Source organism: Natator depressus, chromosome 8 (genome assembly GCF_965152275.1).
Source record: "Natator depressus isolate rNatDep1 chromosome 8, rNatDep2.hap1, whole genome shotgun sequence".
In the NCBI taxonomy this organism is placed as follows: Eukaryota; Metazoa; Chordata; order Testudines; family Cheloniidae; genus Natator; species Natator depressus.
This window is the reverse complement of record NC_134241.1, coordinates 36,741,846-36,882,234: the sequence shown is the minus strand read 5'-3', so window position 1 is coordinate 36,882,234 and position 140,389 is coordinate 36,741,846. Positions and strand designations below refer to the sequence as shown.

The window sequence follows — 140,389 nt, the reverse complement described above, 5'->3', positions numbered from 1 at the left end:
AAACACAAGTTATTTGTCTCAATACAGGAGTAACAGTGTAATTCAATAATACAGGAGGTCAGACAAGATGATCTAAGGTCCCTTCTGGCCTTAAACTTTATGAATCTATGATGTTTCCCCATTTGTACTCTGGGAGAGGTGATCCTAACAGTTCTTGATAACTGAACTTCCCCATGGAAACCCAGCCAGCTCCCTTCTGTGTATGGAAGGCTGGGAGCAGAAGAAAGCCCCTTGTCACCTTCCAAGGGCAGAAGAATGGACTGCAAAGAAAATGAGTTCAGGAGAGGGACTGGGAAGACAGGAGAAGGAGATAAAGAGAGGATGAAAATAAGGAGGGGAAGAGAGAGAGAATGAGTCAAGATATCAAGTGATAAAAGATATGGAAAGGGGAAGGTATCATAGCCCTGCCTGCCCCCTTGTGGGCAGTTGCCAGACTGTTATAACCAGACCCTGCCTTTAGACCCACATGCTTTCAAGCTCCCTGGCCTGGTGAGGGACTGGTCATTGCTCCAAGCTCTGGATCACTCAGGTGTGCTCCTCAGGTGCAGATACTAGATCTGACATCTCTCTTGGCAATGGGACCCCGCACTCCAGCTGTCTCTGGAACCAGTGCTTCAGCCCTCCTGAGCCCCACCAGTAGTTTATGCACACTCTTCCCCAGATCTCTTCCCTTGTAGGCATGCTGGTGTATAGCTTAACTCTTTGGGGACCATGTGACAGTTAAAGAAAGTAATGCACAAACTTTACAAAGGAATTTCTTAAACACACACACACTTTACTCTTAGAAGGCATAGGAGAGGTACAGATTATGGAAATGCAACAAACACCTGATCCAAACCCCTCCTTCCAGTGCCCTCACTACTCTTGAGAGTCTTTTGGATTTTGGTCAGTGTCCGTTGGGGGGGCAGGTCCCTCCTTCCCCCATGTATGCTGCTGTATCTTTTGCTGGTGGTGGTGGAATGGCCCTATCGATCAGAAGTCACGTCTTTTTAGTACAAAACAGTCTGCAAGGCCATGTCATGTGATCAGAAGGAGAAAAATGGCAGCTCTTCCAACCACATGCTCAGGCTGGGGCGGGAGGAGTGGGGTGAGGGGATTACCGCACATGCACGCATACTCCCTCCCAGCAGGTTTCTGACACCTTTTCATCCTTTCTTCTTGAGGATTTTTCCATTCTCCAGCCCGTGGGTAGGAGTGCTGGCAGAGAGTTCTAGCAATCCCCATTGTCCCACCAGGGTAGAGTTGTACCGTTGCTGGGGGTGTTTGCTGGCCTTGTTTCTGATTCACTGATACAGTCTGCCACGAAATGGAAGTTTTAATCCACACTAAAGATTATACTCACTAGAGGGTCGCAAACTCTGTTTCTCTAGGCCAAGTTCATTGCATACACCAGGGGCTCCTTGTATTCCTTCATCTGGCCTACAACCACCCTGTGTACTATCCTCCCAGCCCTCCCTCATGTCAGGGGCTCTGTGTGTCCCCCATTCCTGATCCCCCACCTCCAGGGTTAACCATTCTCCCCCCATGTCAGCAGCCCTGTGCCATCCCATTCCCTCCTCTGCCACATGCCAGGGGCTCTTGTGTCCCCCAATTCTCCTCTCACCCAATAACAGGGTCTTCCATTCTCCCTCACACTGACCCTACTCTGTGTTCTCCCATTTCCCCCTCTCTTCATACCAAGGTCCCCCATTTCCCCCGCAATGCCAGGGGCTCTCTGCCCCTCTACACCCTATGATGCAGCAGAACAGGTGCCAGCTCATGCCAAGATCCCCGTGCCTCAAATACATGGCTAAAATCCATCTGGCTCACCTGGGTGTTAGAATTATAAGAATGTATTTACTATTTAGACTTTATTGAATGCATCTGAGTTGCTGCATGCATTAATCTCATTTATAACATCTGTATCCCATACTGTAAAGTAATATTTGAGCAGTTGTATTGTAAGCCTCTGTGACTGTGTAAATCACCAGACAGGAGAGGCACATTAACTAGTGTGAAGTGCTGATCTCCAACAAAAGGTGATATGTCTTGCCCAACAGGAAAGGTCCATCGACACCAGATGGACTATTGTGAGACGATAAGGAGAACAAAAGACATTTGTTGTTTTGCCAGCTCCCCTTGCCTCATAGAGATGAGTCAAGCAAGTGGATTCCTCCCATCAGCTGAGTTTGCAGCTCAGAGCACATGGGAGGAGGGGGATAAAAACCTCTAACAAGAAGGAACTGTATCTCTATGCTGCTTGGACTCTGGAGTGCCAGGTTTATCACGCATAAGCAAGCGATCCCTAGTGCTGAGCCTGGGTTAGCCCTAAAGGATCTACAGAGCTTGCTCATTATAGACGCTTCTATTGCCTTTTGAAATTTAAGATTGGAACACATTTGTGTGTAGATATGTTTACCTGCTTTAGCCTTGTAAAAACTCTCGTTTCCTTTTAGTAATTAATACATTTGTATATAGTTTTATTATAGAATTAGCTACAAGCATTGTCTTTGGTGTGAGCTCTTAGAAGCAATTGACCTGGGGTAAGTGCACGGTCCTTTGTGTAACCTGCATATTGCTGGGATGCTAGGTGTAAGAGACCATCTGTCACAAATGTATGCTCCTCTGGGTTTGCTAACTAGATTAGAGTACCCAAGGAGACTGTCTGTGACTTCATGGTAAGGCTGTTACAGTGCCTGAGGAGTTTCCACTTGATAATTGGTTGGTGAAATCTAAGTATAGAATTCACAACCAATTTGGGGGTTGTGCCCTGGTTCTTAACAGTCTGCCCTGAGGTTGGTACTCATGCTCTTGAGTCACTGCAAGCAACTTGACACCACCTCTCCCTATACCATAGAATCATAGAATATCAAGGTTGGAAGGGACCTTAGGAGGTCATCTAGTCCAACCCCCTGCTCAAAGCAGGACCAATCCCCAATTTTTACCCCAGATCCCTAAATGGCCCCCTCAAGGATTGAACTTACAACCCTGGGTTTAGCAGGCCAATGCTCAAACCACTGAGCTATCCCTATGTGGGGGGTATAATGTTAAGGACAGGCTGGTTCTATGGAGTGATCTGGGTAGCTTAATGAGCTGTGCTCACTTGAACAACACAAGATTTAGTACAGCTAAAGACAAGGTCATACAGTTAGGAACAAAGACTGTAGGTCATAGAATATCAGGGTTGGAAGGGACCTCAGGAGGTCATCTAGTCCAACCCCCTGCTCAAAGCAGGACCAGTCCCCAATTTTTGCCCCAGATCCCCCATTCTCCCCATCCCATCATGCCAGGGGGTTTGTGTCCCCTCTCTTATCCCCCATTCCTGCTTTCTCCCCCATCATAATTTCTCTACTTTCTGTCTGGGAAATAAATCATTCAGGCTGTCAACCTTTTAAATTCCATTGGGTGGATGAGTAGAGCTGGGATAGGGTGGTGTTATGCTGGAAGGTGTTAATGGCTGCCATCTCCCGGCTCTTTGATCTACAGACCATTACAAATGAGTGTAAGATCTCACTTCACTCAGCCAATAAATAAAATGGAATTCATAAGTTTACACAGACAGATCCCCAAACTGTCACAGAAGGGGCAAGAGAGACAAAGTGAGAGAATGAAATGGGAGAAAATGAGGGGATGGTGAAAGCGAGGGGGGAGGGGAGGAAAGTGATGGGAAAGTCAACAGCAAAATGAAACAAGAATGTGTTTGGAAAAAGAGTGAGAGAAGGGAAGAAGCTGAAGGGATGCAGCATTTGAAGAAGGGATGGAAGAGGGATGAAGCTGGGCGAGGGGAAACTGATTTTTTTAGATATGCAATTTAGGCACGTAGATTGAGGCAAAGAGTACCAAGAAAGAGAGAGAGGGATAAAGTGATGGACAAAGAGCAGGAAAGAAAGAGTGAGAGAAGTGAAGACAGAAAAAAAGAAAGACCAAAGATCCTCCCCACACCCCAGTGTCCTGTCTAGTTTGCTATATTCCCTCATGTTGTCTCTTATCTTACAGTTAGATTGTAAGACCTTTGTAGCAGGGACCATGTTTGTAATGTGTGTACAGCACCTAGCACAATGGAACCCAGATCCTTGACACAGGCCTCTAGGTACAATTTTAATAATAAATAAACAAACACATTGGGAACATACACACTATGTGTTAAAAAATTATTTTAGTGTACATCTGGCAGCAAAAAACTAGTTAAAGCAACAAATCAGTTCTCTTGAACCCCCCCCCCCCCCCATTTTCAGATGCTCAAAACTTTTAGAAACCACCTTTCAGACTGAAAGTGTTCACGCTTGGCCTGTGAATTAAAAGTGTGAAATAAAGATGATTTTTAGTTGACTTTGAGCAATGAATATTGATTCCATTTTACCATGTGCCCCAGCACATGCCCAGTAGAAAAGTCCATTCTACTTTGAGTCAGTGTTAAACACTGGTGTGCTGAGTATGAGTGAAAAAAGGCCTAATATACTGGCCTGCTCTGAACCTGCCAGCACTTCCAATACCAGGAGCTCATCTCTAGTATATATATCCTTCTCCTTCAGCCTCCCAACTGGCCCCTGACCCTGGGTGAGCAAGTTTAAGACTGGGAGTCAGAAGCAACTGATATTTATTCCCACTTCTACCAGTGACAGGCATTATAATATTTCCCACTTTACAAACCTGTCTATAAACATTCACAGGCCTCACACCATCTCTATGAGGTAGGAAAATATAATTATCCCTCTTTAAAGATAGAGGCCCAGATCCACAAAAGGATTAGGAGCCCAAAGCCAAGATTTTGGCAGCATTGTGATCCACAAAGCCCCTGCTCAGCTGCCACCTAACCCTATAGGCACTTAAGTTTTTGTTGCAGAAAGTCCCCTGTGACAGTAAATTTCTGCCTCTGGGCATGCAAACTGCTGCCTCAGATAGGCGCCTGGATGCCTACCTCGCACTTAAGCCCCAGTGAGATCCTCAATCCAGGTGAAGGGAGGCATTGCCCTGCCTATCTCTCCTGGGTGGCCTGATCAGAGCATGCCTAACTCCATATCAAACGGCCAGGGAGGGCAAGCAAAGGAGGCCCTCCCTTTAGCTGAGTGCTTAGGGAACTCATGCAGGATGTAGCAGGCCCTGGTTCAATTTTCCCCCTCTGCCAGATGAGGACAAGGGTTTCCCACCTCTCAGCTGAGTGCCCTAACCACAGGACTATGCGATATTCTGATATGGGGCTTTCTCAATCTCTCCTCTTGAAGCCATTCCACTTTGTGTAAATAATTAAATATGCACTGGGCCAGAAAGAGTGAGAGAGTGATTCCATGGCCCAGTGGTTAGGGCCCTCACTTGAGAATGGGGAGACCCATGTCCAACTCCCTTCTCCTCATCAGACAAGGGGGGGATGTCTCCCACATCCTGGGTAAGTTCCATAACCATAAGGAAGTTGTTACCCTTCCCCCAGGCCATTTTGTAAGAACCTGAGCACGTATCACTGTTGTTCTTACCAAAAAACTTCAGCACTTGACTCCCGGAGGGGATTCCTTCTCGCTGTTGATCGCAAGCAGATATAAGTGCCTCCCTTAGCCTGGACTTAGGCGCCTAACTCCCTGAGAGGAGCGCTGCTTAGAGGACACTCCTCTCTTCAGCATCTGCTATTGGCTAGTTTAGGCAGCTCCCCACCTAGTGTACAGGTTTCAGAGGGGTTTTGTGGATCCTATTCTCAGGTGCTTATCTCTCCCTATGCATGGTGTAGGAAGCCTACGCAACGGACCCAGGGTTTGTGGATTCCACCTGGTGGCTAGGCACCTAAAAGTTAGGCATTGCAACACCTAAGTGTCTTTGAAGAACTGGGCCAGGGTTATGGAGTCTTATAGACTATCAGGGTTGGAAGGGAACCTCAGGAGATCACCTAGTCCAACCCCCTGCTCAAAGCAGGACCAATCTCCAATTTTTGCCCCAGATCCCTAAATGCCACCCTCAAGGATTGAACTCACAACCCTGGGTTTAGCAGGCCAATGCTCAAACCACTGAGCTATCCCTCCCCCCTTAAAGATTAAGATAACAGAGAGAAGCAGGGCTGGTCTTGGAACCCAGGTTTCCTTTCAGTTAGACACACATCTTAGCTACTTGTGATAAGCTCCAAATACATTGTTAAATTAAGTGCCTTCGTTTCCCTAGCTGTGAAATTGGGCTAATGGTTAAGGCACTTTGAGAGTGCAAGGTGACAACATACTACATAAGGGCAACCAGTGTCTCCCACTACAGTCATCCTTTACAGAGTCAGGGTCTAATTCACCAGAGTGTTACTCCAGCTGTACACTGGCTTAGCTGCACTGAAATCAGTGGAATAACACTGATGTTAAATTTCAGAGTAACAGCCGTGTTAGTCTGTATTTGCAAAAAGAAAAGGAGTACTTGTAGCACCTTAGAGACTAACCAATTTATTTGAGCATAAGCTTTCGTGAGCCACAGCTCACTTCATCGGATGCATACTGTGGAAAGCATAGAAGATCTTTTTATACACACAAAGCATGAAAAAATACCTCCCCCCACCCCACTCTCCTGCTGGTAATAGCTTATCTAAAGTGATCACTCTCCTTACAATGTGTATGATAATCAAGGTGGGCCATTTCCAGCACAAATCCAGGGTTTAACAAGAATGTCTGGGGGGGGGGGGGGTAGGAAAAAACAAGAGGAAATAGGTTACCTTGCATAATGACTTAGCCACTCCCAGTCTCTATTCAAGCCTAAGTTAATTGTATCCAATTTGCAAATGAATTCTAATTCAGCAGTCTCTCGCTGGAGTCTGGATTTGAAGTTTTTTTGTTGTAATATCGCAACTTTCATGTCTGTAATCGCATGACCAGAGAGATTACCGGAAACCTACTGACCGCTATTCCTACCTACATGCCTCCAGCTTTCACCCTGACCACACCACACGATCCATTGTCTACAGCCAAGCTCTGCGATACAACCGCATTTGCTCCAACCCCTCAGACAGAGACAAACACCTACAAGATCTCTATCAAGCATTCTTACAACTACAATACCCACCTGTGGAAGTGAAGAAACAGATTGATAGAGCCAGAAGAGTTCCCAGAAGTCACCTACTACAGAACAGGCCCAACAAAGAAAATAACAGAACGCCACTAGCCGTCACCTTCAGCCCCCAACTGAAACCCCTCCAACGCATTATTAAGGATCTACAACCTATCCTGAAGGATGACCCAAAACTCTCACAAATCTTGGGAGACAGGCCAGTCCTTGCCTACAGACAGCCCCCCAACCTGAAGCAAATACTCACCAGCAACCACATACCACACAACAGAACCACTAACCCAGGAACCTATCCTTGCAACAAAGCCCGTTGCCAACTGTGCCCACATATCTATTCAGGGGACACATCACAGGGCCTAATCACATCAGCCACACTATCAGAGGCTCGTTCACCTGCACATCCACCAATGTGATATATGCCATCATGTGCCAGCAATGCCCTTCTGCCATGTACATTGGTCAAACTGGACAGTCTCTACGTAAAATAATAAATGGACACAAATCAGATGTCAAGAATTATAACATTCATAAACCAGTCGGAGAACACTTCAATCTCTCTGGTCACGTGATTACAGACATGAAAGTTGTGATATTACAACAAAAAAACTTCAAATCCAGACTCCAGCGAGAGACTGCTGAATTGGAATTCATTTGCAAATTGGATACAATTAACTTAGGCTTGAATAGAGACTGGGAGTGGCTTAGTCATTATGCAAGGTAACCTATTTCCCCTTGTTTTTTCCTACCCCCCCACCCCCCAGACAGTCTTGTTAAACCCTGGATTTGTGCTGGAAATGGCCCACCTATTATTTGTATTATTATCATACACATTGTAAGGAGAGTGATCACTTTAGATAAGCTATTACCAGCAGGAGAGTGGGGTGGGGGGAGGTATTTTTTCATGCTTTGTGTGTATAAAAAGATCTTCTACGCTTTCCACAGTATGCATCCGATGAAGTGAGCTGTGGCTCACGAAAGCTCATGCTCAAATAAATTGGTTAGTCTCTAAGGTGCCACAAGTCCTCCTTTTCTTTTTACTGATGTTAAACTAGTGATACACTGGTGAATCAGGCCCACAGGGCTGAAGTACTCTGCCCAGGAGGCTATGGAGCCTAGAGCAGTAGGCAGCAATTACAATGTCTGCAAAGCCAATTTACCAACCGCACAGGGGGACTGTGAGGATTAATTAGTTAATATTTGTACAGCACTCTAGTACAGAGCATTGTATGACTATGGTGATTAGAGCCCCCCTGCAGCTGGGAGCAGCAGAAAGCAGCACCACATAAGGAGAACAGGTTTCATAGCAGCAGCCGTGTTAGTCTGTATTCACAAAAAGAAAAGGAGGACTTGTGGCACCTTAGAGACTAACCAATTTATTTGGGCATAAGCTTTCGTGAGCTACAGCTCACTTCATCGGATGCATTCAGTGGAAAATACAGTGGGGAGATTTATATACATAGAGAACATGAAACAATGGGTGTTACCATCCACACTGTAACAAGAGAGTGATCACTTAAGGTGAGCTATTACCAGCTTTCCCCCCGCCCCTCCCCAGCTCTCCTGCTGGTAATAGCTCACCTTAAGTGATCACGCTGTCACAGTGGCTAGGTGCTGGTCAGAAAATGGGGCCAGCCGAATGCTGGAGGAGTGGGCTCGTGAGAGATGGAAGCGTGATAGATAAATTTGGTCCAACCGGGAGTGGCTCGACCGGTGGGCTTCCACCCGGACAAAGGTGAACGTGGAAGTGTCATCCGGGTGGTGGTCGCGCCAGATGTCCACTAGGGAGTGATGTTCAACTAGCTCCCGGAGGGTGTCTGTGGCGGCCAGGCACTGCTCAGTCCCCGAGCGGTCTCGCTCCTCGAGGGTGGTATTAAAATTCCCTCCCAGGACCAGGCACTCGTGAGAATCTAAGGTGCCAAGGAAGGCGGACGCCTGCTGATAGAATTGCAGCCGCTCCGGGCCCGATGTTGGGGCATAGACGTTAACGAGGTTAACCACGAGCCCCTCTATATGGGCCCGGAGATGCAGCAGGCGACCCTGCACGGCCTTGGCGACCCCTAGCACCTCGGGCCATAGGTCGGGGGAGAACAGGGTCGCCACTCCAGCCTGCCGAATTGTGGAATGGCTAAAGTAGACTCTGTCCACCCACTCCAGCCGCCAACTATCTTCGGCGGTCGGATCTGTATGGGTCTCCTGCAGGAAAATCACAGAGTACCCTCCCTCCCCAAGGAAGGAGAGCACCTGGGACCTGCGGAGAGCCATCCTACAACCCTGGGTGTTCAACGTTGCGATGGTGAGAGGTGTCATGGGGAGGGCTGGGGGGGGGTCCTCACTGGCAGGGACGCTCGCATCCCCCAGCGGGCCACGCAACAGTCCTTGACCCATCCTGTAGGTGAGTAATTGGTCACGGAAGACGCAGACCCGCCAGTAGGCCACGGCATCCTGCTTCCCCGTCCCTTTACCTTCCCCCATGAGGGCTCTTGTGGCCCGGAGGATTTGAAAAAAATCCCCCCATCGCTGGAGAGCAAGCTGTACCTTGTTGCGGGAGCCACGGACATCCTCTAAAAACTTCCGCAGCTCTCCTCGCAGCTCATGAGGGGGTGGGGTTACGGTTTCCCAGTTGTTCCCCAGCGGGGCCCTTGATGCAGCCCCGTGATCCACTAAAACGGACAAGCAGGGTGTGGACCCCCGACGGGGTGCCTGATGGGCTGGAGCTTCTAGGCTTGCCTCAAGCTCTGGGGCGATAGGGGGCAGTGGAGGGAAAATAGCAGCCCCTAATGGGTCGGGGCAGGAGAACGCAAAGGCCGCTCCCTGGGGGTCATCAGTTGGAAAAGGGAAGGAGACAGCCCCGGGGGCGGCGATAACATCGCAGGGGGTAGACTGGATAGGGGTAGGGGCAGGGGCAGGGGCAGAGGCGAGGTTCTGGGTTTTAGGAGGCAAGCAGCTGGATGGTGGCACCTCCCGATCAGGCTTAAGGGTTAAGGGGCTGGGGAGGGAGCTCTCTGTGACACTGGGCACGCACTCTGTGGTGGATTTAGCGGCCACAGCATTAGGAGGTGGATTATCTTCTGTTGGGCCCCCGCCTGGGAAGGAAATCAATTGCTCCGCACCATCGGGGGGTGCCCCTCACGGCTCGGGCCCTGGCCGTGTGGCACCGGCTGTCACCTGAGCAGGCTCGGTGGTCGTCAGCGGGGTGCCATCAACGGCCAGGTCGATGGAGGAGTCCAGGGGCTCCTCGGAGGTGGGATCAGAAACAGCAGTTAGGGGGAGGGAGCATGGGGAAAAGAGGGGTGGAGTGAGGTCGCCCAAATCGAGGTTTGCTGGCAAAAGGTCGTCCTCCCCCTGGGTGACCGGGGTCAGATCTAGGGCCTCGATCTCTTCGAACATGGAGGAGAGGACACTTTCTGTCACCCCGGGGTTCTCCCCACTGGCACCCGCCACGACGGTTGCCTTGGGGTTCACAGGGGCTTCGGGTAGTGTCAGGACAGAAGGGGCTTCCTTGAGGGTCTCGGAGGGGAGGGTCTCCCGTGGAGGAGAGACACTACCTTCCGGTGCTACCACATCTTTCCCAGCTGACACTGGTGGATGGGACACACTCATGGGCAAAGCAGAAGGTTCAGCATTGGTGCGCCCCTTCCTGATCTTCCAGGGGGCCTCCGCCTTGGGTAGATGAGGCGGAGCTCGAGCCTTCCGCTTGCCTCGCTTCCCCTGGACTAGGGCCCAGCCCTCCATGGCATCATCTGGGGGCTGGTTAGCAGGGGTCGTATCAGGGGGTAAAGGCGATGGCTCAGGGGCTTGGGTGGGGGACGGTGGGGCGGCATAAGGGAGGGAGGATTCTCACTGGGGCAGGCTCTCTCCCATGCCTGGTGGTATCTCTGCCACACCCTCCTCCATAGGCCCTGCCAGATTGTCAGCAGCGAGGGCGGGGCTCTCCCTCTCGTCTGGGCATTGTAGGGGAGATGCCCCTTGGGCCTGAGTGAGAGAAGTGGTGGTCCGAAGAGGGGGGGGGGCGGGTTCGGGTATTGGGCAGCCAGGGGCATCAGCAATGATGGGGCTGATGTCCTGCCGGGTCTCGGGGATCCCAGGTGCCCCTCCTTGCCGGGCTAAGGGGCAGTCCCTCCGGACATGACCTGACGCCCGGCAGAGGTAGCACTGGGCTTCCCCTTGGAGAAATACACCCGGTAACGGGCCCCCTGGTGGGGGACTAGGAAGGACCCTTCGAGCGCCTCTCCGTCACGCGCCGCCGATGGCAGTAGAAGCTGCACTTGCCGGCGGAAGGAAAAGATGTGATGGAGGTTGGGGTCCTTGCAGCCCAGCGGGAGAGGGCTGATGACAGAAACAGGTTTCCCCAGGGTGGAAAGGGCGGGTAACAGGGCAGCATTGGGGAGAAAAGGAGGGACAGAGGTCAGGACCAGGCGGACGCCCAGGTCCTCCAGCGGCTCTAGGGGGACAAACACCCCCCCCACCGCCAGGCCCCTCTCCACCGCCTCCTGGGTGGCAGCCTCCAATGTTAAGAAGAAGACGACCTTCCCATACATTTTGGAGGCCGCCACAATGGCCGAGGGCCCCACCACCCTCGCCAATGCCCGCACGTAGGTCTCCACGTGGGGCGAGGTGGGCACCAGGAGGCATCGGATACCATGCTTCCTTGTCATGGTGGGGAAGGGGCCCCAGCCGCTGTTGATGGTGGCGGAGGCGGTGGGCGGGAGAGATGACGAGGCGGCAGGCGGGGGAGCTACCGCCGCCCAGGGGTACGTCCTGGGGGGTGAGGGAGGGACACTCGCAGAGCCAGTGGAGGGGGCAGCGGGGAGGGACGCCGTGGTCGGTGGCGGGGCCGCAGCAGTGGGGGTGGCCCCTGCTACGGAGGGCCTGGTGGTTTTAGCGGGGCCCTTCCCCTTCTTCTTGCCCTGGCCTTTCCCGCCGGCTGGGGGGGCTCCCCTAGAGTCTGGGGAAGCGGTGGGCATAGCAGCGGCAGAGGTCACCCCGGTGCCCTCCATTGCCAATGCCCCAGCGGGGGCGGTGGCAGGTGGTTAACTGGAGTTGGGGTCAGGTCAAAAGGGACAGACTGTGGGATGGGCAGTTTGGGGGGGGGGGCACATGAACCACTGTACGCTTGTCCAGAGAGTCCTGTTTGGTTGGCTGGTGCTTCTGGCCCACACGGTGGAATCAGGGCGAGCAGCTAAGTCCAGAGGCAGATGTTAAACGGCCAGCAATGACAATGGAGGGAGCAGTGATGAGGATAGTAGTGTGTGTGGGGGGGACACAGATGGATTGGGGGGCAGCTCCGTGCCACACCCCCTGTGTCCCTACAAACACAGTCACAACACAGTCAAGGCTCCCCCCACAAGAGAGCACAGTTTGAAAGTTACTCAGTCTTGGGCCTCCTCCACGGCGATTTGTAGACTCCCCGGGAGGTGTTCCTCCGGTGGACGGCTGTTTCCCTTCCTTCTCCGGGCTTTCTTTTTCTCAGCTCCAACATTCCAGGGATGCCAGAGCAGGTGATAAGAAATTCTCTCAGCCGGAGACGGGTCCACAAACAAACACCAAGCTGCTGGGTCTGGGGGCTGGGTCCTTCCACTCTCCCTCTCCGGAAGCGGGTCAGCAGGCCCCCCCTCTCTTGGGGAGGGGGTTTCAGCTGGAGGAGCAGCAGCGTCCGAGGGCGGGTGGGGGGGGGCCTAACAGCCAGCCGGCCAGCACTCTAGCAACAGCAGAGAAAGAAAAAAAAAAACAACAAAAGAAAAGAAAGGGGGAGAGCGTCTGGCTCGGTCGGGGGGGGGGGGAAGCCGAAGCAGGGGCAAAAAGCAAGAAAAGCCCAGACCACAGGGCAGCAGTAGGCGAGCAGGCTAAGTAGGTCCCTTTTCCCTGGGTAAGGTAACAGGGAAGGTTTTTGTTTGTTTGTTTGTTTGTTTTTTGAAACAGAAAAGAATTTTATTGTGTAACACTTGCAAAGAGTTACCAAAGAAAACAAAACAAATTATGCAACAAAACAACGCAAACAGAAGGTATAACACAGCAGCTTTCAGGAGGGAGACGTTTCAGGCTAGCCTGGGCCCAGAGCGGGGGGGCTTCCTCGACACTCGTGGTCTTCCACCCCCTCGAGTTACCTAGTGCCGCGCCCAGTGTCACCGATTATCCCTCTCCTGAGAGTGCCCGGCAAGATGGGCAGGGCTGCGGGGTGGGCGGTTTGTATGTATCTAAACATACACCCATGTATTATAGGACCCCAGGGGCGGCAATAGCATTGCAGGAGGGGGTAAACTGGGTGGGGGCAGGGGAGGGGGCAGGGGCAGAGGTAAGGCTCTGGGATTCAGGAGGCAAGCAACTAAGGGAAGGTTCCTCCTGAGCAGAGTCAAAGGTTAAGGGGTAAGGGAGGGGGCTCCCAGTAATGCTAGGCGCTGCCTCCATGGTGGTCTTGGCGGCCATGGCATCAGGTGGTGGACCACCTTCTGCAGGGTGCTCGCCCGGGAAGGCAATCAGGGGGAGGGAGCATGGGGAAAGGGGGGCTGCGGTGAGGTTGCCCAGCTCGAGGCCAGCCGGGAGTAGATCATCCTCTCCCTGGGTGATCGGGGTCAAATCTAGGGCCTCAATCTCCGCGTACACGGAGGAGAGGCCAACACCTGCTACCCCAGGGACCTCTCCTCTAGGGCCCGCCTCAGCAGTCGCCTCGGGGTTCGCGGGGAGTTCGGATGGTATCCAGGCAGAAGGGGCGTCCTCAGGGGTCTCGGAGGGGAGGGTCTCCCGTGGAGGGGGGGTTCTGCCCTCCAAAGCCAGTCTGTCTTCCCCTCCTGACACCAGCGGATGGATCTCACTCGTGGTCGTAGCGGAGGGCTCGATATCGGTGCCTCCCTTCCTGGTCTTCCGGGGGGCTTCCGCGTCGGATGAATGCAGTGGAGCTCGAGCCTTCCGCTTGCCTCGCTTCCCCTGGACTAGGGTCCAGCCCTCCATAGCATCGTCTGGGGGCTGGTTAGCAGGGGTCGTGTCGGGGGGCGGAGGCGATGGTTCCAGGGTTCGGGGGGGTAGCGGTGAGGCAGCATGAGGAGGGGGGGGTTCTCCTTGGGGCGGGCCCTCTCCTATGCCCGATAATATCTTTGTCGCACCTTCCTCCATAGGCTCTACCGAAGTGGAAATAGCAAGGGTGGGACTCCCTTGCTCGCCCGGGCGTTGTAGGGAAGAAGTCTCCTGGGCCCGGATGGGAGCAGCGATGGATTGAGTAGGAGGAGGGTTGGTTTCAGGTGCCGGGCAGCCAGGGGTGTCGGCAACGACGGGGCCGATATCCTGCCGGGTCTCGGGTGCCCCTCCCCCCCGGGCCAAAGGGCAGTCTCTGCGGACATGCCCGGCTGAGCAGCAGAGGTAGCACCGGGCCTCTCCGATGGAGTAAAAGACCCGATAGCGGGCTCCCTGGTAGGGGACTAGGAAGGACCCCTCGAGCACCTCCCCGTCACGCACCCCCGCCGGCGGTAGAAGCTGCACTTGCCGGCGGAACGAAAGGACGTGACGGAGGGTGGGGTCCTTGCAGCCCAACGGGAGAGGGCTGATGACAGAGGTAAGTTTCCCCAGGGCGGAGAGAGCGGGTAACAGGGCAGCATTGGGTAAAAAGGGAGGAACGGAGGTGAGGACGAGGCGAACGCCCAGGTCTTCTAGCGGCTCTAGGGGGACGAACACCCCCCCTACCGCCAGGCCCCTTTCCACCGCCTCCTGGGCGGCAGCCTCCGTAGCTAAGAAAAAAACGACCTTCCCATACATCTTGGAGGCCGCCACAATACCCGTGGGTCCTACCACCTTCGCCAACGCCTGCACGTATGTCTCCATGAGGGGGCGAGGCGGGCACCAGGAGGCAACGGACACCGTGCTTCCTGGTCAAGGTGGGGAAAGGGCCCCGGCTGCTGGTGATGGTAGCAGAGACAGTGGGTGGGCGAGATGACGAGCCGGCAGGCAGGGGGGAGCCTGCCACCACCCGGGCATACGTCCTGGGGGCTGGGGGGGGGACATATGCAGAGCTGGTGGAGGGAACTGCGGGGAGGGGCGCCGCGGTCGATGACGAGGCCACGGCTGTGGGGGCGGCCCCTGCCATGGAGAGCCCAGATGTTTTAGCGGGGCCCTTTCCTTTCGTCCCGCCCTGGCCTTTGCGGCCAGATGGCAGGGGGTTCCTAGAACCTGGGCGGGCGGTGGGCACAGCAGAGGCAGTAATCACTCCGGTGCCTCTCGCTGCCGGTGCCCCAGCGGGGGCGGTGGCAAGTATTTTAACAATCGTGGGGGGGGGGGGCGAGGTTGGGGGTTGGGCGGGGGAGGAACAGCTAAATTCGTTAAAGGGGCCTCGCCCCTCTCATTCCCCGCCATTGTGAGCAGGGAGAGACGGGGAGATACCGGAAGGAGGAGGGGGGAGGGGGAAGCAAATTAACCACTCCTCCCTGCTAGGTTGCAGGCGGGGGGAGGGGGGGGGAAATGCCAAATGGGTTGGACAGGGAGGGGGGGAAAAAAAGAAATCCAATAATAGGGGCAGGCTGTAAAATAAGCAGTCCGGGGGGGGGGGGGGATGTAGACCCACGCACGTTTGTCCAAAGAGTCTCGTTTGGTCGGCTGTTATGTCCGGTCCGAAAGGCAAAGTTCAAAGCAAACAGCTGGATCCGAAGGCAGATGGCAGGTTGCCAGCAGGGACGAATGGCGGGGGGCTGTGACAGTTGTAGTAATGGTGGGGGGGGGGCACCGATGGATCAGGGGGCAGCTTATTGCCACACCCCCTGTGCCGCCACTAATGCAATTAAAACACAGTCAAACTCCCCCCACAAGAGTATAATTCGAAAAGTTACTCAGTCTTACGGCCCCCTCCACGATGATTTGTATCTTCCCGGGGTGATGTCTCTGAAAATCTTCTTCTCCAACTGTGTTGGCTGCGTTCCAAGGCTTCCGGCAGCCGAGAATGTTGTAAAGATAAAGCTGAAATGTCCAAACAAAACAGCGAAACGGCTGGGTCTGGGGGCTTCCACTCCCCCCTCCGGACAGCAAAGTCGGCAATCTTCCCCCCCCCCTCCGGGGGTTTCAGCTGAGACAAATAGCTGAGCCCAAAAGCAAGCGAGGGCGGGGGGCGGGTGCTGGCTGCAAGCTGAAGGCCGACCAGCACATAAGCGGCAAGAAAAAAACAACAAAAAATCAAACCAAAACAAAAAAAAGCGTCTGGCCCGTTCGGGGGCGGAACTATGCAAGGTCCAAAAGTAAGACAAATCCAGGCCAGGGGGCTTTAGGAAAGAAAAGAAAGTAGATAGCTGAGGAGCAAGCTAGGGACGGTCCCGTTTCCCAACAGGGGAGGTTCCAGAACAATCAGGAACCTTCTGGAGACAATTAAGACAGACAGGCTGATTAGAACACCTGCAGCCAATCAAGAAGCTGCTAGAATCAATTAAGGCAGGCTAATCAGGGCACCTGGGTTTAAAAAGGAGCTCACTTCAGTTTGTGGTGCGTTTGTAAGGAGCTGGGAGCACGAGGCAATAGGAGCTGAGAGTGAGAATGCGGACTGTTGGAGGACTGAGGTGTACAAGCATTATCAGACACTAGGAGGAAGGTCCTGTGGTGAGGATAAAGAAGGTGTTGGGAGGAGGCCATGGGGAAGTAGCCCAGGGAGTTGTAGCTGTCGCACAGCTGTTCCAGGAGGCACTCTAGACAGCTGCATTCCACAGGGCCCTGGGCTGGAATCTGGAGTAGAGGGCGGGCCCGGGTTCTCCCCAAACCTCCCAACTCCTGGTCAGACACAGGAGGAGTTGACCTGGACTGTGGGTTCACGAAAATGGCCAAACCGAGGGCTGCCGTGAAGCTCAAAGGCGAGCAAATCTGCCAATAAGCGCGAGACCCAATAAGATAGAGGAGGAACTTTGTCACAATACCACTTACTGGTTTCTATCACGTTTACCTTTACTATTTGCAATACACATTGTATGATGTGAGGCAGTGATGGCTTTTATTTTACTAAGAAATTTTATTACCTTTATTTTTGAACATGAATTAGAAAAAAAAAATTAAACCATTGCCAGGCAGGCCAGCTGCCATTAGCAAACTAAACCACCAGTAATAAACCAACAGCAAACCCGGAATAAAACAAAGTGCATAAATCAAACGATGAACAGTGAAACCAGTGCCAACAACTAAACCCCCTACTGCTGTGTGTCCCCTGGTACCCCATTATCCTTTCCCTTCCTTCCTTCCATGTTTAGCACTCACTTGGCACCTCTGTAGTTGGGTGGAGGTATTCACAGAAATGAAAGTTTGCATTAGAGTGGAAAACTGCAGGGAAAAGGGGGTCAACATGGGGATGGACAAATGCAAGGAGGAAGGGGCCTGCATTGGGGGAGCACTGCATGGGGTAGATTTGCCCTGTCCCACTGCTGTTAAATCCCAGTTGTATAGGCCCGACCATGGAATTGTCTCAAGTGTTTCCGGTCTGCAGCACATGGTACTGTGCAGTGAACTCTGGCTGTGGCACAGGTACAGCAGGAGTCTGTACTCTGGCAGCCATAAGTATAAGCAGCTCTCAAACAGGTCTCTCTGCTTGAGTCTATATTACTCCCTCAGCCGACGTTCCTGCTCCAGAAACTGAGCTAGAAACCTCTCCTTGCACGCTGAAATTCTCTCCTTTCACTCTGCAGCCTGGCTGTGCCTTTCCACTAGCTGTGAATCCTTCTCCCTCTGGAACTGCACCTGCTGAGCGGCCCATGCCAGAATGTTCACCATAAGTTCACCACAGAAACACTTCCGCTTGGAGTGGTCTCTGACAGTTCTGCATCGCCAGGACCTGCTGGAGTGGGCCCATGCAGCCGAGGTGGAAGGATCAGCAGAGGATTGAAGGGCCTAAAAGCAGACATCAAACAGTGTATTATTGTATTAGTGCTTCTGTGATGCTGGCAGACCAGATACTAGCTCATGCTAAGGCCCCTAGGTCCCAACTGAACCCTGACATACATAGCTGGAACCACTCACACTCACCTGCATGTTAGTATTATTAAAATAGGTATTAGTTCTAAAAATGTGTTTAGACTTTATGGAACACTTGTGAGTTGCTGCATGCATTAATCTCACTTAACATCTGTATCCCATCTTTCAGATAATATTTACGAGTTTGCAGCTGTAAATTGTCAGATAGGAGAGAAGCATTAACAACTGTAAAATACTAGTTTGCCCCAAGAGGTGTATAGCAGAGTGTTTGGAGGGCCAGGCGTCCTAGTGGTTGGAGCACCCAACCTCAGGCCCTGCATTTTCCTGGTCAAGGTGCCTCAGCCTTTCAGTCAGTGGGTAGGGTGACCTGGGCCCTCTCTCTCCACTGGATCCCAGCCCAGGGCCCTGTGTGAGTCAATCCCTGAACAGGGGGCCCTCCGCAGAGCATCCCCTCGTGGATCTTGGGCGACACCCTGCCCTAGTCCCAGGCTCCTATGGGTGGAGCAGCTGTATGTTTGGTGAGGCCAAACCTGCAATGTCTCTGTGCTTCAGTCATGCAGTTACCTCAGTTGCCAAAGGCTCTAGATCTCCTCCACAGTCTCCCTTGGCTGGGGAGAAGGTACTTACTCCCTGGTGACTGCCTTGGCTGGCAGGCTAGTGACCCTTCCCCTCCGGCAGGGAGGCAGCTAGCTCCTGCCTCTTTGCCAGTAAGCCCCAAACTGAGCTGGACTGTCTCCTTTTCTCCCCTCTCCAAGCCTGGCATTGAAAGCAGGCATAACAGAGTGGGGCTAGCTGGGCCCCAAGGCTCTCCTTACCCCTGGCATGCTTATGGGCAGTTTCTCTGCCTCATCACACATCCCCCCATTTTGAGTTTGACTCCTCAGCCCCCCCATCTGCTCTCCTCCATCTTGTGAAAGGAAGTCAGCATTCATGTGGGTTCTTCCTGCCCGGTGTTGGATGCAGAAAGAGAAGGGCTGGAGGGAGAGGTACCACCTCAGAATTCAGGGATTAGTATCCTTCATGGCACATGTCCATGCACCTCCGTAGGATGGCTTGTGACTAGAAGGTGGTAGCGGAGGGAGTCCATAGCCCCTTGCACTGCCAACGCCTTTTTCTCAATCAGAGAGTGGGTTCTCTCCCTAGGGAACAAGCCTTGGTCCACTGGATCCTCTGATAGACTTTTGAGAAGATTGGTAAGAGGGGCCGAAATGGTTGAGAACCCCAGAATAAATCGATGGCAGTACCCAGCTAGTCCTAAAAACCGGTGTACTTGTTTCTTCGAGGAAGGTGTGGGGTATGTCTGGAGGGCCTGGACCTTACTGATCAAGGGTCGCACTGTGCCTTTTCCCAAAGTGTACCTGAGATAGGTGGTCTCATCTTTGCCAAAGTTAAAGTTATTAGGGTTCGCTGTCAGGCCCGATTCCTTGAGGGACTCTAATATGGCTGTCACATGTTCTAGGTGGTCTTGCCAGTTTCAACTATAGATTATAACATCATCTAGGTATGTGGTGGCATAATGGCTATGCGGTTGGAGGACCCGGTCCGTTAGTTGTTGGAACATGGCTGGTGCCCCATGTAGTCTAAAGGGCATTGTTCAGAACTGGAAGAGCACGAAGGGGGTGGAAAAAGCTGTTTTTTCCTGGGATTCTGGTGTGAGCTGGATCTGCCAACACCCTTTTGTCTGTTGAACCATTCCACCAAGTTGTCTATTTGGGGATGGTGGACAGACATTCTGAGGACCTTGGTTTTCAGTAATTAGGAAAGTTGCTGTATCATCTCAGACAGTAAGTTTTTTCCCTGATCCATTAAGATTTCCCGCAGCACCCCAACCCAAATGAAGATTTTTTTTTTTAAGTTCAGCAGCAACCACTTTGGCATTCATAGAGTGTAATGGTACATCTTCAGAATACCTGGTTGCATACTCCACTATAACTAAAAAGAACCTATGTAGCCTATGGTGCTCTTCTCCAGTGGGCCAACTATGTCCATTCCAATCTGCTCAAAGGGTGTGCCTACTAGCAGGAGGGGAATCAAGGGAGCTTTCTCTGTTGGCTATGGGGCTGTGAGCTGTCACTCTGGGCATGAGGCACAAAAATACAGAACATCTTTGTAGAGTCTGGGCCAAAAAAAACTAGGTTAGAATTTGGACTAACATCTTCTCCCTCCTGAGGTGTCCCAAAAAGGGTATGGCATAAGCCACCCACATAACCTCCCTCTGACAGGGTCAGGGCACCAGAATCTGACTCCGAACTTCTTCGGTTTGCTGGTCCTTCTCAATGTGATATAGGCAGTCACCCTGAATTTCTAAGTGTGGGGACAGTGTCTCTTAATGGAGTTTGATGGTTTCCCCATTTACTGCTGCCACATGGGTGCATGCTTGGCTCAGAGTGTCGTCTGCCTGTTGTTCTTTTTCGAAGTTGGACAACTGGGTCAGAATCTCAGACTCAAGTAATGGAATAGCCTTCCCGTAAGGTTGGGATGGGGCCTTGTCTTGCAGGGTCACTTTGATTAGCTGAATGTTCCCTCCCCAGGATCAGCAATCTCCCCAACCCCTGCAAGTTCACTGGCTCAGGCAGGCTTGTGGGTGGAGGCTAGGGGGCCTGATCTCTGGAGAGGGTTAAACAACTCCCCAAAATAGTTCTAGTCTAGGTTGATAATAATGTGACAGGTGAACGGTGAGGCTAGGCCAACCATCAGGGGGTTTGTATGCTCCACCACTATTAAAATCACTTAAATGCGGGGATACAACTTAATGTCTCCATGCACATGCTGTAACAAGATGCTGCCCCCGGTTGAGAATCACAGAGCTCCACCTGAGGGTCTGGGCATACCCTGAGTCCATGAGCCCCAGCACTTCTATCCCATTCACCTTTACTGGCATGGTCCACTTTGCTAGGTTTCCTTGTTAAGCTCGTGCTCCGGGGGCCCAGATGCACTTCATAGAGGGGAAGGGGAGTGACACCAAAGCACTGATGTGTGATCTGCCACTAGCAGATACCTGTTGCTGCCCACAGCTTGTTATACATTTTGCATTGAGTCATAAACCAGAAATCCTCTCATCCCTACATCAGTAACAACAAACATGGAGCCAGAAACTTACCAGGCTGAAGGGCTATTTCTGCCTTTTCAGTTTCTGCTGCCAGTTCTGTGGCAGGCTGTTACTCCAGGGGGGTTCAAAAAGCTCCTCTGAGTAGGGACCCAGAATGTGTTCCAGAGGCAAAGCCTCCTTGGGCATAGGTGCCAACTCCATGGGTGCTCTGGGCCTGGCGCACCCACAAGGAAAAAATAGTGGGTGCTCAGCACCCACCAGCAGCCCCACTGATCAGCTCCTCCCCCTCCCACGAGTGCCTCCTGCCTGCTGGCAGGCCCCACCGATCAGTGGCTCCCCCTCCCTCCCAGCACTTCCCATCTGCCACAATCAGCTGTTCAGCAGTGTGCAGGAGACGCTGGGGGGTAGAGGGAGGAGTGAGAGTGGGGTGCACTAGAGGGAGGGGGAGGAGTGGGGAGAGGCAGGGCGGGGTGGGGCCTTGGGGGAAGGGGTGAAATGGGGGCAGGGTCTGAGGAGGAGCAGGAGTCGAGCACCCCTAGGGAAAGTGGAAAGTCAGTGCCTCTGTCCTTGGGGATGGGTTTGAGCACAAGAATCACTCTGGCAACCTCATGTGGCATTTGCTGGCTTTCCTACACTGTATTCAGGGCTGTGAAGGTTGCCATCCTGGCTGACCAGGCTACCGTGAACTGCTAGTGGCTCGGTGCAGTACCCAGCACCTGGTCAAATGCCTCGTAAAAGGGGTAGGATGATGGCAACTTCCCAGAGGTGCAGTTCTCATGCCTGGCTTTCCAGCAGTCATTCCAGAGCTGATTAAAGTGCTCCCCGTACTGGTCACTGCTCCAATGAATCCCCAACCCTTCCAGCTTCCTGGCTATTTCATTCCTGGAACTCTCACTAAAATTCATGGGCAGCACATGCACCCCCATTCAAGGAGGCTAGCCCCCCTGCCCTGCCTCTTCTGCCCAAGGCATCCCCCTCCCTGATCTTGCTGGCCGGCCCACTGATGCAGCCTGGAAACATGGTTGGTGCCCGGAGCATCCCTGAACCCTGGCTGGCCCACCAGTGCCCAGAGCAGCCCCACGCCTGGGCCAGCCTCCAGAGCAGTCCAAAGGAGCCCCAAGCCCCTGCCAGGGATGAGCCCTGAGCCTGGGCCACCCAGAGGAGCTCGGAGTCCTTCCACGGCCTGGCCCTGGGGCTGCAGCGGGGAGTATTAGCTGAGATTTGGGGAGGCTTACCCACGCCCAGCCTCCATTACCTGCTGCCCAGGCTAAAATTGAACTGTTTGCTCACCTCACACTGGAGATTAACCAAAATCTGACTGCTCCTGTAACTGTGCCTCAGTGGGTCACAACTGAGAATACCAAATTCAGGACAAACTGCTGAGAAATAGGGCAGATAACCACCAGTTTTGGGGTATATTCCCCCATAAGATATACCAAACCAGCAACAAAAGTAAAGTTCTGTCTCACCCCACTGGCTAACAAGAAGTCAGAAAAGCAGTTTCCTCAGGTAGTCCAGTCCTTGTATCACCACCAAAACACTAGACTTACAGATGAGTGGTTCTTTAAAACTAGTCTTATCAAACAAAAGGTACTTTTGATCCCAAAAAACCAGCCACTTACCCAGGTCAATATGTAACTCAGATCTTACCCAATAATCACATGGTTGCCAATCCTTTAGTTTCCAAAATCTAAAGGTGTATTGAAAGGAAGGAAGGAAGGAAGGTGAGAGTTAAAGTTGGTTAAAGGAATCAAATGCATACAGTAACCACAAAGTTCTTGATTCAGGATTGTAGCAGGGATGGAATAAACTGCTGGCTTAAGTCAAGTCTCTGGTTGCTTCCAAATCATTGGAAGGTCCTCAGTCCATTGGTTAGAATGCTCCCATTAGTATAAATCCATAGTCCAGAGGTTTGAGCTGGAAAAAGGCTGGAGTAGGAAAGAGGCAAAATGGAGGTGTTTCCAGGGCCTTTTATAGCTTTTGCTATGTGGAGGGGAAACCATTGTTTCAAACAAAGCCCTCAGCCCAGCTAGTGGAAAATCACAGGTGACAAGATGGTGTTTGGAATCACATGGGCAAGTCACATGCCCATGCATGATTACGCTTAGGGCATGGCTACACTTGAGAGTTAGAGCACATTAAAGCAGCCGCGGATGCCCTAACTCACAACCTGTCCACACTGGCAAGGCACTTAGAGCGCCTGGACTCTGCAGCTGAAGCGCTCCTGGTAATCCACCTCCACGAGAAGCATAACGCTTGGTGCACCTCGGCTGAAACGCCCCAGCATCAGTGTGAACGAGGTGTTACATTACTGCGCTGTGATCGGCCTCTGTGATTGGTCCCATAATCCCCTGAAGTCAAGTGGCCACTCTTATCATTTGGAATCGGCTGCAGGAATGTGGATATGCCCTTTCAAAGCTCCATTTCTGAAAGCCAACGTGCTTATCTGCTCCGGGACAAAGCAACCATTAGTGTGAAATGTTGCTCAAGAGGCGGGGGGAGAGGGGTGTGTTGCTGTCTGAACTTACAACACAGCATGCTGACATGCTCTCTCCCCCCCCCATACACACAACACACTTCCTGTCACACTCCACCCCTCCCCCCATTTGAAAAGCACGGTGCAGCCACTTGCATGCTGGGATAGCTATCACAATGCACTGCTCTCTGTGGCCATTGCAAGAGCTGCTAATGTGGCCACGCCAGTGCACTTGAATCTGACAGTGTGGACACACTGCAGCGCTTTCCCTACTGCGCTCGCCGAGGGCTGGTTTAAACTCACAGTGCTCTACATCTGCATCTTGCCCTTAGTCATAGTAGAAGTCATTACCTATACCTCAAACAGCACGTTCACAGGAAAGTCCATTCAGGGTAGATGGGAATCTTCCATTGTGAGTTAAATGTTCTTTTGATGGGCCACTCAATTTGAATAGTCCCTCCAAGATGAGCTGGCTAACTACCTTGTGGGTGCTACCCAGGAGCAAACATTTTGAATACAGGTATAGAGCCAACAGTCATAACTTCAAATACAAAAATGATACATGCATACAAATAGCATAATCATATTCAGCAAGTCATACCCTTTCCAGGGACATCTTACCTGACAACCTTTGTACAAGATTTGTTGCAATTATAGAACAGTGCTAGCAACAATGATCTACATGGTCATATTTTAATCAGATAACATCACAGCTCCTTTGACCAGCTAGCAGCATACTTGGCAAAGGACTTCTTAGCGTCAGTGATCATAGCTAAAGTTCACTCTCCTTGCTGCTCAGCAGCCAGATAAAATGGAAGGATTAAACACTGAGCAGCTCTATGTGAACCAGGGCTGAGGCTTCCATTTCCTGAGAGTCAACTGGCCAGTCTTGGGTTAGAAAGAACTAAAGACACTGTCCCATGGGATTATGGTATAGCTTTAGTGGAGTCTCACAACCCAAGTCTGGGGGTGCCCAGGCTCGAGCTGTGTTCACACCGCAAAACAATGGAGTTTGGACCTGAGTACCTGGGCTCAAACCCTCCATTCCTGCTCGCTCCAGGGGGCTAGGCTCAAGTCAGATAGAATTGTGTGTAGACAGAAGGGGAGGTTGGGCTCAAGCCTGAGTCTGAGTCCTGGATAGAGACATACCCCTTGTGTGCTGTGTGTAGACATTAAAGAGTCTATGATGTATTTAGTAAGCGTAAGAATCTGCCCACTGGTCCCTGCCCTACTGTTGTGCAGTGTCTTACCAGATAGTTATCTGCTACCCTTTCCATCCCTCACCCCCAGACACTGCTGCAATTCCATATTGCTGAATATATGTAACTTCCAAAGTGCTTTAGTATGGCAGGTAGACTCTATATGCGACATTACTGGGACAAAGTAAATCAGGATGGCTGTTTTACCAGGATGTCTCCCATGAAAGCTGATAGTGAATAGCTGTTACTTAATTGGGACAGGATTAGCATATGTTCTGTCTAATTGGGAAGGAATGTAGCTAATACCAAGTAGTTAAACACTGAGGCAGTAGGTGTTAAAACGGGTGTGAAATACTAAAGTCTTGTCTTTTAATACCAAAATTGCCAAGTAAAGCTTGAGGTGTATTCGTCTGGGTATTCTGCAGGCTCATGCCAAGGGCAATGGGGTTTTAGTGACTTTGATCAAAGGCAAGAGAGGTTAGAAGCCATCGAGCAACATGGGCCCAGATCCACAAAGGGATTTAGGCACCTAACTCCCATGGAAGCTAGGTGTCTAACCAAGCCAGCACTAGGTATAAGCAGACTAAGTATATGTTTAGGGCCCTGAGCAGCTCAAGAGGACCCCCTATTCTCTTTTTTAATTTGTGTAGAGGGGACCAAAAATATTCCTGCTTAGGACCCCAATGGGCTAGCACCACCTCTGGCACCTAAATACCTTTGCAAAGCTGGGTCACGGTTCCAGCTTATGGAATTCCCTTGCCCAAGAAGTCACAATGACCACAACTCGCACCTCCTGCAGGGCAAAACACATACATTATTATTATTATTTGTATTGTAGCAGCACCCATGGGCTCTAATCAGGGCCCTATATGTACTAGGTGCTGTGCACACATAGAAGACAAAGAAAGTCGCTGCCCCAAAGAGATTACAGTCTGCCTGTAAAACATTAGACACACAAGATGGTTACAACAAACAGATGTGGAAGCACAAGGTAACAGCGAGGCCGTTTCGATTAGTGTAATAAGCAGCCAGTGCAGCACAGCAGCTCTCTCACCCTTGTCAAGTGTTTTGTAGGGCTTCTCATCGCCTGAGCTTTCTCACAGCAGCAATATTAAAAATGATATCCACTCTGCCCTCTCGTGGGGAGGAGAGTGTGGAGAACATCAGCAGTGATAAGGCCACAGGGTAGATCTATGTAATTCTGTAAGGCACTCAGCTATCATGGTTATGAGGCCAGAATAAGTGCTGGGATAGATGGCTGAGATGAACTGGAGAGATAGTGAAAGCTGAGTTTTTTTTCATAGGCTGACATAAAAGCCTATGCTTTTTTCCAAGTGCTCCTATAAATATTTCATTGCATTAAGCAGTACAAGAATCCCCTACAGCTGGTCACATCCTGAAGCCCTGAGTCCTTTCTCAGGCAAAGCTAGAGACAGCTCTACCTGAGCAAGGGCTACAGGACTGGGGCTGGCACAAATCACAATAGATTGAGGGGGTATTTGAAAGGGGGGTAATTGGTCATTGCCCCTGCCTAACACAGCACACCTCCCTTCAGTGCAGTTCCGCTTTGCCCAGGGCTCCAGCCGCACCCATTGCATATTTTACTATAGAGCTGAGACAAGGTGGGTGAGGGAATATCCTTTATTGGCCCAAATTCTGTTGGTGAGACAAGCTTTTGGAGTTTATGCAGAGCTCTTCAGGTCTGGCTCACCTGCCCACCTTGTCTCTCTAATATCTTGGAACTAACCCAGCTACAGTGTTACTCTACAGATGCAAATTCCACTCTCTCTCATGCTCCCAGGGTCAATCCCTGGCCCTGACCAGCTCCTCTGAGGTGGCTACTCTGACTCCGGGCTCCCAATGGTCTCCTGGGAGGTGAAAGCCAGGGCAGCCCCCACAGGACTTGAAATCCAAGCAGAGTTTGCTCAGCCAGAGCATTTACAAAGTAATAGCTGAACTAGAGCCAGCCGGGAAGCAAGAAGTGCCTGGGGAAGCTATAGCAGCTGGTGAAGAGAAGCACCCAGCCTGCTCCAGGTAAAATACATGCAAATATGGGGTGGGGTGCAGTGAAGAGGGCAGGAGATGCGGCTGTGAACCCCATCCCCACCCATGTCCAAGTCCAAGCTAGTGTGAGAGTTCCATGAAAAGGCGCCCCAAGCTCTGGGAGTAGGGTGGGCAGTGATGGCAGGGGGCCTCCCCCCCCCCAGCTCCATACCTTCCAGCTTCATTGGGGTGACTGGTGTGGCATAAAGGCTTGGGGAAGAGTGAGGAGCAGCCACCGCCCCCGGCATTGCAAGAGGCAAGCAGGCATTGTGCATGGCTATGTGGGGAGGGAGCATGTCCAGTCCTGTGTTAGATCTAAACCCTGGAGAAAGCATTTCCTGCCTTGTAGGAAGGCTGTGCCTCTCCCTCCCCCCACCCCAAGAATATCACCCCAACAGGGACATGGTTTAATACTCATCGGAAGGGTGGGGGGGTGGAGAGAGAGGAGCTTAATGCTCTGTGCTGGGGGATTGGAGGGAGGGAAATGAAGGGTTAATGCTCAGTGCCAGGCAGGCAGGGGAGCAGAGGGTTAATGCTCAGTGCAGGGGATTATCTTTTTTTTTTGCTAAATATTATTTCCTCCCATGAAACTGGCTTTTCATCCTTGGCTGGAGGCAGCTCCTGCTGCTGGGAATCCAGCACGAGCCTGTATCTCTGCCACTGCACACTCCACTGCTCCCAGCAAGTAACCAAGACAAAGAGCCTTCCCCCTGAGAGCATAGCCCCAGTGCTGGGACTGAGGAAGCAGGCAGAGATACTGGCATGTGTAGGCGGAAGCTTAGGCCCAGCAAAGGGAGATGGCCTCAGGCTTGGGTTTAGGTAAAAGGCTTTTAATGCAGAAGGGGGAAGAAATCATGCAAATGAAAAACAGCTCCCCTCCCCCCCACTATTCTGCCAAGGGATTCCCCCCTTCTCCAGGGCAGCTGGGAGACAGAGCTGTATCCATCCCTGCTAGTGAAATACGATGCACACACCCAAAGATAGCCAGGTACAGTGACACTGGGGGTCAGCTCTCCCACTAAAGTAACATCCCTGGCCTGGTAATCCTTTACTGGCCACATCTGCAAGTGCTATCAAACTGAGTCAAGAACTCACCTAGACCTCAGTTGTCTTGTGCTAACCTGAGACAAGCTGGGTGACGTAATGTCTTTAATTGGACTAACCGGAGAATGGCCACAACCCTGCCCTATTGCACTGCCAACTATTCCTACAGAGATTACGCCACAGTCTTTGCCTGCTCCAAGGAGCGAGGGCTGTGTGTCTTGGGGGCAGGGAATCTACAACATAATCACTATGCAGACATTAATTAGTTAATCCCCATAGCAGCATGTGCTCATTTTACATAAAGGGAAATGGAGGCACCTACCTGTGAAGTTACTTTTCTCAAGGTCATGCAGCAAATCAAGAACAGAGCCAGCACCAGGGACACAGGAGGTCTGCCCTGGTGCCCACTTCTATCCATGGTCCACTGGACCATGCTGCTTTTCATCAGCACAAACCAAACTTAATTAGTTCAGTCTGCAGTCATGAGCGGTTTGCAAATGTGTCTGAGCAAAAGATTGAAAGGCCTTAGCCTGCTGCAAAGCCATTACCCAGGGTAAAATGGCTGATGTAAAAAATCTCATCTAAAACATCCTAAACTTTTAATGTGCATGAAACAGCTACATGGCAGTGTAATCCCTTCTCCCCCACCCAATACGCACTGTGGGTACAATCACAAGCTTCCTTTCTCTTGCTCATTTAAATGTAGTTTGAGGCTTTGGTTTGAACAGGGACAGGTACGTGGCTGGAATGAAATACATTTTTCCACTTTGTGCACTGAGGACATTCCTGAGCCACAGTAAAAGGATTTTTGGGTTTCAAGGGTCAAATCACCAAGGACAGTTGTATCTCAGCTGGCAATGCTACTGGCTGTATATCATTTCAATAGCATCTTCAATGGGGATTATAATCTGAATTGAAGTGGAAATATCTGAGGCAATGAAGCTGTCAGCAGTCTAAAATTAAGGAATTAAAAACAGCAGAAAAACATTACAGGATTTATTGTGTGTGTATTAGAAAGAGAAAGCTAAATACACTGCAGCCCTTCCTTGAGTCTGAGATTTCACAAAGGTCCAGAGAGCGAAAAGAACAATGATCCCATCAATATAAAAAGGATGGCACTATGAAAATCAGTGACACAAGATGTAAATCCTCCTAACCCAAAAAAGCAGCTGAGTCACAGAGGGTTGGACTGAAGTAAATAAAAGGAGCAATGAAAAGGATTTGGGGAATAGGAGATCGGAAGTTGCTCAGAAAGCAGGTCCCCAACCAGATGCAAGATGGGAAAGAAAAAGCTCCAAATAAGATCAGAAATATTTAGGGACATACTACAACGGCCAATACTAAAGTCCATTAATTATAGCCGAGGCAAGAAACTCCAATCTGGGATTTCCTACCAACATGCATAGGAGACCCAAAGATTCCACCCCCGCCAACCCCCCCTTGCCCCCCCCCACACGCACAAAAGAAAACCCACATATCAAACACACACACACACACACACACACACACACTTTGAAAGCCATTACCTGTTCTGTTCTCAAGTCCTTACTTAAAAAGAATAAAAACAAGATTCCCTACAAAACAATCTGATAGTTTCCAACAACAAAAAAAAATTATTTATTTTAGGCAAATTCCACATATTTCTCTGCTGTTTTCCCTTTAGCTCTATCCTAGGTAAGTCCCAGAAAGGTATTCCTTACCTAAGCTAAAGAAATTCTGATTACACCACTGAACACAAGGAAAACAGTGAAAATAAAAATAGAGCCCATTGCAGGTAAAATACAAAAAGAAGTTTCAGCAAACCCAGTGTCCAAAAAGCCTCAAGCTCTTCTCAACAAAAGAAATAAAAATTCAACCTATACAATCCATATTTAAACACTCATTACAGTGTAATTCCTTTAGTTACACATTCTAAAAAAAAAATTAAAGAATTATCTGTATTTTAAGCAAACAAAAAGTATACCCATTTCTCAGATGGACGAGCAATTCCTGAACCATACCATCTGTACAGAATTTTATTAGTTTAACACTAAAAGGTACCCAACAGAATGTTTCCCGGCACACACACACAAGGCCACAGAACACAAAGTGACAAGCAGCCAGGACTAGTACAAAGAATGAGGTGGCTAAAGGCCAATGGGGTTTCCAAAAGAAACATTCAGCTTGCAGACTCCTCACAAAAGATGAAAAGAATCAAAGACAGAAACCAGGAGAACTCCACAGAATTTACTGCAGGATGGGACAGGGGGAGTTTGTGGAGAAGACGCTAACTGAAAGGTCTGTATTTGGAATTTAGAGCTAGGCTAAAGGTTATGGTATCTCTGCAGGCAGTGGGGCACTAATGACTGGGGACAGAGCTTGTTCTGCAGCACAAGTTGAAGATGAAATTGCTTCCCAACTCCTCCAGCCAACGTCTAGTGGGAGAATTACATACAAATTCTCCGTCAAGTCTTTGAAGAGTTTTCCAGAGTCCTGGGGGGTATAAACAATCTTTATAAAGAAAGGGGAAAGTCCAGAGCTGATCAGTGAGTCTTCTTGGTAGAGCCAAAGCCAGAGAAACCCATCACAGCTGCCATTTCATCATCCTCTTCAAATGTCAAGTCTTCCTCTGCCCTCCTCTTCTTCTCTCTCTGTTTTTCCTTCTTATAGGCTTTGGCCTTTTCCTCCTGCAATACAAGGAAAGAAATGTAGTGTGATTCTAACTTTCTTATACCACAAACCCTTTAAGATAGAAGGTCTGGACACTCAACAGTCAGTCTAATTTCTATCACCAACATAGGGAGACAGGATTCTTTTCGGTCTGAAGGACAGACAATGGATGGAAGGAAAATGGTGGACTTGGAGGAGAGTGGTTTCCCACAGGGAAAGGCCATGGTCCGGTGATCCTAACAGGTAAATTACACCTAAGAGGATTATACTGCAATAGTTTTGTGAGATTCTCAGCTTCCCCTGTTAAACAAATGCCAAAGACTTAATCGGAAATTCAACAAGGCAAAAGGGGAGTTGTTTTTAAAACAGGAGACATTTATCTTGTACTGATGCCCTGTTCCAACAACTGTGGTGCCGAATGACAGCTACAGACAATGTCACTGTCTGATGGCTTTTGATGCAGCAGAGTGAGAGCTGCTCAGTGGAACATAAGCTGAGTTCTGAGTGGCTCGGGGGAAGAAAGGGGGGCTTAAAAGGGTTTTTCATTGAAACATTCTAATTAGAGCATTCTACAAAGATCGCAGGCCCTGGAACGGCGCCAGACTTGTGCCGGGGGTATGCAGAAGTGTGACTTCAGCCCCCAACTCAGCAGCAGTTCCTGTTGGTGCTGGAGCTCAAGGTCTCTCAGTGTTTCCATCACCACCTGCATGTCTATCGCTTTGTAATTCCAACACAGGGGATTTAGTCTAAAACAGCCATACTCAGTAGTATGTGACAGCAATAAGCTGCTTATTTTTTAGAATATGTAGACTTCCATCAGTTTTTCATCCTAAGGAGTTTCCTGCACCCCTAATATGTCTCTGCATTTGTATTTCCCTAAATAGATTAATAAAAATTCCTTGGGTTAATCAGCAACGAAACCTGCAGTTGACCAGCTTTGTCCCAACCAAGCCAATACAGTTGGAGGCCATGTTTTAGGATTCCATTGGTGGCCCTGTGGATAACCCCTGCTGTAGAATAAAGCTCAGAGAATCTGGAAACCAAGGTGGCAGGGGAGCCTTATGTACCAGGAGCTTTTTTTTGTAATGACCATTCATAGGAAATAAAAGCATCAAAGAGCTCAGGCACGTACAAGATGCTTTTCAACTCCCAGAAGAGCTTTCCTGGTTATTTTGAAATGAAATCTGAGGCAAATCTTCATTATAGGGCTTTGCTTTTGCCATTTAAAAACATGTTCAAGAGGGAAGGAAGTAACATGGGGCATTTGATTTTAACAGAGTTCCTGTGTGCACATTTCAAGCTTCTTAAAGCTCTGGCACCCATGGGGGTGGCACAGATGCAGTAAACATAGGAGAAGTTCCTCTCCTTCCTCAGCACCAGAAGCCATGGCAGTATGGAAATATACAAGGAAATATATGAAAAGTCAGCTTTAATTACCAGTTTCTGAGCCCTGGGACCACATGCAGGTTATGGGAGTTATATATTGAATGTTATATATTCTGATCAGTGTCACTATGGTTGAGAACATGAAGATGACAGTTTTGTATGAAAACAACTACTCTGACAATTTTTTGGGGGAGAGAGAAGAAGAGAAGACCTTCTTTTAACCCCGCAGAGATCCTGGTGTCCTGGGAGCACCTGCTGCCAACATTCTTTGCACATTTTTGTTTGATAGTTAGACACATGGTGGCTTCCTTCAATGAAGATGTCACTTCTTTCAGGTCATGCTAAATTGTTGAAATGCTGCCATTGCCTCACCTCTTCTCTGAGCTCCTTCATCCTCTCCTCAAAGTCATAGTCCTTTTGCTTCTCCTCCATTTTCTTCTTGTTCACTTCAAAGCGTTTTTTCACTTGATCTAGTGTGGAGCGCTCCACCCTCATGGACATGCCCAGATTCCTTTGATCTGGAGGGGACGGGAATGGACAGAGCTATTACAGAGCAGCCATGTTACTTCTACTTCAGTGCCCATTAAATATCTGCAGACAGCCTATTCCAGGACCCAAAATTAGAAGTTTCAACACACAGTGTCATTTTAACCTCCTCCAATTCCCATTCCACCCCCATACATCCCCTTGCACCAGTGTTCCCCAACCCATTTCGAGTGCCACCGTAGAGCCCAATTAACTGTTGCCCTGTACTTTGTGTAGTCATTTACTCAAGTGCAAAGCAGATGTAAAATGCTGCCATTCTGATTAGTAGCACTTTATACCCACTTCGCACTAACAGGGCAACAGTAAATCCAGCCCACAATGTGCTCACTGCCAATGCTTCACAAGTGCAACCTCTGAAAGATCAATTAGGGAAAAATGCCCCAGAAGTGATTTGCTGGTAGAGCTCTGTGCTACTAGACAGCAAATTAGAGCTCTGGTCTCCATTTTAGCCCCTGGTTTCCACATTCTGTGCAGTTTGCAGTGTCTGACAGGTGATGAGTTTTAAAGGGATATTTCCACAATCTAAAACAGTGGTTCCCCACATTTTTTTGTCCAAGTCCTGCCCCCTGCACCTGGAGCTACAGTTGGGAACCAGGGCCAGGGGCTGCAGTCAGGAACAGGGCTGGTGCTGCAGCTAGACCTCAGCTGGGAGTGGGGCTGGGTGGCACTTCCTTCCCAACCCCGGGGGGGAGGGAAGAGGGGGGGGGGGCTGACCCAGGCTCCGCTGCACCCTGAATGCTTCTCCACATCCCCCTACGGGGGGCGCGCCCCACAGTTTGCGGACCGCTGATCTAAAACCTAGTCAAAATTAAAATGTATATTTAAGATCCACACCTGCGCCTGAGCCCCCAAACCAATGTGTGTGGATTTACAATCACCTGTATCTATTTTTTATTGTTTCTCTCTCTTCCATGTCTGTGTGAAAGAGCCACACAAACAGGAAGAACACCACACCATCATTGATAAAGTTTGCAGATGACACAAAAACTGGGGGAGTAGTAAATAAATGAAAAGGACAGGTCACTGACTCAGAGCAATTGGGATTGCATGGTAAACTGGGCGCAAGCAAACGATATGCATTTTAATACAGCTAAATTTAAATTGTATACAGCGAGGAACAGAGGCCATACTTACAGGACGGAGGACTTTATGCTGGGAAGCAATGAGTGAAAGATTTGGGGGTAACAGTGGATAATCAGCTGAACATGAGCTCCCAATGACACCATGGCCGAAAGAGCTAATGTGATCCTGGGATGCATAAAAAGGGAATTCTCAAGTGGGAGTAGAGGTTATTTTAGCTCTAAAAACAACGAGGAGTCCTTATGGCACCTTAGAGACTAAAATTTAATTGGGCATAAAGCTTTTGTGGGCTATAACCCACTTCATCAGATGCATGGAGTGAAAAATACAGTAAGCAGGTATAAATATATAGCACATGAAAAGATGGGAGTTGCCTTACCAAGTTTTATTTCTGTATCTGACACTGGTGTGACCGCTGCCGGAATATTGTGTGCAGTTCTGGTGCCCACAATTCAAGAAGGATGTTGATAAATTGGACAGGGTTCAGAGAAGAGTCATGATAAAGGATTAAAAACCTGCTCTATAGTGATAATCAAAGAGCTCAATCTATTTAGCTTAACAAAGAGAAAGTTAACGGGTGATTTGATTACAGTCTATAAGTAACTACAAGGGGAACAAATATTTACTAATGGACGCTTCAGTATAAGCAGAGAAAGATATAGCACAATCCAATGGTTGGAAGTTGAAGCTAGACAAATTCAGTCTGGAAATAAAGTGTAATTTTTTGACAGCGATGGTAATTAACCATTGAAACAATTTACCAAGGGTTGTGGCAGATTCTCCATCACCATTTTAAAATCAAGACTGGATGTTTTTTCCTAAAAGCTTTGCTCTAGGAATTATTTTGGGGAAGTTCTCTGGCCTGTGTTATACAGGTGGTCAGACATAATGATCACAATGGTCCCTTCCAGCCTTGGAATCTATGAATGAAACAGGGGAAACTGCATGACTATACAAGGGAAACTGTGCTTTTGACAGCACTTGGTAAAGAAGCAGTTTCACATGTAAACTAAAAAAGGAGGGTTGGGAGAGAAAGGCACATGTCTCATTTTTTCAGTGACAATAATCTTAGTCAGTACTCATAATAATAGGAAACAAAATATTGTCACACAAAAGTGTGACAAGTTGACTTGTTCCTTTAAAGGTGCCACGATGGTAGCCCCTATCCCATCCCAGATATTTTGAAATGTCGGGAATTGAGAATGGAAATCCAACTCTGTCCTGTCCACAAAAGGTGCAAGTGACTGGAGAGATGTAGAGTGCTGATGTGGGAGACACTACTTATCAGAATCAAGTTCTGCCATGCAGCAGACCTCTTCAGTGATGACAGAGCAAAAAGAAAAAAAAAAATCAGTGGCATTTTATAGAAGCTCAGTGTTAAGCAGGGAATTTCTAGTCATTGGTAAAATGCAGGCAGCGAGATTAAAGAGCTGCCCATCCTCCAATGAAACACCAAGATAAATAATTATAAATAATGAATTCATAGAAACTGAATAGGGTAGATTCAACGCTCTCTATAACAAGTGGAGTTGATTATGAACAAGTTTCCATGTGGCAGTGTTTCCAAAGCACTTATGCCTGGCCAATTCACCATGCATTCTTGGCTTCCTGCCACCACACTGCCAGATAGTCTGCTGCCTGTCTGGGACATGCCTTAGGGCAGCAGATTGCTTTGGAACCACCAATGCCATCAGCAGTTAAGGAGCAGTACAAAGCTCAGGCACAAGATTGCTACATGTCTGAAACCAGCTTCAGAGTGGTCCAGAGATACTAGGCAGTTTCACTTTGCATCCAGCATTCTCAAATTTCATTCTGTGAATGAGTTTATATAAAAAGAGAGATACCCTTGCACACCACCTCCCTTCCCAATCAGCAACTCCCCCAGGATCTTACAAAAAGGATAGAGATTAATAATAAGTGAAGATCATGCAGTGAGGAAATAAATGTGTCCCAGGATTTCTACTTCCAAATTCTATTGAAATGTAGATTCATCTCTCACCACCTGACACGCAATGTGTGTCAAATATAGGCCTGTTCTAACAGAGCCATATTTAAATACATTTCAACAAACTACAGTGGTTTACCCTCAACACTCTTAAAAATCCCTTTTTTTCCCCCTGATTTTTCTTGCTTTTCACTTCAATAGGTTTATTTTGAAATTTTTTTGCATTCTGTTCATTTTTCCATACTCAAACTTCCAACATTCTCTCTTCCCTCTGATTTCCTATGTTCGTCTCTTCCCACTGTATTCTCCTATGATTTTCTCCCATGCCCCTGTAGCTCCCCAGAATTGGGCAACTGGTCCAAAGATTATCCCAGACTACAGTCCCATTCCATTAGTTTACCTTTTGTGTACAACAGAAAAAGAATCACAAAACTCAGATTTGTTATTATGCAATACAGCGAAGAGTCTTAACTATATATAGTTGCTATCATAAACTCATGGGGTGAAAATGTTCACAACTGATGCATGCACAATTTAAACTTTCTAGAAGAGTGGGATTGCCCCATTTCAATTCACATCCTTCACCAATAGTAAGGAAGCAGATCCATAGACAATTCAAATACTTTGATGACCCCACAGTGGTTCATGAATTCAGAGGTTCTCAAGCTGTGATTCATCCAGGATGCCTGTGCCTATCTAGGACAAAAAGGTTCCAGAACCCAACTGTATACAAGGACTGCACCCAGAATCTGTACTCTGCTCCTCTTTGACTTAGAACATCCCAAAAGGAATGTCTCTGAGGAAGAGAGGAGGAGGCAAGGTTAGCGAGGATCTGCTGAGGTAACACATTCTATTAATATAAGTTAGTGCGTGAATAATGTCAATTTTTCCTTCAAAGACTGTCTTTGAAACCACTCATTGCAGAAGATTAGAAAGTAACATCAGAGCAAAAGAGCGGTGTTGAACAAGCCCCTAATTAAACAGAGAATCCCGTTCAAACTGTATAAGTTTGGACTGTGTCCAGAATGTAACCCGTTTTGGAGAGGTGTCATTCATAATCTTGCTCAGGGAGTTAAGAGTATTCATGGCACCATGACACTCAGCACCATGAGGTAAAATCTTGCTGGTGCACTAGTTGCTCTGTGACTAGCTGCACTGTCTCTAATTCTTCAAATGTATCAAGCAGCAGCAATGCCAGTCCCTTTGAGAAATCCAGAGTTGCTTTGTGGAAGTCAGACTCCAAGGCTCCAACAGCACTTTCTCTGCATTTGATCAGCCTCTGAAACAGGCAGATTGCAAGAGATCTTGAGCCACTCTGCCAATTGGCCAGCTAAGCCAAAATTATCCTAAGAGCAGACACACTTGAAAACTTTGTCTTCTTAAGTGAGGAGCCACCACAGATAAATACCCTGGGGCTCTGGAAAATGCAAAATGCCAATACCTTGTATTGGAAATGCTTGTTGCTGAACTGGAACTTTGGAAGTTTCCTGGGTCTTTCTCTTATAGAAGTACAAAAATAAACGTCTGAGCACATTAAACCTGTGCTGTGAAATAATGGAAGGAATATTTGACAGAGAAACTATGTAAGACTTAATTCTTAATGTATTTGTTTAGCTTTTTAGAATAGAGATAAGACAAAGGCACTTTTTTTTTTTTTTTTAAGGACTTAAGAAAAATACTAGTACAGGGAATAGAAGCCTTTGCCTTTGAACTCAACAGACACTGTTCCCATAGTACCAATCTTTAAAAGGGAAGTAATTTTTCCCCACAGCACCTTCTTGTGAGAAAGACCCCTAAAAAGAGATAGAAAATACAAAACAACTGCCATTTCCCATCATTTCTAGCACCCATTTGTCTGACTGAAATGGAAAAGGAAACATGAAGCAGTCTATCCCCAAAAAAGAATTGTAAGGGGGAACAGATGAGGAAAGAAACTATTTGGGGCTTTTATAGATGCCATGAAACCTGCTCTTTGATAGAGGAACAATGGCTTTGAGGAAGAAAGTGGTCTCTATGAAAGTGGGACATAACGGACTTACACTGCCACTATCTTCCTTTTCAAATGCATGAGAGATCCACAATGAAAAAAAAGAGATAATTGATATTTGGGTCTTTAGAACAGGAAGACTGAAGATCTATCTACATTTTTATATGGCCCCCACCACTGTATCATTGAAGTACTCCACAAATATCATTGAATTTGACCAATTCATTTCCTTTACTATTGCTGGTACTGTGGCCAGATGAGCCCAAAACTTCCTAGCCATATCCAAAAGACCTTTAATATTGGGTCAGAAACCTTTTTTGCTCTGTGCACACCCAAGAATGTATCAAAAATTCAGAGACTTTTCATTTTGGGCTACAGAGAGGGGAAGGTCCAGAGCCCTGGGCATCTAGATTATGATCTCTAGAAAGGCCTTGGAATCTTCGGGTGGTGACACAGAAGAAAGGACCATAGCTTCCACAGACAGTGAAGACAACAATCCTCTATTTCCGCCTCTTATTCCTCCTTCCCCAGTTTTTAACCAATTCCTTCTTTCTAGCAGATGGGGATATGAAAGTAATATGGGAATTAGAAACAGAAACTCTCTCTAAGGACCTTCTCTCGAATACTCAGAGGATGCTGAAGCCAGTTACAGCACAGACCATATTTATGATGAATGCAACAGTGGCTGCCTCCAACTGCCACAGCATCCTAAAATGGCGGTTTGTGTCACTCTTGTATGACACTGCACCAGACATAAAAGCAGCATATAGGGTAGGGACCTACTAGTGAAAGTGGCACTGTTTATAGTCAGTTCCTGGAACAATACCAAAGTACGTTTCTGTTAACTTGGACTGATCAGATCTTTCTGTGTGCCTATGCTCCATAGCAGAGTCAAATTATACTAATCCCTTATGAGCTATAGATCCACATTCCAGCTGCAAAGTCAGATGAACAGATCCTCCACTGAGAGGACAGTAAGGGTTCTCATCCATGTCCTCTAAAATTTCTGCCTTTAGGTGGTGTAAAGACTTGACTAGTGTAGACTGGGAAACTAAATCCCAGTGGTCACCCCCCACAGAAGAACGAGTTGTCAAAACCTTTAAGAACTGATGAAATCACCCCTGGTAACTTCCTCAGAACAGATGGGTTCTCAGTGTTGTTAGATGTTCGGCTGCGTGTGTGTGTTCTCCCTGTGCTGCCCCAGCTCTGCACAGACAGCTGGCACAGCAGACCTCGAGTGAACCATCCAATGTCCATGAGATCCATTAAGGTACAAAAGCACCAGGCCAGGTTTATTGTCGACAAAACACGGTAACAGCACCTGGCAGACTCTACGAGGATACTAAGACATGTATGCCCGTGACAACGGACGGAGCTCAGTGAATGGAGGGACTTTTCCATTCCCCCCTCAGCTGGACCAAGACACTCGCTTTATATCCTGATACAAACAAGTTATGTACTGCCCCTCTGACATAGTTAGTTATTGCCTCCTGACGTGCTAGTTATCACCCATCCCCTTGTACATGGTGGTTCGATCAAAACATCTCAATTCATCACACTGTCATCCTGACCTTATCTTTCAGGAGGGGACACTGTTTCTGTTATCCACGGGCAATGTTTTTACACCATCCTTAATATCGGGATATTCTGGTACCATTCTTCCGGGAAGTGTTTGCGGGAGTGCTCTGTGCCTAGCAGTGCTTAGGAATGTGTGTTTCTGCAATACCCGCCCCGTTATTGCCGGGCTCTGTGAACCTGCAAGCAGGCAGAGCCTGGTGTTTTCTCACAGCCCGACTTTTGCTACCTTTGCTTTATATCAGCAAAGCCTGCCCACTGCTTTAGCTCAGGCTTCATACCCGGCCTCTGATACAAGGGCTTATATCTCAGGCTCTCTTCCTACTACACTCAGGACTGAGGACTACTTAGATTGAGAACTCTTTGACTGATCACTTTGGACTAGGATGTTGAGATCGCCTTTTCCACCACTTTTTTTCCCATAGCAACAAATGGAGAAATCTGTCTTGCCTTCCTTCTTCACTTCTGATGGAGTGATGGATCCCAACTCTGTCGGATCCCAACTCTGTCCCCTGCTTCCTTGAATAAAACGATATCTGTGCCTGCCTTGATGATGGCCTCTGATTAACGTCTGGACAATGCTGACCTCAAAGGCAGAGAACACAGGCTCCCACCTGAGGACTTAGACACTGACAAATTAATCAGCTTTGAAGAGTAGGGGCATGGAATCATATCCTCCTCCATCAGGAAGACCTCCTTCTCCACTCCCATCATGCTTTACGGGGGACAAAGCCACACAGGATGAACACCTGCTGGGACAGTACTTCTCTCCTAAGCACTCTACTCACTAATAGGTTGATCTACAGCAGATATTTTACTCAGCAAGAAACATACTTTGTGAATCCAGCCTCTCATTCTAGGTCAGCTGCAATTCCAACAGAGTCAAGACAATGTAGTGCCAATCTTTAAAAAAGGGAAGAAGGAGGATCCTGGGAACTACAGGCCAGTCAGCCTCACCTCATTCCCCGGAAAAATCATGGAGCAGGTCCTCAAGGAATCAATCCTGAAGCACTTACACGAGAGGAAAGTGATCAGGAACAGTCAGCATGGATTCACCAAGGGTAGGTCATGCCTGACTAATCTAATAGCCTTCTATGATGAGATTACTGATTCTGTGGATGAAGGGAAAGCAGTGGATGTATTGTTTCTTGACTTTAGCAAAGCTTTTGACACGGTCTCCCACAGTATTCTTGTCAGCAAGTTAAAGAAGTATGGGCTGGATGAATGCACTATAAGGTGGGTAGAAAGTTGGCTAGATTGTCGGGCTCAACGGGTAGTGATCAATGGCTCCATGTCTAGTTGGCAGCCGGTGTCAAGTGGAGTGCCCCAGGGGTCGGTCCTGGGGCCGGTTTTGTTCAATATCTTCATAAATGATCTGGAGGATGGTGTGGATTGCACCCTCAGCAAATTTGCGGATGATACTAAACTGGGAGGAGTGGTAGATACGCTGGAGGGCAGGGATAGGATACAGAGGGACCTAGACAAATTGGAGGATTGGGCCAAAAGAAACCTGATGCGGTTCAATAAGGATAAGTGCAGGGTCCTGCACTTAGGACGGAAGAACCCAATGCACAGCTACAGACTAGGGACCGAATGGCTAGGCAGCAGTTCTGCGGAAAAGGACCTAGGGGTTACAGTGGACGAGAAGCTGGATATGAGTCAGCAGTGTGCCCTTGTTGCCAAGAAGGCCAATGGCATTTTGGGATGTATAAGTAGGGGCATAGCGAGCAGATCGAGGGATGTGATCGTTCCCCTCTATTCGACATTGGTGAGGCCTCATCTGGAGTACTGTGTCCAGTTTTGGGCCCCACACTACAAGAAGGATGTGGATAAATTGGAGAGAGTCCAGCGAAGGGCAACAAAAATGATTAGGGGTCTGGAACACATGACTTATGAGGAGAGGCTGAGGGAACTGGGATTGTTTAGTCTGCAGAAGAGAAGAATGAGGGGGGATTTGATAGCTGCTTTCAACTACCTGAGAGGTGGTTCCAGAGAGGATGGTTCTAGACTATTCTCAGTGGTAGAAGAGGACAGGACAAGGAGTAATGGTCTCAAGTTGCAGTGGGGGAGGTTTAGGTTGGATATTAGGAAAAACTTTTTCACTAGGAGGGTGGTGAAACACTGGAATGCGTTACCTAGGGAGGTGGTAGAATCTCCTTCCTTGGAAGTTTTTAAGGTCAGGCTTGACAAAGCCTTGGCTGGGATGATTTGATTGGGGATTGGTCCTGCTTTGAGCAGGGGGTTGGACTAGATGACCTCCTGAGGTCCCTTCCAACCCTGATATTCTATGACCAACAGAATTGCTCAGTCACTACAAATTTATTTTAAAAATTCAACACTACAGCTATACCTAATTATAAAATAGGAAAGCTAAGCCAATGTGAAATTTAAACTAACCAGAAGATAAAGTTGAGAGAATAGGAGTTCCTACTTCCATGAATGATCACACAAATAGAAAAAGGAAATGAGAGTTGGACCAGAGGATGCGGGGTAGCTTTTTATACTTCATGTCATGGAACCTTTTGATCCCATCTAGGCACAAGCATCTCCTGAATGGTTGTGTTGCTATCAACAGGAGCCTGGTACATGGCTTGCACAGTATAGCTCTACAAGGAAATTCAATAATTCTTTATAAACAAAGTAGTTAATCCCCACAACACCCCTGTGTATTTGATCCACGTTTTAGAGATGAGGAAACAGACACAGAGGTTGTTCAGAGCCAAGGAGGGAGACCGGGTCAGAGTTGGTATCAGAGCTCAGGAATTCATTATGCTCACACCACTTCCGTCTAAGAGAGGGATCTAGACATGAGGGGACATATCCCTATTCCTTCCTTAGGAATCTCCTTCCAACATTGACACTCCAATGGTATTTATCATCCACTTTTAAAGTTCCCTGAGGAACTGCACAGCTTGCTGACAATGGGGTTCTCGGACAAGAGAAATTCTGAAGCATTTTCTCACTCCCAATCCAATGAAGGACATAACTCTTGCAATTTCTCCTGAGCTCATTTCACACCAGTGGCTCCAGCACCATGGAGAAGTTGTTAGGAGATAACGAGTCAGCATTTCCATGGCCCTCACCAGCAAATGTTGAGTAAATCCTAATATCAAAAGCATTTATTTCCACATGTGCCAACACTTGACACTGTAGGCCCTGGCCACACAGAATGAAGTAAATTTGGTAGGGGAAAGGCTTGTAACAATATTTTAGTGATCACGCAACATGGCATAGAGAAAATACATTATCCTTACGCTTTTTGCCATTGATATGATCCAAGAAGTTGATGGAGTCTTTCACCACACAGTCACATACATTACAGTAATATCTGGGGAGAAAGAGAGAAGGGATCAGCTCCAAAGCATAAAACAAAATTCATCCTGCAAGAATTTTCCTTTCACGCCAATTAAAGAGAGAAGTTCACCTGGACCTGGTTCAATTCCAGAAAGGAGCCCTAGATTCAAAATACTGCACCGAAAGAAATCTAGAATGCTAGATAGTATGCTAAGCATTCAGAAATATGGTAAGTAGGAGTCCAGCATTACACAGGAGCATTGAACTGTATTGTCTGGACTCTGATAAGCCTGACTCTGGGATAGTAGCTCCTCCCCCAGGTGAAAGGGAAGTTATCTACATCATAGAGAGTCCAAGAAACAATGTGAGCTAGTAGAATCACCACCCTATAAAGTCTGAAGGGATTGCTCCCAAGTCTTACTTCCCACATTTGGTGAGGTGGGGTGAGAGAAGAGCTGGAAGAGAAACTGACCCATCTTTGCAGTTGTATGATGGCTTATTTTTGCTTTCAGTCAGCCCCTTTCTAACAGGAAACCCCTTCTCTCCCATCCATACATTTCTCTTGGTACCTTTTGCTACCTTCCTCTGACAACAGGCTACTGAAATGCTTATTACTACTCTGGGCGATCTTTAAAGCTCCTTGTTCCAGAGACTTGATGGCTCAGAATACTGGGGATGGGTTAAGGAGACTTTCACTAGCTTAAATGTAACGCCTGTCAATAGTAACCAAGAGTCCTGACTACAGCAGAGACCTTTGGGGATTTCTGTAACGCAAACTGGTCTCAGCCCCATTTCTAGTGGAGAAGTATCTAGATCACAAAGCATCTCAACATGCAACTTGCTTCTTATTGCCAGTCTTAGCCAAGAACTGACCAGGCTATAGATTGCCTAGAGGTTGTTCCCAGAGTGTGGCTGAGAAACACTGATGTGGGGTGGTAAGGGAGGAAGAAGCTTGCACTGCTGCACTTCTGGCCATAATTCCAGAAAGTTAATTTCCAGATTTAACACAATATAGACGCTGGTGGAAGTTGCTGTAACTAAAAAGTCTTCCTTCTGTGCTGCTGAGAAGGTACAAAAACTGGCACTCTATAAGGGTTCCTTGCTTTGCCATGACCCTAGTTGCACGTAAGACTATCCTGAGACTTTTTCTTTGTTAACATCTGAACGCATGAGCGCCTGGAAAAAAAATAAAGGTGCTTTACCCTCCCATCTCTGACTGAGGGGTAGTTTTGGTGATGACAATGGTTTTCCCCAGCTTGGATTCCAGATCCACTTTATAGTCTCGGTGCCGCAGAAGTTCCCTCTTGACAGGCTGAACTGGTTTGCCTAAAAACACACACACAACAGAACTTCTTCAGAAAGGTTTGGGAACCTAAAACAATGGATCACAAGTTGCTCACAGTGGAGAAGGCCATAGAGAACCATTGGGCTATCTGGTTCATGCTGGGATTCCATTTTTAAAAGAGTAATTCTTCCCTGCATTGTAGGGAACATTAGAGTAAGTGATACTTTATAATTAATAAGATTGCTAAAGAATCCCCAATCAACCAGCTGGGCCACAATCTGAGCTCTTCCCATTTCCAGATGTTGATCATTCCTCCATCTCTATATGGAATAGAACAGGAAAGGAATAAGGTTCCTGGCCTTTTTTTTTTTTCCTTCCCTTCAAAAACATATTCTATGACAAACAAAGGAAAAGGAATAGAGGACAAACTGGCCCTGAAATCCTGTTATTTGCTTCCAGCTGATTTCTCTCTCACACTCAAAGGGGCTGGATGAGTCACTGTAAGACACAGGTGGGCACACTGCAGCCCTTCAGACATTTTAATCTGGCCCTTGAGTACCTGCCAGGGAGTAGGGTCCAGGACTTGCCCCGCTCTGGGTCTCCAGTCAGGGAGAGGGGTCTTGCCCTGCTCCATGCGTACCGTGGCTCCACAGAGCTCCTGGAAGCAGCAGCATGTCCCCCCCTCCAGCTCTAACACGTAGGGGCAGCCACGGGGCTCCGCACACTGCCCCTCCCCCCCAGCGCCACCCCCGCAGTTCCCATTGGCCAGGAACCACGGCAATGGGAGCTGCCAGGGCAGTGCCTGCGGATGGAGCAGCATGCAGAACTGCCTGGCCACGCCTCTGTGTAGGAGCCGGAGAGGGGACATGCTGCTGCTTCTGGGAGCTGCTTGAGATAAGCGCCACCCAGAGCCTGCATGCCGACCCCCTCCCGCGCCCCAACCCCCTGCCCCAGGCCTGATCCCCCTCCTGCCCTTTGAACCCCTTGGTCCCACCCTCCTGTACCCCCTCACTCCTTCATCCCCAGAGCCCGCACCCCAGCCCGGAGCCCCTTCCCACACACTGAAGTCATTTCTGGACCCACCACAGAGCCCGCACCCCCAGCCGGAGCCTTCACTCCACCTGCACCCCAACCCCCAAGTTTGTGAGCATTCATGGCCAGCCATACAATTTCCATACCCAGATGTGGTCTTTGGGCCAAAAAGTTTGCACACCCCTGCTGCAAGAAAAACAGTCTGCCTGGAGTCAGCGCACTACTCACCATCTTTCTTCTCTCTCTCTTCCGTGAGCCGTTTCTCTGCAAGTTTCTCATATTCATCTTTATCCCACTTCCGACGGAAGTCCAGGTTTTTAGTCTGCAAGGGAAACAAAATGTGAGGCTACACTGCACAACTCCACTAGCAGCAAGAAAAGACTGATCCTGGACAAAGCTGGAATTGTGTGGCTTGTTGGGCCATGGCAACAAGTAAGTGCACTAAAAGTGCACTGCAATGACTTCCTCTTTACCCACAGCCAGGAGCAGGCGGGCTGGTGTAGGAAAATAACGCTTTGCAGTCGTACAGCACCTTTTAGCAGAGGATTTCATGGCTCTGCAAAAATGAAAGCTTAGGGAGCTCTTGAGATAATAATCCCCATTTTCCATTTATGAGACAAATAAGGGGGTTTTAAAAATTATGGAAACAAATATTTATAAACACCAAGTGACAAAGCCCAATAATACAGAAAAAGTGACATCTCTCTCTCCAAAGTCAATTAAATCTGAATCCACAAAAGATCATGCCGTTAAACCTAAGATTGAGATACTCTTGAGAGATAAGTTTCAGAGTAACAGCCGTGTTAGTCTGTATTCGCAAAAAGAAAAGGCGTACTTGTGGCACCTTAGGTGTGTGTGCACATGTCTATACCTGTACACATAGAGTACATGATGGTCTGGTACAGAGGTTTAATCAACATGATTATGAGATGGACGCCCTATTCACAAGAAACAAAGCCAAAGTGACTTATACAGAATATTCCAACTAAGTGTGGCATATACAGAACACAAGTTGTAGAAAAACTAAGCACTTTAAAAAAAAAATTGGGCACTGAAATTTTTGTATCCCTGCAATTGCAAAGGCCAGATTCCAAAAATACCAGGAGACAAACTGCACATATTTCTGGTGAGCTATGGCCTCTTAAGAATAACCTAGAATAGATCTTCTATGCATAAACATTTCACATTTACAATTGTATCCCTGGTTCTTCCACGACTAGAAGTGAGTGTTGGGTTTCAATGGGAAATTAGGGACCTCCCCTTTCCAACGGGATAAGGCTCTTGATTCCAGCCCTGTAAGGTCATCACTAGGGCACTACCAAATTCATGGCCATGAAAAACATGTCATGGACCTTGAAATCTGGTCTTTGGGTGCTTTTACCCTATGCTGTGAAGATTTCACGGGGGAGACCAATGTTTCTCAAATTGGGGGTCCTGACCCAAAAGGGAGTTGCAGAGGGGTTGCAAGGTTATTTTAGAGGGGTCATGGTATTGCCACACTTACTTCTGTTCTGCCTTCAAAGCTGGGTGACCAGAGAGCAGCGGCTGTTGGCCAGGCACCCAGCTCTGAAGGCAGCACCCCACCAGCAGCAGCAGCACAGAAGTCAGGGTGGCAACACCATTCCATGCCACCTTTACTTCTGCGCTGCTGCCTTCAGAGCTAGGCAGCCAGAGAGTGGCGGCTGCAGACTGAGGGCCCAGCTCTGCAGGCTGCAGTGCAAAAGTAAAGGTGGCAATACCATACCATGCCATCTTTATTTCTGCGCTGCTGCTGGTGGCGGTGGCTCTGCCTTCAGAGCTGGGTTCCCAGCCAGCAGCCACCGCTCTCCAGCTCTGAAGACAGTACCATCACCAGCAGCAACACAGAAGTAAGGGTAGCAGTACTGCACCCCCACTACAATAACCTGTGACCCACACACACACACAGCTCCTTTTGGGGTCAGGACCCCTACAATTACAACACGGTGACATTTCAGATTTAAATAGCTGAAATCATGAAATTTACTATTTTTAAAATCCCATGACTGTGAAATTGACCAAAATGGATTGTGAATTTGGTAGGGCCCTAGTCACATATCAGACTTTAAAATCATTACTTTTTTTATTTGCAGAAAAGCTGTCTCAGGTCCAAAACCGTAACTCTCCTATTCCTGCGTCTCTGACAAATGGGGGAGAGGAGGGGAACAGGAAGAGAAAACACATTTCTGGAAAGGAATTTTTTTTTTTTAAAATGTCTTTTGATCAAAAACTAAGAACGCTCAAGTGAGTGCCAGGGAAGATGGGAAGTGACACTGTCAAATGTTCAAGGATACAGGATTAATTATGGAAAATAATTCATCACATGGATATGACCTCTGCACACATGATGTGCAAATTTTATCTAGGCATCAGTGGTGATGCCAAAATTAAGGTTGTGACAAGATATGTACTTGTGATTCAATTCAGTCTCCATGTTGCCACAATTATTTTTCAGATAACTGTTCTGCTCAACCTTTCTGCCAGTCTCTGAGCCTCTCCCCCACCTATGCCCTATCCACAATTGTTAAAACACAAAGAAGAGCCCCATTCAGACTGATTTGATCATGTATGTCCCTCTAGCAAACCACAGACGGTTCACTAAAGGCAGCAGCCAACTGGAGTGGTGCTTTCCCCATGCCTGAGGCATCTCAAGTAGCTAGTCTCCCTCTCCTACCATTAATCATAGAAGTGTAGGACTGGAAGAGACCTTGAGGTCATCTAGTCCAGTCCCCTGCACTCAAGGCAGAACTATGTAATAACTAGACCATTCCCGACAGTTGTTTATCTAACCTGCTCTTAAAAACCTCCAATGATGGAGGTTCCACAACTTCCTTAGGCAATTTGTTCCAGCGCTTAACTATCGTGACAGTTATCAAGATTTTTCCTAATGTCCAACCTAAACCTCCCTTGCTGCAATTTAAGCCCATTGCTTCTTGCCCTGTCCTCGGAGGTTAAACAACAATTTTTCTCTCTCCTTCTTGTAACAACTTTTTATGTACCTGAAAACTGTTATCCTGTTTCCCTCTCTCCACACTAAACAAACCCAATTTCTTCAATCTTCCCTCATAGGTCATGTTTTCCAGACCTTTAATCATTTTTGTTGTTCTCCTCTGGACTCTCTCCAATTTGGCCACATCTTTCCTGAAATGTGGCGCCCAGAACTGGACACAATACTCCAGCGGAGGCCTTATCTGCGCAAAGTAGAGCAGAAGAATTACTTCTCATGTCTTACTTACAACACTCCTGCCAATACATCCCAGAATGTTTGCTTTATTTGCAACAGTGTTACACTGTTGAATCATATTTAGCTTACGATTCACTATAACTCCCAGATCCCTTTCCACAGTACCTTTTCTTAGGGAGTCATTTCCCATTTTGTATGCATGCAAATGATTGTTCCTTCCTAAGTGAAGTAGTTTGCATTTGTCCTTACTGAATTTCATCCTATTTATAGAGTGCTACGCAGATACAAATGTATACCCGTGGACATAAATCGGTATCCATGGAACCGCAGGGCTATCCCAGGAAACATGGCAGCGAAAGGAGCAGAACATGGGGCTGCCACTCCCAAGAGCCAGCGCCCCGCACCGGCAGTTCCGCTGGCATGACTGTACTGACCCCAACCCCACGCACTGGGGCTGGAACCAGACTCACCGGTAGCTGTCCCTGGTCGCGCTCCTATGTTCAAACAGCGTGCACATCCCCAGACAGGAGATACAGACAGCTACGTGGAAGGAACAGGGGCAGGGCGGGGGATGGTACAGCCATGCAGGAGGAGCTGCCAGCACGGGGCGCTGGCTCCTGGGAGCGGCGGCCCCACGTTCTGCTCCTTTTGCCGCTGCAGTACCTGGGATAGCCCTGTGGTTCCACGGACATAAATTTGTGTCCATACAGGGCTCTGCCTATTTACTTCAAACCATTTCTCTAGTTTGTCCAGATCATTTTGAATTGTAATCCTATCCTCCAAAGCACTTGCGACCCCTCCCAGTTTGGTATCGTTCGCAAATGTTATAAGTGTACTCTCTATGCCATTATCTAAATCACTGATGAAGATGTTGAACAGAACCGGATCCAGAACTGATCCCTGTGGGACCCCACTTGCTATGTCCTTCCAGCTTGACTGTGAACCACTGATAACTACTCTCTGGGAATGGTTTTCCAATCAGTTATGCACCCATCCTAGAGTAGCTCCATTAGGCTGTATATCCCTAGTTTATTTATGAGAAGGTCATGTGAGACTGTATCAAAAGCCTTACTAAAGTCAAGATGTACCACATCTACCACTTCTCCCTATCCATAAGGCTTGTTACCCTGTCAAAGAAAGCTATTAGGTTGGTTTGACACAATTTGGTCTCGACAAATCCATGTTGATTGTTACTTATCACCTCATTATATTCTAGGTGTTTGCAAATTGATTGCTTATTTGCTCCATTATCTTTCTGGGTACTAAAGTTAAGCTGACTGGTCTGTAATTCCCTGCATTGTCCTTATTCCCCCCTTTTTTTAAGATTGGCACTATATTTGCCCTCTTCCAGTCCTCTGGAATCTCTCCAGTCTTCCATGAGTTTTTGAAGATAATCACTAATGGTTCAGACATTTCCTCAGTCAGCTCCTTGAGTATTCTAACAGGAGTTCTCAGGACAAATATTTTGGTGGCCTCAGAATACGGCCACCAACTCTTGCTGGTGGCCGCACTCACACTTTTTCCATAAAATACTAATTAGCTTTAGGAAAACCAAGTAAATATGCACAAATTACAATGATTTGGATGTGTAGATATTTATTGCTAGCTAGTAAGTCTGTTGTGAAGTGATATTAACAAACATACAAGTATCACTTTTCACAGCAGTCTTACTCAGCCCTTGCAAGCTTGGGCACAAATTAAGCCCTGGAAAGGCAGGGGGAGCCAGGGGAGATGGGGGTTGGGGGAGGTAGCAGGGGGCTGGAACTTGAAGCCCTGCTGCAAGAGCCTGAAGCCTTGTAGCTGGAGGATAGGGTCCAGGGATGGAGCCCAAAGCCATGTGGCCAGAGCCCAGGGCTGGAGCCCGAAGCCGAAGCCTGAAGCCCCATGTCCAGAGCCTGCCACCTGAGGGCTGAAGCCCAAAGCCTGAGCCCCACCACCCCTGAGAATGCAGGGAACTCACTGGCTGTCTTGTCCTCCAGAACTGTGCCCAGGTGACTCCAGAGGGGGGCAGGACCCAATCCCTGCTGGTAGCCCCAGCAACCAATATCAAGGCAGTGCATCCAGAAGCAACAGGGAAGGGGAGCCCACCCATCACAGCCCAGAAGGCTGTGGCAGCAAGAAAAGCCCCTGATGGCCACATCTGAGAAACACTGCTCTTGGATGTATTTCATCAGGCCCTGCCACTTGAAGACATCTAACTTGTTCTTTCCCTATTTTGGCCTCAGATCCTACCTCATTTTCACTGGCATTCACTATGTTAGACGTCCAATCATGACTAACCTTTTTGGTGAAAAACAAACAAAAAAAAATCAGTTAGCACTTCTACTATTTCCAGATTTTCTGTTATTATCTTTTCCCCCCTCATTGAGGAACAGGCCTAACCAGTCCTTGATCTTCCTCTTGCTTCTAATGTATTTGTAGAATGTTTTCTTGTTACCCTTTATGACTTTAGCTAGTTTAAACTCATTTTGTGCCTTGGCCTTTCTAATTTTGTCCTTACATCAATGATCCCTCTAATTTTTTCCACCCATATGTGGAATAAATTTTGTTACGTGCACCAAGGTAATGTGTGAATGTGCACTACCAGTAGAAACAAAAAACCTAGATATAATATATATTTTTAAAAAGTTACCAATAGGGATAATTACTCCAGCCAGAAATAAAAATTATGAAATGCATAGACCAGTCAAAAAACTAAAACACATTTTGAAAGAATAATATTACAGAGAATATATGCAAAAAGAAAAGGAGTACTTATGGCACCTTAGAGACTAACAAATTTATTTGAGCATGAGCTTTCGTGAGCTACAGCTCACTTCATCGGATGAGAGAGAATATATGTGCATTACCGGAAGTACCAAGAAGTAAAAAAAACAACAACAACAGAGTTGGGAGATGTGTGACACAGAGAGAGATACAGCTGCTAGGGAAGTTTCTGAGAGACGCCCATCTGCTGTCTCTTTAAGGCACTCACTGAAAGCTCTCCTCCTCCTGAACCCTGGCCCCCTTCCCCGGCTCTGCAGAGATGGGGTACATGTGCAGGGGAAGAGACATAGTGTGTGTGCACGTGAGAGACAGAGAGAGAGTCTGTGTGCTGGCTGCTGGGGAAGTCTGAGAGACCATGGACTATCTCTTTAAGGCACTCACTCACCCTGAGCCCTGTCCCCTCCACCCTGCTCTGTGGAGATATGGTACAGGGGCTCGGGGACACCCTGACATTAGCACCCTCCTTTCCCCACTCTGCACAGCCAGCAGAAGGGTACTGGGAGCAGCTGCAGGAGCAACATGGCTGAAAAGAAGCGGGGGGGGGGGGGGGGGAGGGGGGGGAGGGGCACCTGAACACATTGCTGGCTGGATGTGCATGGCTCTGCTAATCAACTGCGCGGCACTTGAATCTCTTCTGGGCGACCACCCAACCACACAGCTTACAAGGAACACAGCCCTGCATGCCTGTGTAGTTTGTTTAGATTCATCTTTTTTTTTTTTTTTGAGTTTCAGATCATTGAAGATTTCCTGGTCAAGCAAGCATGGTCTCTTGCCATAGTTCCTATCTTTCCTGCGCAGTGGGATAGTTGCTCTTGTGCCCTTAATGTCACCTCTGAAAAACTACCAGCTCTCTGACTGTTTTTCCCCTTAGACTTGCTTCCCATGGGATCTTACCTACCAACTTCCTGAGTTTGCTAAAGTCTGCCTTCTTGAAATTCATTATCTTTATTCTGCTGTTTTCCCTCCTACAATTCTTTAGAATCATGAATGCTACCATTTCATGCTCCCTTTCACTATAGCCCAGCCTGTTATTGATATAAGGTTGGGGGTAAAGTGGAAAAGAGAAAGAATTGCAGCTCAGGATAAGAGTGGAGACAGTTCAAGTTGAGATGGTGAACAGATAAGCAAAGTGTAGATGGAGCTTTAAAAATTACAACTGCTTATTTTCTTGCTTTTTACAATTTGTATTGGTAGACGATGCAATCTTAACTCAAAGTTCACTGTATTTTTGGTGGGACCAACACATGCAGGATTATAGCCAAGAGTGAGACAATTTCATTTTAAGTAGCCAATTAATTTTAATATGCTATTATATTTGCCAACATAGGATATTCTAATCAGTAAGTATTCCATCTCATGTATCTACTCTCTGTGTGTGCAGTTATATATTCCATTTGCTCCAAAAGATGAGGTTCTTTACCAGATCCAACACCCAGACGGTTATAAGTTAGGAACACTGACTAAGGAAGAGGTTCGTAAATGCTTAGATGCTTCATTTTGTAGAAAACTGTACCCCCACAACTTCAACAGATGATTAGGATCAAATATATGTTGTTCTCTAATTTTATTTTGCATGCATGCTTTTAATTTCACTTTGATAAAAAGAAAAACATTTATGTGAATAGTGGTTTCTCTGCTCGCAGCTGGGGAACAAAAAGAAACACACTATATACCCTCAATACATGACACCTTTTCCTTACTTAACCAAATGAAGACTCCAATCATGATTAAAAAAAAAAAAAATAACAAACATTTGAAATTATAGCAACAATACAATCATTCAAAACTTCCCCCTCCTGGCAATCCTTAAAATGGAATGAACATCCAGTGATAGGAATAAAAATGTCTTGGAAAGGGGTAGAAAACTTTTCTCATTTATTCCCAGAGCTTCTTAAGCATTGTAAAACATGTCAGAACTAAGATTATTAGCAGCCTCCCCATGTAAGAAAAAAAGGGAAATTCACAAAGTGCAAAATATTATGTTTTGGGGTATTTTCCAGACTCTAGATTCTCCCACATAAAAACAGTATTATCACGAATCAAAGTCAGTTGAAGCCTTAAGAGAAGGCAACCTCATTGCTGCTTCACTCTCTTTTTATAATAAAAAGTATGTAGTCTTTTGAAGATATTTTACCAGTGTCCCCAGACCAGACACAGTGAAATGAATTAGATCCAACTTCTGAACGACCTGTAACAAGGGCTTACCTAGTGATTCTAAAGGAACTTTTTCAGATTGATCTAACAGGGGATGGAGGTTGCCGCAAGCCCCTAAATCTTTATATTAACAACTGCTTATAGGTTACAGATGATATTTCCCCTGTAGATGACATCTGCTAAGGACTGAAAAGTACCCGAGGCCCCATGTTAATTGTAGGGCACAGACAAGTTGAATGGCTGTGAATATGACATAGCAAAACAGAGACAAAGCTGAAAACGAAACCCAAGAGTCCTGATTCTAGTCCTGCTCTAACGAATGACCATCACATCCTCCTATGGCCAGGAATAGAATTCAGGGCCTGGCTGTCTCCCGCGCCAACCATTAGACCATTCTGCCCCTTGAATATTCCAGTTGTTTTGCTCATTTTTTCGCTATGTGACTCAAAGCAATGGAAAGCTTCACCAAGGAAGCAGAAAAATATATATAAGCGCCCCGGTGGTGCTAACAGCTGATTCTTTGGCATTACCTTTGTTTGTTAAAACAACAGTCTTGATCTCTAATTAGCAAGTGGTTTTAATGAATGCCCTCAGCTTATCCATGTGACCCCAATGCTCCTTTCATTCAGTTTCAACATGAAGCCCTGAGGGGTTTTTATGCAGTCAGAATGGCCTCCTCACAACCACATAGCATGGATTCAGCAACATACGGCTAGTCTACACTGGCAAAGCTAAAGCAAACGTGGCTTGTGTGGTCGCGGCAGAGCGCTGAGAGAGAGGTCTCCCAGCGCTCTGAAAAAACTACCTCCACAAGGGGTTTCAGAGTAGCAGCCGTGTTAGTCTGTATTCGCAAAAAGAAAAGGAGTGCTAGAGACTCTAAGGTGTCACAAGTACTCCTTTTGTGGCACCTTAGAGTCTCTAGTACTCCTTTTCTTTCCACAAGGGATGTAGCTCCCAGCACTGGTGCTTTACAGCACTGAAACTTGCTGCGCTCAGAGGGGTGTTTTTTCACACCCCTGAACGAGAAAGTTGCAGCACTGTAAGTTGCCAGTGTAGACAAGCCCTTAAACTGAGTGTTGGGATAAGAGAACTGGTAGCAGTTTGAGGCACCAGGAAGAATATGGTCTAGGGGAGTGAGGCTTCTCCACTTAGCAGATGGGCAATGAACAACAAAGATCTTTACTGTATACACAGTAACACAAAAGCCAATCTGGAAGCTGTCACTTTTTTCACAGATCAGAAGACAGAGGGGCTAAAAGGAAAAAAAAAAAAAAAAAGAGGCCAGAGAAACACAGGGCTGGAACAAGGGAAGACAGCAGCAACATGAGAGATTTGGAAATCCTATCCCCAAGTGCAGAGAGAGAGAGAGACACTCATGTCCCACAAAAGCCCCTCAAGTAGCTCAGAATCTAAGAGCTCTCCCTGAATTTGCAGGGAAAGGTTCCCCAGCACTGAGGGGTTTTCAGAAAGCATAAGTCTATCTCTGGGCTTGGGGATAAGATATCTCCAAGCTTCTTTGCTTGAAGTTTAGTGAAAATAAAGTCTCTTCTACAGGGGATAATAAATATATTTGCCCAAGTGCATTTTTGTGGGGGAATTCCACCCCCTTCTACTTGTGGCTCAGAAGAGCAGGGTTTCAAGTGGGACAGAGAACAGTGTCTCTCTTCTGCTCAGGTCAGGTTTTTGTTTCATTTTGTTTCTGAGAGGAGGGGGAAGAGAATGGTGAATTCTCCCTAGGTATCTTTTTGTAAGTTCAAGTTGGAAGAAGGAAGCAGTTACCCCAAATCTGTCCCTCTGCCCCTCAGCACTACCATTTTCTACATAGACTATAACCTGTCAGGTGTCTACTACAGCAATTCTCAAAACCCAGACTCCCACTAAACAACTGATAAAACCTACACTCATGCACATGAATGATCTAAGCATGCTGTCATCCACATAGATCTGTAGAAGCATTTACACCTACTAGAAACATATCTGGTAGTCTAGTGGTTAGGATTTGGCACTCTCACTGCCACAGTAGGGATTTGTTTCCTGGTCAGGGAAAGAAACTTGGTGTTGGCCTGCTTCGAGCAGGGGGTTGGACTAGATGACCTCCTGAGGTCTCTTCCAACCCTAGCCTTCCATGATTCTATGATCTCAACATATTAACATAAAAGGTTAACATTGATAAAATAAGAGTTATGATCTTTCAGGAAAAGTCACAAAACAAATAAAGTATTTATAATAAAACAGCAATTTAAGACATCTTCAATTACATATACTTAAATCACATAATAACTGGTTGAGGGGATTTCAAACTAGTTATAAAAGAATGAGAGAAACCCCTGCAGGACCTACTATGGCACAAAGAAACCACTAGATAGATACAATCACCTCCCATTCTACTACTGATTAAGGGAGCAAGTCTGTGGCCCAACTTTGTCAGAAAAGTATACATAATGGCACAAGCCCCAAGGCTATGTCTAGACTAGCACTTTAGTCGGTAAAACTTTTGTCCATCAGGAGCGTGAAAAAACACACCCAACTGACTGACATAAGTTTCACCAACAAAAACACCAGTGTAGACAGTGCTATGTTGGCAGGAGAGGCTCTCTCCCACCACTCATTGGGGGTGGCTTAATTAAGCAGATGGGAGAGCTGTCTCCTGTCAGCATAGAGCAGCTACACGCGAGACCTTACAGTGACTACAGTCTGTAGTAGTGACCTAGCCTAAATAGAAACCTTCCACCTACAGTCCTGCAAACAAAATTCTACACGTACAGCAGAATAGGAGTCACAGACCAAAAGTGAGATGAACTTCACCCTCGTTAGCATATCCAAAAAAACCCAACCACTGCACTCCTGGCTCCATCTCAGCTAAAACAGCAATAATCCTACTGCAAAATAGTGAAGGAGCAAAATCTAAATCTGAATAAGCACTTATGAACGGATTAACAGCAGTCCCAGATCTCCCAATATTAACCTCCAACCAATGGAGGAAACTTCTCCCAGAAAAACTGAAACAAACAGTGATGAGGACACTACATCAAAACCCAGAACACTAATTAATGCAGTGGTTCTCAACAAGGGGGTACATCAACTCATTTAGATATTTGCCTAGTTTTACAATAGGCCACATAAAAAGCATTAGCAAAGTCAGTACAAACTAAAATTGCATACAGAAAATGGCTTGTTTATGCTGCTCTATATACTATAAACTGAAATGTAAGTACAAATTTATAATCCAATTGATTCATTTTATAACTCTATAGTAAAAATGAGAACGTTAGCTATTTTTCAGTAACAGTGAGCTGTGACACTTTTGTATTTGTATGCCTAATTTTGTAAGCAAGTAGTTTAAGTGAGGGGAAACGTGGGGGTACACAAGACAGATCAGACTCCTGAAAGGGGTACAGTCGTCCACACAGTTGAGAGCCACTGAATTAATGTATCTGGAAAAACTAGATCAAAATCCCCACGCTACACTGCAACTAACATCCCTGCCACGGAATGGGAAGAGCTAAAGCAGGCTCCCACCAAATACGAATCTGTCCGTAAGCTAGCGGCAGACGCTGGGAGACACAAAGCACAGCGCGACCGGAGAGGGGAACAACCCTCCAGCCAGCGAAGAGGCTGAGCCAGAGGGAGCGCGGCTCCGAAACACGACGGAGGGCGAGAACCTGCCTCAAGAGACCGGCCACGAGTTCAGGCTTCCCCGAGCGCACGGGGAGGGGAGTGAGCAAGCGCCAGTTGAGACAGAGCCTGGCCCCGAGCCAGGGCCCGGGAGCGGCCCCAGGCGGGCGGCGGCACAGAGCATCCCGGCGAGCGCCTCCGGGCTCGGAGTGGGGGGTCTCCGCCCGGGCCGGGAGAGAGAACAGCCCTGGGCTTCCCCTCGCGCCCACTTCTTACACCTACCCCGCTGCCCGACGCCATGTTGAATGTGAAGTGAATAAGGAACCAGAAAGTGCCGTGCTCCGGCAGCAAGAGTCGCAAAGTGAGCCAGTCCTCCCGAGTACCATAGAGCGGCGGCCGCGGTAGCTAGAGCGTAACATCGTTCTCTGAGATGAGACGGCAAGTGACTGGCGGAAGCGGATGTTCAAGGTTGCGCAGGCCGGGTGCTTGCGGTTGGAGTATTAGTAACTTTTGAACTTATTTTTGTGCCTCTCTAAAAGGCTCCTGAGACTCCATGGTTCTAGATAGTCTTCCCCGGTGCTGACCCGGAACAGCTCTGTCCGGTTGGCTCCGGGACGCTCTAGTTCTGCGGAAACGCACTAGAGATCCTGAGGCTCTATGGTTAGAGAGGATGAACTTTCTATCCGTAGCCGCGCTCTACTCTATGGCGGCAGTGAGGCTCAGTCCTCCGGGGCAGGGTGTCCGTGCAGAAAAGCATCCCTGGCTCCAGCGCTGCTCTTGCCTCCTCCGGGGGCTCCCGGTCAGCCTGTGGCCCTGCGGAGATCGCTGGGGCCGGGGAGCTGAGGTGCCTGCGCCAGCCCCTTACGCGTGTCTCGCCCCCGTTTCCCCGCTCCCGGCTGCGTAGCCTCGGGTCTCCCCACACCCGGCGCAGGGCTGGGGCGAGTTCCAGCCGGGATCCAGCTACCTCCTGAGTCATGAACTGGCTGCGCCCTCTCGCCGCGGGGGGCTGCCGGGTGCCCTTCGGGGGCCGGCACCTGGCACCATCCTACGCCCTGCGGGCCTTTGCTGCCCACCCCCAAAACCAGGTGAGTCTCGCTCCGGGTGGCGGGTCCTGCTCCAGCCCCGAGGGTCCGTCCGCTCCCAGCGGACAAGGCTTTGTCTGTCAGGCGGGCTCTGATTCCCGGGAGGAGACGTGGGAGGTCGGAGCCTAAGCCAGGTAGAGCCCGCGAAGCTGTAGAGAAGCAGGGGCTGGCACTTGGACCCTAACCCCAAGTTCTGATACTGACGCTGTGTGGTTCTGGGTAGCTGGACACCCTCTCGGTGTCACTCCTATTTCCATCTTTATTGATGGCAAAAGCTTCTCCTGCGGTGTTGTGAGTGTTAATGAGGTAATTAATAACATGCATCTGACGAATTGGGTATTTGTTGCGGTTCAAATACAAGACAGAACAAGCTTTAAGCAAGCAAGCAGGCTGGTCTGCCTTGTCAGCTTTCCACCCTCTCTCTTATTCTTTTTCTCCTCCTGCGCATTACTTACTCCAACAGATAAAAGGAATACACTGGCTTTGTTTAATATTCTTATTTACCAATTTCTATCTACCGTATTCCTTGCTCTTGGGCCTTGAGCCCAGTCCTGGGAGGCTTCCCACGGTTCATGTCCTCTGGGCGAGTTTCCAAGGCTCATGCCCTTGAGAGGAGCCGTGTGTGCACTGCTCCTACACAACACTCAGGGTGTGCCCTGAATGTTGCCAAGTGCATGAACCCTGCATGAATCCTTCAGGGTATTCACCCAGGAAAGCTCATGGTCCAATATGTCTGTTAGTCTATAAGGTGCTACAGGACTCTATGCCAAGGGAATTAATGTGTCCAACTGACTTTCAAGGTGTTAAGTGCTATGTGAGCACCAAGTGTTATTACCAGGGTGTGCCCTGAGTGCACGGACTAGAGGTTCCAGTGTGTGATGCTCTATCTTGATCCCGATTAAAGGACTGGGTTAGATGAAGGCAGCAGATCCCAGGCAAGTTGCCAGTGCAGCCCTCTGGTGGGCAAAGTTTGGAGTCCCCCAGGAGTTCTGGCAGGGATTATTCAGGCTGGATAGAAAGTGATGATGATCCAGATTTGGGAGCCTTCTAGTTTATCTAGCTAAAACAACTAACTATATTTTCTACTCTGTAGTCAGTGGGTGTCAATGGCTCCCAGATTCCTGTGCATTCTAATGGGGGCTGCTAAGAATCCATTGGCTGTCCTGCTAACTTAAAATGTCAAATGCAAGAAAAACTAGGACAAGCAAGGACTTGAATTACAGTGGAGCTGTTATTTGCAGTATTGTTGTAGCCGTGTTGGTCCCAGGATATTGGAGACACAAGGTGGGTGAGATAATATATTTTATTGGATCAACCTCAGTTGTTGGAGGGTACAAGCATTCAAGTTACAGAGAGCTCTTCTTCAGGTCTCGGGAAGGAAATCAGATTGGGAACTGATAAAGGGAAAAGAACTTCATTCTCAAAACCCCAAAGGTAACTCCCACCTCCTTATAGTGGAGCTGTTAGAAACTAAGGAAACCTCCTGCAAGCCTTGTAGGTCCACCAGTTGAATTGACATCAGACAGACACTCAGGGGTCAGTGTCTTACTCTGTTAATCAAAAGCCTTTTCTCTATCCCCAGGTGGCAGAGGGTGTGGTAAAGCTCCAGCAGCCAAAGCCACAGCTGGGAACTGATGAGGGGAAAAAAAACTTCATTCTGAAAACCCCCAAGGTAACTTCCCACCTCCTTTAGGGAGTTGGGTCTCTCATGGGTTGCTTCCTCTCCTGGTTACCCCATCTCTACTGGCATATGGCTTAGGTGCTTTCACCACTGAAACAAACTGCCCCTTTCCTGCTTGTTATCCTGCACTTTATGGTAGGGTGCACAGTTTTTCTTCAGCTCCAGCCTCTCAAGCCTATGGCTCTTTCTCCATTTCCCATTCTATTGCCTCTTCCCAATTGACTCTTATGCCTAAGGGCATATCTAAACGAGGAATTAGTGCATAGCAAATGGGGGCATAAATCTACAATGCTCCAGCAAGCCAACTGTTCGTGTGGACCCTGTGCACTAAAACTTCCCTAGTGTTTCAAACAGCAGTAGGTCTAATGAATCATCAACTTCCATTATTCTAAGCCTAGCTGACCCTTGTTATAGCGCCAAACTTTTGGGCTCAGAGCTTTGAGCAGCCGCAGGAGCTGGGAACAGTTTAGATATTGGATGGTTTTACTGTTGCAGGTTGGTGGTTATAATTCTTCACTTTTAACATTTCTCACCCACTTCCCTTTGGTTTGGGCTCTCAGGGCACCAGGGACTACAGCCCCAAGCAAACAGCCATCCGGGAGAAAGTCTTCAACACCATCATCAGCTGCTTCAAGCGCCATGGGGCTGAGGTCATCGACACCCCTGTGTTTGAGCTGAAGGTGAGCGTAGGGGCTGCGATGTGACATCTGGGAGGAGGAAGTTGTGCTGCTGGAGGCACTGATCCCTGAGTCAGATGTGATCCATAGGTTTGTGGCTTTATGCCCCTTGTAATTATTGGGTGCATTTTAAATGGCAGTAACTGCTTTCATTGTGACCTGAAGGGCAGCTGCCCTGACTAAGAACTCAGCTGTGAATAGCTCCTGTGGCAAGTGAGCTTCTGTGGTAAAGCTGGAGGGGGGGTTAGATCAAACTGATCACCTCTAAAATCAGGCTCAAGGATTCTCCCTGCTTTTTTTCTAGGAGCTTCTTGCTCCTGCTTTCTGCTTCTGGAGCTCATCCTTTCTTGCCTGACACAGTTGTCTTGCTTTTCTGTAGGAAACTCTGACGGGGAAGTACGGGGAGGACTCAAAGCTCATCTATGACCTGAAAGACCAGGGTGGAGAGCTGCTGTCTCTTCGCTACGACCTGACTGTATCCTGCTAGAGTCCCGGGCCTTGGGAAGCACCATCTCATCCAGGGGTTGCTGGTGTTTCTTAGGCAGGAGTACATGGGGTGGAGGTGAGGACATACTGAAGTCTCTGTCACCTCCTCCTAACTGGGGAGGAACATGCATGCTAATGCCACTTTGTATACATTCATCCCATTCCTCCCCAGTGTTTCCCTTGTTTCTAAGCCTACCTGTAACTGCCTCCATGCCATTGCCCATGGACACCTCTGTCTCAACTCATCCTCATCCAAACTTCCATCTCTCCCACCTAGCTCCTGTCTCTAGGATAAGCTCAAGTCCCAGCCTTTCCAACTCCAGCACCTGAAGAATTACTACTCACCACTAGACACACAGAATGGTGACTAAATCACCCCATCTTCAAAACTAGGTCCTGGGTGACCTCAGGGTCTGTCCATAGAAACCGCCCATTGGCTTGCTCCATCCAGTGTACTCCCTGGACACTGAATCTCCTCTCTCTACTGCCTTCCCCATCTGCCTGTGCTCATCTTGGCTAGCCTCCTTTCTGATTCTTCACACAACCTCCCTATTCTCAGTGAAAGAGCTGTTGCCTTTGTTACTGTTGCCAAATGGGTCATCCATCCAGGACCGTGCTTTACTGACTGCAGCTCTGTCAAAATTTCACCTGACAGCATTTTTGCTCCCTTATCTCTGGCCCTTAATCTGTCACTGTATTATGTATGTAATCCCAGTTTATATCATAGCAGCAAAAGACTGCAACATCTGTTCAAATGACCCACCAATGAGGCTGTTTGTTCTAGCTGTTAACATGGTGTGATTACTAAGAAGGTGCACTCATAGGGACTGAGATTTTACTGTCCATTAGGACAGGTGGCCACAGTTTGCAGGTGACTTTTAGCATAGGCTTTGCTGTGGGGTTGTGTTGTACTGGCCCAGCAGCTGCCTGTAGAATGATAATGGGGCTGAATGACTGGTCCTGAACTCTCCAGGCCACAGGAGATTATCTCTAGGTTCCATCCTTAACCCTTTGTGCTCAGGTGCCCTTTGCTCGTTATTTGGCAATGAACAAAATCACCAACATTAAGCGCTACCACATTGCCAAAGTTTACAGACGGGATAATCCGGCCATGACGAGGGGCCGCTACAGGGAGTTCTACCAGTGTGTGAGTACCAAGAGCCTGAGTGTTCTCCATGCAGCAGGGAGCTGTTTCTGGGCCCAGGGTTCCTTGCGTGGGATCTTGGGTTCTGGCTCCCCACAAATCATGGGGAAGGGGACGAGGAGGAAGAGGGCTCCATGTGTGTCTGGGGCCTGTTGTGCTGAAAAGGGGAGTGTCTCATGGATAAGATGCAGTGAAACCCTTTTTACTGTTACAATATCAAACAGTTAAGTGTGGTCCAAGGTTTTGTGACTCCCATTGTAACAACCACCATAAGTCTTTTTAACCTTTTATTAAAAATACAGGAAAAGAAGGAAAAACAGTTAATGCATTTGAAATGCAAAGTATTAAGTCAGACTTAACAATATCCCTTATTCCAGGGGTTCTCAAACTGTGGGTCGTGAGGTTATTACATGGGGGGCGCAAGCTGTCAACCTCCACCCCAAACCCGGCTTTGCCTCCTGCATTTATAATGGTGTTAAATATATAAAAAAGTTATAAGTTTTTAATTTATAAGGGGGGTCGCACTCAGCGACTTGTTATATGAAAGCGGTCACCAGTAATAAAGTTTGAGAGCCACTGCCTTATTCCCTTTAGCTGTAGAGTCTGAACAGGGGAAACCCCCTATTTGACAGACTTTTAGATTAAATGAAATATGTTACTAACCGTCCTTTTGGGGGAAAAGAGAAAAAGTTAGTTAAGATGGGCTGGAACTGTTGCTGAAGTCCACTCCTGTTTCTTTAAGAGAAAAGAAGACAAACACCCAAGGGGAGAAAACAGAAGTGCAAAGGTAGAAAATGCTGCTTCTGTCCTGGGTGCTGACTCTCATTTGCAACCTCACTGCTGGTGAAAATCAGACCCAGTATGCTCAGAGTCCTGGCAAACTTGTACCCGCATTGGGCTGTTGAAGGCATTGCTTTTAGCTTGCTTCTTTGGTCACAGGCTCAAAGCAGGGTTGCAAAAGATGGTGTTGTCTTGGCAGGCTAAATCAGACTCTTTAGACAGAAAAAGGAAACGGAGAGGAGAGAGAAGAAATAAGGTGAGGAAGGAAAATGACATATGAGGGAGTGCGACAGCATGAATGCAAATCTCACATTCCGGGTGGAGACAGTGATGTCATCAGTTCCCTCTCTCTGGCCCAGTCTGATCAGGCCCTGTCTCAGCATCAGGTTTATGAAGGCCCAGTGGTGTCCTGGTGGATCCCAGGAGATGGTGGAGGTGGCAACCATGATGATGGTAAAGCTCACAACTTACAGTCGACATGTCCCATTCCATCCCTCTCTTTACCAGGAGCTTTGCAGTTCCCTAAGCACAGTGGTTTAACTTAAACAGTCCAGTTTATCTTAATCTGGTTGCCTCCAACTTGTGCTAACTTTCATAAACAATGGCTTTCTGTAACAGGCTGAGTTGGATTTCTGTTACCTTGAACAGCTTAGAGTACAGGCCTCTGCATAACGGGCCTGGGCTCCTCTTTGGGTACAGGGAATGGGGTGCAGCACAGGGAGCTGTGTGTCTGGGGACCCTGATTTACCTAGGGAGGTGGTGGAATCTCCTTCCTTAGAAGTTTTTAAGGTCAGGCTTGACAAAGCCCTGGCTGGGATGATTTAGTTGGGGATTGGTCCTGCTTTGAGCAGAGGGTTGGACTAGATGACCTCCTGAGGTCCCTTCCAACCTGACATTCTATGATTGCCTCTGGGGTGTCCCAGCTGGGTTACGCTGCCTGGATTCTCACTGCCTCTTCCTGTACCTCAGGATTTTGACATCGCTGGCCAATTTGACCCTATGATTCCTGACGCTGAATGTCTGAAGATCGTGCATGAGATCCTGAGCATGTTGCAGCTCGGAGACTTCCTCATTAAGGTAAAACCATAGCCCATTGGTTTAATAAAGTTACATGTCTTCCCAGGCCAGAATGAGCCTGCCCTCCCACCCATCCCCTACTCTAGTGTGCCCTGCATACGAGAAATCCCTTCCTTCAGAGGCTGGGGGGATTTTGACTACAGCTGCTTCACAGACCTCTGGAGCCATATAGAAACCAAGTGGAAGTGATTCAATCTTACTGGGAGTCTCCATTGGGTTCCGATTCAGAGTGACTCTGCTTCCCACCCCCAGGTCAACGACCGGCGCATTTTGAATGGAGTTTTTGCAGTATGTGGCATTCCAGACAGCCTGTTCCATAACACTTGCTCTACTGTGGACAAACTGAACAAGGTAATGCTCTGCGGATTTCCCTGCCCTGGCTGGCAGACACTGACTGCTGTCTAGCACTGCCCTAGCTTTCAGCTGTGCATGCTCTGGTGGGAGGACTGTGATCCATCTCCAAATGTGTAGGATGGAAACACGCATCTGAAGCAGGACTTTCAGAGCTGACATTCTCTGTGGCTCTCCCAAGTGCCAAGAAGTTTGGATTCTGTCCTTGAGCAAGTCGAATCCGCTCTCTGTGCCTGTGCTTTCCCGTCTGTAAAATGGGGATAAGACTTCCTGCCTCTCCAGGGATTTGGAGGGATTAGGGCTCAGATCCTCAAAGGTCTGCTAACTTCCAGTGAAATAAGTAAGCCCCTAACTCTCAAATACCTTTTGAGGATCTGGGCTTAACTCATTAATAGCTTTGAGAGGTTAGACTGAAGGCACCAAATGAGAGTGAAGTCTATTGTTAATTATTCTGGGAAGGCTAGAAATGGGAGATCCCTAACCGGATTAGCCGCCAGGCAGTGGTCTCCCCTTTCCTGCAGTTTCCTCAGGGTATGTTCTGAACCCATGGGGTAGTATTGGTGTGGAGGGGGAAGCTGGGGAAGGGGTTTTGCATTCCCAGGAGCAGCAGATTCAGCCAGGAAAGCTGTGATTAACGTTCTCTCCTCCTCCACCCCAGGCAATGTGGGAGGATGTGAAGAGCGAGATGGTTGGAGAGAAAGGTCTCTCACCCGAGGCTGTGGATCGCATCGGGGAATACGTTCAACTGCATGGTGAGTTCTGTGGAGCTGTGAGACCTGGTTCCCTGTCCAGCCTCACCCAGGCCAGCTGAGAGTCCATGTGGGTCACTTCACCTTCCCAGCAGCTATTCCAGCTTCCTTGGTCTCTGCATGGGGCGTGTCAGGGTTCCCCAGATGTTTAGCTGCTCTTGCCCAGGCCGAGCTGACTTGCAGCCTGGGTGTGATGCAAGGTCGGTATCCCCCGGGAGGGAGATAGAGATGCACAAGGCTGAAGGAGTGAGGAGGTGGGTGTAACCCAGGCTGGGTGGAGTGAGTCCATAGGAGCTTGGCCACACCATGTCTCCCTCCCTGGTATATTTCAGGTGTGTCTCATTTCAGCAGGTGGGCTGGATCTGATTGAGCAGCTGCTCCAGGACACTAAGCTGTCCCAGAACAAGCTGGCCCGGGAGGGGCTGGGAGACATGAAGCTGCTGTTTGAGTACCTGACCCTGTTTGGCATTGCAGATAAGGTGAGTGGTGGAGGAACACTGAGCAGGCCTGACTGGGTCATTTGTTGTGCCTGGTAATGGGATTCCCCTCCTGTTCCACAGATCTCCTTTGACCTGAGCTTGGCACGGGGTCTGGATTATTACACTGGGGTGATCTATGAGGCCATCCTGCTGCAGCCTCGGAACGACCACAAGGAGGAGCCAGTCAGCGTGGGCAGTGTGGCTGGAGGTGGCCGCTATGATGGGCTGGTGGGGATGTTTGACCCCAAGGGGCGAAAGGTGCCCTGTGTGGGAGTCAGCATCGGAATCGAGCGGATCTTCTCCATCATGGAGCAGAAAGTGGAGGTGAGTGCCACTCAGAAGTACGCAGAATGGCCCACCACAGTGGGTACCAGCCAGGGGGTGCAGGTAAGGAGGTCACTTTCTGTAGGATACCTGACACGTTTGTTGCACAAATTGGAAGATCTATAGTGGATGAGGCATGGGACTGTAGTAAAGAAAGGATGGGCTTGTGGTTGACTGAAATGCAGGAGACCTGAGTCCTCTGCTACATGTTTCCTCGGCATATCCCTTGAATTAGAATTTTCACTAAGGTAGGGCTGGGACATAGGAGGTCTTGAGTTCTATTCCGGGCTCTTCCACTCCTGAGCTGAAGCTTGGACGAAGCTGCTTTTCTGTCAATTTCCCTGTCTGTAAATTGGCATCCTCATTTTGGCCTTAATCTCCCTGTGCCTTGGTTTTCCATCTGTAAAATACTTGTCTCCCAGGGCATTATGAAGATAATTAATTTAATGGTTGTGAACGTCATACTTCTATGATAGATGGCGGAAAAACCCATGAGGAAATCAGTAATTCTTTATTTAGTTTAGGGTTGGGGTGATGTGTGGTAAATAAGACAGAGGCAACTCATTGTCTGGTGAGGCTCAAAAAAATTATTGAACAGCTGCCTCATTCCCAGGACAGGTCCAGTGTGTGTTCAGAATGAGGCAGGGATCCTGTGGAAAAAATAGTACATAATGAAATCCAGAGTCATGATGCATGTGCCCAAGGGAGATAAATTAAGGTTGCACAAGTTTGACATTGCAAAATAACATTCTTTGAACACAGTTTGGTGGGTTTTTTTTTTTTTTTCATGTAATCCTCCCCTATATAGCCTGTGTTAGGAATATGGTAGCATTCTCCAGTAATAGGTACAAGGGGTGGGTGAGGAGCAACTGTCACGTGCCTTGCAGCATGTCTTCATGAGCAATAGGATGTTTCCATATGTTTCATTCACAACTCTGTTCCTGCTCCCAGGCTTCTAAGGAGAAGATCCGGACGACTGAGACGCAGGTGCTGGTGGCAACCCCGCAGAAGAACTTCCTTGATGTAAGATTGAAACTCATCTCTGAGCTCTGGGATTCTGGGATCAAGGTAAGACTTGGCAATTGGACTGGCCTAGTTGTGCTTCTCAAAGCCAGCCCTTAGAATGGGGGGAGAGAGAGCGTCTCTGGGAAGAGGTGGCACAGCAAGACCAAACTTGCCAACCTCTTCGTTGTTTCGCTCTGACGGAGAAAGGCAGCTGCTGGTACTGAGCCTGTTGGAACCATCTGCCCCAGGGGACTCTGTGCTAATGGCTAGAGCTCTGAGGAGAATGGTAATTCTGTTTCATGGAGGCATTTGAAATTTCAAAATTTGGTTTAGTTCCAATTTGGAACAAAACCCAGAAATTTCAAAACCCACAAAAACAGAATCCAAAAAAAATCACAATTTTGATCATTTCCAGATGAAATTCCACCCAGCAGGTTGAAGGGGAACTGGGAGCTCCAGCTGAGCCAGGAGCCTCAGAGTTTGGGAGCTGGTGCTCTCAGGGCCTTGGCCCTGTCAGCTTGCTAGGTAGGCTGCAGAAGAACTGGTAGGCCACGAGGCAGGCCAGCTGGTAGGAAAACCTGCCTAGCAGATGGGTTTCAAAACTTGCCTGGGTTCCACTGGAGCTTAGTCAAAATCAAACCACCTCCACAAAATGTTTAGATTTCAACTAATCTGCATTCTCCACCAGAAAACCATCGGCAAATTTCCAGCCCGTCCTAGCAATGAGTTAGAACTGGGTAGGGTTTGTCACTTCATATTCTATGTAACCTCTTGAACACAACCACATTGCCTGCCCCTCTAGGCAGAGATGCTGTATAAGAAGAATCCCAAGCTGCTGAACCAGCTGCAATATTGTGAAGACATGGGAATCCCTCTCGCAGCCATCGTAGGAGAGCAGGAGCTGAAGAATGGAATCGTCAAGCTACGAGTCGTAGCTAGCAGAGAAGAGGTGAGGATGTCCTTTGATATTGGGGATGGGCTAAGGGGTTCAAAGGCTGCCTCCAAAACCCATTGAAAGGTTCCAGACAATATTCTCCCTGGCTATTAGGGCCTCTTTGCGAGCTTGCAGATCGCTAGAGTTAACCAGGCTCCAGTACAGATTGAATCCTCTTTACAAACTAGTCTAAGTCCACAGTGAACCTTCCTCAGAGTTACAGATCACTAAAGCTCTCTGCTGAGCAGTCTAATCCTGTCCCTCAGGGGTGTGGAACAGGAAATCCCTAATCCTCACTCCTTCCACAAGTCTCTCCTTGGTGGTCAGGGGATGGACTTTTATGGGGTGGTGCTTCCAGTGGGAGTTCATGGAGAGGAGGGTTTGAGGGATGGCAGAAGACAGGTAAGTGGGCATTCTGATATTGTTGGGAGCTCAGGGCACTTCCCATGAGACAGTTTTATTGCTGTGACCAGTTCCTTCCTGTTTGTTGTGCAGGTCGATATCCCTAGGGAGAAGCTTGCTGAGGAAATCAGAAAAAGGGTGGAGTCCTAGAGCCCTTCTGTGCACAACAGCTTGACTCACTGGACCTGTTTCCTGACGTGTGGATTGTTTCCAGCCATGGGATGCGCTGCTAGGCCATGAATCTGTGAGGATTTGGGTAGTGCTGATTGGGCTGAAGGCTGGTCACATCCTGCTGCACTGAGATTAACCTTGCCCCATCAATCTTATGACTTGGTACAGCATCTCCGTTTGTAGGGAGTGGACATGGTTTTAAAGGCATAGGGCAGATTACCAACTGTTCACCTCTCAGGTTAAGTAGCATGAAGAGTGGGTCTGTTTTAATGTGTTTGTATTATGGTAGCAAGCTCATTGGTCAAAGCAGAGCTCCTACATTTGCAGTAAGGCAGATTCCCTTGCAATGACCTAGGCCTTAGCGCAGAGTTAATTCGCTATCTTGAAGGAATTCACACTTGCTGCCCAATACCCAGATGCCTTTGCAAGTTGACTCAGCAATTTGCTATGTTCAGGCTTGCTGAGGGTAGCCTTGTGAGCATCCTCACATATCCAGAACCTCCATGGAAACTTGTCCTTAGAATCTATCTGCCCTTCACCTGCGCAGGGCAGCTCTGAATCGCTGAAAGGTCAGTCCCCATCTGTGGGGCTCCCTTCCCCCACCCCCAGTTATGGAGCTGAACTAGGAAATTTTTCTTTCCCTGCTCAGTGGGATGGGAGTATCACTGCTGTCCAGGACACACATGAACTATGCTTCGAGGATGCTCTTCAGTATCCCTACATGTCGTCAGGAGATTGGACATGATATTCCCATTTTGTGGCTGGGCTGTTGGCATAGTGCTGCACAGCAACTACAACCCTCCTCCCAGGAAATGACCCCATTGATCCAGGTTTTAGTGATCTAGTCTCTTCTCCCGTGATTCTGTCTAAAGTGAATGAGGCTGTGGATGAGCTGAGACTTTGGTTTCCATGCAAACATGGATAAATTATGTAAATAAAATACTGTGGGTTGCTGAAGTTGTTTGACGGCTGTTTACAGGTCTAGCTGAAGTCAGCAATGTGCTACACCTGAGTTATAGCTACTTTTGTGAGTTCCCAACTGGGATTTTCTTTTTGTCACTTATAAAGGGTAGCTTCCCCAGCTTGCTAGGGTAGAATAGCTTTTTTTGAAAGGAAAGACTATTTTCAAGTGTGTGAAACAGTGAGCTGTAGAGCACAGCAGTCACTGGAATAACGGGCTGTTCCAAGTTCTGGTGTTTGTATGTATGGCCCTTATCTAAGAATGGCCCTACAGGGTCAGACCAATGGTCTATCTAGCCCAGTATCCCATCTTGTGACAGATGCTTCCGAGGGAGTGAGCAGACCAGGACAATTTTTTTGCAGTGAGCAATCCCATCATCCAGTCCCAGCTTCTAGCAGTCAGAGGTCTCCAAGCACTTGTGGAGGAGAGAAAAGACCATTTAGCACTTTCACCCTGAGGAGCTTGTCTACCTGGGGAAAGTCTTAGCAGCTATACAAGTATAATTTCCGTCTTGCCCACCCCTTGTGGACATTATTATTCCACTGTAAGAGTGACTTTATCTTAACCCCCTTCCCAGGCGACATAAGGGCACTCTACTGAGAAAAGAGTGCCCAGATCGGTTTTATACTGGTATAACTGTAAAATTTCACACCTCTAGATCACAGAAACAAAGTTATTGCATAGACAAGGCCTGTTATGGCTCAGGGCTCCCTGAGGCTCTGTCCCACCTCTGATCTCTGAGGACACCCCTTCTCAAGTATCGGGGTTTGTACCTGCACATCTCTCAAGGTGGAATCATGTGACTCTCCGCTCTCAAACTGGGCCATGGGCACTAGCAGTTCTTACACTGCATGTCCAGCTGGGTTTGGATACCTGCAGTTCTTCCTGCTGAGAGCTTACAACCAGGAGCTCATTCCATGACCCAAAACAGCCTTCTTAAAGCCAAAAGTATTGTTTATTTAGCTATGGGAACAAAGCAATCAGTGAAAAGGATTAAAGCGACTAAAAAATCTACACACACATTTCATACCTCTTGTCTAACCATCTATGTGATGAGGACCCTGAGAAGTCTAGTTTTACACATACACAGCAGTCTGCAGGGGTGTCCTCCTGTTCTTGCATTCTGCTCAGTGTTTTGATCTGTGAAAGCAAGGCCTGTAACCCCAGTGGAGGGTTATTAAAGGCCCTGTCTCTACTACACAATTAAATTGACCAAAGTTATGTCGACTTACAGCCACCACAGTAATTACTGCTGTTTTTCATGTCCCCACTACCCCCCTTCTGCTAGTGGTGTGCGTCGTTAAGTCGGGGGCAGCGTGGAATGCTGACAGCCCAGGCTGGGAGCTTAGCTACCCAATGCTGAAAACCGAGGCTGTCAGCTCTGCGCAGAGAGTCCAGCTCCAGGCAGCCAGTTTCTCAGCACCAAAGTTTCAAAGTTATGCACACAAACATGTCTCCTGTATATGTAATGTCTAAAATGGCCATGGGGGCAGCATCCAAAACCCATAACTAGAGACAAGTGGGGGAGGTCTGGAATAAGAATATACCTCTGCTCCACTGAAATTCATTAAATGAGAGGTTTTCCTACAGAAAATTGCCTTCTTTTTATGATATTTTTGCCATGGGCTTTTCTAAGCCAAGTAAAGAAAACCAAATAAAGACAGACAAGGCTTTCGTAATCCATGGCTAATGTAAGCTGCTTAGTTATTTGTTAAATTTTTAGTTTTTATATAACTTTTCTACATAAAAGCTAAGTTTAAAGCACATTTCTACTCTGAAAGCGAAGTGTAAAAATACAATAGTAGGTTTTCTATGGACTCTGATACTACACTGGTGGGGGTGGGGGGCATAGGGCACATATAAGTACTTAGATAAACTTGCTCCACTTACAAATAAGTAAGGCTACAGGGACAAACCATCCCAATGTGTAGAAAGAATAGTAAATATGGCAGGCGACCAGCTTGGCTTAACAATGAAATCCTTGCTGATTTTAAATACAAAAAAGAAGCTTACAAGAAGTGGAAGATTGGACAAATGACCAGGGATGAGTATAAAAATATTGCTTGGGCATGCAGGAGTGAAATCAGGAAGGCCAAATCACACCTGGAGTTGCAACTAGCAAGAGATGTTAAGAGTAACAAAAAGAGTTTCTTCAGGTATGTTAGCAACAAGAAGAAAGTCAAGGAAAGTGTGGGCCCCTTACTGAATGAGGGAGGCAACCTAGTGACAGAGGATGTGGAAAAAGCTAATGTACTCAATGCTTTTTTTGCCTATGTCTTCACGAACAAGGTCAGCTCCCACACTACTGCACTGGGCAGCACAGCATGGGGAGGAGGCGACCAGCCCTCTGTGGAGAAAGAAGTGGTTCAGGACTATTTAGAAAAGCTGGACGTGCACAAGACCATGGGGCCGGATGCGTTGCATCTGAGAGTGCTAAAGGAGTTGGCGGCTGTGATTGCAGAGCCATTGGCCATTATCTTTGAAAACTCATGGCGATCGGGGGAAGTCCCGGACGACTGGAAAAAGGCTAATGTAGTGCCCATCTTTAAAAAAGGGAAGGAGGAGGATCCTGGGAACTACAGGCCAATCAGCCTCACCTCAGTCCCTGGAAAAATCATGGAGCAGGTCCTCAAGGAATCAATTCTGAAGCACTTAGAGGAGAGGAAAGTGATCAGGAACAGTCAGCATGGATTTACCAAGGGCAAGTCATGCCTGACTAATCCAATTGCCTTCTATGACGAGATAACTGGTTCTGTGGATGAAGGGAAAGCAGTGGACGTGTGGTTCCTTGACTTTAGCAAAGCTTTTGACACGGTCTCCCACAGTATTCTTGCCAGCAAGTTAAAGAAGTATGGGCTGGATGAATGGACTATAAGGTGGATAGAAAGCTGGCTAGATTGTCAGGCTCAACGGGTAGTGATCAATGGCTCCATGTCTAGTATCAAGCCCGTATCAAGTGGAGTGCCCCAAGGGTCGGTCCTGGGGCCGGTTTTGTTCAATATCTTCATAAATGATCTGGAGGATGGTGTGGATTACACCCTCAGCAAGTTTGCAGATGACACTAAACTGGGAGGAGAGGTAGATATGCTGGAGGGTAGGGATAGGATACAGAGGGACCTAGACAAATTGGAGGATTGGGCCAAAAGAAATCTGATGAGGTTCAACAAGGACAAGTGCAGAGTCCTGCACTTAGGATGGAAGAATCCAATGCACCGCTACAGACTAGGGACCGAATGGCTCGGCAGCAGTTCTGCAGAAAAGGACCTAGGGGTTACAGTGGACGAGAAGCTGGATATGAGTCAACAGTGTGCCCTTGTTGCCAAGAAGGCCAATGGCATTTTGGGATGTATAAGATGGGGCACTGCCAGCAGATCGAGGGACATGATCGTTCCCCTCTATTCGACACTGGTGAGGCCTCATCTGGAGTACTATGTCCAGTTTTGGGCCCCACACTACAAGAAGGATGCGGAAAAATTGGAAAGAGTCCAGCTGAGGGCAACAAAAATGATTAGGGGACTGGAACACATAACTTATGAGGAGAGGCTGAGGGAAGTGAGGATGTTTAGTCTACGGAAGAGAAGAATGAGGGGGGATTTGATAGCTGCTTTCAGCTACCTGAAAGGAGGTTCCAAAGAGGATGGCTCTAGACTGTTCTCAGTGGTAGCAGATGACAGAACAAGCAGTAATGGTCTCAAGTTGCAGTGGGGGAGATTTAGGTTGGATATTAGGAAAAACTTTCACTAGGAGGGTGGTGGAAACACTAGCATGCGTTACCTAGGGAGGTGGTGGAATCTCCTTCCTTAGAAGTTTTTAAGGTCAGGCTTGACATAGCCCTGGCTGGGATGATTTAATTGGGGATCGGTCCTGCTTTGAGCAGGGGGTTGGACTAGATGACCTCCTGAGGTCCCTTCCAACCCTGATATTCTATGAAGGCTAAGATTTTGTCATGGATATTTTTAGTAAGAGTCACAGACAGGTCACAGGCAAAAAAGAAAAATTCACGGGAAGCCGTGACCTGTCCCTGACTTTTCCTAAACATATACCTGACAAAATGGGGATCTGTGGATCCCCACACCACCTGAAGTGGGGTAGCTGCACAGGGGCTAGGAGCTGCCTGCAGCAGCTGGGGCATGCAGGGTACCCCCGGTGGCTGGAAGCAGTGGGGTTCCCCTGCCATGGCCAGGAGCTGCCAGGGCTCCCCACTGCCCGAGGCAGCCAGCAGCTCAGGGGTTCCTCTGCCACCGCTGGCTGCTTCAGTTCCCCCACCACCCATGGCAGCTGGGATTCCCCACTGCCCACAGCAGCTAGGAGCTGTGGGGTACCCTGTCCTCTGAAGCGACTTGGAGCTCTGGGGGCTACCAGAGGCAATGGGGAGGACCCTGCAGTTTCCTGCCCCCCCTGGCAGAGGAGGGGCCTGTAGCTCCCAATCACTGGAAGTGAAGTCACAGAGGTCAGTGGAAGTCACGGATTCCGTGACTAAATCGTAGCCTTGCAAATAAGCTACCAGCACCAATAACTCTGTAAGCCAGCTGTGTCCTTTGGAATCCATGCATCATAACCACTAAGAGGTGGCAGGGCCAAATCTTACCTTCCTGGATACCCAAGGAGCCCTGTTGTCTTCAGTGGGATTGTACAGATGTCAATGAGCAAAATGAACAGGAGTACTTGTACTCCTGTTCTTTTTGCTGATACAGACTAACACAGCTGCTATTCTGAAAAATGAGCAAAATGTGTTTGTTTTTTACCTAGAACTCAATTAGCAGTATAGTTGACAATGCACAAGGCTAAAACAGGCTCCAGCTGGCTCTGCAGGGCTCACAAGAAATTACTAAAATGTAATGGTTTCCCTCTGTGCTTAATTTGTAATGAAAGAGATGCCAGGGCTCAAGCAATTGTTTTACATTCATAATTGATGCAGCAAGCCCAGAGGTGCTGGGGCTCTGAACGGCCATACTTAGAGGTGCTGGGGTTCAGCCCTGGCATAAATTAAGTCCTGGTTTCTCTACTGTAGGCCCTTTCCTATCTGTAAAGACGTCCTATGAAGTGTGTGATAACTACTGCCCCTATGGGAACTGCAAGAGTCAGTAAAGCAACATGGTCTCGTGGATGGGATGTGTTCTCTGGGCAACAAGGCCAAGGACACTGACTCCAATCAGGGTCCTTTTCCTACCTGTGTGCTGGAGGCTCCCCTTATTAGTAGAAAATTCCAAACTCACACCCTTGACTTGGGGGGAGATGGGATCCCACCTTCAGGCAGGTACCAATTCACCCAGAATCGCTCACACACTGTGCTCTTGAGACACCTTTCACTGTTGCTTGTTTTACCGTCGCACCATGGAGGCCCCGCTGTGCTAGGTGCTGTACAAACTGAACCGCGGTTCGAGGGGACGGGCTGGAGGCGAACTCCCCTCGTGGCTCTTTGGCTCAGACCCAGGCACCCATGCTGGGTTGTTATGGGAACAGGAAGGTCCTTGATAATCAGTGTTGTGCCGGGGGTACGTGCGGGTCATGCTCGGCCCAAAATCCCCGCCACGCGGAGCATCACGGGAGTCAAGACACCGCTCTGAGCCCCTCCCCCTGTTACCCCCCACGCAGTGGCAGTCGGAAGCTTCGCCTCCCCGTTCTCCCTCGTTCCGGATGAGCCCCATTCCCGGAAGTCCTCCAGCCTCGCAATCGATCTCTATGGGTCAGGCCTCTCCCTCAGCCCCATGAGCCTCTATGGTTCTATTTGGGAGCCAAAATCCAAACCCTCCAGCGCCCAGCACTCTCCAGTAGGCCTACGCTTCGCTTCCCGGCGCTGATAGTCTCCTCTTCCGGTGACGCACCGTACCAGGAAGTCCTCCAGGAGACTCCCTTGGCCCGGTAGGCGATGTACTTCCTTCCGGTATGTCCCGCTAAACGGAAGTCCTCCTGCTCCCCCCTCTAGCTTGGGCGCCGGAAGTCCTCCTCCTCTCATTTCCTGTCGCTCCTCTTTCCGGTAGGAGGGATGAGGAGGAACCTTTCCCTGGAAGTCCTCTCGCTTCCCAGCGGCCGGCCTCTCTGAAGCCTAGTCCCCGGAAGTCCCGCCCCCATTCCCGGTTCTCTGGTGACACTGACAGTTTTATTTTACAAGCTGAAGCTGCTGCTGGCCCCTGGCTCTGCCCTGCCTTGGGGTGCGGTCTGTTCCTGCTGGGGGGTGGGATAGACAGACTCTGTGCAGAGACCCAACTGAATGCACAGGAGAGGCAAACACTGGACGAGGCGGCGGAGGCGCTGGAGCTGGGGTAGGGGCTTACCAGGGCTCTGCTCTTAAAGGCAGAGTGCATCCCACTGGCTGAACAAGGCAGCGCTTCCTGTCCGATATAATGTACTGAGCTGGTAAAGGAGACTTGAGTCCGTTAAATATTTTACATACACCCCCACCCTCCAAATGTTATAATTGTCAGTGTTTGGAAGAATCCCTTATCAGTTTATATGTCTGTGTCTAACCTCACAGAACTGCAGTTAAGACAAATTTGTGAATGGCTAATTGCCTGAACTGCACTGGCTTTTTCTTGTAATCCACTGTAAATTATATACTCTTCAAAATGTTATTACTCTTAGCATTTCCTCATTTATCTTCATTAACATTGTGCAGATATTTGTCACTGCTATTTAACTGATATTTTTAATAACAATAACCATTAAAAATATTAATAGTTGCTCCTAGCTTCAGCAGTCACATCTCACTGTATTTCTGGTATAGCACTTCCTGTTTGTATTGCAACATTAGTTTTTAAGTCTAAATGTTTGTGGGTTTTTCATTTTTTTCTTCTTGTCAATAGATATGGAGAACAACTGTTCAGATTTCTTCATACCAGCCCTTCACATAGTCAAAGCTGTTAACAAGTCCCCCCTCAGTCTTCTTTTCTCAAAACTAAACATCCCTCCTTTTTTTAACCTTTCTTCATATGTCAAGTTTTCTAAACCTTTTATGATTTTTGTTGCTCTCCTCTGGACTCTCCCCAGTTTTGTCCAAATCAATCCTTGGATTGGACACTGTGCTCCAGCTGAGGCCTCACCAATGCCAAGAGAGCAGGACAGTTACTTCCCAAGTCTTACATATGACACTCCTGTAAATACACCCCCAGAATATTAGGCTTTTTCACAGCTGCATTACATTGATGACTCACATTTAATTTGTGAACCGCTATAACCCCACAGTCTTTTCAGCAGTACTACCACTGAGCCATTTCCTCCCTGCCCATGTTGTAGTTGTGCATTTAATTTGTCCTTCCTAAAGAGAAGTGCAAAATACTTTACTTACTGAATTTCATCTTGTTGAATTCAGAACAATTCCCCAATTTGTCAAGGTCATTGTCACCAGGCCTGGCTTCTCCGCCACTCCAAAACATGTGCTGCCATGTCTTTTGCAAGGAGGTTTATTTCCTTAACAGAGGTTAGCAAACAACACAAAAAACAGTCTTAACTCATTCCTTAGCCTCAGGGACCACCCCTCCCAGGAGCCTTTGGCACTCCTGCTCCTGGCCATTTCACAGTCTGTCAGCTCTGCTCCTTTCTTAAAGCAACAGCCCTGGGGCTGCTTCCCTGAGCCTCTTACCCCAGAGACCCACCACAGGAGCTAGCTCCACTACAGTGTGGCTTTCTCCCCCGTGGACAGAGCTTGTCTCAGTCCATCTCTTTCAGCTGCCCACTAGCAGCCTGTCACACTGTCTGAAGCGGCTCATGACCATGAATGCCAGCCTCTGGGCAAACTATTAAAAAGCAGTGCAGATACAACCAGTTTTGGGTATGTTCTATAAAAGAGTTCACTAACCCAGTAACAAATGTGAACTTCTGGGTCACTGTAACAGTCTTACCATGGAGTCACAGACAGTCCCCTTGGATATTCCAATCTATCTTGCCATCCAGGTAAGCATACCTTTCTGATAGATGGGCCCTTACACCAAAGATCACAGCAATATTCAGGTTACTCCCAGTCCCAACAAACCAGTCACCTACTGCAGGTCAGTTGTATCTCAGATCTCACACCAAAGACAATGCTTGTAGCCAATCCTATAATAAACTATCTAAAGATTTATTAACTAGGAAAAGGAAATAAGTTATTTTCAAGGTTAAAGCAGGTAAAGCATGTCTCCTCTTCATGGGGGTGAGGGAGGAGCAATCAGTAAAGTCTTTTGTCCTCTGATGTTCCACACTGGTTTGTCTGGTATTGATGGACTTGTTTCTGTGTAACTTTGGATCTGTGATGTATCTGTATCCACCCCCTGTGTTTGAGTCTGATCAATGCACTGCAGCGTTGCTCTATGTCAAATAAAGATACCTGAATGACAAAGTCTTGAGTCAAACTCAGTTCTTGGAAAGCCAAGTGCAAAGAGGTCATGGAGGGAATCCCAACGTGTGTGACTATAAACAAGCCCCTGTGTCTCTGGCTCAGCTTGCAATACTCTAGTGCCCCTGCTTTGAGTGGTAATGAAAGAAGCTATCTATACCAGCGTTTCCCAAACTGTGTTCCGTGGAACACTGGTGTTCCGCACGATGTGAATAGGTGTTCCATAAAAGAATCATAATTTTAAAAAAGGGTCTTTAATTTTTTTTAATTCTAAATTTGGCATATTTGAAGTGTAGTTTACAACTCTTTTTGAATGACTATAATGTAACATAAAACTCTTTTTCCAGTTATTGATAGCTCTCGTATTGAATATCATGGCATAAAATTATATTTGAGCATAAATAATGCAATTTTTTACTTGAAAACCAAACGACTACAAAATAATATTATAAGTTAAAAAGTGTTCCGTGGCCAAAAAAGTTTGGGAAACACTGATCATAAAAGTTTGGGAAACACTGACATAGCCATCAGCTGAGTTGGTGGAGTGACACCATTCGAGACTGAGGAGGCTAAGACCTCCCCAGATCTGTGCTCCCTGTCTTCAGATATGTTTTGAGTGTGTGTATGTAAAGTGCACTATTGACGTACTCAGAAGAGTCAGGATGGACTGGCAAGAGAAAGGGCCACCAATGCACACAGGGCTTGTCTACAGTGGCAGTTTTAGCCACCACTGTAGCAACAGTGATTTTTCTGCAACAGTGCAAACTCCCAGTGTAGAGTGGTGCAAGTTACTAAAAACCCAGGAGTAAACAGGGTCATAGTACCTGGATGGGGTAGTGTCAGGGGACTTGGGAGTCCTCACAAAGCTTTATGTTTTAGAGTTAACCACGCAGTACAAGTATGGAGCAGTTTGTACTTCTGATTCGTAGTTTCAGGCTGTCTGTATACTCAGGCAGCATCAGTTACACTCAGATTGCTTTCTCATAGTGGGGACTTCAAGGACACTAATCGTGGTTAAAATTAAGCAAATGCATAAGTCTTTGTAGAATCCAGGTCATAGTAAAAAGACAAAACAAAACAGAGAGGTGGATTTAAAAAGGGAAGGATGACACGGTAACTAGTACAAATATTTTTTTTTAAATTTACACAGAATAGCTGTGTTTGTAGTTTTTTGGCATAGAGGTTAAGAAAGTCATGATCACTGCTAGACATATCAGTTCCCAGCTGCTTAACTGTTACCAGGTAGCAGTGTTCAATAGACATCATGTTAGAAGTGGGCCCGAGGGAGAGGTTTAAAGTTAGTTACAATAGTACCTTTCGTGATTATTCATGGGAGTAAGTTCAACACCCATGGGGTTACATGTGGCACAGTGGCAAAGTACTGAACTGTTCATGGGAGAAGTGAAATAACTGATGACAAAGATCATTTACTGTTGGCAAAGTAAAGGCAGTGGTCATTGACATGAGGCCAATGCAGTAAAGCATCTAGAATGGGAGTCATAATGTGACCAGAATGAACCTGTGCTGTACAAGGAAGGAAACTGGCAGACAAATAACGGAAAATTAGTATGGAGAATTACACATTCACAGGTTTCAGAGTAGCAGCCGTGTTAGTCTGTATTCACAAAAAGAAAAGGAGTACTTGTGGCACCGTAGAGACTAACAAATTTATTTGAGCATAAGCTTTCGTGAGCTACAGCTCACTTCATCGGATGCATTCCTAATGACAGGTTTCAGAGTAGCAGCCATGTTAGTCTGTATTTGCAAAAAGAAAAGGAGTACTTGTGGCACCTTAGAGACTAACAAATTTCACAATAATAACAGAAGTATTATAACAGCAGTCAGCCTAAGAGGTTTTAACCTAGCTAGGATCTTCAATTCTGAATTTCTGTAATTAATATTTCGTTTCACCGTGCCAGCCAACTCTATAATATTGAAATATGTACATGATGATTTTGTAGTAACAACAGCATCTAATATAAAAAAAATTATAAAAATCAAGCCATGTTAAAAATGAAAGTAACATTAACATGTAGCTAATGAAAATACCAACTTGTTAATATGAAAGTCTGAATCTATACTGAACTTGACTTTAGACAAAGCCTTTAATATGTTACAATTTTAATAACAACAATAAAGAAACAGTAACAGTTATTAACTGACAAAATCATCTGAACAACTAAACTAACCAGGGAAAGAAGATGTAGTACAAACAAACTACACCATTCCCTCCCACAAGAGAGAGAGGAAAAGGGGGGGGGGAGAGAGTCACTTAGAGCAGTGGTTCTCAACCAGGGGTCTTCCAGGGGGTATATCAATTCATCTAGATATTTGCCTAGTTTTGAAACAGGCTATATAAAAAAGCACTAGTGAAGTCAATACAAACTAAAATTTCATACAAACAATAACTTGTTTATACTGCTCTATATACTATACACTGAAATGCAAGCACAATATTTATATTCCAATTTATTTTATAATTATATGGTAAAAATGAGAACAGAAGCAATTTGTCAGTAAGAGTGAGCTGAGGCACTTTTGTATTTTTATGTCTGATTTTTGTAAGCAAGTAGTTTTTAAGTGAGGTGAAACTTGGAGGTAGGCAAGACAATCAGATTCCTGAAAGGGGTTCAATAGTCTGGAAAGGCTGAGAGCCACTGACTTAGAGGTGCAAACAGTTTTTTTCAGACCTCCTGGACCTATTTCCCTGGTATCACTGAGATCACCCTGGAGTCTGCATCAGCAACCAGGACTGTCAATCAAGCTTTTAATTGGGGACTTGATGCAGCAAGGCACTAAAGACATGCGAAACTTTAACTGCTGACTGTCTCGCTGTGCCCATAGCCCGGCCACCTGCTCCCCAGCTCTGTCTGGCACGCTGACCAGGCAGCACGCTCAGAGAGCAGGGAAGGGCAAAATGTGGGCAGTGGCCTCGGACGCTGCTACTACGCATGCCCACCTCCTCCGCGCATGCTCGGTGCAGTGAGGTTCCGGGGTGGGTGGGAGACGGGAGTGCGGCAGCCGGGCTGACAGGGCGCTGCGGTGGCCATGGCTGACGAGGCGGCGAAGCTGGACGAGGCGCTGCGGCGCCAGGCGGACACGGTGCGGCGGCTGAAGCAGGAGAAGGCCAGTCCGGAAGAGGTGAGCTCGCCCCGCCCCTGCGGCTCCCTGGCTGGGCTGTACCGCCCCCTCCCGGCCCCGCCCCTGCGCGCCTCTCCCCGGGGGGTTGGCTGGGGCTCGGGCCGGGGGGGATGCTCGGAGCGAGGCCGGGGAAACGGGGTGCCCGGGGAGGGGGCCGGGGAAGCGGGATACCCAAATGCCTCCCCTGGGTTGTGCTGTTCATCTGCCGCCCGGTCTCTGTCCCCAGGTGGCTGAGCAGGTGGCGAAGCTGCTGGAGCTGAAGGCGCAGCTGGGCACAGAAGAGGGGAAACACAAGTTTGTCCTCAAGACCCCGAAGGTAAGTCCCCAGCCCTGGACTCTAAGGCGTTTAGAAACCCATCATTAGTTTAAACAGTGCAGCTTTGTGTGTATCCCAGCCCTACCTTCCCAGAAATCCCTCAGTGCCTTGTCTGCTATGACCACACTTTACTATGCATTAAAGAGAAACTGTCTCCACTGCTGATAAATAAATCGTTTAACCCTGTGCCTTCGAGATAGATGAATGTCCCAGACTTTAGGGCTTCCTCCTGACAGTTAACAAAGCCAGGATAAAACCCTGTGTTTTCATAAACCCCAGAAGAGCTGGTGTAACTGACAGCAGGCTGAGTGAGCACATGTGCACTGCAAGGGACACCCCATATGGCAAGTAATGCTGCCACCTTGCCCTGCATGGAGCCATTATACTCCCCCTAGATCAGTGGTTCTCAACCTTTTTGGGCTCAGGACCCATTTGTAAATGTTTATGGCCTGTCACACCCCAGGAAATAGTCTGGGGGAGGAGGCCCTGGGGTGGTTCTGGTTGGATCCCAGGTGGGTTGGGTCCTGCCTGGCACTTTCCCCACATTGGTAGTTCCTGCAGTTCCTATGCTATGGGGCTAGCTGGGCTTGGCTCTCTGCTCTGGGTGTTGCAAACTCCAGGGTTGCAGCACCGCTCAGGTTTGGCCCCGCTCCCTGACTGGGCCAAATTTGGGTGAGTGGAGTTGTGACCTACCTCATGGGATTGCTGTGCCACTCACTCAAATTTGGCCTACCCAGACTCCAATTATTATGATAGCTGGGCCAAACCTGAGTGGCGATGGGACCCTAGAGGCTGCAGTGCCTGGAGCAGGGAGGCAAACCCAGCCAGCCCCATGGGACAGGAGCCACAGGAGCTGCCATATGACCCTTTGAAGCACTCTGACAACCAAGTTTTGGGTCCCGACCCATGGGTTGAGAAACCCTAGACCATGCTGCCTCTCTCTATCGACCTGCTCCTTTTTGACCAGAGATCATGCTGGCTGCTCAGCAGATGAGCTGACAGCTGAAGGCATCCGTCTCGAAGGGTGCTTGTGGCCATCCAAACTCCATCCGTGGTTGCCTGGGCAACGGTGCCCATCTAGCTGTGAACTGATCTGGGGTCTTCCGAAAAATGAAGGGACACCAAAGGCCAGCCCAGGGCGGCTGTGAGAGGACTGTGACTAACCTGTGATCTTTAGGGCATAGTGGTGATAAGTAACCCTGATGACCAGTTTGCATCAGTTACATCTTCAAGGCTATTCACCAGGAGAAGGGCTAGAAAACTTTTCTTTAAGATATTTCTCTTGCCATCCAGGGAAGGGGTTGGAATGGGGGCAGGGAAGGGGTGGGAAGAGGCGGGGCAGGGGCGGGGCCTCATGAAAGGGGTGGAGTGGGGACGGGGCCGAGGGCAGCACAGGGGGAGGTGTCAGTAATGCGGCCCTCGGGCCAATGTACTAGTCCTCATGTGGCCCTCGTAGTCATTTGAGTTTGAGATCCCTGTTATAGACTAACAGATGTATTGGAGCATAAGCTTTCGTGGTGGATGAATACCCACTTCTTCAGATGTCTGTTTCAGGTTCCTTTAAATATGTCCCCAATTTCAAAGGTAATAAGGTGGCTTCCATTAGCCCAATTCAAGTAAATGAGGGAAGTTAGCATTGCTTAGAGCACAGGTTCTCAAACTTAATTGCACCGCAACCCCCTTCTGACAACAAAAAGTATTACATGACACCAGGAGGGGGAACCAAAGCCTGAGCCCAGCTGCCCCAGGTGGCAGGGCCAAAGCCTGAGTCCTACCGTCCTGGGTGGGGAGGCCAAAGTCAAAGCCCAAGAGCTTCAGCCCCAGGCAGGAGGCCTGTAACCTGAGCCCCACCACCCAGGCCTGAAGTCCTTGGGTTTTGGCTTTGGTCCCAGGCAGTGGGGCTCGGACTTTGGCTCCAGCCCCTAACAAGTCTGAGCCAGCCCTGGCGACCCCATTTTAGGGTCCCAACCTACAGTTTGAGAACTGCTGGCTTAGAGCTATGGTTTGCTCAAATGGCAGTGATGAATGTGGTGTAAATGGCTGAATAGATTTGTAGGCTCAAAGGCTGTGCCACTGTACACATGGCACAATCTTCAGGCAGCCTCCTGCTGTTACAGTAGCAGTGGCCTTGGCAGCAGCTGGAGCACTAGTGCAGAGTGTCTTTATCACTGTAAAAGCTGGCGGCTAGCCTATACTAGCACTGCTGCGCGTCCTAGCCTCAAGGGTGCCACATTGGTGTTAGACTAATGGCAGCATAATTACAAAAAATTGCTAGTGTGGCCAGGGCTAGAGACCTCACAAGCAGTCACTAGAAACTTTTGATTAAAAACAATGGAAATGTCTTTTTCTGGAGATTTTTGGTGTCAGGTGAGATGTAACATCTGGGATGGCTAGCAGCAGAGCATGCCGCCTGCATACGTGTCTGCCTCTTTCTAGAAGGGCCCATCCTTATGGGCATGGGAGTTCAATCTTGGGCCTTGTCATTTTTTGGCCTCTGTTGAGAACAGCAGCAAGCGGGTAATTAATGCCATTTGTGATGGTAGTGTGTGTGATGTGGACATCTGTACGCTAGGCACTAGACCTCAGAGACCCCTCAACTCATTCCACATAGGCCACTAAGCAACCTATGGATGGTAATGAATGTGGGCTGCATTTGAATCAATGACTAGTAGGTGAAAGGCTGGATAACTTGATCAATCTAGCTCATGTGCTCCAAATTTTAGCTAAATAAAAAAGTAACTAGTAAGACCGCAAAAGTGGAAGAAAGTCTCTAGTTGTTTAAAATGTGAGACCGTTCCCAGCTTCTCAAGATCTGAAAACCTGTTAGCCACAGCCTCCCAGTTTCTCTGCCTGAATGACGTCTCAGTGCAGTAAACGTAACATTAAAAGTCGGTCTTCCTTTTCTGGCCCACAGAATCACACATTATTCCATATTGTGTGCCCCCTTTCTCTCCCTGACACTGCATATGACTCTATCAGTAGAAGAGGCAAAGCCGGTAATTGCCATGTGAGAATAAGGACTGAATTTATTAATAGTCAGCCATAGTGGTTTTTAGCTGTCTGAAGGGGATGATCAGAATGATTCAGTGATTCTAACAAAGAAGAAATGGAATGAGAAATCTCATCCCGTTCACATTGCAAAGGTGCACTCAGGAGACAAGTATCAGACCCTCTGGCCTCACTGGCTAAAATGTCCAAGTTCTCTGTGTAAAGGAATTCTTAGATTAAAACACCTCTAAGCCTGATGCTTTATTCCTAAATTTCCAAAGCTCCTCTGTCATCTCAGCCTTATCCTCTAGTTGGGTTATTTTACCGGACACTGACTCAGAAATATCTTCCTTTCTTTGGTGCCTCTCTAAATTGTGAGCTCTTCAAGGCAGGGACCTTACATGCCTACAAAGGGCCAAGCATGCTATTGGTCCTGTAGAAGTAATTGGATCCATGCTGGATTCTCCACCTTCTGGCTCGTGAAGTTTCCCTCTGTAGTCTATGAACCTCTGGCTCCCATTAGCTGTGTGCTACCCAGCAGCTGTATAAGTAGCCAGCTCACTTCTGGGCAGCATCTTATGGCTTCCACCTGCACTTAGAGATGGTCCAAGGATCTCTAATTCTTCTCTGTGCTTGTGCTTTTGCTTTTGGTTAATTCCCTTTCATCAGGTGTATTGATGCTGTTCCCTGTTGTGTATCCCTGTCTTTCTGGCTTTGTAAGTATTTTAGACCCATGACACACCTAGTCCACCACTTCCTTCCTTTCTGCTTCTTCCATGCACAGTGTACCCATCTATGTTAATGTTCATCTGGGCAGAATCATTCCACTAGCTCAGGCCATGGTTCTCTGCTCTTCTTCTCACCCACTTCCCTTTGATTTGGGGTCTCAGGGCACCCGGGACTACAACCCCAAGCAGATGGCCATCAGGGAGAAAGTCTTCAACATCATTATCAGCACCTTCAAGCGCCATGGAGCTGAGGTCATCGACACCCCTGTGTTTGAGCTGAAGGTGAGTGCAGGAGCTGTGAGGTGACATCTGGGAGGGGGTGGCTCTGCTGGTTAAAGAGTAGCAGCCGTGTTAGTCTGTATTCGCAAAAAGAAAAGGAGTACTAGTGGCACCTTAGAGACTAACCAGTTTATTTGAGCATAAGCTTTCGTGAGCTACAGCTCACTTCATCGGAGAGACTAACCAATTTATTTGAGCATAAGCTTTTGTGAGCTACAGCTCACTTCATCGGATGCATCTGATGAAGTGAGCTGTAGCTCATGAAAGCTTATGCTCAAATAAATTGGTTAGTCTCTAAGGTGACACTAGTACTCCTTTTCTTTCTGCTGGTTAAGGCACTGACCCATTAAGGCATGATCCCCAGGCCTGTAGCTGTTTGCCCCTTTAAATCTTTGGGTGCATTTTAAAGTATGGTAGCTGCATTAGTCATAACCTGAAGGGCAGCTGCCCTGACTAAGACCTCAGTGTGAGCAGCTCCCATGGAAAGTGAGAGCCTTCTGTAGTAAAGCTGTGGTTGACAGAGGGTTAGATCACCCTTTGCTCATCATGTGGCATCTCCTAGCTTCCTCACTGAGCCTCTTGTTGCAGCTTTGTGCTCCTAGGTTTTGTCCCTTCTCACCTAAGATGTCATCTCTCTTGTTTCATTTAGGAAACTTTGACAGGGAAGTATGGGGAGGACTCAAAGCTCATCTACGACCTGAAAGACCAGGGGGGAGAGCTGCTGTCTCTTCGCTATGACCTGACTGTATCCTGCCACAGTTCCTGCTCCTGGCGTGCCGATTTCATCCTACATAGTACATTCACTGATGGGCAGTGTCATGTGGAGGCCTCAAGAGGGAGATGGGGAGGGCAGTCTCTCCCTGAGTCTTTTGATTCCAGGTCCTCAGTGGTGGGGCAGTCATGCAGCAGGGCCCAATGGGAAGAGCACAGGTCTAGGAATAGATACCTGGGTTCTGTTCCTGGCTATGCCAGACTCACTGTACTCAGCTGTTTTAACGGTTAGTCACCCCTTCATATAACACAAGAATCAGGGATCACCCAATTAAATTAATAGGCAGCAGGTTTGAAACAAACATAAGGCAGTTTTTCTTTACACAACGCACAGTCAATCTGTGGAACTTATTGCCAGGGGATGTTATTAAGGCCAAAACTATGCTTGGGTTCAAAAAAGAGTTAGATAAGTTCATGGAGGACAGGTCCATCAGTGCCTATTAGCCAAGATGGTCAGGGACACAAACCCATGCTCTGAGTGTCCCTAAACCTCTGACTACCAGAAGCTGGGACTGGATGATGGGGGATGGATCACTTGATAAATTGCCCTGTTCTGTTCTTTCCCTGTGACACATCTGCTGCTGGCCATTGTCGGAAGCCAGAAGGCTGGGTTAGATGGACCATTGGTCTGACCCAGTATGGCCATTCTTATGGGGGTTAATGAAGCTGTGATGGCTTTATGAAGCAGAATGTGTGATAGTAGTAATTGCTGCAGGGCTGTCTCCTTTTCTTCCCTTTGGCTTCAGTGATTGAGGTGGTGAGCATGAGTGCCTCTTAGCTGTTACCCCCGGCAGAAGGGTGTGTACCCTACTGAGCCTGGATAACAGGGGAGGGGTTAACCAGACTTCTGCCCGAAGAGTGATAACCAGGCTGGTTAGACACATAATAGAAATGAGGCATAACACCTTTTGCTACTATATGCAGAGAAGTTGGGTAATCCTGTCCACACCAAACCCCTTCGGAAGGGCTGGATGGCTCTTGTCCTGGACCTTCAGAGCCATGGGAGGGTCGTCTTACGTTCCACCCTTAACCCTTTGTGCTCAGGTGCCCTTTGCTCGTTATTTGGCAATGAACAAAATCACCAACATTAAGCGCTACCACATTGCCAAAGTTTACAGACGGGATAACCCAGCCATGACGAGGGGCCGCTACAGGGAGTTCTACCAGTGTGTGAGTACCAGCAGCCTGAATGCTCTCCATGTCTGGGCCCAGGGTTTCCCAGGAACTCAGTCAAGGTGGCCCTATATATGTGACTAGAGTGCTGGCTCAAAGCACGAGGAAGTGGACAGGGAGGAAGAGAACTCCATTTGTGTCTGGGGCCTGGGTGCCACATGGGGAGCTGGATATCTGGAGACCCTGGTTGCTGCTGGGCTCCCCCAATTGTGTTACACTGCCCAGATTTTCACTGCCTTTGCTTGTGCCCCAGGATTTTGACATCGCCGGCCAGTTTGACCCCATGATTCCCGATGCTGAGTGTCTGAAGATCATGCATGAGATCCTGAGCGGGCTGCAGATTGGAGACTTCCTCATTAAGGTAAAACCAGAGCCAGGTGCCAGTGCTGGTTTCGCTGGACGATGATGTGAAGTGAAGAGCATTCTTGCTTCCCGCTTGCTCATGGTCTCAGCCTGGCAGCACCTGCACCCTCTGTAATGTACAATGCAGATTGATCCAGAACCCCTAGTGCCTGTGGCAACTCCTTTCTATGCACTGTCTATACTAGAGAAACTATCAGGCTTCACACTGGCTGTCACCCGGCAATCACCATCTCAAGCTGCTCTTCAGAAGGGAGTTCTGGGTTGGACAGGGTCACCCAACTTCTCTGCCTGTTGTAGTAAAGGGTGTTATGCCTCATTTCTGTTATGTGTCTAACGTGCTTTGCTCCAGGAGGTGTAGAACTTGTCATGTTTTGGTGGACGGAGTCAGACAGCAGCTCTCAAACCCAGCTCAGGCAGCAGGGCAACTGCTTTGTTGGGCACCCAGTGCTAAAAAAGGGGTCCGGTAGTATTCGTCTCCTTCTCCAGGGCTTCTGATGCTCATGGTGAGGACCTGCGTGTTGCACCTTGAGTCTGCAAGCTTCACACCTCCACCTTGCAGGCCTTGTACTGTTGACCTTCATCCCTGCTCCCTTTTGAGAATCCATCACCTCCTCCAGGGAATCTTTCCCTGGGCTGAGCCCCTGCTGCGCAACAGGAGACCAACCCCCAGCCCATGTGTAGCAGCACATGCTGCTGTGCAGACACAACCTCTTATGAATCTACCTTGAACAAATGGGGGCAATGGGACCTGGGAAAATTAGAGGTAGCTAGGGTGTTAGAAAGGGACCGGGTGCCCCGAGACAGCAATGAGAGTAGTGGTGTCGGGAGAACCTTGAAGGCAGCCAAGGCCCCCTGTGAATTCGTAGACCTAGCGAGACACTGCTGGGCTCTGTGGATCAGCTGGAGGGGTGGGAGCCAGCCCTCGCTGCGATCTTGTTGCTGGGTTTTCCTAGGGGGATCTGGTTATGATGGGGGCTATCTGTGTTGTTGGACCACCCGCGGGGAGCTGCCAGGGACTGCCAGACTGGATCTGACCCAAAATCCATCTAAATCAGTATCTTCTCTGACAGTGGCAGCAGCTGGTACTTCTAAGGAAGGGGCAAGAATCCGCATGATGGACAATTATGGAATAACCTGCCCACAGGGAAAGCTGCTTGCCCCGACCTTCATCAGTCAGTGATTGGTTTATGCCCTGACATAGGAGGATTTAGAATTGTCCAAAAATTTGTTCCTTCCCTTGTGTAACTGCAGGTGTGCCCATTCTCCATATAAACATTTGATTGCTTTTTTAATCCTGCTAACCTGTTGGCCTCAGTTACATCTTGTAGCGATGAGTTGCACAGGTTAATTATGCATTGTGCTATTAAAAAATCCCTTGTTTTCGGTGTAATTGGATGTCCCGCTGTTCTGTATTCTGAGAGAAAGTGACTAGAAGTGCCCAATTTACCTCCTCTCTACCCTTCATTAAAATTAGTTCTCTGTCATGTACTCTTATATACAGAACTGGTGTCCTGCTAGTTAAAGTTAAGAACAGCTTTCTGTTTAAATGATGATTCTATGTGATCTAAAGTCTACATAGTTACTGGGATATACTTTGACATTAGGTGTGCCTCATAGAGGCATGGGCTAAAGTTATAGGTCCAAATTTAGAATCATTTGATCAAGGGGTTCTGAAGATACAGTCCCTCACCGTCAATCCCCTCCCAAAAAAACTCCCGGCTTTTCTCAAAATTGAGAGATTCTAACAGCATTTTTTGTGCACAGATCTATGGATCAAACCTGGGCTCTGATCCTGTCACAGAGATCCCTAATGCTGGACATCTGACCCAGCATGAAACCCACTGTCCCTTTGGGAGAGCAAAATTGAGAACAAAATTTGTGAGAGAGGTTAGCTTTTCAGTTAGGCATATGCCTAACTCTTCCTAAGCCTCACAAAGTGTATGGCAGGGGCACGCCGGAATGACAGCTACCAAGTGGTCTAGTGGTTAGAATAATGGACTTGGACTCAGTAAATCAGGGCTCTATTTTTGATGCTGCCACAGGCTGCTCAGTGACCTTGGCCAAGTCCCAGCATTGCTTTGTTCCTCGGTGTCCCCATAGGGATAATGCTGTTTCCTTTCTTGGTAAAGTACTTTGAGATCTGATGAAAAGTACTATGGGAGAGCCAGGTATTCTCATTCCATGGCCATAGTAGCATCTCAACTGCAAATCTATATGATAATTACAACTGCCCCATAATGAACACTAACTCCTACCAACATTTCTTTCTGTTTAAAAAAAAAAATCCATAGGAAATTCACTGACAAGAAATTTGGTTAAAGCAGAGTTAAGGTTGCCCAGTGACAGCTCGTGCTCAGCAAAATTCAAACTTGTGAAAACCATGAAATAGAGAAATGTCCACGCCCACACAACCATATCTCTGCCTTCTTGGAGCAGAGTGCCCATGTGCCATAACACATACTTGCCCTCTGCCTTTGCATTGTACTGAAAAGGAGCTGCCTACGCCTGCCCCACATTCAGCCCCACAGAAAGAACACTACAGCTGCTAAATTTTACACCCCCCTTCACCCTTAGGCACACAATACCACCTAATACTACAGCTTTCTACTGTACTTTCCCTTACCCTTCATTAAACCCACAGACAACGTTCATCTTACTTCCGCCTAACTGCTGATAATCCCGGTGGCAAGAAGACTCCTGTACCCTGCTACTCATGCTATGTAACACTGAAATGAGGCGTATCTCCCAAGATACACATGCACCTCTTTTCTTTGATCACATGGTCAGGGAGAGGGGCTCTCACACAGTCTTAGAAGGGCACAACCCCCCCTCCTCCCCATAGCTTCATATCTCAATCACGGCTCTTCCAATCTGCTCCAGATAATCCCTCCACCATTCAATTCAGCAACATCTAAGGCAGTGAAAGCAGCTGGAGTGCATGCAGCTAATTCCAAGGGGCTGTTGCCAGCTGCAGGGGGGCAGAATGAAGGAGGTCTGGGCATTTACCTTATCTCTGTATTTCCTGATTCTTTTCAGAAGTCTGAGTTTTCCTGGAGTCGACATTTTGCAAGGCCACAAGATACCATTCAGCAATCTTAACTCTGTGTTAATGAAACTTTTTGTTAGTGAATTAATCTCTGTTGTAGACTCATTCCAATTGTTTGAGTCTCTTCCCATCTGGAAGACTTTCCAGACTTTGAATCTCTGCTCTCCCCTCTTTCTGCACCCCCACTCTTTGTGCTTTTTCTCCATTGAGAGAGGGTGACCGGAACTGTCATTGGTCTTCCAGGTGAGGGCCTGCCATTGAGGGATTTAATGGATTGAGTATTTCCAGTATTCCCTGTCCCATTCCTTTTGCATTTGTTTTCATTATTGGCCACTGCTGCACGGTTTTCACTGATGTTCAGGTTTTTTTCCCCGAGTGGTGGTAGCTAATGTGAAACCCAGCAGTGTCTGAGTAATCCAGATGATTTTCTCTGCTGTGTATTACCTTGCACTGGAATTCATTGAGCTTTGTCTGCTGTTGTGCCATCCACACACCTACCTTGGCTCCTCAGACTTGGGTAACTGTAATAATTGTCACTTTGCCACCTTGCTGCTTGTTGTTGTTTTCAGTAAATGCTGGTCCTCATACAGAAACTTTGGGCACCTGCTGTTAACCTTTGCCATGCTGAAAACTGAACATTTCCTCCTCCTCTTTGTTTTCTGTCTTGGCCAGTTTCTGTTCCATGATGTGACTTTACTTCTCATCCATGACTCTCATTCCTGAACAGTCTCCTGTGAGGCCCTTTGTCAGAGGCTTTTGAAAGTCCAGCTAAATTGTCATCCAATTTTCACTTGTCCACTGTTTCATAGCAGGAGCAGCTAAGCCCCTGGCACTTCTGGGAGCTGATGATGGTAGAGGTAGCTGGCTAGGTGGGATGGGGATGGCAGCCAGCCCCTCTTCTCTACCCCCAAAGTCATAGAGGAGTGAAGCTGAAGATTCTGTTGTAACTGAGATATTTCCATTGGGTTCCCACTGAGAGACTCTGCTTCCTCCCAGGTCAACGACCGGCGTATCCTCGATGGGATGTTTGCAGTTTGTGGGGTACCAGACAGCAAGTTCCGAACGATTTGCTCCACTGTGGACAAACTGGACAAGGTAAGGGCTGAAGTTTCCTGTTACTGCTGCTTTGTGGGTTTCACAGCCTTCCTAGTCAGCACAGACTGCTCAGACAGACTAAGGGCAGTGGAAGCTGGTTAGAGAATGCTAGTAAATGTTAAATTATTTCTCTTCTTCCCCCTGTGTGTTGGGCATTGGGGGTTCAGCACCTAGATAGGGTGTTTTGTGGAGACCTAGTTACACTATTTCCTTTAACATTCCCAGAGCAAACAGATTGACAATGCAAGTCACCCTAAATCCATGGGATTCTGCAGGTCTCTTAATTCACTATCGCAAGACTTAAAGGACGAGCTGCTGGTTATTAACCTGGAGTAGTGAAGCTCCTGTGTGTCTGGAGCAGGGATCCCACCACCCCACTCCTGGTTGCCATCTAGAATCCATGCTGCATCAACAACGAGGAGTCTTGGGGCACCATCTCTTCTTATAACAAATTTATTTGGGCATGCTGCATCAGAATGTTCAAAAGCTTTTTTTCTAATTCAGTGTTTTTGGGGCCATCAACATCCACTGTTGTGCTGGGGACCTCGTTACAGCCCAGCTGTTCTCCAGCACAGATCTGTAGTATAAATGGAACCTTGCTAAAGCCTTGGTATCTGGCATAGTGGCAGACTGCTGCAGGATGGGTATAGAAGCTAGGATCCTGCAAGCCAGCCACACTTCAAGTGACTGAGGACTGAATTCTGTCAGGTAAATTTGCAAATGAGTAGGATGTAGCGGCATTGTCCTGTCAATGGCTCTGTAAATATCACCCTGTGAGCAAGTGCTCTACTGCTCAACAATGCTCCAGCCAGCATCAAAGCAGGAGACACGCAGTCTGTGGAGGTTGGGCATTGCTGGCTGTAGTGTCTGTGGGAGGCTGGGGTCATATGCGGACTTGTCACTTCAAAGCATCCCCTGCCCTAGCAACCTGTATGTCCTGTGAGGAAGGAAGGAGCTGCACTGTGGGTGCTTAGGGAGATGGGGTAATGGTGAAACCATCTCCATGTTCCAATCAAATGAAAGTACAGAAGAAGATAGGAGAGACCAGCCTGAAGAAGCTGGGAGGGCTGGGATTGGTACCCACAGTGCATGGAATCTGCCCGTTTCTTGTGGTGGACAGGCTTATGCCAACCAGGCTGGCTAGTGTGGATGAGCTGTAATGGTGCAATTCTCTATTGTAGCCAAAGTTAAAGATAACACCCCAGCACTCTGCTCTGGTCAATAGCTTTGACTCCAGGAGGAACAATAGCAGCAATTCTCACCTCCACTTTGGTTTGTGAAGATGAATGAGGTCAACAAGTGGATTGGCCTTCAGCTGCCTCTCTAGACAGTTTTCTTTGCAGCTGGCTGCCCAGCTGAATGGAGTCTTGACTGTAATTCCTAGGCAGACTTTACAAACTGGAGTTAAGGCTGTGAATGGCTTTACTCCTCTGTGCTAACTAAAGGGGGAAACCTTAAAAGAATGTTATCAACCTTAAAAGAACATTTAGTTGGGGATTAGTCCTGCTTTGAGCAGAGGGTTGGACTAGATGACCTCCTGAGGTCCCTTCCAACCCTGATATTGTATGATTCTATGATAGAGTCAGAGCCAGAAACCAGACCACTGGAAAATCTGTAAACAGAGTTAAAGCCCAGGTAAGGAGCCAGGGCAAGGCAACCTAGGGACATCGTAACAGAGGAGGGGCTCTGTGACCTCCTTCTGCCGTGGTTCCACACACACTTGGAGCCCTGATGGCGGGGGGCCCTCTCCCCTCCCAGAGAGGCATAGACATTAGCATAGGGTCCCCTTCTTCCCTCTCCTCCTCTAGAGCAGCAGCAACAGGAGGGGCCCAGCTCTCTCCCAGAGGGGCAGCAATGACAGCAGGGAGCTTCCAAAGTACTTAACCTGGTAGCTGGTGTAGTTGCTTGGGAGGTTGGATTGCGCCCACTGTAATCTTCTCCTCCTGCCATACGCACAATCCTGTGCTGGGGTGGTATTGGCCACCCGTGACACCATGCATTGAGATTTGATGTTAATACCCAGTTGAGATGCATAGGACAGTTACCCCTCTAAGAGCTGCTGTTTCAGACTCTCTGTGGACTCAGGCAGATATAGCTACACCAGTTACAATTCCTAGGCAGATGTTCCTAGAACTAAATGTTCTTTTAAGGTTTCCCCCTTTAGTTAGCACAGAGGAGTAAAGCCATTCACAGCCTTAACTCCAGTTTGTAAAGTCTGCCTAGGAATTACTAGCTACACCAGTTTGTTTGTGTTTTTGAGCTTTCCTTTGAAAATACAGTAGAATCTCAGAGTTATGAACACCTCGAGAATGGAGGTTGTTCGTAACCCTGAACTGTTTGTAACTCTGAACAAAACATTATGGTTGTTCTTTCAAAAGTTTACAACTGAGCATTGACTTAATACAGATTTGAAACTTTACTATGAAGAAGAAGAATGCTGCTTTCCCTTTATTTTTTTAGTAGTTTACATGTAACACAGTACTGTACTGTATTTGCTTCTTTTTTGGAAGAGTGGGTCTCTGCTGCTCCCTGATTGTGTACTTCCGGTTCCAGATGAAGTGTGTGGTTGACTGGTCAGTCAACTGAGGGTCTACTTTATGAGGGCTAGGAACCTTTTTTACGAAAGCTGAGATTCTGATGTGCTCACCCGACTGTAGGAGAAGGGGCCCCTTGTGCCGGGGCCTATAGTGTCTGTGCCTTAATCTGGCTCTGCCTCTACTCACAGCACCGAGATCCATCCTTGCAGCTGAGATGTCTGCTGTACTTCAATTATCTTCATATGTTTGAAAGTATTAACAGTGAGAAATGTATACACAGGGCCCACCCCTGCAAGCGCACAGCAAGCACTACCCTTGGCGTCACTGGGAGTTGCACATCCCTAGGTGGGTAGCAAAGGGTGTCAGTAGGACACTTGGAAACTTGCTGGAACGTTTACTAATTCAGAGGAATTTGGGGGAGAAAAATTTACACAGCTGCTCTAGTGAAATCTCTCGGGACACACAGGAAAAGGCAGAGTGGTTAGTAAACTAACTATATTGAGTAGTTGTAAATAAAACAAAGCGTGCAGCAGCTGGTCTGGTCTTTAGCAGCCCTCCTTCCCCCATTGCTCTAGACCAGAGGTTTTCAAACATTTTAGGCCGCGTACCCTTTTCCAAATAATGTAGCCTACCGTGTACCCCCATCTGACATAGGGTCATAATATACCTATGACTAGATTGCTGAGTCTTACTAAATAAAATGTGTTGTCTGCCATTACAGGATTTTTCTCGCATACCCTCTGACGAGAGCTTCTGTACCCCTATGGGTACGCGTACCCCAGTTTGAAAACCACTGCTCTAGAATGTACTTCTAACACTTGCATTCTTCTTCCTGTGGAGGCCTTCTTTAATGATTCTAACAACACTTAACAAGGGCTACTAGCTGGATGCTTAGGTTTGAATGCTGAGCAGTGAAAGAGGTTAATGCTAGCATTTTGTGGTTCATCATTAACCCCAAAATGCCAGATGTAGTTTGTCTCTCTCTGAGCGTGTGGCGCTGCACCTGTGCTGCTGTAGTGTAGATGTTTCCTACTTCGATGGAAGGGATTTTTCCATGGCTGTAGTTAATCTATCTCTCAGAGGTGGTAGCTAGGTTGTCAGAAGAATTATTCTATCAACTTAGTTACATCTGCACCAGGGTTTAGGTCAACCTAACTATACTGCTGAGTTCACACAGTTTGTCACAGCCTTGAGCAATGTAGCTAGGACAATTTCATTTTTAGGTGGAGACAAGGCCTGAGCTATTTGAGGCTGCTGGCTGCATACTCAGGCCTCGTCTACACTAGGGGGAAAAGGTGTGGCTTCTACAATGAGATTGTAACACACTGTAAACACTAGTGTAGAAAGGGCAAGGTGTAGTTTTACCTCAGTATAGCTGGTCATTTTGCCCTGTCTACACGAAGGTTTTTACTGTGTGTTAGCGGTCTCCTTGTAAAAGTGACACCTTTTTTCTTAGTGTAGACATGGTCTGGGAGCCTGTATCTGCACTGGCAAACATGGGACCTGCAATTCGTAAACAGTGCAGCAGCAAGAATGTAGTGCGGACAGGTCCTGGGTGGCTCAGATGTTTTTACTGCTATGACCCTGGCCTGAGAGCAAAACAAAAGCTTTGTTTGCTATGTCACCCCCGAGTTCTGTGATAGCTTTGCTCCGTGTTCTTGCTCAATGAATTCCATTAGAGCTGCTGTCCCAGGGTTGGATTTACAAGATGATTTTAAGGTAGGGTAAGGGGTAACGTTGTCAGAGTAACAATGCCCTGAGGGGATGCATAGGTAAGTGGGTAGTGTGTGTTGGATCACTGGGTATGCTCTTTGGTGTAGCACTCCCAAGAAATATAGTAGTTAGGAGAGGAGTGAATGGCCTGGTCTAGTGGGCTACTAAAATACGTAATTGGCTATTCATTTGTAAATGTTGGCACCCTGCATCGTTCCACAGACAATTGAGTCACTAACAAAAGTAGCCAATCTGTCCCCCTTCATCGCTGCCTCTTTCTTTGTAGTGGTGTGATCCCAGGACCAGAAGCCCAGGTACCACAGCTAATCCCAGCTCTGAAGCTGACTCTAGCTATGACTTTGGAAAAGCCACTTAACCACTATGTGCCTCAGTTTCCCCTCTGTTAAAAGAGGGGAGATAAATACTTACCGACCTTGGTGCTGTGGGGTAGGTTTTTCGGCAAAGTGTTCCTTGTTGTCTCCCCTGCAGTACTTTTTTCCCCTCTTATTTTCTCTTAGCCTTTTCTAGCTGTGTTCTCACTTTCTCTTCTTATAACCATTTTTTCTGTGTCTTCTTTTACACCTTGCACCACATTGTTCTGCTTCACATGAGAGAAATTGACTAGATCCTGGAATTCTGAGGCATCAAGGTGCTTTAGAGTCTGATTTCCCAATTCCTCTTTGCTGCTCTATTGATATGAAGCAGAACAGTGGCAGACAGGGAGAGATGGTGATGAGCGCTCCACTGAGAACAACTCCCAGGAGCAGCGGGTTCAGCCTGGGGAGCTGTGATTAACATTCTCATCTCCCCCTCCCCAGGCAACATGGGAGGATGTGAAGAGCGAGATGGTTGGAGAGAAGGGGCTCTCGCCAGAGGCTGCAGATCGCATCGGGGAATACGTTCAACTGCATGGTGAGTTCTGTGGAGCTGTGAGACTTGATTCCCTGTCCGGCCTCACCCATGTCAGCGGAGAGCCCGTGTGGGTCACTTCACCAGCCACTCCAATTTCCTTGGTCTCTACATGGGGAGGCTCAGGGTTCCCCAGAGGTTTAGCTGCTCTTGCCCAGGCCGAGCTGACTTGCAGCCTGCACATCGCAGATAAGATGCGTGGTCGGTATCCCTTGGGAGGGAGATAGAGAGGCTGGAGGAGCGAGCAGGTGGCTGTGGGCCAGGCTGAGTGGAGCAAGCCCATGGGAGCTTGGCCCTCCCTGCCTTTTATATTTTAATTGTGTGTCATTTCTGCAGGTGGGCTGGGTCTGATTGAGCAGCTGCTCCAGGACCCTAAGCTGTCCCAGAACAAGCTGGCCCGGGAGGGGCTGGGAGACATGAAGCTGCTGTTTGAGTACCTGACCCTGTTTGGCATTGCAGATAAGGTGAGTGGTGGAGGGACACTGAGCAGGCCTGACTGGGTCATTTGTTGTGCCTGGTAATGGGATTCCCCTCCTGTTCCGCAGATCTCCTTTGACCTGAGCCTGGCACGGGGTCTGGATTATTACACTGGGGTGATCTACGAGGCCATCCTGCTGCAGCCTTGGAACGCCCACAAGGAGGAGCCGGTCAGCGTGGGCAGTGTGGCTGGAGGTGGCCGCTATGATGGGCTGGTGGGGATGTTCGACCCGAAGGGGCGGAAGGTGCCCTGTGTGGGAGTCAGCATCGGAATCGAGCGGATCTTCTCCATCATGGAGCAGAAAGTGGAGGTGAGTGCCACCTGATTCCTCCTCCTCCTCTGATCCTGGGGGACAGACTGGCACCTGCCTTTCCTCCCTGCTGACAAGGGCTGATCCAAAGCTGCTGAGTGGGGGTGAGTGGAGGCTCACAACCTGTGTTGGTCAGCCACTTAGTTGCCTAAATCAGATTGCTGTGGCGCTACATGATCAACCTGTTTTAGGTAGGTAAATAGCACAGTAGTGGCTGGGCAGTCTCTGTAGCTCCATCTGGCAACAAAAGACCCGGGTTCAGATCTGGAGTCAGAGCCTCTAAGGCCCTGCTCACATGACAACTCTTAAGAAAAGAGGAATTGGGCACTTCTTACATCACACAGTTCACTCTCAAGGCAGGTAAAGCTTAGAATGTCATGAGACGGAGGGGCTAGATCCCTCTTTGCAGAGTGGATGGTGGCCCTGACTATATTTACAGACAGATTTTCAAAAGTGCCCACTAATTTAGGTGCCCAGCCTGAGACGCCGTGGACCTGGCTTTCTGAAGTGCTGAGCACCCAAACTCTAGCTGGAGCCAGTGGAAGCTGTTCATGCCTCTTACGGTCACACCTGACAGCTCTCGGTTTGGGCACCCAAAACCTGAGGCACTTCGACTCAAGGGCCACTTCTGGGAAGGTCAGCCATAATGGCTGGCAGCAGTGGATAACTCCAGTGCCAAACTCAACCCCTTCGGTTGCCCATACAGGGAGAAAGCAGGAGGGGATCCCATTGGCAAGGAGGAGAGTCTCATCATAGCTGGCTTTGGAGGTCTGTTCCCATGTGTCACATTTACAGCAAAGGGCACTGGGGAATTCTGTATAGCGGATTTATTATTAGTGAAATCCCCAGCCCAGCAGACAACGAAGTGACTTGAAAGCCATTACTGTCCTTTCTCTGGGCTACTCAGTCATAGAGCTGTTAGCCAGACTTTAACTCTGCTTTGCTCCGTTCCAGGGGATAGGGACAGCAGGTTGTAGCCACAGTTAAAGATCATGTGCCCACTTGCTATTGCACTGACTACAGAGCAGAGGCTGGCCAATTAAAAGGGAGAGCATCAAAGGTTAAAGGAGACAAGCAGTGGATGGTCAAGTCCTTTTTTTTATACTCCACAATGTATAACAAGGGCTGGCAGGACTTCCCAGAAAAAGGCTTTTTGTTTTTACCATCAAAATGAAGCATATCCAGCCCCATTTTCCAAGAAACAAGGGAGACGAGACCCAGTCTGGAAATTTTCCCTGCCTCTGCTTCATAGGACAAGGCTTTGATATTCCTCTCTTGTTATTCATAGTGTGGTTATGTCCAAAGGCCCCGATCAGAATCAGGGCCTCCTTGGGCCACATGCTGCTTTAACACCTAGGAAGATGGAAAACACAGCCCCTGCCCCAAAGAGCTTACTGACCAAAAAATAAAGTGGTACAGCACAGAGTTCTCAGGGTGACAGCTACCACATGGTATGTTCATGGATTTTAGTACACTGAGCAGGGAGGTAGGAGCTCACATTCTAACTGGAGAAAGCAGTGTCTGTCACTGCAGAATTGTGAAGGTGCCTTGCCCCATCGCCATGGCGCTACCTCTCACCTCTGCTCCTGTTCCTTCCTCCGCTCCCCAGCCCCTTCCTTGCTGGGCCGGAGGGGCATCTGTTCCTGGGAACTTTTCTGCCAAGTCTTTTGTCAGGAGTTAAGCCAGCAGCCTACTGGCTATTTTAACTTATCTCCACAGCCCCGGCAGGATTGGCACCATCCCAGAGGCTGGATTGGACCCTTTTCCTCAGGGCTTCATTTATTGTTCAAACACACAACTCACAAACTAACACAAAACAAGGCTCTTCCCCAGTTGTCCTAAGGGCCGTCACCCTGGGAGGTCCCTTGCCACAATAGCCAACCTGCTTCCTGTAGCTTCCCTCCTCTGAGCTCTTTCAATCTGTAAGGGAAGCACCTGACCCTTCCCAGGTGGAGCTGATCATTCCCTCTCCCAAGTCCAAACACCTGTTCTTAAAGGGGCTCTGCCTCATAACAGGGCTGCCTGGCCCTTAAAGGGGCAGACCACCTAGTCTAAAGCAACCTGACTGCAAATCCCTTCCCTGCTCAATTGCTTATGTTTCAGTTTCTTGTGATTTCATGACCCTAGCTCTCTCAGCCATAGAGTCCCCTTACAAATACAGACCAGACAAGATCTGATTTTTCTCATGTTAAGAAAACAAATCTATTTAGGCCACCACTTCCTCTCCAGCTTGGGGCACAAGCCCACTGCTTCTCCTTAACAGGTGAACTATACAAGGGGCCTCTCAGGCAAAGCAGAGGCAGGAAAATGCCACATTAAGTAACTGGCAGAAAGGGGAGGAAGAGCATAAAGATGGTGAAGCTCCTGGCCTCCAGTGGGGCAGAAGGGGGAGAGAGTGTGTTCGTTCTAGCTTGGTATTGTTCACTTAGTGGTTCCTGGCTCGGTCGGGGTCCCACCTTTCCTGCTGCTGCTGTGGAGCTGGTGATGTTTTTTTGTAAGGCTACATCAGTGAGAGTACATCTGTTACGCTGGGAAGGCCTCTGAGGGGAAGCTTCCATGGAATTGCTCATGTCCAGCAGAAACTCCAATGCCGTGGCACTGGAGTGGGGAAAGCTAGAAACTGCATTTTAAATGAGATTGGATCCCCAAGGAAGTAGAATGTAGAACTGTGGGGATTTGGCTTGTTGGGATTTCCAGGGGCTCTTCCACTGCGTTGCTGCTGCTGGCTTGTCCTTCCACTGTCAAAGCTACTGGCTTCCCAGTCCCCATTGAATCCATGCATGCAAAATGCTCTGTGTGAAGTGGTGGTGGTTCCTGATAGAAAGGGTCAGTGGGGGGCAAGGAGCGTCTCAGCTCATGAGCGGCTGGGTGTTTCTATACGTCGTCAACAACTCTCACAAGACTCTGTCCCTGCATCCAGGCTTCAGAGGAAAAGATCCGGACCACAGAGACACAGGTGCTTGTAGCAGCTGCACAGAAGAAACTCCTTGAAGAGAGACTGAAGCTCATCTCTGAGCTGTGGGATTCTGGGATCAAGGTATGGCTGAGCAGAGTCTGAGTGAGGGAGAGGAAGGAAACTGGTTGGCTCCAGCCCTTCCGTTCCCAGTGCTGGTCATGGGCTTAGAGCCATTCTCCTGTTCTTGTTACCCTAACCCCATAAGTGGGGAGGAGGGAGACACTCTGGGGAGACATGCCACGTGAGCAGCAAGCCCTGCCTACTTGAATGTGACCTTGCTGCCTGTTCTTGTCTATCCAGCTTCACCATTCCTACAATTAGGCATTCCCTCTGCTGTACACAAGGCAGGGCCAGAGCTGCCAGTCGCTGGGAAGGAGGGTTGGCACCCCTTTAAGGAAAGCTGTACACGCTACATCCTGGCAGCAGCAGCAGGTGGTTTCCAGACTTCCTGCTTTCCCTGGGTTGTGCAGCACTAGAAATCCTTTACACAAGCTCTCACTTGGCTCCAGCTTGGTTTCCAAGTTGGGAATATTGCTAACCTCTTCTACAGGGCAAAGGTCACTCTCTAACATGGCATGAATCGGTTGCCCTTCTGATGCTAGCAGAGCTAAGACAAAGAGCCTCGCCCCTGATGCCATGCCTGGCTGGGGAATATTGCATCTTTTGCTCTCTAGCCTCAGCTGCCAGACCCACCATTGGAACTGGTAGGAGAGGCTCCCTGTGCTTCAGCAAAGCAGTGCAGAGGAAAAGAGCTCCACCTGTGCCCATGGCACACTTTGTTAATGCTGGGTAAGCTGTTTCAGTTTTGGAAGCATTCTAATTGGGTTGCTTTTCAAAAGTGGGGAGCCCTGCCTGGTGATTGAGAGATCTGGTCCTGCTGCCTCAAATGCAAATTAGATGGGGAAATCCAAGAACAGGAATGATAAGTGGGTGCCTGAAGAAATCAGCAGGTATTAAATCTATTGCTGTACTGTGGGTCCCCCCCTAGGCAGAGATGCTGTATAAGAAGAACCCCAAGCTGCTGAACCAGCTGCAGTATTGTGAAGACACGGGAATCCCTCTCGTTGCCATCATAGGAGAGCAGGAGCTGAAGGATGGAGTTGTCAAGCTGCGAGTCGTAGCTACTAGGGAAGAGGTGAGGATGCCTTTGCATATAAGGGATAGGCTGAAGATAGACATTAACAGGCTTTGTCTTGCCAAAGATGAAATGGACTAAAGCCACCCCACTATGTGGGAATGGATTTAGGAAGAGAGATTGAGGTGTCAGTAATCTCTCAGCCACATGAATGATTGTTGGGTACCATTGCTGAATTTCTCCTTTATACCCCAACAGTGGATATAATGCAGCTGTATTAGTATGGGGACCTTCCCACATATTGCATCTCAGGAGGCCTTAGAGTTAATAACAGCAGAAGATACCAAAGGAGCTAGGCACATTCATCTGACTTGAAGAGTCAGTGAGATACAGGAAGGCTGTCTGATGTGGCAGGTACTGCAGAGAAGGCTCGCCCACCGACAATGGCTAAACTGAGTGTGGAGACAGAGGGGAGGCAGATGCTAGATGTGGACAGGGAGGGGAGTGGAGATAAGGTCTATGATTTGGTGACAATACTTAGCACGTATAAGCTGGAGCAAGTCTACAGAGGGACGGTTCAGAAACAAGGGCAACTTTGAACTGGCTCCAACAGGCATGGAGAGCCTGTGAACGTGTTGGATATGGTCGTGCTTCTTTGCATGAGAAGGTGGATAGCAGCATTCTCTGTGCGCTAGGCAACCAGCTCTTAAGGATGCCATAGAGAAAGGAGTTATTAAAAACTGTTTAGATTGGACCCTGTGCTAGAGACGAATCAAGTTGGAGAGCCACTTACCTAGGAGCTGTTTTGCAGAGAAGAGGTGTGTGTGTGTTAGAAACATTACTTCAAAAATGAACAGTTTTGAGTACTTTGGCTTGATCTGTGGGAGGGCGGCTTGGTGCTCTTTTGTCAGACAGGGCAGTGCGTGCGATTTGGGGTATTCTTGGATGGACTGGAGAAGAATGGTTCCGGGAGGAGGCTGGATTATAGGAGGGGAGTGGTTCTATTAATTCATTTTGTATTTGTTTTTCAGATTGATGTTCGCAGGGAAAACCTCGTTGAGGAAATCAAGAGGCGAACGTGCCAGCCCTAGCCTCCCAGCCATACCTGCTAGTTTGTTGGATTTCAACTGATACTGGGGAAGGGGAAGACTTTAGAGATTTCCTCTCTAAATGCCGCAGTTCTTGGCTATTTTGCTCATGACATGTCAGTGGGGACACAGGGGTCTTTGAAGCCGTATTTATTATTTTATCATGAAATTCCTTTTCCCAGAGGGAGCAGAGATGCTGCTTTGCCTTTTAAAGAACGCTGTGCTCCTGGGCGTAGCCAGTGAGAGAGCTGGAGAGGATGTTTCCTGAGACACTCTGGAGAACGCCAGCCATGTGTCTGTAATCATTACTATTACTGGGCAGAGCTGTAGCGCCCTGGGCCATTGGCAGACACTGAGGATCTTGGTCATAGCTTCATGTTCCTTTCTGTTTGAATAAACGTTCTGCACAGTGCCCCTTCTCTGCCTAGAGGGGAAATGACCTTGTCTCGAAGTGTAAAACATTCTAAGCAAGTTTAATAAACCTTCTGACAGTCCCACACCTGCCTCTTGTGTGACTGTCTTCTGGAATTGCCAGTATGTCAAGGCTTCTGTTCCTCTTCTCCCACACTCCCCCTGGACAAGGGCCGGGTGTTAAATGTCACTGATGCTGCTGTTCCATTCCTTGAGTTCCAGGGACCTTTTAAAAAGTGCACAGGGGATGGTATTTTGCAGTGTGCAGTGAAAAGCCTTATCTGGAAACTCCCATTGGAAACATTGAAGAAAAAGCACAATGAAGACCTTAGTTGAGTGGTGTGCAGAAGCAGGAGGTAGCCAGGATGTCCCTGCCATCTCTATTCTTATCTAATTCCTTAAGTATTGTAGAAGTAATTTAACTTTGTGCCGGTCACTCATAATCAACTAAATTCCCTATGAAGGGCAGCAGGCTGCTCCTAATCCCCCCCTTTAATGTATAAAATTCCATAGAGTCCTCCCATTGTGGTTTAAATGCATTAGGACTTGATTCCATCACCTCCATTGTTTTCTCTTCACCAGTCTGTAAAATAATCCTTACTTTAATTTGGTTTACATGGGATCCTTTAAACTTGTGCCGCCTAGTTCCGGTTTACCCAGTGACCTCAGACACATTCAGTTTAATTGGAGGATAACCCTTAGCAAGCTGATGTACTGCAGTCAGCTCCCTCTCAATTTCTCAGAACTCCCTTTTCTCAGAACTAAATAATCCCAGTTTTATCTGTCTCATTATTTTAGTTGCTCTATGCTGCCCAAATTACTCCAAAAAGTCTTTACCCAGTGCAGTGTACTATCACTTGATAATCTCCTTGAGCTCTCACAACGCACTCCCCTGCAAAAACCTCAATATATTTTTAGCCACCTTTGCTTCGGCTGCTGCTTATTGGGTTAAGTTTACCAGTCAGTAGGGTTTATCAGCTCTTCTTCCTCTACTATTTCGGTGCCATAAGAACGATACTAAAGCCCAGGGGTGGGCAAACTACAGCCTGCGAGCCATTTTAAGGTGGCCTGCAAGCTCCCACTGGGGAGTGGGGTCTGGGGCTTGCCCTGCTCCAGTGCTCCAGCCGGGTCACAGGGTCGGGGGCCTCACCACGCAGCTCCTGGAAGCCACGGCATGGCCCCGCTCCAGCCAGGGCACAGGGTTGGGGGACGCTCCATGTGGCTCCTGGAAGCCGCGGCGTGACCCCGCTCCTGCTCCTATGCGCTCCAGTTGGAGCTGCCTGGCCACTCCTCTGTGGAGGAGCCAGAGAAGGGACATGCTGCTGCTTCTCGGAGCCACTTGAGGTAAGCACCACTCGGAGCCTGCACCCCTGAGCCTCACCCCACGCTCTGACCCCCTGCCCCAGCCCTAATCCCCCCCATGCCCTCCAAACCCCTCAGTCCCAGCCCAGAGCACCCTCCTGCACCCCAAACCTCTCATCCCCAGCCCCACCCCAGAGCCTGCACCCCCCAGCCAGAGCCTGTCCCCCCCTGCACCCCACTCTCCCAGCCCAGCTCAGAGCCCCCTCCCGCACTCTGAACTCATTTCTGGCCTCACCTCAGAGCCCACACCCCCTCCTGCACCCCAACCCCAATTTTGTGAGCATTCATAGTCTGCCATTCATAGGCTGCCATACAATTTCTATTTCCAGATGTGGCCTTGTCCCAAAAAGTTACCCCAACCCTGCTATAGCCTGTCTAAACCTTAGACATTTCTGCCCCCTGCATCCCTTTGGGCTTGTAGAATGTAGAATTGTTTACTTCTGAGACCATTCACCTAATCTTTGTCCCAAATCCTCTCTCTCAAGATTAACCACTTAAGTGAGTCTTAACCGCTCCCCTTCTTCTGTGTCAAACCCTAATGCTATTTACGTATTTTTGTCCAAGGCTGGAATTTTCAAATTTGTCCAAATCCCATTAAATTTAGTGGAAGTTGGATGCCTAATGATCTGGGCCTTTTGGAAATATCCCAGACTGATCAGAAAGTTGCATGCATTGAAATGTCACCTAAATCACTTTAAATCAAATGTTGCATCTTCAGCAGACTGTCCTGTTTGTATACTTAAAAGTAAAACTCAAGAGCATAAATTAATGAGACAGCAGCTCCTATTTTTCTTTCAAGGTAAGAGTGGTCACACTTAGCACACTTTTTAAATGTAGGAACTGGCACCTGCTTTCCAACTAGCAAGAAAGAAAATTGCAGAGTTGCTACTTTTTCATGCATTTAAATGGGTGCTGAATTATTAAAGTCATACAGTCAGCAAAACCTTAATTCTCATTAGAGTATCAGTATAGGGGAGCTTTCACTGAGATAACTGGTGGTGGTACAGAGAGGGTGGGCTAAGGATTAAGGTTCCTAAGCAAATAGAACAGGATCCAACCCTGATATTCCACTTACTTCAAAGGGCACCTCTGATTTAATAATACTTGACTCCAAGGTGCTACAACTGATCACTGCAGTTTTCCTTTAAAACTTCTTCTGAACAAACCAAAGTTGCGCTGGGTTGGGTTGGATAGGGCTGGAAGCGGCTCTATTAATTCTGCGAGAAAAGAAATGCAGAAACGTGTCTTCTCCATGAGCCACTTTCCCTGAAAAATCAGAACTGGGGGGGTTTGGCTGGCTCTGGTGCCTGCTTTCTTTTCCGGAGAAGCTGGTTATGAGTAGGTAGCTGTAAGTTTCTGCAAAAAAACTTGTTGACTGCTAGGGCAATGGTATCTGAAACGACTGGGCTAGAGAGATGGGGGAGCATGACACTTTGCTAGCCGTGTTCACGCAGGGCAGTGGACAAACCGCCCCAGAACATGTTGCCTTTCTCTGACCCTGCTAGCAAATGCAGGGACATTTCGTTGTTAAGCCAGCGTTGGTTCCTGAGCAGTCTCTATTCCTGTTCAGTTCCCTTATGCTATTCTGAATCTTGCCAGCATCAAGCCCTCACGGTTCGACAGTAGCTGGGCCTGCCAGGGCATTGGGCTAGTAGTAGTTGTGGGTTCCTGCAGCCATTGCTTCTCGTGGTCTTTATCATGAGTGTGAGTGTCGGCACAGTAAGGGAGCTAATGGGGAGGGTGGGGGGTTTCCGTGCATAACCATCCTTCAGTGCTCTGGAACAGGAAAAAGTGGCAGGCGCTATCCGCCTTGCTGCTGCACCATCGGGGGATCAGCTGGGGCTCCCACCCCTTCCGTGGGGAGACTGCCCGTCTGGCCCCTTGCCCTGCCGGCAGACCTGGCACGGGACCTGCTGGGAGCAGCGCCCCTCTCCGCAGGCCCCCTCGGCCTGTAACTTTGTAGCAATGCCCGGAGACGGCAACTTTGCCGCAGCCCCCTGGCTCTGGGTGCCGAAGCGAGGCGCCTCGCCGACATCCAGGGCCGAGGCCGGCTCCACCCTAACCCCCGGGGGGCGGGGTGAGCCCAGCCAGCGCCCAATGAGCGAGCCCCGGTTGGGGCCGCTGGAAGCTTCCAGGCCTGGGGCGGCTATAAAGGGGCGACGGGCGGAGCCGCCGCTGCGAGGGATTTGGTTGGCGCAGCATGGAGGGCGCGCTGGAGGCGCAGGTGAGCGCCCTGGGGCCTTTCCCGGGGCTCGCCTGACTGGATAGCGGCCCGAGCGAGGGGTCCTGGGCTCTGGTGCCGAGCACGTGCCCCTGGGATCCCTGGGCAGCTCCGGCCCCCTCTTGCCTCCCCCTCCCAGAGGGCAGGGGGAACCTCCAGCCTCCTTGGGTGGCGCAGCCCCTTTGGCTGTTGCGGCGCCTTCCGCCGGTACAGGGCTCCTGGAGCGGCGCTCAGCGCTTCCCCGGCCCCAGGGGGCCCGACCCGTCTGCCGGCCGCGGAGAGAGCTTCGTTGTGAGCGGCTCCTCGGGCAGGGCGGGGGCGTCCGGACCCTTCTGGTGCGGGGGGTGCCGGCATGGAGGGGATCTGCGACGCCGTCGGTGTTCTGGGGTAGCCGCTCGAGTGCTCCCCGGTGCTGCCCCTCTGGGAAGGGGCAGAATCGGCGTCGCTCCGCAACCTGGCCCTGGATGGCAAATGCTAGGTTCAGGGGCCTGGCGGAGCCTTGCAGCAGGTTCCGGCCCGTTTTGCTGCGGCTCTGGCCAAGGGGCCGAACTCGCTTCCCGGAGACTCCCCTAAACAGGCGCTTTGCGGAGAGGAGTCTGCCCCAGGGAGCGTTAATGAACTTGGGTCCCCTCTGCGAGCTCTTCCCCTTCCCCCTCCGTAGGTCCCAGAGGCTGGGCCTGGGGTGGCGCCCTTGTCAGCATGGAGGAGCACGGAGGGTTGTGTGCGCCCTGAGGTGGGAGACCAGCGAGGAGGTGTCGGGTGATGCCCGTCCCTGCGGAGGAGCAGGGGAGGGAGTGGAACCCCAGGAAAAGGTGGGGGTGGAGTCTGGAAATCCCTGCCTGTGTGGTGCTGATCTTCAAAGGCTTGGAGCCGCCAAACAATCAGAGATAAACTAACTTAACTCTCCCCAGGATTTAGCTACACATTTTTGGTTTTCTTTATCTGTAAATGTCTGTCTGTTTGTTTGGGCTGCCCCTGGCACTATCTGTTGTATGTTGATGGTTCTGACACACCCACTGCCTTTTTCTGGCTGACACAGGTGTTCCCAACTGCTCAGCTACCACTCCCTTCAGCTGGCTATTGCAACGAGACCATGTTTCTCCTCAAGATATGCAAGTTGCTTAGCTTTGGTGGCAGGGTGCTGTCTTCCCAGATTAGAGGGGGGAAAATAATCTTCCTAAAACAAAAGGAGTACTTGTGGCACCTTAGAGACTAACCAATTTATTTGAGCATGAGCTTTCGTGAGCTACAGCTCACTGCATCCGATGAAGTGAGCTGTAGCTCACGAAAGCTCATGCTCAAATAAATTGGTTAGTCTCTAAGGTGCCACAAGTACTCCTTTTCTTTTTGCGAATACAGACTAACACGGCTGTTACTCTGAAACCTTCCTAAAACACTCTTTTAGACAACCCAACAATGACAACCCAAACTGGGAAGGAAGCCTATCTTGAAAAGGGGAGAAGGAAGGTGACTTAAAATCTTAACATGCATTATGGCCATCTCATGGCTGTGTTAAGCCCCCATGAGGCACTCTCGCATGTTTGATTTTGTATGTAGGGAGCATTGTTGCTGGTTTAGAGAACTAGGTGGTTTAGGGCCAATCACTTTCCAGCTCTCTAATCTCTACCTTCTGGAAGGATTTTTCCTGCTTTAGAAAACAGTACAACTAAATATGTACTAGCTGTAGAAACTAATGTTGAAGCTTGAGAGCGGTCTCTAAAATGCTTGCTACATGGTATGTAAAGGGTGATGTCTAACCCAGTCTGTTTAAACTAATGCAGACCCCTGTGTGGATGCACTTATTTCAGTGCAACTTAAACGGACTTCTAATCACCTTAAGCTAAATCAAAACATCCTTGTTTTGAAACCAGGATAAGAGCCTCTACACAGGGGTTTGTCCCAGTTTAATTAAAAATGGGTTTTAAAAAAAAAACTTGAGTGAAACTGATGCAATTGTCCCACGTAGGAAAGGTTTTAGTAACTTCTTGTTGTGGTATCTCCATTCCTAGGAAAGATGCTGATGTCTCTTTGAGTGGGGTATGGGAGCTGCCACTTTACCAATATTTCTCCAGCTGAGTTGCAATTTAAGTCTTAGGAAATGTAGCTTCTAATTGGAGTGAGTGTGTCAGAGGCTGTCACAGCAGTATGGTATTCTCTCTACCATCATGTTCCAGATGCATGTCCTGTCTTAGCATCAGTCTGAGTTGGTGGATGTCTGACTGCTTTCTTCAAGGTGTCTGAACACCTTTTTATGTATTACTCTTAAGTTATTCTCTAATACTGAGGTTTTTCTCTTGAAAACCTTCTGCAACCTGGACTTCATTCTGGAGTCTTTGCTGGAATCTAGGGAGCTTCATAGCCCCTCATCACCATGGAGTAAGTGGGAGTGAGCTGATGAGGCCTCCCTGCAACACTGGATCTACTATGGCTCCATTTAACCAGACCAGGTAGGTGAACCCTGACTAAGTAGAGCCACCGGAGGTCTCTGTGATGTAGGAGTCTTGTCACATATTCTCCAGTGTCAGAGAACAAGAAAGCGCAGTCTAAAGTTTTACATACCAGTTGGTGGTAGTTTTTGGAGGAGGGTTGTAAATGGGTGTCTGTCTACTGGTGGTGTGGGTCACTGCTAACTCGCTTCCTCTGAAGGCCTCAGACATGAGGTCAGAAATAACCACTGGGCCAACCTTGGACAAAGTGTCTGTCTGGTTCCTTGACAGATGTGGAGTGATGCCATCAATCAGAACAACAAAACAGCCCTGTTGGCCTGGGTGAAGACGACTGGCATCCAACTGGTGCAGGTCAATGGTCAGAGGAAGTATGGAGGCCCTCCTCCAGGTAAGTTGACTGCTTTTTCAGTTGCTTTAGGCATAGAAATACAGTCACTCTACTGGTTCCAAACTGCTGAGTCCATTCACAGCTCCATGATGGGTAGCAATGAATGGAAAACCTAGATAAGTTTCCTGATGAGGAAGTGTGGTGATATGGGGGCGTCTGTACAATGTAAGAATTTTGGTTGATACTGTGAGCATGTTGCTATGAAAACTAGTATCGTGTGTGTATGTGTGTCTTTCCGCCTCTGCTGGCAAGGATATATCATGTGTGACACAACATTGTCCCTGGCATTTGAATGCGGTGATGACTTACCCAAGGTGAAGCACATTGGGACACATCCACGCTACAAACTCTTGCCAGTGCAAGTTACATAGGCATAAAGCTGCTGCAGTTATCATATCACTTGTATGCTTGGCTCCTTGCATTGGTGCTCTGCACGCTCACTAGGAGTGCCTATAACTATATGCAGTGGGTAGGTATCCTGGTGTGCAAGTGCCATTGGGAACTTTTGGCAATGTGTGGAGGGGCAGAAACAAGTTGTGCAGGGGTGGGTGGAACTGCAGGGTCAAGTTCCCATCATGCAACTTTCTGCATATCATAACATCTCTACCCCATAATTTTTGCTCCTGTTTTGAAAGTCCGATGAACCCAGGCAGGGCTTGTCACTGTTAGCCATCTCTGATAGAAGCATGGAGTCTGTACAGCTCTGCGCTATTATCATGAGCGTTGCAAGCACAGGATACGTGATCTTTTTGGTATTTGTAGAGCCATGAGAAGAGTAGTGAGGGGTGTATTGGAGTGCTATGATGAAGCTCTCCATGGATTGCAAAGGGAGGCAAGCCTGTGTTTGAACATGTAGGTCCACAAGAGTCTCTAGGGATTTTTGCTGCTGGAGAAGCTCAATTATATCCTGCTAAATCTGTTGTCTTTTCCTGCTGGGACTCCTGCATCTTTCTCCTGTCCACTCTATCCTTCTCCATACAGTCTGCAGTATTCAACCTCCAGGTCCTTTGTTCATGATCTGATACAGCTCTGGCTTGCAGGATCTTGCTCAGCGTGTCATCCCAAGTCGTCCTCTTTCTCCACCTTATCTGGCTCAGGTGTTCTGCATGTGTGAAGGGGGAACCCCTGCAGCCCACAACAGCTACAGACAGGTGACCCGGGGGTGGGGGTATGCAGGGTCACGGGCCCCATTTCTGTGAGCGCTGAGCAGGGCCACTCCTAGACATTGCACCACTGGTGAGTGCTGGGGGGCAGTTACCCCCTGCCCTCCAAGTCCCAAGGCTGGAAGCCAAAGGAACAGAGTGGAGTGGGCGGTGGCCCAGTCACTCCACTTCCTGTCAAACACCATGAGTGCAGGGTCGGGCCTGCTCTGCAATCACCAGGCAGCAGGAAGTGGAGCGACCCAGCCCCAACCTGCTTCGCTCTGCCAGCTTGTGCTGGGGTGCAGTTTCACCCCTCAGGTCCCCCCCAGCCGCAGAGGATACCAAAATGTCTAGGGACCCCCTTGTCTCCATGCAGGAGAAGCAGTCCAGCATGTAGAAGTCTGAGGCCAGGGACCCTGCTTAGCTACCTGAAGAGAGTTTGTCTGCCAAGGGCAGGGTGAGCTAGTTAGGGGTGTTGCAGTTAAGTTTTCTAAATGATCTGTAGTCTGAGGCATAGTATACTCTACAGTTAGGTCGATGTTAGGCAGCTTGCATCGACCTAATTATGTCAGTGTCTGCACTGCAGCCTTGTCCTGCCGATGCACGTGTCCCACTACGCAGGTATAATTCCTCCACTGCCACGAGAGGTGTAGGGCTTATGTAGGTGTAGTTAGGGCAACACAGTGTCTGTGTAGACACTGCATTCCTTACAGAAGCTGTTGGCTCTTGTCAATTGACAAGAAGCTAGGCAGCTAGAGCCCAACTGCCTCTTGTACCCCTGGAGAGACGGGTAGCTGGACCCCGCTCCCAGCCGGGAATGTTTGTTGGCGGTCTTGTCAATTGTATGGCTCTGGAGCCGGGAACAGGGAGGCTAGAAACCTTGGGTGGTTTTCCCCCTGCTCCTGGCAAGGAATGGGGAGGCAGTTCATGGGCGGGGGCAGCTCAGGTTCTTGCAGGGAGCTGCCAGCAAAATTGAAAGACTAGGGTCTCAGCTCCCCACGCTGCCCCTTTTAAGTCAGTGGAAGCGCTTCTGGTGAGGATGTGCACCACCAACCCAAGGACAGTAGTGTAGACATGCACTACCACAGTAAGTCAACCTAATAGAGGTTGGCTTAAGTTTATAGTGTAGGTAGACACTGAGTAATTTTCTCTCTTAAAGATCAAGGATGTGTTGGACTTCTGTGCAAAGTGTGTATGTGTTAAGCATTCACACCTACCACTTGAGCCCTCAGAGGTACCAAAAAGGCTCATGCTTAGGGCCCTACCAAATTCACAAGCATAAAATACGCATCACAGACCATGAAATCTGGTCTCCCCTGCAAAATCTGTCCATTGGTCACAGTACTGCCACCCTTACTTCTGTGCTGTCTTCAGAGCTGGGTGGCCAGAGAGCAGTGGCTTCTGGGTGGGCACCCAGCTCAGAAGGCGGTGCCACCATCACCACAGAAGTGAGGGTACCATGGTATGAGGGGGTCATCACTTTTTTGGGGGCAGGGCTGGCCTTACAGGTGGATTATATGGGCAACCGCCCAGGGTGCTATGGTTGGGAGGCACTCTGGGTTGGCTGTGCATGGGGCAGGGTGACCAGTGTCCCCTTAACCTCTGAACCCTGGTCCAGAGCTGGGGGGGCCTCAGTTGGGGGCTTCTACCATGTGCCAGGCTACAGCTACTAATCCTGGCTGGTCTGGGTGGGGACAAATGGGACTTCCTTGTCTCCTGCATGGGCCACTCCCAGGGTTGGGAGAGACCCACCTCTGGAAGCCTCCCCCACCTGCAGGAAGCTGGCTAGGAACCCAGCTCTTTTGTGCTGCTGGCACTAGCACTGACATCAGACTGGGCTCCCAGCCAGCGGCTGTTGCTCTCCAGAAGTACGAGTGGCAATACTGCAACCCTCTACAATATAGCCTTGCGATCTCCCCCATGATCCCTCCCGTTTTGGGTCAGAACTCCCATACTCACAACACCATGACATTTCAGATTTAAATATCTGAACCCATGCAATTTAAAATTTTTAAAATCCAATAACCATGAAATTTACCAAAATGGGCCATGAATTTGGTAGGGCCCTCTTCATGCTTTCGGATGGAGTTATGGAGGAGGATGTATTTTAAGATGAGGGGAGTGGATCTGAAGGGTCAGCACTGAGCCCAAGAGTCTTGGGGCAGGAGGGGTGTAGACAGAGGGTCTATGCCTTGAGAGTGTGCCAAGGGACCCCCCCAAGATTGGGATAGTTGCTGGGGGGGGGGGGACAGGTTCTGGAGGCTAAAACACCTGGGCACCCAGCAGCTGGGTTCCCTCATAGCAGCCTGGTGGGTGAGCAAGAGGGAGGGTGTGCTGTGAAGGGAGCAGGGTGCATTGATTTAAATCAAGGCCTTTGAAGATGATCACTGATCTTCAAATCACCAACTGAGAGCCTCTGTTTAAATACTGATTTTAATTAACTTTTCCATTTGTACTCCAGTTATTTTCTAAAGAAAGGTGCTGTCTTATTGGTTGGTGTACCCATTAAAACGTGGTGCTTTACAACTAAATAGAGCCTTGACACTAGATTGGTGCATCTTTTTGCCACAGGTATTTAAGCAACTTTATAGCTTAACGTTTTCAGAGTCTTAATTGTATGTTTTTAGTATGTTAGAAAATGGTGACTGATATACTGCTTACTTGCTTGATAATTAACTTTTTGCTAATGATTTGTCAAGCTCCATTAGGATGGTAACTGGAATTTAAACACAACAGCATATAATTTTTTTAAATAAAACCTTTCATAGAGTACATGACCTATTGTGCCATATTTATAAAGCTTATAGAGCCAAGTTAGAATTGGGGGAAGACCTCTTTCTTCCTATAGAAAAGTAGCCTTTAATTCCAAGTTTTTTGATAGCAGCTCATGGATTTAACTTTTTTTAATTTAAATGTTTTAAGCAATTAATCAGATTTCATTTTTAAACAGGTTTACTTATAAAAAGAAAAACTTGTAGTAATTTAAAAAACTAAGTCAAAGAAACCTTTTTAACATTTTTCTCACCCCTGGATGAGAGGGTTCCCTCTGTCCTCTCCCACTGAGCAGGATGGCCTTGCTCTTTACCCTTTTGGATCTGCTCCAGCCTGTCCTGTGTGCAGAGCTAGTGTCCAAGGCTCATTGCCTACCCAGGATCCTTCTGTAGATATGGGGTAAGCTGAGGCCTGGTTCACTTTGCGCTCCAGTGGCATAGCCTCTTGTCGCACTGAGTTTCAGGGAAGCACAGTTGTTGGAGACTGGGTGTCTCTCAGTCTTACTGCTTGGCTTTTGTGTATCTACAGGCTGGATCGGGGAGCCCCCTCTATCTGGCTCAGAGGTATTCATTGGAAAACTCCCTCAGGACATCTATGAAAACAAACTAATTCCTCTCTTCCAAAGCGTGGGCAAGCTGTATGAGTTCCGCCTCATGATGACCTTCAGCGGGCTCAACCGTGGCTTCGCGTATGCCAAATACAGCAATCGGCGCAGTGCACAAATAGCTATTGCGGCTCTGAACAACTTTGAGGTGCAGAAGGGCTGCCCCATCATGGTTTGCAGGAGCACTGAGAAGTGTGAGCTGTGTGTGGATGGCCTGTCGTCCTTGGTGGAGCAGGGCCAGCTGCAGACACTGTTGCAGGAGGTGACAACAGGGGTCTTGAACATCTCCCTGTATCGCAGCCCCTCCCGGAAGGAGGGACAGCTCGCAGTGCTGAAATACAACTCCCACCGAGCCGCAGCCATGGCCAAGAAAACTCTAGTGGAAGGTACTCCACCTCTGTGGGGAGGAGTGGGCCAGGGCAAGAGGAGTCAGAATAGAAGGGGCATTGCAGATCCCAGAAGTGGCAGTGGCTTCTCTGAGCACTAGTCTGGGAGTAGTGGGTGCATGTATCTTCTGATCTGCTTAAGTCTCTTGTCCTGACAGGGTGATATCACCTTAAAATGGCAACACTGGTTACTGACTTGTCCCTTTCCATGTCCTTTCAGATGTTGCCTTTGTTTGTGGCAGTGGTTGCCCCAGCTTTCCTGGGGTATAAATCACCAGGGCAGAAAGGAGAGCTTGGAAATGACAGCAGAGCTGTTGCTGGTCCCTCAGGCTAGATGAGTTTGGGGGTGGGTTTTCTCTAGTTTAGGCCTATATCTGGTAACCTGTAGCCATTGTCAGTGTAAACCCAACCCAGAATTGCAGGGAATTATCAGTAGGATCTCAAACTGTCTTGTCCAATACCTGATAATTTGGGGGGGGGCGGGGGAGGAGGAATCTGTGTGCATTCTTACTCCCTCTTGCTTTCTTGCCTGTATCTTGTATGTACCGTCCCCATTCTCAGCACCAGGAGCACCAATGCTCTGAAACTAAGACCTGCTTCCTCTTGTGCATAGGTAACTTGGGCCTGTATGGAGAGGAAATCGAAGTGGATTGGCTGAAAGTAGACATGAAGCAGAAACTCCGTGCCAACTCGGAGAGAACCTTCCCGGAAAGCTCGCGGCCTGGTGGCTGCGAGAGGGACAGTCCGAGCCAGGCACCTGGTAATGCTGTGACGTGCCCCTTGCCACAGGCACTCTGCGTGTTAGACTACCTGAATGCACTGTGCAAGAAGCAGCAGCTGGGAATCCCTGTGTTTCTAACTAAATGTGTCCAAGCAAACCCTGACGGCTGGCTGCGGTTCTGGTATCAGGTGGTGATTCCAGGTTACCCATCCCCCTTCAGTGGGTTTATGTGGATCAAACCTGATAAATCTGGCTTGAGTGGACATGACAAGGCCAAGAATGCCATAGCGCTGCAGCTGCTCAAAACTTTGGGTGAGTCTGTGCACAGCTCTGCAGAGGTCTTGGGGCTGAGGGGAACAGCTCCCAAAAGCCAGGGCATTAAAGACTCAGTTACAGGGATGCTGTTGGACCAAATTCAGCCTAGTATCTTGACCTTTTTATGTAGGTTTAGGAAAGAACCATAGAAATGTTTGCACATTCTTTCCAGTGGAATGCCAGTGGTTGATAGTCCTCTTCTGCATGCCCAACCCAGCCATTGCAGCTTAGTCCTTATGCGTGAGACACTTCCAGTAGAGTTAGAGACCAGGCATGAACTGCCCCGAGTCTGGCTGAGGGGGAAATTCAGAATGAAAGTGAAATGAGCCAGCGAGAAGGAAGATGAAACTAAAATTGTTTCAAGGTTTAATCTTGGAAACATCTCTTCGCTTGAGGGATTTCCTGCTCTCCAAGTTAGGGGATGCCAGTATCTCCTGTTACCTTTGGGATTTTGAGGGTGGGGAAGGGAGCAGGAATCAAAGGAATGTGAAATGCCTCCTGCTGGAGGGTAGGTGAAATACTACCCATTAGAGTGACTCTGGGTTATGGGCTTCCTGTGCTAGCACTCCAGTGGCTGGAGTGTATTGATGTGAGCTGTAGCTGAAGGAGGAGCTGTGAGCTGCAGGAAAGGCTGGGTAAATAGTCTATTTTGGAAGGGGAGGGGTGTTCAGGCATGGGGAAAGGGGCGGGGCACACTGTCTCTCTGACTGTTTAGCTCTCTGCTGTGTTGCATATGGCTCTAATTCTCTTTTCCTTCCCCAACAGGGTGCCCGGTGGTGTAGGCTGGATGTTTCCACAGAGCCATGCGCTGCCCCTCTGGGGCTCAGTGCATTGGCTTTGTGTTCCTGTCTCTGGCCCCTTGAGGGGAGGAGGGGTGGGGCAGATGTGTTCACATTTTGTAAGCTGGTTTTACAGGACGTGGGCACTGAGCAGAGGCTGCTTCTGGTCCCTGTTTGTCTGTGTTTGTGTTTTCTCTCAGATGTTTGACACAGATTTGTTTTTGGTTTTTTAATGTTTTTATGTTCTCTGCTCTGGCTGTGCCCAGGTGGGGTAACCCGGGGAGGTGGGTGTCATGGGGATTCCCACATACCATCATAGAGGGACCAGCTAAACTGGCCAGGCAATGAAGGACCCAATCTGCGTAGGTCCTGGGGTCATAAGAGGATGCATGCTGGGTGACTGGGTGAGTCTGACCAGGCTCGAAGATTTTTCTTTTGTTCTGTTAGGGTTTTATTTGTATTGAAATGCACCTGCCAGAGTGCTCTTTGGAAAGGGCCTGGGGAACTCCCTGCTATTAGACTGGGCAATTAATGACTGTCCCTGGCATGTACAGCACAGAGCTATATTGGTAGCAAGCCCTGCAGGTGCACTGAGCAAGCCTCTGCTTCCCCCACCCTCATCTGGGGGAAGGGCTGCTCTGTTTAAATGCCTGGGACTAAATCTTGTTCTCTTAGCTCTTTGTTTGACTCATTCTGTTTGAAAGTTGTTTACTTTGCTTTAAAAGCTTGGTTGAGTTTTTTATTGTGGTCTTGGCCAGTGAGGTCAGACAACTGTCCTGTGAAGCAAGGAAAAGCGTGGGACATGCGCTGGGTGGGAAACACCCCCTGCAATGCTGCCAGTTCCACTGGCCTACGCTCTGTTTGGAAGAATCCAGTGTTCTCTGTTGGAAGCATCCCTCCTGGGCTGAGTCGTGAGCGGAGGCCTTTCCTGAATCCTGCTAGTGCCTAAGTAGGGGAGGGTCACGGCTGGCATGCTGACGGGAGCTGTTTTTAATGAGGAAATGGTGACCACCTCTCTGAGGCACCAAGCTATTTATGAGCAAGGGGCTGTAAGGAAATGGCATTTGGGGTCCTCCAGTCCCCAGTGGTGTTGACAGTCCATGCCACTGTGTATGAATGATCATTCAGACTCTGACTGAAGGGTTGGGAGGTTGTATTAAAGTAGCCTGAAAGGCAACTGCTGTGTCTGGTCTTCTCTGTAGTATGGTGCCAACAGCCCTTTGGGCCCCCTGTATGTGGAATGGATCCTGCCTCTGTCACCAATGTTGGCTTGGGCTCAGGGGGAGGGGTTCTTCTCCCCTGCTGCAATGCTGAGTCGCCGTCCTGCTGGAGCAGAAGGGTTGGTGGGCTTCCTTGTCAGCAGTAGCCAGATGCTGCTGCCCTTGTGCCAGCTACACTCTTCCTTTCCCAAAGCCAGGCCAGTGAGGTGCTGTTCTAGAGTATCCTCCGGCCTAGCCTCTGACTGCCCAGTCTCTGCCCCCAGCAGCATGAGCTCTGCTCTCCCCACTGCTTTGTCTCCAAGACTGGCGTGTCCACTCACATGGCATTTGGGCCTTTAAAAGCTCAACCTCATCTCTCTTATTAGCTAATGCCTGGGGCTGGCAGGGTTAGGGAGGAGCTGCTGAGGTGTAGGGAGAGTTGCTGGCAGGGGGCAGCTCAGTTCAAGAAGGCCAGCTGCTGCTGAAGGTAAAGTGGAAGCTTAAATGCTTCAGGGAGCAGTGGCAGGTGCTCAGCCTTACTCCTGGTACTGAGCATCTCCAGGGTCTGTCTGCTGGTGAGCTGCCCTGGCCTTAAAGAGCTTGGGAAGGGGTGACAGAGGCTCTGCTCCTGAGCTGGAGCTTGTGGGTTTTTGAAGAGGGTTTTGGGGATGACTGCAAAGGCTCAGCTAGGAGTGAAGCACCTGCCTCATGGTGGTTGCTCATGTCCTCCTGGGAAACCAACTGCCTCTTCCTTTGGAGATCTATCAGTTCAGTGCAGCTGCACCTGTCTTCCTCTCATGTGCTCCACTGTGGGCTTCTACTTAAATTCTCTGGCTTCCTGCTGTCACCTCATCATAGTGACAGAGACTAGTTCATTCTCTCCTGAGAGGTGGTTTTCTGTGCTGCAGTTCCCTGCCTATACTGTGATATTCCTAGCAAGCCAGACTGCATAAACTGGCCACTGTCTGTTCTTTGCTTCCTCTCCACTGCTTATGCCCAGAGTAACTGCCTGCAGTTACACCCAGTTTTTAAGCAAGTACATTTATTCTTAATGTGAAAACTTTTTGAAAGCACTAAAAAAAACCTCCATGCAAGGAACAGTGCTTCCTGGAGCTCATGCCCACTCCATCCTAGGCCCCTACTAGCTGTTACAAATTCAGCATCTATAAATACCCCTTTGCCCCCTGTTTAAAAATTCATAGCTGTCTGATTCAGAACTAGAGCCCAGACTGGGCTGATTTGGCCTTTTTATTGATGCAGCTCAGGCCCTTGATCTCCAGCCTCTTGTACAGATAAGCAGCAGCCTCTCCTTAGGGCCTATGTCAGGCAGGCTTGGTTTTGTGTAAGTGGAGTTAAGGGAATTTGCCTTAACCCTTCCCAAAGTATTTCCCAGGAAACCCACTGATGGTTCCAACCTATTCATTCTCATCTGCCACCTTGTTCAATCTAGTCCTTGAATCCCCTAGCCTCACATCATGTCCCCCTAGAGAGCACACCCTAGCCCCATAGTACAGAAACTCCCTTAATTCAATAAGGTTTCCCAAGGATCTGCTGGCACTTGCCCTCTTGTCACACTTCTCTCTTCATTGCCCCCCTTGTCAAGCTCTTCTGTTATGAGACTAGGGAGTTCCCCCTCTCCTAGTGGTGGGGTGGGTAGGCAGGCAAGCAAGAGATGTACCACTGGCATCCTTTTGTGATCAAACAGCCCATCTGGGACACAGTCTGGCTACTCCATACTGCTGAATGTGCTGTCGGTGTGGAAATCCTGTTGGAGGGCTTGGTGTAGGAGAGCCAAAGCACAGTACTCTCCACTCTGGACTCCCTTCCCTCATCTCTGCCCCAGCTCCTTAGTGCATTCCCCTGAGGGTGACCATCCCCCTGTCCTTCCTAGCTGAGTGCTTTCTGGAATGGCTTGTAAACTCTCCATGCAAATGGCTCTTGCAGTTAAGGGACTGTGCTGCCTTTTGTGTGACTCGCTCCTGCATGGGTGGTGTTGCCTAGTCTCTGTCCCAACCTACCAGAGTGGTCGCAGCTGTCCTCTGCATGAACTGGCGCAGGTAACTCTGCGGTGCCTTGGACCAGTTCTGTCAGAGCAACTCCTCAGTATGTCTCTGTGTCTAGATGCTGTTAGGGCTTGAGGAGGAGATGATGATGATGATGGGAGCCATGGGCTTGAATGAACCTGCTCTGGCTCTGTTTTCCACCCCACCATGTAGTTAAAATTCAAGGTATTGGCACCCAAAATCACTGGTCACTCCTGGAATTCCAGGCCTAACTTGACACCTTTTTTTAATGGGGCCTGACTTAGGAGAGGCTGATTATGGGTAACCACGCTGAGCCTTTGTACTGCTGCCCACCTGTCTGTCACTGGTTTCTGGAAAGGAGGGAGCAGAAACCCATCCTATACCTAGGCCTAGGGCAGGAGAGGAGAGAGAGGGCTGTGTCCAGGCCAGAGCATCTGTGGACCGTGCACAAGGCCTGGTGTGTTAAAGGTGAGCTGCAGCAGAAGAGACTGGTGTTTTTCAATGATGTACAAAGCCTAAGCTTCCCTCACCTTGCTCTCTAGCATCAGAAAAGCTACAGCCAATGCAGGAGCAGTCCGCTATATAGTGGAAGGTTGGGCTTTTTTAATCCCTTATGCAAAGGGCCAAGTATGTTGATTTAATGAAGGTCAAGGGATGGCTATTTAGTTTAAATAGGTGCTGCCAGAAGGCAGTGTGGCATAGATCCTGGGGCCTGAGAGTGGGGTTCAAGTCCTTCAGACACTGACTTGCTATGTGAGTGCATTACTTAATGTTTCTCCTCCCACCCTTTGTCCAGTTAGACTGTCACTTGGGCAGAGGAACTGCCCTTTTTGTCTATGTTGGGTACGGCACCTAGCACCTATTCTTCCTCGGGCCTGGGATGAAGTGGGAATTTTTAATGTTTTGTATGACTTTGGTGTGTGCCTCAGTTTCCCTGTGTGGTGCATATTTAACTAGTTGTGGGGACAGGGGGAAGGTGGTTTACTCTTTGGAGAGAGTCAGGCTATGGCTACACTACAGAGTTTATAATGGTGCAGCTGCACCTATGCAGTGCTGCCAGTGCAGACATGCTATGCTGCCAGGAGAGAGCTCTCCCATCAACTTAATTACTCCAGCCCCCAGGAGCAGGGATGACTGTCAGTGGGAGATAGCAGTGTCCACACTGATGCTTAGGTCAGTGTAACTAATGTCCCTCTAGGGGCTACTTTGTCATACCCTCAGTGACATGCTTATACCCATGTAAACTGTAATGTGTTCATAGCCTCAGAGATACAACCGTGATCAGTGCCGAGCTGCCGGGGTCCCCATGCGCAGGGAGAGGCCCAGCACACAATAGCCACTCCAGTTGGTCATACACTTGGCACCTAGCAACAAAGGGCTGGGGATGGCCCACCATCTACAGGAAGCCAGTGTCATGTGACAAGCTGGAGAATAAAGGACTGAGGAGGGCCAGGTGGGGTTGTTAAGTGTGGGCTGCTGGAGGCAGGAGAGAAGCTTCCTGATGGGGACTAAAGAAGTCAGAGGGTTCAGCACTGACCCACATGACCTATTCTGTAACTTTCTGTTTTCTAGGGTAACTAAGGGCATTCCAGACATCTAATAAACCCTCCTGCTGGCTGAGTCACTCCAGTGGTGGGTAGGGGGTGCATTGCTCCCTTTGGGTGTGCCAGTCTCTCTCAGGTGCCCCATCCAGGGGGACTTGTTGCAGGGAGCTCACGGCATGAAGCAGTGGAGCTGAAAGCTCTTGAGTTTTGGTCCTAGGACACAGAAGCCAAGAGGCCTCCCCTAGTGAGAGTGTGACCCAGAGGAGGCTGCTGTACTGAAGGGGCTCTCTTGAAGAACACGGGGCCTGTGGATCTGTGACATGGGCCTCTGACTTTTACTGTAATAAAAACATGCCACAGTTTTAAGTCTTGCTACAAGCACATCCCCTTTCAACCATTAAGCATGTAGCAGTAGCTCTAGTCTCTACATCAGCCTTAGCACCTTTGTTGCTAATTTATAAAAAGCAAAGAGCTTTTTTCCCCTATAAACGGTCTATCGCTGCCACCTGTTCCTTCCTTCCTTCCCTTCTGTTACTCTTAAGAGAGTGGTTCTCAAACTTTTTGTATTGGTGACCCCTTTCACACAGCAAGCCTCTCAGTGACCCCCCCCTTATAAATTGAAAATGGGGGGTTAATTTAACAGGGGCTATTATCTCCACCCAGGGCCAGGCTTTGGGCTCTGAGCGCTACAGAGCTGACAGCTCATGACCTCCTGCAGGCTCATGACCCCCACTCTGAGAACCTCTGCTCTTAAAGCTGCCTTTACATAAAGGGGCAGGAGACTCTCATGCTTACAACATTTTAACTGATCACTGCTGAAATGTTAAAAGCCCCAGCTGCATGTGCTGCTGTTTCCACACATAGGATCCCAAGTGAGGTGTAGCAGAAGGGCATGTTCCTCGCTCTTGCTGCCTATGGGCTTAGAGTTTAGCTATCTGTGGTTTCTGGAGTGCAGAGCAATCCCAGGTGCTGCACAATGGGTAAAATGTACTAAGTAGGTGCTTGTTTTGAAGAGTTCACAGGCCCAAGGGGATGCAATAAAAAGAAATGGCAAATGAACAAACTCTCAAACACTCCAGGTCATAAGAGCATAAGAATGGCCCTACTGGGTCAGACTAGAGGCCCATCAGGCCCTGTATCCTGTCTGCTGACAGTGGCCAGTGGCCAGTGCCAGGTGCCCCAGAGAGAATGAACAGAACAGGTAATCAGCAAGGTCTTGGTGCAATGGGTGCTAAAGAGCAGGCTAACAGAAGATCAGTCAGTGAAACAAGGCCACTGTGGTTGAGTCTGAAGTGGTGAGGTGCTGAAAGCTGGATCTTTAAAGGTATTTAGGTGCCTCATGGGATTTTTCAAAAGTGCCTATGCTGCTGTAGTGCCTAAAAACCTGACCCAAAATCCTCTCTCGTGCTTTCAAACTCTTGGGCCAATTAAGCTGGCCATGGGGCTCATCCCAAATGGCAGCGTGCCTATCTCCTGCAGGGTGTTGGGGTAAGGCCTGGTTGTCTTTTGTGTTACAAGTGAGGGCACTGGCTGTAGGTTAAACCAGGGGTCGCAAATACGTGGGCCGCATGCAGCCCAGGGGTTATTTTCTGCAGTCCGCCAGCTCCCTGCGGCACCCCTGCCCCCCCCCCCCAGCATTTACCTAGAGAGGCTCTGGCCCAGCGCGCACTGGGGGTACGGCGGGGGGAGCTGCGGCCAATGGGAGCTTCGGGGGAGGTACCTGGAGGAGCAGCCAGGGCAACACACAGACCCCCTGTGCCCCCTGCCCACAAGTCCTGGCCACTTTCCGGAGCAGTGCGGGGGCAGGGCAGGCAGGCAGGGAGCCTGCCCTGCCCCTGGTGTGTGCTGGGCTAGCCCCCCCCCCATGAACCCCTCCTGCAGCCGACCCCCCTGCTGCACCCCACATCCCTTCTGCACCCCGACCCCCTGTCCTGAGCTTGAGACCCCTGGGTTAAACAAACTGCTACAACTTCATCTGGAGTCTCAGGGCTGAAAGGACCCTGTAAGCTGGGAGGAGGTGGCAGTCAGTTTAACTGCTATGGCTCAAAATAGCCACAGGGTGGCAGCTTACCACAAAACATTGAAACAAGCCATGGACACACTGCATGCAGCAGGAGGAAGGGGAGGAAATAGCAGGGAGTGCAGCTAGGGAAAAGCAAAGTCCTGCAAGTGCCTGGAAGCTATAGGCCTGGCAAGTAAGCACAGCTCCCTTCAGGAAGGGTTTTTTTCCACAGCTGTCAGGATGGCCGAGCGGTCTAAGGCGCTGCGTTCAGGTCGCAGTCTCCCCTGGAGGCGTGGGTTCGAATCCCACTTCTGACAAATGCTATTTTTATTAAATCCACTCCTGAAAGCAGTGAGTGCTTAGCGCTAGAAAGTGGTAAGTGTCTGGCAGAAGCTGCTGTGCCAGCCTTTTTCTGTATCCCACAGCCACGTATTCCAGAGATGGGCAGCGACCCTCGCCTAATGGCAGGCTAGGAAAGCTCCACTGCACAGAGGAGAGTGAGGACGAGCCAGCCTCTGACCCCACCCCCAGCACAGCCCCTGCTCACACGGCCTTCATCAATCTGCCATGTTAAACAGCAATTCGCTCCCGCAAACCGCCTCCGGAAAGGCAAATGCTGAGGCCGGAAGCTGTGCAACCGACACCGGGCTTGAAGCCAGGAAGCAGAGCCAGGTTCTGCCGCTGTGGCCAGCACAATGCTGCCAGGGTACCCGGGACAAACCCAAGGAAACCCTGGGAGTGCTGGCTCCGCTGAGCTGTTCTGCTCTGTGTGGCCACTAGGAGGCACTGGAGGGGCTGGGCCCGACGCTAATCTGTGTGGAGGCCATTCTAACCAGCGAGCTGTGCCTCCATCCACCGGGATCCTGCCCGCAACTCTGAGCCTCGTGGTCAGCCCCCACCTTGCTCTGCTGCCTCTGCCCCCCAGAAGCAGCAGGAAAGTGGCACCAGGCAAAACACTGCCATGCACAGAACCAAGAAGCAATCCTATGCTAATGAGGATGGCTATAGGAAGCTAATGCAGGTGGGGAGCTGGGAGCCCTATGGGGCATGGGCTGGGGGGAGGGTGTCTCGATCAATGGGCATGAGGGCAGGCAGGGAGAAGAAGCAAAAAGGGATCTATGTTTTTTCTGTTCCTTAGAACAGAAAACGTCCCTAACGGTGCCAGGTTGAGAGAGAGATGCGACTGCCGGACCCCTGCTTGACAGCAGCTTAAACCCAAAGCATGTGTTGAGACCCCAGTGGGCTGGGCACACCCCTCCATCCATGGGTCAGAGGGGAGGGGAGGGGAGCCGGGTATTCCACAGCCCTGGCCTCGCTCAAGGATGGTGGCAGGGAGGGTCTGAGCAGGAAAGGAGGAGCAACAATTCCCCATACCCACTGCCCCATTAGTGTCATCAGAAGCTCCAGGCAGCAGGAAGCTGGAGCCAACACCATTCTGGGGCACTGGGGGGTGGGAAGGGGCTTCTTCATTGAGGCTCCTCTCTGAATCTCTGCCCCAGCAGGCCTCCCCTCTCATGCAGTGTAGATGACTGGAACAGGGGAGCTGATGATCATAAGGCGAGTAGGGTGGGGGTAAGCCAAAGGAATTGCGGGGCGGGTTGTTTTTTTTATATCAGGCACCATGGCCACAGGGTGGGCATGGGCCTAGTGCTCAAAGATGGGAGCTTCAGCTCAGGTGCAATGGCTTCTGCTCGCTGCCCTTTGTGCTCCTCCAGTTCCTGGCCAGGGCTAGGAACCCACCCCTCATTCCCTAGCAAGCTGTTGTTGACAGACCTTGTAAAACTTTATGGCTGGAGGAACATGGTTTGGACACTGCCATCTGAAAGCATTGGCCTTAAGCTCTGCCTCAGTTTCCCTCACTACAGCCTGAGGCTCACACTTTGTCTTCCAGCAATGCTCTGAGAGATGCCATGGAGGTGCTGCTGTCACACCCTAATTTATGAGAGGAGAAATCAAAGACAATTATGGGGAGCAACAGGCAACTGGCCAGTTCTCCAGCAGTTAGCGTGGAAGGCAATGGAAGAGCTAGCCTTTGCAGCACTAGTGTGCCTTGGCTGTTAGCTTCTCTGGGTTAGGCTAGTTATTGAGGTTGCCCCATAGAAAGCCTATGTTGACCTTCCACAATGCACCATTTTTTACAAGGTGTTACCAACCAGAGATGGCCCTGCCTCTTGTTCCTGTGAGTGTTTTCCAACCATGGGAGGCCATAGGACATTGCGGTCCATGCCGCTTCTCTGCCTGGTGCTGTCCATGGGAGAACCACTGGCCTTCACCTTGCACAGCTGCCAAGCCAGCACGCTGCACCAGCACTAACCCCGCTGAAGCAGGGGTTCCCAAACAGCACCTTCCAGGCTAAGGGACCAGCCCTTTGAAGAGCAGTTTGCAGCATGAGAGACAAAGCCACAGAGGCCCTAGAGCCCACCTGTCCCTTCCCCTAGAACAGGGCAGAGGCAGGAGTTCACAGCACAGAGCCCCAGCAGTAGCCCAAAGGCAGCCAAATGTGTTTTATTATGAAAGTCTGGAATGAAACACTGTATGAACATCCTGAGCAGGAACAAATATGGGGGGCCAGTCTGGGCTCCATCCCCACCCCCTCCCAGCAGAGCGGGTGGGGGACGGTGCCATGTACTCACTGCAGAGAGACAAGCACATGGAAGGCAGGCGTTTAAAAGTCAAGCGAAGGACTTTGAGGTTCACACAGTATGTGAATGCTGCAGTTAAAAAGCTGCCCTAGAACCAGCTTTGCCATCCGCCAAGGCTCAGATGTTAGGCAGGACAGGCCCACCAGGACTTTGGCTGGGCTGAGCCGATTGCAGTGCGAGGGCCTGCCCGCAGGGTCAACCCTAAAGCTACAGGATGGCACAGCGGTCAGGTGGGTCCCTGTGTGCAGCTACAATCTCAGCCCCAGGGTTGGTCTGTGTCACACCAGGTGATCCCAGGCAGGGAGGCAGGTGAAGCACGGTTAAACCTTCGTTTTCTTTAGGGGGGAGCCAGCAGGTCCAGCTCAGAGATGTCATTTGCCGTGAACAGGATTCTCTGGCTGATCTTCCCGATTGTCTCCACCTGGAAAGAGGAAGCCACACAGAAGACCTCAGCCCAGCCATCCTGCCCCATAGGCTCATCCCCACATTAGTCATCAGTCAACTGCAGCAGCAGAGAACCAAACCCACCACCTCCAGCATCCAAAACCCAGGGCTCTGCTAGAGGGAGCCAATGGACCCATAGGGACCAGTACAAACTGCACCCAGCAGAGGGCAGTGTGCACATCACCAGACAACTCACTGCACCTTCGCCGTTTGCCCTTTGCCTTCTCCTGCCATGGCCCCCAGTGGCCTGAATCCTCATACGCACGCACACAGAGGTGCGGGGTGCAGAGGAAGTACCTGAAAGCCTAAGTGCTGCAGCCAATAATGCAAACTGTCCAGGATTCTCCTGCCATCAAAGATAGAGGCTGGTTTGAGCATCGCCTTGTGGATTCTCTCATACTCCAGCTCCTGGTGCAACACAGAGGGGGAAAGGGCTTAGCAATAACGCCCTCAGCCGCAGCCACCTCATCCGGGGCTGGGATTCTCAGACTGAGCCATGTAAGGCCCTGCCTGGCTGGGACTGCAAGGGGAGAGCGCCCTTCACAATGTCACCTGCATGGGGCCTTGAGGAACAGGACATGGAAGCCCACCAGCACCCTGTGCCATCTCCAGCTAAGCACCAATCAGCACCCAGGCAGAACTCTTAGTGGCAAGACCACTGGACACACTCCCACCAATTAGAGAGGCCAGCAGCAGAGTGACGCTGGCCAGGATCAACTGCAGGCCTTGTGCTGCAGGGCACCAACTGGGAGGTGTGTGTCATGGACAAGACACGCATTTACAGGTATAACTGTGGGGTAACAGTTTCCTTTGAGCCATCAGACGCTACGTGCTGCGGGTGAGGGGATGCTGGGCTCAGCCACATCTCTGGCCAGTCCAATCCAATCCCGCTGGGCAATCCCAGGTTACTGGGGCATTGTTACTGGAGCGGGACAAACTCAGCCACTCAACAACTCTCATTCACCTTTTGTGCTGAGCTAATAAAACAAAACTTTTGAAAAGGCACTGGAGTCCCTGTGCCGCAGCCTCTGCTGTGACTGGAGTCACACTCATTGCGGCGGGGAGTCAGCTCAGCCCAGGGTTGGGCAGGGAGCCTCTCCTCCCCACCGAGTGATTGACAAAAATCAAAGCGAGAAGGCTGTCCTTCCCCACACCCTGCTCCAGTCACTGGAACGCAGCCCCCTTGCTGAGCAGTACTTCGAAGACAGGCAGCTGATCCAAGTTCCAGGCGTGGATCCTCTCCTTGTTCACATCCACCACCCTGACAGTTATTTCTGGGCACATCTGAGCAATGACACTGCACATGGGGCCCAGGACGTAGCCCACACAAGTGCAGCAAATCTGCTACACCTGCACTATCATCACAGCAGGGCCAACGCACCCAGGGACAGTCCAGACTGCAGGGAGCCTCACACAGAGCGCACAGCTTCACCTACAAGAGAAACCTCATCTGCATCCACCAGCTCCCTGCCAGCCAATCCATCCTCCCTTCCCCACCCTGCCAGCTGGAAACCAGCCTTTGTGGAAACTAAACAGAGAACTGGGAGGAGGGGGAGGCAGGGAGCATTTCTAAGAGTCTTTGTACACAACAAAAAGCCTTCTGTTAAACAGGGCTGGGGCCAAAGCAGGTTCCAACAGGTTTCCTGGTGTGTGAGGTTAGGAGGCCATGTGTTATAACCACATCTGGAACCAGCTTTAGCCTAGGAATCTACCGGGGTTGAAATAGATCATCACAGACAAGAAGGAAAAAACAGATTATGTTCTAACATGGTTTGAACCTATTTCTGTGGCCAGGGAGGCCCAGATTACAGCTGAGTCAGAGTGCCTGGTTACAACACTCTCCAGTACAATTTAAGGGTGGGGGTGAAGCATCAGAGATGGGCCACAGCTAGAGGTGGGCTACGAGCTGGGGTGGGCTAGTGCTCTGAGGTGGTACAGAGAATCAGTCTTAGCTGCCTGGCTAGTGAGTCTTGCTCACATGCTCAGGTCTAACTGACTGCTAGGTCTGGAGTCAGAAAGGAATTCCCCATGTCAGATTGTCTGGTGCCTTGGGGGGGGTTAATCTTCCTCTGCAGCATGGATCCCCAGATCATCTGGCCATACTTTCACCTGATCGATTCCCTGCCGTTACAGGGGCCTCAGGGACAGGTGACATCTCGATCTGTCCTGTTCTCTGACTGTGGCACACAACAGTTCAGTCTCTTGAGGGCTAAATTACTTTAGTTTAACTGAAGCAAGAGGGACATTTGGGTGAAATGTCATGGCTGCGATGTACTGATCAGACTAGCTGAGCTAATTGTTCCTTCTGTCCTTAAACTGTGAATCAATGAGTACGTCCAAGGCATTCGCCCATGTAGGGAAACAAAGCTGAGGTCCTACATACCCTACACACTGGAGCCATGTTAGAACTAGGTTCCCAGCTCCATCGTAACTCAACGCACAAGGACTTACTGAGTTTTAACAGGTTGGCACATGTTTGACTTCATATATGGCTCATTTCCACATCGACATGGCTAGCTCACAGCTCCTAACTGCATGGGTGTTATTGTGTTTATACCCTGTGCACAAGAAGGCCTGTGGCATCTGCCTGTGTGTCCATGTAAACGGGTAAGCCAGTCCTCCTTTCTCCCAGGTTGTGCACTGCACCCTGAGAAATGGCTGCTCTGGAACCAGCTGCTCTGTGGAGTTACAGCTACCTTTCCCCAGCATGCACTGATACAAACACTGCCATGCAGCACGGACAAGCCAGCACAGTTGCCATTCCTGCCGGGAAACATACTGCTGTGTGTGTCCCCCAACAGGGTGAGCTGTAACCAGGCCAAGTGACTCAGAGCCGGGTTACGCAGAACGTGGTTCTCTCTGCTGCCTAGGCACAGCCAGAGCCTGCTCATGTTGTGAGTCCAGCTAGCAGGGCTCCAGGCTCGTCTCCCTCCCCATTGGTGGAATGGATTGTTTTCGGAGAACTGCGTTAGTCAAGCTGTGTTAAAGTAGAGGTGGGCAATTTTTTTTGGACAAATAGTTTATTAGCCAAAAAAAAAAAAAAAAAAAAAAAATGCAGTTTCTGTCAACCCAAAACTATTAAGAACATAAGAACGGCCATACTGGGTCAGACCAAAGGTCCATCTAGCCCAATATCCTGTTTTCAGGCAGTGGACAATGCCAGGTGCCCCAGAGGGAATGAACAGAACAGGTATCAAGTGATCCATCCCCTGTCGCCTACTCCCAGCTTCTGGCAAACAGAAGCTAGGGACACCATCCCTGCCCATCCTGGCTAATAGTTATCGATGGATCTATCCTCCTCCATGAACTTATCTAGTTATTTTTTTAAACCTCTTATACTCACAGATTTGACATGAATTTGCCAGATAGTTTTAGCCTGTAAATTTTTTGTTGGCCTGATTCACCAGGGGATTTAGGTGCCATTCACACCATAGAAGGGGATGGTGGAGCTGGTACCCTTACCCACACCATATAATCTCTAGCCCCGAGGCTAGCATGCTCCCCTGTAATGTGGGAGACCCAGGTTCAACTCCGTTCTCTGGACTGAGGCTATTTGTTTGTGGATCTCTCCCAATCTCTCCTTTGAAGCTGTTCCACTTTGGGTAAAATGCCTGAATAGTCATTAGAGCAGCATACAAATGTGAGAATGACTCTACAGCCCAATGGCTAGAGCCCTCACTTGGGAGACTGAGGTTCCAGACCCCAGCCCTCTACTCTGAAGAATAATCAATCACCTACACAAAGTGGAACAGCTTCTGCAGGAGAGACTGAGAGCACATCACGCCAATAGCCTGGGGTTAGGGCAGGCACTGGGAAGGAAGGAGACCTGTGTTCAGAGCCCTGGCCCAGAGCAAGGATTCAGACCTGGGTCTCCCAAATCCCAGCTGAGTGCCTATCTGCTGGGCTGACATGTTTAAGGGTGGCAGGGACAGCAGTGCCTCCTCCGCTGGCCATTTTATGACTCTAGCCCTTTACAAATACAAAAAAAACACCATTTTGTTCACCCTGAACCAGACTTTTTCAAATTACCAACAATTCTGCTAGGGCTGGCAAGGGCAGGCAGGCTGGGAAGCTGGCAGTCTAACGGTAGCTTGGTGTCAGAGGGGGAGGAGGAAAAGGAAGCAGAGGAGGGAAGGCAGGCAGGGGTGGGCCAGTACATCCTTCCTATAACCTCAACTGCATGAAGTCCCTCTTGTATCCCAGACAATGGCACGTTCTCTTCCACGCCTCCGCAGCGAGTACACATAGTGAAGAGCTTGGCAAGGATCCATCCGTTCCCCAGATCCCCGGTGCTCAGCTCCCAGCTCCTGCACAAATGCCATGTAAAGGGATATACTCCAGCACCAGCCCAAATTAGTCCTGTGCCACTTTCTGCCCATTTAAAAAGCAACAAAGGTAAAAAGAAACTCCCTGAACTCATGGTCTGGCTCGCTGCTGCCTGAATTGCTCCCTTCCAGGACGCTTAGAAGGGCAGGGCTGTCTCCAGAGGGGCACAGGTTAGCCAGCTCCAGCCCCTCCACAAGAGACTCTCATTCCTGGTGGTGAGAAGCCAGGAGGCCTCATTTCCTGTCTTGATAGGGGAACCTGGTGCCACAAGGCTGCCTCAGACCTCTCAAGACCAGGAGAGAGCTGCCTTCACCACAGCAACAGCACTAGCTTGCCTGCAGCTGCTCTCTTCTTAGGGCAAGAGACCTAACCTCACAGGCTTCCAGCTCTCCCCTTCACACCTCCCCAGCCAAAGGCAGAAACCGCTCTTCTTAGGGCTAAATGGGCCCCATAGTTGCCCTCAACTTTTGTACAGATGGGGCAGCCCCAGAGCATGAGGCCGCCGCTTCTTGGGTTTCCAGAAGCACACAGGGGCATAGGCAACCCCTGACCCGCTCACACAGATCAGATGCACATGTGGAAAAATCTCAGCTCCTGTCTCCAGGGCCACACTAGGTCCCTGATCTGGGCTCTACGGCAACCCCCCACCAAGCTGCTCTTCGGTTACACAGACAGCCTGGCACCAGCCAAAGGGGTGCTGGGAAAACCATTATCCTGAATAGAGGCCTGCAGTGGCTCTGCATGCAGGAATGGAAGCTGACACTGAATTGGGGTGCAACAGCCAGACACCTGGGCCCACCACACTCCTCCTTCCCTGGGGCTTCTCTGCATGTCCCCTGCCCCTGTTGACAACCAGCCCCATAGGCTGTCAACCTGAGTAAGGAATGTCAGGCCAGCCCCCTCAGTTAGGAGAGCCAAGATAATTTCTGCTGTGTCTTTTGGTCGCTCCCTCAGCTTGTACGTCAAATCTGAATCTTAGAGGCCAGAGGTGAAAGGCCTTGTAACTTACTGGGCCACATCCCTGTCCCCACGCCTTCCGACTGCACTACAAAACTCCTGCTCCCGATCTCTGCCAATCCACTCCCCCATTTAAGGAGACACATGCAGAAAGCAGCGCACACTCTCCCAGTCAGCAGATGCCATAGCAGTAGCAGTGTGATGGTCAGTCACACACACTCTCACTGTTAGAACATACTGGCAGTACTAATCTAATAGCAAACTCTGCTGGATTATCACATACACCCCAACCCAGTCATGTAAAGTGATCCCGGCCAGCTTGGGACACAGGCTTCCTGGTGGTTTATTCACATACAAATTCACAATGGGAATCAGTTACTCTCCTGAGACAGGCAGCACTGGGGCCCTGCACTATAGCTTGTCCAAGTTTCTTGTCTACATGAATCTTCCCAGCTTGGAGAGAAGCTGGTGCAACTGGCTGTTGTTTTTCTTGAAGACACCTTTAAAGGGAGGAGAAGTTGTGAGGGTGGCTGGGGAGAGCCTGGCCTGTCAGAAATACAGCTGGCAACAGTGCCCGTATTGCCCAGACCAGCAAAGGGGCTCTGAGCTCAGTAGTTTGTAGCAAACTTCAAGAGGCCAGGGAAGGGGTTGGTGTGAAACATGGCTGGCAGCCGGGGGGATTCTTCTTCCCATTCCCTTCCCTGTCCCACATCTCATTACTACAGGTGCCTAAGCAGCAGTTCTGAGAAAGTGGCTTTCGGCATCTCGGGTGACACAGGAGCAAATTCACATTGTTCCCTGCATTTCCCATGCTCCAGAGGCTGCAGGGATTCTTTGGTACAAAGGAGTTTGGAGAGAGCTCCTGGAGCACAGACCACCACATTCACCTCTAGGCTCCTGCAAACCAGCAGGGCTGGGGAAGGAATTCAGGACTCAGCCCTGGTCCCATAAAGCAGCTGGTGCTCGTGAGAGCTCACAAGGGAAGGGCTGGGGCAGAGGGTGGAGAGGGGTCTGAGGTAGGTTTTTTCCTCTTGGAGAGAGAAAACTGGAGACACTCCTTTCCCATCAGGAGAGTTGCTTCTTTCCAAACAAAGCCTGGTCATCCCAGCTGGCAGGAGGTTCCAGCCCCTCTCCCAATAAGACCTCTATCGGCCTGTAATGAGGAATGCAGAGAGGGATGTTGCGCCTTGTCAACTCAGCTGCACCAAGGGCCCTGCTAGCACTCTGGCCTGCAAGAACACTCCCAGATGAGCCAGTCCTCTATGGGGAAATAAGCTCGGCCTCCAGCTGCTTCCACAACACAGTGAGGATGCATCCTTCCCATGGCTGCAGAATCTGCTGGCTTCATAGTCCATGTCCCTACGGAGCTTTCTGGCCATGGAATCTCCCAGAGGCCACTGGGCTTCCATCAGTTACTGTCATTGCTGTCGCTCTCCTCCTCCTGCTCCTCCTTCGGGGCCTCTGCCTCTCTCATGTCGGCAAAGAAGTCCTCTCTGCCACCCAAGGCTTTGCAGCTCAGGGCCTTCAGCTGCCCACTCTTCTTCCTCTTCCGGTAATCATCCACCACCATGGAGCGGAGTGATGAGATGTCCCAGAACTTCACCTTCTGGTCGTGGCCACTGCTGGCCAGCAGCTGACCAGTGTGGGACTTGGCCAGCTGTTCAATGGGCTCCCCCAGGTGCTGCCCAACGCTGCCTATCACCCGATTAGGTAAGATATTCACAGCCCTGGGACAAGAACAGAAGCTTGATTAATGGAGGGCCAGCTGTGCAGTAACTATGCGTGGTACTCCAGCCAACCCACCCACCAAAAGGAGGTGTTCTGGGGCACTAAGATTAGAAAACTATAATATAGGGCCAATTGTCCAGTAACCTTGTATGCTACCCCATCACTATCTACCAGATGGGGGTCCTCTGGGATGCTGAGAGCTTAGAAGAGGGAAAGTGCCAACTGGTTTAAACCCCAAATTCAGGGCTTAGTAAGCAAGCTCAGAAGATCCATCTCCAAGGAGATGGATCCTCACTTCACTGTCAGGAATTAATGTAATGAATCCAAATCCAGCAGCAACAGCTGGGGGGAGCTGAATGCCAGAACTCAGGAAGGGAAATGCACTGAGAACAGGAGCACCCAGAATGAAACACACAGTGGGAACAGCCCTGAACACACAGCGAGGCCAGCCTGGGGTTTTGATTTCTTCCAGTTTAACTGCCTCCATGGCGTTAGCAGCACAGCTCCCAAGAGTTCCCACCAACAGCCCTTTCATGGAGGCACCCAGAAGGATCCAACCCAATAGGCTGTCTGAAGTCCATCCCCCAGCATCAAGGCAGGAGCTTCCCTTGCAGTACCTCTGCCAGGGCTTTGCCCTGTCTGCTTGTAATGTGCCCTACCGATGGGGCTCCCACCTCTTCCCTTAGTAGATTATTCCACGACTGCATTTGCCTTTGGCAAATATCTCCTGATATTTTGCCTACCTCAATTCTACCCCAGGACTCCTACCCCCTTGGCCCTTCTCCCCCCACTCTCCCTGCTATTCACACCCTGTAGATCCTCCGAGCAGAAGTTCATCCCGTTCTCCTAGCCCCGCTAGCAGAAACAAGGCAGGCAGCCCCCTTTTCCCAGCCTCCCTGCCAGGAGCCAGCACTGGGCTCTCTCACCTGATGACCCCATCGATGGAACCCGTGCACAGGACATTCTCCGTGACGGGGACCATGCAGTCGACGGACTCGGCCTTCACTGCAAAGCGGTCGCTCGTGGCACCAAAACCGTCCCAGTTGAAGAGATAAATGGTCCCCTCGCTAGAGCCACACACCACTTTCTTCCCCCTCTGGACAAGAAGTGAATGAGGCGGAGCTGAAAAAGCAGCAGCTCAGGACAGGACCCTCCCCTCCCCACATGGGCTCTCTAGCAGGAAGTGCTCAGTCAGGGGCCGATAGCACAGGGAGCAAGGGACAGAATGGGCTCCTTTCCTCTTAGTCAAAGGAGTCCACATGTTTAACTCAGCAGGGCCCTTCGAGCTCATGGCTGAACATTAAAGGGCACTGGGGCACCCACCACTGCCCATGTCTGGGACAGCTCAGTGCTGAGGCAGGGAAGCCTGGCTCCGTATTGCTACTCCCACATGAAGGACAGTCACAGGTGGCCTGTGAGCTCCTACCTTCATCAGCGCGATGGACGTCAGGTCTCCACTCTGAGGCTCTGAGAGCAGCTCAAAGCGCCGTCTCTTGATGTTGAAGACACCCATGGTTCCATCGCCGCTGTGGGAACCAAAGTGGTACATTGCACTCACTTAAACATGGGATTCCTCACTTCCTGTCCTGGCAAGTGTTACCTGTACACCTCCCAGAGGTGGCTGCATACTTCAGAGAGAGGGTATAAGTGATCCCCCATTTGGGATCATCCAGGATGAGAAGCACAACAAACTCCAGTGATTACAGAGGGTCTGGTGTCAGACAGAGGGTCTGGGGCCATGGGGATAACAGCACTTACCCCCTCCTTCGAGGGCGGAGACAACTGTGCCATCTGCATTAGATAAGCAGAACCAACAAGGTGCGAAAAAACCTGCTCTCCCCCTAGGGGAGCTGCTCTCAGACCCCCTGGAGCAGGCTTTGCTGCCTGATTTGCCCACAGGCACCCCCGGCGCACGTGGCTGAGGAACCCAACATCACCTGGTGGTGAGCAGGAGCTTCTTGTTCTCGTCTATGGCCATGCTGCTGATGTACTCCTCATGCTGCCGCATCTCCATGATGTCTGTGCCTTTGCGGAGGTCCCACACCTTCAGCATCCCACCATCATCCCCCGTGGCAAAGAGGTGGTCATCTATCACCAGCAGGCTGTTCAGGGCTGAGCTGTGGAGACCCCCCACTCCAGTCACCAGCAGCATCGGGGACTGTGAGAATCTTTCTAGCTGAGGCAGCCCTGTGAGATGCTCCCTGCTGTGGCAAGGACTGGAGACACCTAAGAGAGCCATCTGCCATTCAAAGGCCCTGTCAGGGAGGTTTGACTAGATGGCGGCTCTAGCCACAGTACCGAGCACAGGTGGAATCTGGGGGAGTGGGGAGTTTGGCACCCCCAGCACGCTGGGTGCTCCTAGGGTGAGGGAACATGGAAGGAGCCCATCTTCAGGCAGTGGAGAGCTCCCTGAAAGTCCTCAACCCTCTCAAGGGGGCCATCTGGAGAGGGCAGCGCCTCCCATCAGTGTGTGTGGGGGAGGAAGGAATCAGCTCCCTCCAGAGCTAGTTCCTGAAGCCCGACTCAGCCAGAGGGGACGCTAGAGGGTGACTGGTGGCCATCTGGACGCAGCAGGCAGCCACTACAGTTCTGGCCCCATGGCTGGCTCCAGGGTTTTGGTCATTTGGCCTGCTCTTTGCCCCAGCGTCCCACCTGAGTCTTTGACAGCCCCATCATGCAGGGCAGATTTCCCTGCTCCCCATCCCACACATGGCCCAGCCAGCACCAAGCAGCACTCAGCGTCAGGGATGGACACGATGGGCAAGAGAGAGTGCATGGGAGACCAGCTCCCTGCCAAGGGGAGCAGTCAGCTTTAGTGGAAACATGGGCCAAAGGATACTCAGGGAGGAACCACTCTCCTGCTCTAGGGACCTTGGGCAGCCAGTTCCCAAGATGCCCTTGCTGGGCAGGGCAGGGCTGGAGGGTTGCGTGGGACTGGGAATCCCCTATAGACACATACCTGTGAGCCTTGGAGAAGCGTGTCACCAGCCGGCCCTCCTCCACGTTCAGGATGTGGATGGATTTATCCTTGGACACAGTGAAGAGCTCTGGCAACAAGACACACGGTATACATTCGGCACCCCCAGCCCATTCAGCAACCGGAGCAGCAGGAGTGACACCGAGTTACTCAACTCCAGTGCCCATGTCCTGTGCTTATCCCTCACCAGCAACATTCCCGCAGGATTACTGTTACTCCTGGGCTCTGTGATCATGAAGCCAGCCAGGATCCAGTGTAGCGCAGTGTGCTAGGGAGCAGAAACACTGCAGCAGAGTGGGACTTCTGAGCTACAGGGAGGAAACCCTTGGCAGTCTGGTGAGGGAGGAGAAAGAGCAGCATGGGAGAGCCTGGGAGCCCTGCCCCCGCCACACCTCTTAGATTTCTAGTCTCCACAGTACGGACTGAATGAATGGCTCTGAACAGTCACTGTGCAACAGTCAAGCAGCCCCTGCCCCGCCTCTCTACACTTCCCCTGTGCTCCCCAGGCTCTCTAGATCCCTCACGCCCAGGCACAGCTGATTGCAGGGGGATCTTATCCGCAGGCTGGGAGCTCAGCACATTTCCTGAGCCAACCACAGCTCGGCCTGCTCAGCAATTGGCTGAGAGACTTCTAAACAAACCCCAGCAAACTCCTCAAACTGTTGCATGGCTGTGACCCAGAGAGGCTCAGCAGCCCCCCTTCCAGGGGGCAAGGAGAAGGGCTGCCCCCCAGAAGACAGAAAGGCATCCTCCTTGCTAGCTTGACCTCCACCCAGTGAGTTTGCACAGGTCACTACAAAGGTGTGAGAAAGCCGAGGGGAGGTGCACTCACTGTGTCCATCGTGGGAAAAGGACACTTCCCGGCAGGATTTCAGGTGATGTCCTGAGGACCAGAGCTCCCGGTTCCCACCCTCCAGGCAAGAGTACGAATACCTGAAACAAAAGCATGTGTGTTAAGGGGACACTAGTGAGAAGCTGCTCCCTGTCTTGCCCTTCCAGCTGAGGAGCACAGCTTTTGGGCATGGAAGGACCATTCAGATCCAAAGTTAGGGGTCCTGGTGCAGGAATGGGAAGGTGTGTGTCCAGAGGGGGCTTTCATGGTGCAGGACTGGAGAAAGGAGGGATGTGCCATGTCCAGATTGCTGGGGCATCGCCAGCCCCCAGGGGTGGAAGGGAAACAGGAGTCAGGTTTGAGGAGCTGGATTCACATGGAAGAAAAAAGATCCCGGTGGAGCAGGAGCCCCAGCTGTGTGATGGGAAAGGAACAGGTAGCATCTCAGCATCAAGGTTCAGCTCCCACAAAGGGAGACCCCTGCTTCCCAGCGCTCACTATCAGGAACTGGGGACTCCCCACAGCTAGTAGGAGAACAATCTTCAAACCAATGGGATTGTGAGGGACTGTGAACATGCCGGGCGGGTTCCCTAGAAATCTAATCTAATGCCTTCCAAGGCGGGTCACTAGAGAGGCACCATTGCAGATGGGAGAAATGGCAGGTGCAGTGAGAGGCAGAGACCTTGCGCTATACCTGTGTGAGTGCAAGACAGATTTGTGGCAGCCAAATGGAGAAATGCCAGCCAAGAACCTGTTCCCAGGCTAAGCCCTTGGTGGAGGAAGGATGATGTGTCCCCAGCTACAGCATCCCAAATGCAATGCTCCAATACTGGAAGCAGCTTTGCCCAGCCTCAATCTTCCTCTGCAGAGATAAGTGGGTTCTTCAAGCCAGATTAGACTTGGAGCATGGAAAAAACCACCTCTAAACACACACCACTCTCCACAGGAAGCCTCTCCCCAAACCCACGGCTTCTCCTGGCACCATCACCTCCAGCAGCTGAGCCTGGCTCCTATCGACAGTGGTGAGGTAGAGCTGGATGGGCCATGGGGTCACGGACCCCTACCCACAGTTTTCACCCCATAGGGGCCCTTCTCTCTCGGTCTCCTGGGCAGTGCTGACCCCTGGGGGCTTCCTTGCAACTCCCTGGTTGTACTGCCTGTTGCTAGGGCCTGTTGCTGATTATCTACACAGTGCTCTTCTCTCTGATAGATCCAACTCACACATAGACATCGCCGTCCACATCGCCGGCTGCAAGGATGTCCTGGCTGGGGTGGAAGGCAATGGTGTTGGCAGCAGCTTCAAAGGAGATGTCCTCTGGGGTGTCTCGGAGCCTGGGCTCCAGCTCCTCCCGTTCCAGATCTGCCTTTGTGGGGTAGAGAGACATGAGCTAGACTGGGGGGGACTACGGCCTGCGGGCTGGATCCAGCCCCTCAGGGCTTTGCATCTGGCCCATGGGCTTGCCACCCCCATGGCGCTGTGGGCCCCACTCCGCTCCAGGAAGCGGCCAGCACCACGTCCCTGTGGCCCCTGGGGGATGGAGGGCTCCGTGCACTGCCCTTGCCTGTGGGTACCTCCCCCGAAGCTCCCATTGGCCGGGAACAGGGAACTGCAGCCCATGAGAGCTTCGGGGGAGGTACCCACAGGCAAGGGCAGCACACTCAGCCCTCTGCCCCCCCCCCCCCCCCCCCCGCCCAGGGGCCACAGCGACATGGTGCCAGCCGCTTCCCGGAACAGAGGCGTGGGGCCAGGGCAGGCAGGCAGGGAGGGAGCCTGCCCTGGCCCCGGTGCACACTGTTGCCACCCCAGAGCCGCTCCAGGTAAGCAGCACCGGGCTGGAGCCCAGACCCCGATCCCCTCATGCACCCCAACTCCCTGCCCTGAGACCCCTGCCTATACCCCAACCCCCTGCCACACCCAACACCCCTCCTGCATCCCAACCCCCTGCCCTGAGCCCCTTCCTGCACCCCAAACTCCCTCCCACACACCAACCCCCTGCCCCAGCCCTACATTCATAGCCCTGCATACAATTTCCCCACTCAGATGTGGCCCTCGGGCCAAAAAGTTTGCCCACCCCTGAGCTAGATGGTCAGCCAAGGAGCCACCAGGGCGCTCAATTCCACTCTCCCCTATGTGCACACAGGGGCTGCTAGCAGGGCCTACGATCCCACACTACTGAACTCTCCCCACATACAAGGGGACACCAGCAGAGCTCTCCACTGCCCATCCAACATGCACCCAAAGGGGGGAGCCCACCTGCATATGCCCTGCATCTTCCTCCTCCTGCACAGCTGACTCCAGCTCCTGAGACGTTCCCTAGGTGGAAGGAGAAAGAGACCATCAGATTTAAGTGGGGGAAGGTGCATCCTGGTGAGCAGGTTGCCAGAGCTGCCTCCAATCAGCTACAACCAAGGGAACACATTCAAGGCAAATGGACCCACTCCAGCCCCAGCAAGAAATGTCCCCTGGGGCTAAGACTCAGGAGATGCTACTGTGACAGATATGACTATTTCCTTCTATAGCCTGGAAAAATCCCATTGAATTAAGGATCTTTCAAGTCCACTGTATCAAACATAAAGGTTACGTGTTATCAAGGATTGTATGTGACCTTGCTGGGGGAAGATGGGATGTGAGTTAGGAACTTCAAATTACTATACTGAATAATAAGCCCAGAATGAGCTTTTCGACACAGTGTCAAGTGGGGGAATCTCCAGGGGAGGAAAATGCAAATTCTCATCTCTAGTTATGCAAAAGCCCTCTGGAGCTATATCCTGAGAAGAGGATGATTGTCTACTGCTTATCTGTTTCCAGAATCTGAAGATCAAAGGCCCAGGCTGTACAAAGCAAAGACTAACCTATTCACGGATGTACTTGTTCTGAGCTGAAGCTGTTATGAATAAGGCCCTACCAAATTCACAGCCATGAAAAAACACGTCACGGACCGTGAAATCGGGTCTCCCCCTGTGATATCTGGTCTTTTGTGTGCTTTTACCCTATACTATACATGTTTCATGGGGGAGACCAGCGTTTATCAAATTGGGGGGTTATCAAAAAGGGAGTTGCAGGGGGGTTGCAAGGTTATTTTAGGGGGATCGCGATATTGCCACCCTTACTTCTGTGCTGCCTTCAGAACTGGGCAGCCAGAGACTAGTGGCTGTTGGTTGGGCACCCAGCTCTGAAGGAAGCACCCTGTCAGCGGCAGCGCAGAAGTAAGGGTGGCAATGCCAGACCATGCTCCACCCTTACTGCTGCCTGCAGAGCTGGTTGGCTGGAGAGTGGCGGCTGCTGACTGAGGGCCCAGCTTTGCAGACAGCAGCGCAGAAGTAAGGGTGGCAATATCATACCATGCCATTCTTACTTCTGTTCTGCTGCTGATGGCGGCTCTGCCTTCAGAGCCGGGCTCCCGGCCAGCAGCCACCACTCTCCAAATCTGAAGGCAGCGCCGCCGCCAGCAGCAGCGCAGAAGTGAGGGTAGAAGTACCACAACACCCCACACAATAACCTTGCGACTCCTCACAGCTCCTTTTTGGGTCAGGACCCCTACAATTACACCACCATGAAATTTCAGATTTAAATAGTAAATTTCATGATTTCAGCTATTTTTAAAATCCTTTGACTGTGAAATTGACCAAAATGGACCATGAATTTGGTAGGGCCCTAGTTATGAACTTGTAGCCACAGAAAAATCCCTTTGTGGGCTTTGAAGGACTGACTTCACCAGAGCCCTTGTTGGAGTGAGAGGGTGATCTCTGGAAAGCTTATTAGCAGGCTTTGTTTTAATGTTTTCTCTGTAATGCTTTCACCTTCAGAATAAATGTGCTTGCTTAGAAAGAGTTGTGGGGTAACTTGTAACTGTGCACAATTACACTGTTTAAAGCCTCTGAAGAGGGAGAGCAAAGTGCAGCCACTGGGCTGTCCAGGCTGCCCGGCTTGCTGGGAATAACACAGTGTAGTTAACACAGTGTACCAGAGGGGTAGCCATGTTAGTCTGGATCTGTAAAAGCGGCAAAGAGTCCTGTGGCACCTCATAGACTAACAGATGTATTGGAGCATAAGCTTTTGTGGGTGAATTCACCCACAAAAGTTTATGCTCCAATACGTCTGTTAGTCTATGAGGTGCCACAGGACTCTTTGCCGCTTTTACAGTGTAGGTAGGGAACTGTGCAGCCAAGAAAAACCCCAGTCAGGAGGGAGTGAGACCCATGCCTCCACCCAGCAGAGGGGTAATACAGGTGCAGTTGCCTTGAACTATAACAGCTGCTCCCCTCACAGCAGGTCAAAGGGAAGACAAAATGTCCCTGAGTCCTCCATGGGGCACAAAGAGAAGGGCAGGACTACTGGG

At 49.3% G+C, this 140,389-nt stretch overlaps 5 protein-coding genes and 1 non-coding gene across 7 annotated transcripts in view; 4 read left to right on the top strand and 2 right to left on the bottom strand.

Moving 5' to 3' along the window:
* Window positions 1–29,368: 29,368 nt before the first annotated feature.
* ZMAT2 (zinc finger matrin-type 2) lies at window positions 29,369–56,653 on the bottom strand. The gene is made up of 6 exons (XM_074960768.1): window positions 56,529–56,653; window positions 44,738–44,831; window positions 43,395–43,518; window positions 42,153–42,226; window positions 32,138–32,283; window positions 29,369–30,396 (listed from the first exon to the last, which is right to left on the bottom strand). Exons 1-6 carry the CDS (start codon window positions 56,544–56,546, stop codon window positions 30,253–30,255), a joined length of 600 nt encoding a protein of 199 aa, XP_074816869.1. The 5' UTR covers window positions 56,547–56,653; the 3' UTR covers window positions 29,369–30,252.
* A 281-nt stretch (window positions 56,654–56,934) lies between these two features.
* Window positions 56,935–68,526, top strand: LOC141992100 (histidine--tRNA ligase, cytoplasmic-like). Of its 2 annotated transcripts, none has more exons than XM_074960759.1 (13): window positions 56,935–57,331; window positions 58,911–59,000; window positions 59,570–59,689; window positions 60,066–60,161; window positions 61,194–61,319; window positions 63,066–63,173; window positions 63,426–63,524; window positions 64,183–64,276; window positions 64,625–64,752; window positions 64,834–65,076; window positions 66,028–66,144; window positions 66,884–67,030; window positions 67,511–68,526. In XM_074960759.1, the coding sequence occupies exons 1-13, from the start codon at window positions 57,221–57,223 to the stop codon at window positions 67,565–67,567; spliced, it is 1,536 nt and encodes a 511-aa protein (XP_074816860.1). In that variant the 5' UTR covers window positions 56,935–57,220; the 3' UTR covers window positions 67,568–68,526. The 2 variants fall into 2 exon arrangements, with proteins under 2 accessions (XP_074816860.1, XP_074816859.1); XM_074960758.1 differs by having other exon boundaries at window positions 56,937–57,331; window positions 64,622–64,752; window positions 67,511–68,521.
* Window positions 68,527–79,843: 11,317 nt separating this feature from the next.
* On the top strand, window positions 79,844–102,311 carry HARS1 (histidyl-tRNA synthetase 1). Its single transcript, XM_074960760.1, has 13 exons — window positions 79,844–80,001; window positions 80,228–80,317; window positions 84,196–84,315; window positions 84,962–85,057; window positions 86,128–86,253; window positions 86,510–86,617; window positions 90,662–90,760; window positions 95,829–95,922; window positions 96,256–96,383; window positions 96,465–96,707; window positions 99,628–99,744; window positions 100,652–100,798; window positions 101,770–102,311. Exons 1-13 carry the CDS (start codon window positions 79,909–79,911, stop codon window positions 101,827–101,829), a joined length of 1,521 nt encoding a protein of 506 aa, XP_074816861.1. The 5' UTR covers window positions 79,844–79,908; the 3' UTR covers window positions 101,830–102,311.
* A 3,471-nt stretch (window positions 102,312–105,782) lies between these two features.
* Window positions 105,783–115,377, top strand: DND1 (DND microRNA-mediated repression inhibitor 1). The gene is made up of 5 exons (XM_074962000.1): window positions 105,783–105,823; window positions 108,538–108,655; window positions 113,098–113,559; window positions 114,173–114,703; window positions 115,361–115,377. Exons 1-5 carry the CDS (start codon window positions 105,800–105,802, stop codon window positions 115,375–115,377), a joined length of 1,152 nt encoding a protein of 383 aa, XP_074818101.1. The 5' UTR covers window positions 105,783–105,799.
* A 7,000-nt stretch (window positions 115,378–122,377) lies between these two features.
* Window positions 122,378–122,460, top strand: TRNAL-CAG (transfer RNA leucine (anticodon CAG)). Its single transcript has one exon. It is a non-coding gene; the product is annotated as a tRNA-Leu (tRNA).
* A 5,827-nt stretch (window positions 122,461–128,287) lies between these two features.
* Window positions 128,288–140,389, bottom strand: part of WDR55 (WD repeat domain 55) — a 14,948-nt gene continuing 2,846 nt past the window's right edge. The window contains exons 2-9 of the mRNA XM_074960762.1: window positions 138,304–138,363; window positions 137,271–137,413; window positions 136,050–136,150; window positions 135,200–135,287; window positions 134,178–134,357; window positions 133,667–133,766; window positions 133,167–133,336; window positions 128,288–132,239 (exon numbers count right to left, since the gene is read on the bottom strand). Coding sequence (XP_074816863.1) covers window positions 131,921–132,239; window positions 133,167–133,336; window positions 133,667–133,766; window positions 134,178–134,357; window positions 135,200–135,287; window positions 136,050–136,150; window positions 137,271–137,413; window positions 138,304–138,363 — 1,161 coding nt within the window. The 3' untranslated portion in view covers window positions 128,288–131,920. The remainder of the gene's footprint in view (window positions 132,240–133,166; window positions 133,337–133,666; window positions 133,767–134,177; window positions 134,358–135,199; window positions 135,288–136,049; window positions 136,151–137,270; window positions 137,414–138,303; window positions 138,364–140,389) is intronic.

What these genes read in the sequence shown, in the direction of transcription:
- ZMAT2 (XM_074960768.1), bottom strand. An exon ending in AGAGAGAGAGAAGAAAGATG is followed by an intron (nt 43,519 to 44,737) that starts GTGAGTAGTGCG and finishes GTGTGTTTTTAG; the next exon opens with GCAAACCAGTTCAGCCTGTC. An exon ending in TGAAGGAGCTCAGAGAAGAG is followed by an intron (nt 30,397 to 32,137) that starts GTGAGGCAATGG and finishes CTTGTATTGCAG; the next exon opens with GAGGAAAAGGCCAAAGCCTA.
- HARS1 (XM_074960760.1), top strand. Translation starts at nt 79,909, where the DNA reads ATGGCTGACGAGGCGGCGAAGCTGGACGAGGCGCTGCGGCGCCAGGCG. An exon ending in TTGTCCTCAAGACCCCGAAG is followed by an intron (nt 80,318 to 84,195) that starts GTAAGTCCCCAG and finishes TTGGGGTCTCAG; the next exon opens with GGCACCCGGGACTACAACCC. An exon ending in TCATGGAGCAGAAAGTGGAG is followed by an intron (nt 96,708 to 99,627) that starts GTGAGTGCCACC and finishes CCCTGCATCCAG; the next exon opens with GCTTCAGAGGAAAAGATCCG.
- DND1 (XM_074962000.1), top strand. Translation starts at nt 105,800, where the DNA reads ATGGAGGGCGCGCTGGAGGCGCAG. An exon ending in GTATGGAGGCCCTCCTCCAG is followed by an intron (nt 108,656 to 113,097) that starts GTAAGTTGACTG and finishes GTGTATCTACAG; the next exon opens with GCTGGATCGGGGAGCCCCCT. An exon ending in CAAGAAAACTCTAGTGGAAG is followed by an intron (nt 113,560 to 114,172) that starts GTACTCCACCTC and finishes TCTTGTGCATAG; the next exon opens with GTAACTTGGGCCTGTATGGA.
- LOC141992100 (XM_074960758.1), top strand. Translation starts at nt 57,221, where the DNA reads ATGAACTGGCTGCGCCCTCTCGCCGCGGGGGGCTGCCGGGTGCCCTTC. An exon ending in TGTTTGGCATTGCAGATAAG is followed by an intron (nt 64,753 to 64,833) that starts GTGAGTGGTGGA and finishes CCTGTTCCACAG; the next exon opens with ATCTCCTTTGACCTGAGCTT. An exon ending in TCGTAGCTAGCAGAGAAGAG is followed by an intron (nt 67,031 to 67,510) that starts GTGAGGATGTCC and finishes TTTGTTGTGCAG; the next exon opens with GTCGATATCCCTAGGGAGAA.